This window comes from Ursus maritimus, unplaced genomic scaffold (genome assembly GCF_017311325.1).
Source record: "Ursus maritimus isolate PB19 unplaced genomic scaffold, ASM1731132v1 scaffold_2, whole genome shotgun sequence".
Lineage (NCBI taxonomy): Eukaryota > Metazoa > Chordata > Mammalia > Carnivora > Ursidae > Ursus > Ursus maritimus.
In genome coordinates this window covers 96,635,727-96,756,850 of record NW_024424452.1, presented here as the reverse complement: position 1 = coordinate 96,756,850, position 121,124 = coordinate 96,635,727, and the positions used below count along the sequence as shown (strand labels likewise).

The 121,124-nt window shown below is 43.5% G+C and overlaps 4 protein-coding genes across 9 annotated transcripts; 3 read left to right on the top strand and 1 right to left on the bottom strand.

The window, feature by feature from the left end:
- Window positions 1–12,530: 12,530 nt before the first annotated feature.
- YOD1 (YOD1 deubiquitinase) lies at window positions 12,531–43,727 on the bottom strand. Of its 3 annotated transcripts, XM_040636401.1 has the most exons (4): window positions 43,385–43,709; window positions 19,268–19,455; window positions 16,701–16,890; window positions 12,531–15,244 (listed from the first exon to the last, which is right to left on the bottom strand). In XM_040636401.1, exons 1-4 carry the CDS (start codon window positions 43,590–43,592, stop codon window positions 13,752–13,754), a joined length of 2,079 nt encoding a protein of 692 aa, XP_040492335.1. In that variant the 5' UTR covers window positions 43,593–43,709; the 3' UTR covers window positions 12,531–13,751. The 3 variants fall into 3 exon arrangements, with proteins under 3 accessions (XP_040492335.1, XP_040492334.1, XP_008683297.1); XM_040636400.1 differs by lacking the exon at window positions 19,268–19,455 and having other exon boundaries at window positions 12,531–15,253; window positions 16,713–16,890; window positions 43,385–43,704; XM_008685075.2 differs by lacking the exons at window positions 12,531–15,244; window positions 16,701–16,890; window positions 19,268–19,455 and adding an exon at window positions 36,573–42,368 and having other exon boundaries at window positions 43,385–43,727.
- A 1,680-nt stretch (window positions 43,728–45,407) lies between these two features.
- On the top strand, window positions 45,408–69,984 carry PFKFB2 (6-phosphofructo-2-kinase/fructose-2,6-biphosphatase 2). Of its 4 annotated transcripts, none has more exons than XM_008685073.2 (15): window positions 45,409–45,560; window positions 46,723–46,830; window positions 52,305–52,430; window positions 52,933–53,029; window positions 53,453–53,519; window positions 53,649–53,723; window positions 54,093–54,149; window positions 55,058–55,182; window positions 57,042–57,249; window positions 57,701–57,847; window positions 58,600–58,704; window positions 59,462–59,591; window positions 60,344–60,406; window positions 60,867–60,931; window positions 61,567–69,984. In XM_008685073.2, exons 2-15 carry the CDS (start codon window positions 46,740–46,742, stop codon window positions 61,765–61,767), a joined length of 1,557 nt encoding a protein of 518 aa, XP_008683295.1. In that variant the 5' UTR covers window positions 45,409–45,560; window positions 46,723–46,739; the 3' UTR covers window positions 61,768–69,984. The 4 variants fall into 4 exon arrangements, with proteins under 4 accessions (XP_040492333.1, XP_008683295.1, XP_008683296.1 ...); XM_008685074.2 differs by having other exon boundaries at window positions 45,414–45,560; window positions 67,970–69,984; XM_040636398.1 differs by lacking the exon at window positions 45,409–45,560 and adding an exon at window positions 45,576–45,718.
- A 5,233-nt stretch (window positions 69,985–75,217) lies between these two features.
- Window positions 75,218–84,155, top strand: C4BPB (complement component 4 binding protein beta). Its single transcript, XM_008685067.2, has 6 exons — window positions 75,218–75,530; window positions 76,265–76,435; window positions 77,787–77,963; window positions 81,348–81,441; window positions 83,266–83,392; window positions 83,959–84,155. Exons 1-6 carry the CDS (start codon window positions 75,473–75,475, stop codon window positions 84,100–84,102), a joined length of 771 nt encoding a protein of 256 aa, XP_008683289.1. The 5' UTR covers window positions 75,218–75,472; the 3' UTR covers window positions 84,103–84,155.
- A 12,662-nt stretch (window positions 84,156–96,817) lies between these two features.
- On the top strand, window positions 96,818–117,554 carry LOC103657663 (C4b-binding protein alpha chain). The gene is made up of 11 exons (XM_008685065.2): window positions 96,818–96,971; window positions 97,918–98,100; window positions 98,927–99,026; window positions 102,240–102,325; window positions 102,494–102,688; window positions 104,197–104,379; window positions 105,062–105,262; window positions 110,562–110,747; window positions 115,118–115,291; window positions 116,430–116,605; window positions 117,143–117,554. The coding sequence occupies exons 1-11, from the start codon at window positions 96,833–96,835 to the stop codon at window positions 117,314–117,316; spliced, it is 1,797 nt and encodes a 598-aa protein (XP_008683287.2). The 5' UTR covers window positions 96,818–96,832; the 3' UTR covers window positions 117,317–117,554.
- The last annotated feature ends 3,570 nt before the right edge of the window (window positions 117,555–121,124 follow it).

Below are 121,124 nucleotides of genomic sequence, written 5' to 3'. Positions count from 1 at the left end.
GGAAAGAGAAAGCAAATAAAATAAGCAAATAAACAAGAAAATAGGAAAAGTGGGGCATACTAGGCAGAGCACTGAAGTGTGGTATGACGAAGGACAAGATTGAGGGTCATCTTTAGATGGAACAGCAAAGGCCTCTCTGAAGATCTGAAATTTAATCAGAGACACGAAGGGTAAGAAGGAACCAGCCACCAAAAGATGAGGAGAAGAGAATTCTAGCAGAAGGAACAGCCAATGCAGAGTTCAGAGCTGGGTCAAACTTGATGTGTTTGAAGAACATGCAAGCACGTTCTACATAGATCCCTGGGGCCCAAAGGATGAGCCGACAAAGACTTAGAAGCAGATAGCACCCAGAAAACAGGAGTTGTCAGCTGTGTGAAATACCGCTGAGTGATAGAGTAGAATGAAGGCAAGGAGGACCGTTAGCTCTGCCAACACGGGCATCACTGGTGATGTTGACAAGAGCAGTTTTGGCGGCATGGAGGAGACAGGTGCTTCTTTAAAGAGGGTGGATACGCAACTAATGAATCATCGAACTTTAGATCAAAAACCAGGGATGTACTGTATGGTGACTAACATAATATAATAAAAAAATATTAAAAAAAAAATAAAGAGGGTGGAGGAGTGAGTGTGGGTGAGAAAGGAGAATTCAGAATTACTACAAGAAGCATTTCCAGAGGAAAAGCAGGAAGATTATAATCCCATTTTATTGTCTTTTCCTCTCTCTAGAATATTAGCTTCTTTCTAATCTGGATTTGTTTTCTCAATATTGGGTAGAAGGCTGGAACTTAGGAAACTGTAAAATGAATGAAGGAAGGAAGGAATGAGTGTACTGAAACCAGAGACCTTGATTCTACCCCAGTTCTATTTTTTATAACCTCAAGAGCTCTCTGGAACTCATTTTCTTCCTATGTAAAGCAAGTGTAATAATTCTATCTTTACATAGATCATAGGGCTGTCTGGTGTTAGACGAAATCATTTGTTTGTGGCGCCTCTGTCATGGCAGAGCCAGAACTAGCCTTGCTGACAGGCAGACGCAAGTTCAAATCCATGGTTGTACTAATTACTAACTTACGAGTTTGGGCAAGGTAAGGAAACTCTCTGAGCCTCAGTTTCCTAATGGGAAGTTGTATATAAATGTGTGGGGCTGTTGCGAGAATTAAATTGAGATATTGGAGGTGAGAATTTCTTTCTTTCTTTTTTTTTTTTTTTAAGATTTTATTTGTTTATTGGACAGAGAGAGACACAGCGAGAGAGGGAACACCAGCAGGGGGAGTGGGAGAGGGAGAAGCAGGATTCCCGCTGAGCAGGGAGGCAGATGCGGGGCTCAATCCCAGGACCCTGCAATCATGACCTGAGCCGAGGGCAGACGCTTAACGACTGAGCCACCCAGCCGGCCCTGGAGGTGAGAACTTCTGACTCATAACAGGGGCTCAAGAAATGTTAGTTGAAGTGGAAGGGAGGGGAGGAGGTCTTCAGCTTCGGTGGGATCCCACCAGGGATGCCTGGTGCCTGGAAAAGAGCTGTAGTCCAAATGCTGCTGGGCAGCAGAAGCCACAGAACTCTGCTTCCTCTCACTGTGCAGTCTGTAGTGCTATGCCAGCAACTCCATGCAGAAGTACTCTAGGTCTCCATCCCAGCATGGAGGAGTAAGGAGAGTTACTAACATCTGCACAGCACTGAAAAGACCTCCCGGCGTTTCCCTAATATGTAACTCGTGTAAGTCTCACAACAACTCTGTGAATCAAGAAGGTAGGGAAGATGCGACCTGACTTGCTCAAGAGCACACAGCAGCCACGTAATGGAAGAATTAGGTCTTACAACTCCATATGCTAGAGCCTTTCCCTGCTTCCTCTCTTCCAAGACTGAAGGAGAAGAAATCAGTTTGAGCTCCTGAGTAATGAGGAAGCCTTGCTCATGGTCAACCTATGCTACCAAGAGCATGAGAAGAGGGATGAGGGGGGAGAGACAGTTCACTGGAGGCTCATGAAAAGGATCACTAACGTGGGTGAGCAGGAAGCCGAAACCAGCCCCACACCTCCTATAAGCTGACAGTCACTTCTTTGAGATGAACCCCAGGAAAGGAACTGCACCCAGAGATGGGGTGGACTGTCTGCCTCCCATGCAACTCAGGTGCCCACCCAGAAGGTTCGCTCTTGACCATGTGCCCAGTCTTCCGGGGCCCAAATCCTGCCATGTAATCACTCACCAGTTAAGTTCAACAGTGGAGATGATGCCTCCAGATTCTGTTAAAAGGGCATAATCCTGACTGATGTGACAAGCAAGCAGAGCAGAGAGGCCACAGGAGTGGGCTCTTAAGGGATCTTTCCCACTGGAACATCTGAGGTTGGACAGTTTCACTTCCTTGAGAAGATGACAAGGAAAGGACGATTTTAGGAAGTTTGTATCACAGCCGGAGTTCAAGGCCTGACACCACTTGTTAGCTGTGAGACTTGGGGCAAGTCTCTTAACCTGTTTATGCCCCACTTTCCCCCACTACTCAAGCTGTTGTAAGGATTGAACAGGGTAGTGCGGGTGGAGCGCCTTCTTCTGTGTCTTGTATATATTTAACTTCAGTAGAAGTTGCCGATCATTACAATTCTCAAGATGAGCTCTCGGATCTGACTCCAGAGTCTACCCTTTTACCTTGTTCTCTACTACCTTTCAGGGACATGAGTGTGTTCCTGGGGAGTTAGGATGAAGTTCCTAACGTCTTTGGTTAGGGGGTTCTTCAGTAAAGTCCCAGGCCCTGAGTGGAGACAACGTCCACACATTTGCTTCTCAAGCTTGACTACCAAGAGGACCAAACACCTGGTTACCTACCACCCTACAAGTCCCAATACGAATGGGGCATAGCTGGAAAAATTTCAATGGTTCACCTGAGATGTAGTAAATCAGAATTGTCCCATCTTTGCTTTAACCTGTAGGAATGATGTGCCTTTGTGGCACCCTGCACCCAATTCCACCATGTATTCCTTTATCCATTTGAAAAATATTCATTGAGTGCTACTGTGTGCTGGGCATATGATGACCAAAACCAGAAGTGGTCTTTGGTCTTATGGGGCTTAGTCTAATGAAGGAGCAGACATTAATGAAACAGTTATGAGCAAAGTCTCTTTGGGGAAGAAAATGACTATTTCCATGAACTACAGGAGTGACTGGAACTCAGAGAGGGGAAGGGGGAGGCTGGAGGGATGGCCTGGGGCTGGAGTCCATGTTTACAATTTTGGACTGTGTCCTAAAGCAGTGGGGAAGCCAGGTCATGACTGCTTCAGGTTTTCGTTTTTAAAAAAATCTTTCTTAAAACTTTTTAATTTTAAATACTTTCAAACTTTAAAAAAGTTCAAAAAATAGTTCGAAGAGTTCCCACATAGTGTTTGCCCAGCGTCCCCAAATGTGAGCGTCTTATGTAAGTACACTTATTAAAACCAAATCAGAATGTCCTTTTCTAATGCAATATCTAACCCAGAATCTTAGACGGCATGTATTTGTCGTATCTCTTTGTCTTCTCCAATGTGGGACAGTTCCCCAGTCTGTCTTTCAACATCAAGGTGCTTCTCAAGAATCCTGGCGGATTATTTTTGTAGAATGTCTCTCAATTGGCATTTGATGGTTTCTCATGTGTAAGTTCAGGTTGTGCGTTGCTGGCAGGGACACCGTGACATTGTGTCCTTCTCCGTGCAGTGTAACAGGAGGCACTTGATCGCGATACAAATCATAATTGGTGATGTTAGCTTTGGTCACCGATCCAACTTGCGTCTGCCAAGTGTTTTCATTGCAAAGTTACTGTTTTTCCCTTTTCAATGAATACATACATTGCCCGAGGATACCCTGAGACTACACAAAAATCCTATTTCCCATCATACTTTCTTCAACTAATTTTAGCATATATAAATGACTTTGCCTTCAACAATCATTACTATGGTGTCTGCCAAATTGTAATTTTTCTCTTTCCATCATTTCTTCAACATTTATTGGTTGAAAATCGACTGTGATAAAGAGTTGCTTCTTAACCCCCATTTAATTATTTATCCAATTATTTATTTAGATTTATTTATATCAGTATGAAATCGTGTATATTTATTTTAGTCTATGAGTTATAGCCCATGATTATCATTTATTTTCTTGCTCAACTTATTCCATATTTGGCTACAGAGAGGCCCTTTACATTGGCTATTCTGTCCTGACAAGCTCCCACCATTTTTTGAGTACCTCATTACTTTTGACATCACAAGATGGTTGGGGCACCTCTCATTCTTTCTCTGTTCTCACCCTGGAGTTTTTTAAGGACCTCTGGATCCTTTCCTGGAATTATATGAGGAAGCCAAGGTCAGGGTGCTAGACATGTTCATTGCAACTGGGGTGTCATTGCTTCTAGGCCCTATCAATGTACCGAACTAGGAAATATATGTAAGAATATACACACACACCTATATTTTTGTCTATACTTACTTACCTGTCTGTGTGTATATATATATTTTGAAGATTTATTTATTTTAGAGAGAGAGAGTGTGTGCAGGGGTGGGGGAAGTGGGGGCAGAGAAAGAGGGAGGGAGAGTCCCAAGCAGACTCCATGCTGAGTGGGGAGCCCGTCCTGAGGCTCTATCCATGACCCCAAGAGCAAGACCTGAGCCAAAACTAAGCGTTGGATGCTTAACCACCTGTACCACCCAGGAGCTCCTGTCCATATATATATTAACAATTATGAGTTCATATTGATACCTCCAAATCTAATCTAAAATCACAGGGTTTGTTCTAGTCTTCCTCGTTTTCTTATTTATAACTCTCTTCTCCGACAGTAAGAAACCTAGTGCTTTCATCCATAATAAAGTTACTTATTTGCCCCATCTTGCAATACATGTAAAGTAAATTCAGAATGCTAACCCATAAATGTGAAGCACACCTTCATCAACTAGAATCTGTCTTCAGCCTTTGACATCATCGTGTGAACCGGACACACACCATCTGGGACAAATGTGCCATGATGACCGCTTTGTGACCTGAAGCCTTCTCCAGTGCAGCCTTCCCTTCCACATTCTTCCTTTTTGTCTAACCATACCCTTCAGGGCACCCTTGGGGCATAATATCCTTGATCTGCTCTGAAGATACAACATTTCCTCCCTGGTGGTCTACCAGCACGTACTCCCCCGCCTCGAGAGCAATAAAAGCAGGTCTTACGGAGCCCAGGTTGCAGAGACCTACATGTCGTGGGTCTTGCAGTCGCCCAAGGCAGGCTTCTGTCCCTCAGTCCCCTTACTAAACCACTTCTCGTCAACCTGAATGTGTCAGCGGGTCTTAGAGCTCCTTTGGCCTTTGGAGGTGGTTTTGAATGCACCTCCTTTTCATGCAGCAATCACATAGTCAAAGTCCATTTTTTTCGAGTTAAACTAGTTCTTTTCTTCCTCGTTCCCTTTAGTGTGGTGGGACATTCATCTTTAATATCATTAGGCTTATTTGATGTTGTTTGTATTTCATGTGGGATCCTTCCACCCTCCTCCTCCAAACACATACACACCCTGCTTATGTATTTATCATTTACATATTTATCTCCTGGGTATGTGAAATATTACCACAGTTCTAAAATCTGAGTTATGCAAAAAGGTATACTCAGAGAAGGACCATCCTTCCCCGCCCTCCTATCCTGTTCCCGTTCCCCTTTTCCACAGTTTTCCCATCCTCTCCCCGCAGGTAATCAATCCCGTTAGTTTTTGGTTTATCTGTGCTGTATTTCTTCTCTCACGAATGTGCAGATACATGCGTATTTTCTTAGAACTTTATTCTTTAAACAAGAAGTAGTGCACGACCGATGAAAAGGTGAGTCTGGCTCCTGGGTGGAGAGGGGGCTGGAGGGCACTTGAGTGAATGTAAAGGGAACAACTAGAAAGCCGCCACCCAAATCCAAGAGAGAGATGCTGGGGCCCCAGTGAGCAGTGGTGGTAGCAGAAAAGAAGAAAGGAGGGCAGGTTTGAGTGCCTGGAGGTGACATTGCCCTGATTTGATTCCTGATTACTGAGGGTCAAGGAGAGGGCCCTGTCAGATGAGGTCTTGGTTTCTGGCTTTACAGATGGAATGGAGGCTAGTGTCCCTCGCTGAGATATAGGACACCGTCAAAGGATCAGATTCGGGTGGAGGGGTGCCCCACGTGGGTCTGTTTGGACGCGTGGAATGTGAAGAGGAGACAGAGTTGGGCACTTGAGGCATGCAGCACAGAGGGGAGGTCTGAAGAGAGATGTCTCAAGCTGTGCAAATTCTGCCCCGGTTTTCCGGACACTTAGGTCAGAAAATGAGAGTGCAGCCGCGGAGTGGGTGTGATCTGCGCCCAATGCTGGCGGGGGGCAGGGGGTGGTCCCCATACCGCCAAGCAAATCTGCGACATCAGCGGGGTGTCCTGTAATTCAACTGCACTCTGACACTACTTCCCAGAGACACCATCTGACTCCACAGGCGGAGGGCCCAGTCCCACAAGATGGCTCCTCACCGCAGACATCAGTGTCAAGTTCAGCTCATCCTCTGTGCTCCTGACCAGCTGGCTGTACGTCAGAGGCTTCCACGACCCCTCCTTGGGTCTGACTAATTTGCCAGAGCGGCTCGCAGAACTCAGGAAGCCCTTTTACTCCCGAGATTACCAGTTTATTACAAAAGATAGTAAAGGATACTAATCAGCAACTAGATGAAGAGATACACAGGACAAGGTCCCAAACAAAGAGGCTTTATCCTTGTGGTGGATGTGCTCTGGTTCGCCCACCTGGATGCTTTCCAAACACTGTCCTTTGGAATTTTAAGGTGGTTTCATTACATAGGTATGATGGAGTAAATCATTGGCCAATGGCAATTAAACTTAACCTCTAGTTCCTCTCCCCTCCCCAGAGCTGGAGGGGGGGTGGTACTGAAAGTTCCAACCTCTGATCTCTGGATTGGTTCCCCTGGGAACCAGCCCCCACGTTAGGTGATCTAGGGGTTTTCCATTTTTCTTTAAGGTTTTATTTATTTATTTGTGATAGAACAAGAATGAGTGAGAGAGAGAGAGCACGGGTGAAAGAGAGAGAGGGATCGAGAGAGAGGGCCATGGGCGCAGAGAGGGGCAGAAGGAGAGGGAGAAGGAGGCACTGAGGCAGGGAGCCCGATAGCAGGGAACCCTGGGATCGTGACCTGAGCTGAAGGCAGATGCTTAAGGACTGAGCCACTCAGGTGCCTCTCTAGGGGCTTTCCCAAAGTCGCCTCATTAACATAACAAAAGATACCCTTATCTCTCTCAACACAGGAAATCCGGAGGGTTTTTAAGAGCTCAGTGCCTGAAACAGGGACTGGATCAAAGACCAAATGCGAATTTCTTATTACAAATCAAAATATTGCAGGAAGATATTCCAGTCCCATGCAGAAGAACAAAACCAGAACCAAAACCAAAACCTTGGTAGTCACCCCAACCTCTTCTTGCAGGAGGCTGGCTGCTCGGGCAGTGTGCCTACCAGAAGACTGTGCCTTCCCAGGGGGTGAGGTCAGAGGCACAGGGCAGTCCCTGCCCCTCTAGGTGGAGGTGGATGACAGAAGATCGGGGCTGCATGATTTCAAGTCACCCTAAAATGCTAATGATGCTGTATTTGAACTAACTTCCCTAACCCGTATCCCCACAGCTCACAAGACCTACATGGGACCTTGGCTATTATAGGGCCCCTGCTGAGGGGTTGAGGGAGTCACTGGGAGAAGGGACCAAAACTCTCCCCATATCCAAGCAGATGGACACAGCAGGGAGCAATGGAAAAGATATCCTTTGAGTTCCTTAGGAAGAGTGTAGTGGGGGTTGGTATCAGTTGGAGGTGTAGATGCCAAAAGTCATCTTCTGTTGTTCCTTTCTCCCTGTTTTCAGGCCTGACGGTAAGGAGGTAGAGAACATTCCAGAGCTCATTTCAAGGAAATAACCCCATTCATGGTTAAGAAATTATTTGAGAAGTCTCTAGTGCAGATGCTCAGATGATGAGGGGCTCTGAGTGTGAGTGGGTGACAGGGAGAACTTCCTGGCTGACCGAGAGCACAGCAGGAGGGAAAAAGAAGACAGAAAGGGTGGCATGGGAGTTGGTGGCTGGTGTGTGCCTTGCGTTAGTTCTCTTTTTATCTCCTACCCCAGTCTTCAGTTAAAAACTCAGAAAACAATAAACACCCTTAAAGTAATTTGATTTCCCATGCCAATCAATGAAAGGCCTGGGGTTTGAGTCTGGCCCGGTGTAGGTCTGATGAACTTGCTGGGAGTGGGGACAGTGAGAGTGAAATGGGGCAGCAGGGTATCAAGTGGGAGGGCAGGCAGTGTGGGGAGGCCCCAGCCCAGCACACCCAGACCCAGAGAACACAGGATCGTGAGGAGGTTGGCTGCAGGTTCTGGAAACCAGAGGAGGGTTTTTGACTGTTTCAGGCTGAGGAATTCAAGGGCAGGCTAATATTAATCCAGTCCTCGAGGGCATCCATTGGCGTCTGGGTTACATATGTATACAATACTAATATTAATAGATTCCATTTATTTTATTTTTTAAATGTTTTATTTATTTATTTGAGAGAGAGATCACGAGCAGTGGGGAGGGGTAGAGGGAGAAGCAGATTCCCTGATGAGCAGGGAGTCCGATGCGGAACTCAATTCCAGTACTCTGGGATCATTACCTGAGCCAAAGTTAGACACCTAAGCCACCCAAGCACCCAGTAGATTCCATTTATTGAGGAATGTGTTAAATGTTTTTCATACGCATTATCTCCTTTGGATTCTATTTTCATAACCACCACAACAGGTATTATTATTGCTTCTACAGGGTTCATTCCTAATATAAGTTCTTTTTTTTTTTTACACTCAATGTTCAAACAAAATAACTGTAGAATAGCATATATTTCCCTGAACTTTCCAAGGAAGTTAAAGAAATCAAAAATAAACTGAAAAGGAAACTGAGGTGCAGAGTACTTGGCAGCCTGACTCCTAAGCTTGCACTCTTGGCCACTATATGTTCTCAATCCTCTCCCCTCTTCTCTCCCATCTACCCACCCACCTACCCACCTATCCGTCCACCCATTCACCATCCACCTATCCTTCCACCCATCCATCCTTCCACTCATCCATTCAGACATACATCTTTCTGACTATATCCTTATCTACTTATAGACGTAATTCTTTTTTGAGTGGAAGGTTGGATTAGATAATGTAAAATTTTTCTTCCAGGTCTTAGGTTCTATGAGGTATATTTTAACTTAGACTAAATTGTGATTATTTTTGGCAGAGTGTTTCTCTGTCTAATTAAGTTGCTTGGACCCATTTTTTTTTTTAAAGATTTTATTTGTTTATGTGACAGAGAGACAGCCAGCGAGAGAGGGAACACAAGGAGGGGGAATGGGAGAGGAAGAAGCAGGCTCCCAGCGGAGGAGCCTGATGTGGGGCTCGATCCCTGAACGCCAGGACCATGCCCTGAGCCGAAGGCAGACGCTGAACGACTGCGCTACCCAGGCGCCCCTGCTTGGACCCATTTTAACATATGTTTTAGAGCTGGCAAGGTTGTAGGAGATAATCCAGTCCAAGTTCCCCATTTTATGAGTGAGATGAAGTGACTCACTAAAGCTCATCTTGTCTAGAGCTTTGTTGGGGTACCGTTCTGCTTCAGATTATTTTGGAACCCTGGATACATGGCAAGTGCTGAATTTAGGACAATGATCCAGATGGGCCATGAGCAAGAGGGAATGGCAGCCTAGAATTAGAACATCACCTGTTTCTACCTCACTTATATGCCAAGGGTCAATGATGACAGTCATGGTGATGGTGGTGGCAATGGTGATGATGGCAATGTCTCCTGCAATTCACCGGGCCCTTATATCCCAAGAGATGTGGGGAGTCATCCAACACACCTTCTTGCTTCCTGCCAACTAATGCCTGATTCATTCCTGAAAGATGCCTACCTTCTTTAGAAAATGCCCCAGGAAGCTTGAAACCTTTTCTAGTCTCCTGATTTGAGCCATTGTTCCCTCCTGTTACGTGTGTTTGTTCTTTCTCTCCATTTTAGAAACGAATAACTATAGAACAGCATATAGGTCGCTGAACCACACAGCAAAAGGGAGTCGAGGGAAGCAAAAAAAAGTAAATTACATGGTCTCAGGCAACAAGACATTGATGATAAATCAAAAGCTGGGTTTGGAAAGAGAGGAGCTGGCTTCCCTGAGACACAAACACCATATTCACACTGATCCCTTTCTTTTCCAATTCCAGGAATCCTGGCGTGGGTGAGGTTGAGTCACCTGGAGGGTGTGCCAATGCCTAGTTGGTACTTTGGACTTTTACTTGCAGCAAGATCTCTCCCATTTCCTCTCAGAGCTGAATTGGGTGAGCTCTTGGCTTCCAAGCCTGTCTCCATTTGGTCCCTTTGAGAAGGAGGAAATAAGATGCAGAAATAATACTATCATTTATTGAGTATCTACACTATGTCAAGCACCGAGTTTTACATTTTTTATATCACTTGTTCACCTCAATGATATTGAAAGGATGGTATTATTATCCCCATTTTAGAGATAAGAACTCCAAGGTCCAGAAAGTTAGAGTGACAGCCCCAGGGTTCCCATGTCGGTAAGTGACGGAGGTCGAATTGAGCCCAGCTCTGTATGCTCTAAAGCCACTCACATGAGGAAAAGATCATGGGAGCATTACAGCCCCATTCCTCCCTAGATTCTGAGATGAACATGATTTCTTCTGCCCATCCCACTGGTTTCCACCTTCTCTAGTCTATCAACTTCACGTTCTGACAGTACGACCCTCCTCTTCCTACACATATGATCATGGATCAGGGATGGAGTGGTTCATCTCACACGCTCATACATGTTGTAGACTCAAATCTTCGCCTCCAGCTTAAGCCATAACATCAAGCAGGGACTGCTCTCCACTCCTTCATCTGCCCTTTCTTCCATGGAATCAATACCTACTTTTGCACACCTGTGCAAAGCCAGGTTCAGGCTGGCCTCCGCCAGACCATACTGCCCACGATGCAGGGAGGCACATGACTGGGCCCATCCCGACTTCTGTGTAGGATAGCACTTGGTCCTGCCACACCAAGTCGGGGTACAGACTGCACATGAGGGGTGATTCAGAGGAGCAGCTGTGAACACACTTAAGGGCACAGATCCCACCATGCCAAGCTGGGGAGAAGCCAGCTCCTCTATTTGGCAGATAGACCATTCTCAATAACAGCAAGACTGCCCCAGGCTAGAGCACAGGGTCAAGGCCAAGTGGAAGTAGAGTCATAACATGGGTTTTTAAAATCAGATGAATAGTCTTTACAAATTCCATCCAAATCTTTCAGAAAGGGACAAACACAACAGTGACCCCACTCTTGTCTCCACCCAATCTGTCCAAGCTGAATGAAGAACAATCTTATACAGATAAAAGAGGATAGAGAAAACTCCTTCTGTGGGTCTAGCATCACCTTCAGGATGGCAGAGGTCCCTAGGTGGGTTCCCTTGTCCCTCTTCAAAATGAGGACAGCTGGGTTTGGGTTTATGATCCTATTCTTGACTCCCAAAGACCATCCTAAGAGTAAGACAAGCCCTCTGAAGGGCAAGGACCTGGGGAAGCAGGAAGGGAGCTGCTGGGGGGAGCGGGCATGTCACCAGCTGAGGATGCAGAGCGGGAAGACAAGCTGCGGGTGAGTATGTTTTGGTGGAGAGACATTACCTTCACCTGGGAGTGAGGATTTAGGAGGAGGTTCACACACCTGTGTTGATGCGAGGGCCCTGGTTTCCTATCAAGTCTTACTTTATGGGTAGCACCGAGTTTTCCTATTAATCAGGGCAATTAAAAGAAATAAAGTGATCCTTCCTAGGTTCTCTTGAAATACACACATGAAGCAATTCCACCAAACACAGTGTCAAACCTGTCCTCCAGAAGGGGGCCTTCTCTCTTTGGGGGAGTCTGTATGTCGTGGCCCAAGCAGCAGGCAGAGGCTTTAACCCACTGAGCCAACTAAGCTACCCCCCTGGGGGAGTCTGTAATGAGAAAGGGCTTGGCCAGTTGTGCGAGTCCCTATCAGCTCTGACAGACCCGGTCCTGACCCAGGGCCAGGCAGGCCGCAGGATTTTGGGTGTGTGTGAGAGCGTATACAGAAACTGTCACGCCCATACCCCACATACCATGACAGGGTGGAGCCATTTGTTGTCCGTACCTTAATCTTTTCATCATTTTCAGAAATACTATGCTTTGACAGTGCTGGGTCCCTAAGGACGCAGCCCAGAAATGCTCAGCCTACCTAAAGGGCACCTTTCCAACAACAGTTCCCCTTATCTGCCCCTCACATCTGGGGATCCAACCACAGCCATGAATAATATTTATTTCCTTAGGGGAAGCAAAGGTCGTGTCTAGCTGTGCCTGATTTCCAAGCTTGTCTCCACAAGCCTATACCACCCACTCCTATTACCCTCTCTTGGCGGTTTGTCAAATTGCACAACGTGGTCAGGGAATTGGGTTCATAATGAGTTATTAGAGCGCTACTTTCCAAAGACATAGTAGAGAAAACAACACTCAATATGGTCTTGAACAACGTTTAATCTCTGATGTTTCAGAAGACACTTCAGGATCTTGAAGGGCCTGAGGGTTGAGCCTTTGACGATGACTGCTGATCCTGAGGGCGCCGTGTGAGGCCGGCGGCACGCAGCCTGGGATGAGAAGCCAGGGTCCCCGCTCTGTTACCGGATGGCAGAGTGACCACGGAGGAGTCGCTTCCCTTCCCCAGCAGTGTGGGACACGAGAGTTTCGCTCTAAGATTCCCTCCAGCTCTGATATTCTGTGAATAACTAGCAGAGAATGGACTGAGTTTCCTTCCCACAGAAACGGACAAAACTGCAAGCAGTGGCCAGTAGCGGAGACAAGGGCCTCAAATAGGTCTTTGGTATTTATAAAGCCTCAGGGCTTAGACTCCCATCTCCGCGTTGGCCCAGCTCTGGGGTCAGTCATGTGCCAGCCGAGGTAGGGAGCAGGAGATTAGGAATAGCAGAGTCAGGGACCACTGCACGGTTTACGACTATAAATTCGCCAGGCCCACGACGAGGATCCTCTCCCGGGGAGGCGTGCTGGGTGGTCACTTACCCTGCCTTCTCAGGCCAGCCAGAGCTCTCGGGCTCCCAGTTACCTGAGAGTTTTAGTTACAGGGATGTGTCCTGTCCTCGGGACTGGGGACAGTGCGAAGGCTGTGGGGGAGGAGGTGACAAAGCTACTCCTGGCCCCCATCCAGAAGTTCAGAACTGAGAGAGGGAACCTGCAAGGTAGGAGCCAGTCTCCTCCCATGCGGGGATTCTGGGCGACCCACATTTCAAACGACCCTGCATTTGCCTAATGTCCCTGTCCCCTCAGTTCTGGCCGGGCTGAACCCTACCCAGTGTAAGAAAATCTCCAACACAAGCAGAACTCTGAGCAATGACTCCTTGTGTCATATAAATAGCTTCAGTGATATATACAGCCTATAGTACACACACACACACACACACGCACACACACACGCACACACTGTCTTGTGGAAATCATCTTCAGGATGACCTGGGCAGGCACTCACTGACACAACCACTCTGATCATAAACGTATGCGTATGCCTGGAATCCCAACTCTCCCTCCCCTTCGCCTCAGAGAGAGGAGCGCCCTGAGAAGAAGCCTACTGGTGCCCGAGCCCTGAGCTGTTGGGTGGAAAGGCTCCGAGCCTCCTCTTGTAAGGCAGGGGCTGAGGCGGGGGCTGTGGGGCCCTGCTGGCGGCCAGTGACTACTCCTTCAACAGTCCCAGCTTCTTCAGAGCTTCCCTTCGGTGCTCATCAGGGACGCCTTTTGGGGAGATCTTGACGCTGACGTAGGCGGGTCGAGGCAGCTTGTCGCGGCTCTGTCCTTGGTAGGACAGGCGCTTGGTGCTCTGCTCCTGCTCCAGGTCGGCCAACTTGCCCACCTGGATGCCTGCGAAGTCCTTCCCGGTGCCCAGGGAGGCAGGGCGGGGCCGCGAGTTACGCAAGACATTAGGAGACATCTTGTCCAAGAGGGAGGCTTTGCCCAGAGAGGTGCTGGTTTTGGGGCTGGGGTCTCTCTCAGCCGAGAGGTAGCTGCTTAGCCCCACGCCTGAGCGCTCCAGAGTGTTGGACTTGAAGTTCATCTGTCTCAGGCCGGGGATGTTGCTCTCCTGGAGAGTCAGCCCCGAGTCTGGCTTTGGCCGAGTCAGGGGCCTACTTACCCCGGGGACCTGAGGGATAGGAACTGGCATGGACTTGGCAGCTGGAACCTTCCCTGGAGTGGGTTCCTGGGCAGGAATCAAAACCTTGCCTGGGGGAGACCCCTGAGCTGAAGTGGGAGTCAGAGCCTTCCCTGGAGAAGGTCCCCGCGCCGGGGCCGGGCCGGGAGGCTTTCCTCCCGCAGGCAGGGCGGCCGTGCCCTGCGCAGGGGCGGCAGGTGGATCCCGGAGGGGGGCCGGGGGGCGGGTGGAGCTGGTGCGTTTGCTGAAGTGGGGGCTGGGCTCATCCTGGTCCTGGGGTAGCCCCAGCTTCTCCAGGGCTTCTCGGCGTGCTTTCTTCTGCTCCTGCAGCGAGGACGAGGCTGGGCTGGGGTCCCCGGGGCCGGCCTCCGAGTGGCGGGCCAGCCAGTTCTGGGGCTCGCTGTGGAAACTGCTCCGACTGCTCTTCAGAACGATGTTGGGTGGCAGCTTCCGGGGCTTGGAGGCTGTGAGGGGGGCCAGCTGGGCACTGGGGTCCCCCCCTGATGGGACGGGAGTGTCTTCAGCTCTCACATTCTGAGACGTGGCAGGAGGAGGCCGAGGCTGCCCTGGTCCCCCCGTCGAGCCTTTCTCGTTGGCGTTTTGGGACATGGCCCCTGAGGCAGTCTCCTTTCTCTCCTGGGGGCTGAGCGATGGGTGGCTCTGCTGCCCGGGCCCCAGGGGCAGGCGGCCTCGCTCGTGGGGCTCTGGCTGGGGCGGCGGGATGGGCACTGCGGCCAAGTCCAGGGCAGGCGGCTGGGGGCCGGCCCAAGCCTGGCTGGGCTCACTGCTTTGGCCAACCAGCTCTTTCTTAGGCTCTGGGACAAGCCGCTCTGGTTCCCCCGGGCTGTGGCTTTTAGTCTGAGTGGTGCCTTTGCTGAGGTTCTGGTTGCTGCCGATGTGGATATTTCTGGGGAGGCTATAGGAGCCAGACCTGAGGCCCAGGCCTTGGGGCTCAGGCAGATGGGTTGAGCTGGGCTGAGTCCCTCTCCTTGGCTCTGGTGCTTGTTGAACGATCTCCCCTGGATATCCTGTGAGGGTCCAGGAGAACAGGCAAAGAAGAGTAGACAGAGGTGAGAACCCTGCTGCCCAGGGCAAAGCAAATACTTCCTGAACTCCAATCTCCACTTAGCAATGGGTTTTGTTTTTTGTTGATTCTTTGCTCTTAAAGGGACCATATGGCTGCCTGGATATCATTTACACCGACAGATAGACACTAAGCAGATTCCCTACAACCAAGGATTAATTTTTCATGATGGTTGGGGAAATAGCAGCCTCACACAACTCCATGTCCTTACCTCGAGCTCTTCCTAACCGTCCTTAGAAACACCAGGGTGGGGGAAGATTCAGGACAGCCCCTCTGGCTACCCCAGGGCGCCCAGCTACGGAGTCCAGGGGAAGCCCTGAACATGAACAGCATTGACAGCCGATGTGCTCTTGATTTGACCACACTTCTGCCTTCCTCCACCTTCACTTTCTTTTTTCTTTTTCTTTTCTAAGACTTTATTTATTTATTTGAGAGGAGGGGGAGAGCATGAGCCAGGGGGAGAGGCAGAGGGAGAGGGAGAAACAGACTCCCCATTGAGCAGGAAGCCAGACACGGGTCTTGAGCCAGGACCCTGGGATCCTGACCTGAGCCGAAGGCAGATGTTAACCGACTGAGCCCCCCACGTGCCCCCACCTTCACTTTCTATAAGCACCTGAATGCTTCTGTGATGCCGCAGCTGTCCCCACACCCGAGGGTGACATGGGCTCTTCCTTCCAGCAAGCTGGGCAGGTGCACCAGGCCCACTGCGCCAGGGAATCAGTCTCAGGGAGCAGTGAAGTCCTTGCCCCCATCTACTGCTCTATCTCCACAGAGGGTCTAATACACTTTCAATCAATATTTGCTAAATGAAAGAGTACGTGGTTGCAGTCCCGATACCAGTGGGGCTGTCCTCAGGAGTGAAGTACCCCCCTCGCTCTGGGATATATGGCCACACTGTGTGTCATCCTGTTCCCCTTCTCCGGAGCCTCAATATCGCTGGCTTTCCACACTCTCTCACGAGAGCCTCGAGGTGCCAGCCACTGAAGCTAAGGGAGCCCTTCCCTCTTATCTCTTGCAACCTGAGCCTCCTGGATCATCCAGATTAGCTCTCCAGACTCACTTAGTGTCCCCAGAGCAACCACCCACGACTCCCCGAGTCCCTCCCCCACTTCTGCGGTCATGTCTCTTCAGAATTTCAGTGTGAGAGAATGGGAGCTGGTCAAACTCTTTTCCCTCCCAGGCCTCTGATACTTCATAGAAAGACAGAGGAAGTTGGCTTGTCAGCAGTCCCTTCTCCTCTCCAGGACAAGACCTTAATTGTAGCCAGGAGCACGGAGAGGAGGGCTGTTGTTCCTTCTGCCTGTGACCCTTAGAGCAGAGGGCAAACAAGGTGCAGAGCAGCCATAAAGATGTCCTGGTTTTCTGGGTTTGCGAGATGTGCCGCCCCAGACGGTCTCTCTTACCCTGGGGAGCAGGCTGGGTTATGGGCAGTGCTCGGAGACCTTGGGGAGCTGCGTCTTGCTCAGACTCGTCAGTAGACAGTCCACTGTCAGCCTCAGTGTCCAGTGAGCCGATGGTCTCCTCCAGGAAGAGCAGACACTCTTTCTCTTCAGCGGACAGGAAGTCGTAGCTGCTGTCACTCTGGAATGAGGCGTGGAGGACAGAGAAGGAGAGGGAGCTGTGAGAGGGAGCTCCACAGAAACTGGTGGGGCTGAGAACCACCCTGTGTCCTGAAGGAATGCTGAAGAGCTAGAAACCCTTCCGAGAGGCTTCTCTGCAAACGTGCAGGAATTGCCTCCTGAAATTGCAGGCATGGACAGGGCAGAGGCTGCCGAGCTGTTGGCCCGCAAGCACCCAGGGCTGGGCAGCTAGATGGCAATGACCTTTTTGGCCCAGTCCTGGGTGGAAGGATGAGGGGGACAGGATCAGAAGCAGTCCCAGGTTCTAATTCCAATTCCTCTGTGTGGCCTGTGTCAAGCATTTTCACTTTGTGTGTCTCCGATTTAGTCCTAAATTATATGGACAACAAAATGATTTGACCTTAAACTTGAATGGTATTGTTTTTAACTTTTCAAAGGACTTTTGCCTATTTGATCTGGTATGTCAAGGACAGTACGAGGACAAACAAGAAACCGCAGCCAACCACTGGCTGTCAGGCCAATGAGAACAGTGGTATGACAAGCCACAGATACATTTACTAAATAATTTACACTTGACTTTGAAATGCATTCCATACAGGATTTTTTCCTTTGTGTATTTACTTTCTTGATGGCATTTGGTTCTGGCTAACATTCAAATAAGTGTGTGTTTCTTAAGCAAATATTAACTTGAAGGGGGGAGGGGGGAGAGACTGGATGAGTATGGGAGGAAGAGAAAGCAACTTAGTGTGAAATATCAAGTAGATATTGAAGTAAATAATTGTCATGATGAAAAAGCACATGAGATATTTGGAAAAAAGTGTTATGGCCATTTTAAATGGTTATTGCTTGTGTTCTCCAAGGCTGGCAAGATCCAGAGAATAGCCGCTCTCTAAAGTTGAAGGTTGAAGGGAAAACCAAAAGGGCAAATGAAAATGTAAGAAATTTGGCTTGAGTCCCTTCCTGGCATGTATCTCAACTCTCTTCCTAATACTTGAGATACTTCAGAGTTATATATTCCCCAGACCCATTTAGATGGCTGGGGAAGATTTTGAGACAGCTCTAAATATACCCTGGGAGTTGGTTGTTGGAATAACTCTATCAGTTCCCTGGCACAAAAGGGAGGCTTACATGTCAAAGGAGGCCCCGCCTATAGCCCTTGGAAGCCCTGAGGTCGATTCCAGGGGCTCCCTGAACAAAATCTTCTTTACTGCCCTTTACTTCCTAAAATAGCCTTGCCAAAGAGAAGCCAACTCTGAACTTCTCCTTTGTGGATGATACACTTTAATCTCTGCCACGTTCTGTGTCCATAACTGCTCATGTTGGCCTCAGCCTAACAGAAACAGAAAGATGTCTCTGGGGTCCCATCATCTCAGGTAAAAAAGAAATGATATACAAATTGTCTGCACTTTGGAGTGTGTGTGTGTGTGTGTGTGTGTGTGTGCTGCTTTCTCTACTCAATTTTTACATATCAAAACTCACGGGCTATATTAAACATCCTTGACATTTGGTAGAGATCTTTATAATCCTTAAATTTTCAAGTACCTGTATAGGCTGTAAAGCAATAAAGTATAAATTCTCAAGGGTCATTATGTATGTGGCGAACACCAAGAGCAAAGGAACGCTTACACTGGGAGGGATGGGGGACTACGCTCTTTCACACCAGCCTTACAGCAACTGAGATTTAAATTCATTCCCAGAAAAATTACAATTTACCACACGGCACTCACTGTGAAGCACAGTGACTTTGGAAGATTCTGAATCTCTGCTCAGAGAGATAGGCTATTCCTTTTCTACACAGACGCGTGTGCGAAGTGCTTTATGTGCAGGTCGTGTACTCTCCCGGAGAACCCCACGAATTCCTACATTAGCCCCACCCTAAAACCGAGGAGACTGAAGCTTACAGAAATTAAGTAATTTGCCCAAGGCCATTTGGCTTATTGGTGGAGAATTCAGACCTGCTTGGCTCCAGAACCCAGGCTCCTAATTGTTCTCTTTGATCTTTGTGAAAGGAATGCAGCCTGCTGCAGGGGACTTCGGGGATACCAGGGGACTTCGGGGATACCAGTGCTCCCGGGATCAACCGTCCGTCCTTTCCGCCAGGACCTCAGATCCCCGGCCCTGGCTCTCACCTCGGCTTAGCCCCCAATGAATGAAAACTGGGAGCAAGTCTCATCTGTCCTCCTGCTCTTTGGCGCGGTCCCACCCCATCCTCTAGAAAAGTAGGGTGACTCAGAGGCAGAAATGCCAACTGGTGTGATTCACTCCCTGACGAGGCAGACGAAAGCGGAGGGGCAGTGAGGCCGGGCGGTGGGCAGGGCAGGGTGGGGAGGGGCAGGCGTGCAGAGAGCGGGCCAGGCCGCAGCGCTGAGAGTACGTACAGATCCAGAGCGGGTGGACGCGGCGCTCATGATGCTGTCACAGCTGCCGATGCGGGTCGCGGGTTCCGAGCCGGGCCCCGCTGGCCACAGCTCGCTCTGGGGCATCGCCCGAAGCAAGGTGCGGGGGGGCGGTGAAAGGGGCTCCCAGAGGGGAAGCGAAGGGAAGTGGAGAATGTCCCAAGCCGGGCCTGAAAAGAGAAGAATCGAAGCCACGTGTGAGCCGAGATGAGGCTCTCTGGCAAGGCTCTGCCCGGGCCCTGGAGCAGCGTGGCGGCAGGGTCGCCAAGCAAGCAGAGAGCTGGAAGGGGCCGTGGACAGCCGTCCCGCAAACCTCCCAGCCTGCGTGGAAGGACACAGAAGCGGGCTCGGACACGTGCAGGAGGGGGGACTTCGCGGAGGTGGGGAGGGCGGGGCGGGGAGGGGGGAGCAGTCTCGTCGGAAGGGAGATTCCATCACGTCTCCTAGTGGCCTTCTTTCTCTGAATCAGGGGGCTTACCCTACATTTCCATTATTACGAACAATAATAAATAGTAAGGGGCCAATAGCATGGGTTCTGGAGGTAGTCAGATCTGGATTCAAATCCCACTTCCACCATTTCCGGTTATGTGACCTGAGGCAAATTACTCCTTGACTCGGTTTTTCTCATTAAAGCGGGCGAATGTAGGGTTAAATGACAGCAGTTAGCACAGCTTTGTTGGTAGTAAATACTCAGTGAATAAGATAAGAACTAACGGTGCTCTTGTAATAAGAAAAAGACAAGATTCATCTAGGATCAAAATAAATTGAAGTTAGGCAACAAGAGTTTAGAAAAGGTTTTGGGTTCAATGGAAGAGAAGGGACAGGGCCCTCAATAAATACCAACCACATAGGGTTGTCACGAATATATACTGATATACTCCACATAAAACACACTGTGCAGTAACTGTGACCCAACACCCTCCCCCCGCAACAGCCACCATCAATCACCTCCCTGGTCTGGGAGGCCCACACGGGAGCCCAGAGGCCGACACAAACCCAGTTTCCCTCTTGCGCACCACCCCTCTGATGTTGCGCTTATTTCCCGTGAGGTTTCCTAACCTTTGTCAAATGAACAAGAGAAATGACCTGCGTAGCTTCCTCCTGACTCCAGCTCGCAGGGGGAAAAAACGTTTCAAATTCACTGTACCAATAGTAACAGCAAAGGAAGGCAGTACCATCTTCCTTCTGAAAATCTCAAGGTCTGGAAAGGCCAGAGGCGACTCTCCTATGTTAAAATGAAATCCTGGAGGAATTAAGTATAAAAGACAGTTGCAAGGTCACATTGAGAGTTTGGGGAGAGCTAGCGTCGGAATCCAGTTTGCCTGGTTCTGAGTCTGTACTTTTCCTGTGACACCATGCTGAATTTGTAACCACCTTTCCTACCCTCCCAATACCAGGTAAAATGTCCTAGGAAAACTGTGTTCTATTTGAGATCTTGGGACCTGGGGTTTGGATCCCAGAGAGGTTGTCCCTTTGGCCTCTGCCAATAACTGCTTCCAGTGCCAAGTCAGGTTTGGGCTGTGCTGGGTGAGTCAGCCTGCCAACCTGTAGAGCCGATAAGCACGTGGCCTCGTGGAGCTCCTCTCCTGCTCCGGGGGAGGCTTGCAAGCGGGACAGGTAGGGAGGGGCAGGACAATGGGGAAAGAAGAGGAAAAAATCCCAGTGAGCCAGGCACATGGAGTTCGTAAGAGTCCAGACCCTCTCAGGAGCTAGAGATGGGACCAGAGGGGACAGAAACGCCAAAGAAGCCCAGCCTCAACATTGGGCAAGGTAGTCCTTCAGGTTTCTTCATGAGGTTACTTTCCCAATCCCCAGAACTCCAAAGAAACAGAAACATGAGAAATCATGTGGTTGGAGTTCAGTCACCTCAGCTATCTGCTCCATTCATGACTGTCTAGATCCAGAATGTACTAACTCATTCTTAACATTCTGTAGGGCTGAGGCCATTACAGCCAAAGAGATCCATTTCTCATAAGCCTAGGCACACAGAAGGCACTCAAAAAATGCTGGACAAATAAACTTGTCATCTGTTCTAGTAACTATTGAGTTAAGCTGTCTGAAGGTCTCTCTCTTTTTTTTTTTTTTTTTTTTTGGCTTTTACCCTATTACTATAAACTCTTATGTATTTTGTTTCCCTGAGGATATATGGCTCAATGGAATTGGGACAATGCTTCAGTTAAACTAACATTTATGAGCACCTAAGAAGCATGGGGCAAGCAAAACTTATAAGACAAAGGCATTGTTTCCAAGCAGTCAGTGTAAATCCAAGGGTCTAGTTTTTGGCTCTAGTTTTCTTAAAAAATTTCTGTAAAATTGTTATTATTAATTATTAACACTGTACTAATCACTGTAGTTAATATAATATTCTCTGTGAATGGGTGACCAGATGTTGCCTCTTCTTTTCAAAGACAATTACTACCCTTGTTCTTCTAAGTACCCTTCAGACTGTATAGCAGCTTGCTAGCCTCTTCTTCCTCCCTGGAACCTATCACACTCACATTTTGGAACTAAGTAGCTGGAAGTAACTGAAGTAGCTGGAAGAGAGAGAAACAATATGAACAGCACTGCTTCAAAAACACATCCCACGTATTGCTTATAAAGTGCTCTCAGGGGCACTTGGCTCAGTTGGTTAATCGTCTGCCTTTGGCTCAAGTCATGATCCCAGGGTCCTGGGATCGAACCCCGCATGGGGCTCCCTGCTCAGTGGGGAGTCTCCTTCTCCCTCTCCCTCTGCCCCTGCCCCTACCCATGCCTGTGCTCTCTGTCAAATGAATAAATACAATATTTTTAAAAAATACAGTGCTTTCAGATATGCTAATGAGATCTTCAAAATAGCCTGATAATTAAGGCAAGGTGCGGTATTTTCTTCTCTGACAGATGAGAAATCCGGGGCTCCTTCCACTTCCCCTTCCAAAGGGAAGCAGGGGGTGACCTATAACGGCACAGGCAGGGCCGCCTGTGGATCCCGGCCCCTCCAGGGATGCAAGAGGGCCATGGACCTAAAGAAGGCTCACTGGGCACCCCTGACTAAACACTAAAAGCCCTAACATCACCCTTCTCCTTCTACTTCACACCTTAAACCCTCAAAATCATCTATTCTGCTTTAGGCTTCCAGGCCAGCTTCTTGCCCCCATGACCGATATTTCCAGAATAAACAAATGACACCAAACGCCACTGCCACTGAAGATCATGTCATCAGGCACGATGGGGTCCCTGCAGAGTGGAATCTGAACCCGAAACCAAGGCCGAATGAGCCCTCGGGCCTTTGCATCTTATCTCCAGGCCTCATTTTCTGACCCAAAGAGTCGGAACCTTGAGAGTCTCCTCTTCGCCCCGCCCTTCCACTCTCCCTCGTCACTTCAGCCTGACCTGGATGCTGCATTTCCTTACCAACTTTACAATCTTGAAACTTGGGGACTCTTTCAGGGCAGCCATCGAAACCTGAGGTATTCCTACCTGATAAGAAGCCTGAGAAACAAGCAAAACACTCAAGGTGAGAGTTTGGTATCTTTTAACCCTTGACCTCTTTGGGGGGATTGGAGGGGAGACGGAAATGGGTTATGAAATATGCGCAGCCTATAGTCAGGGCCACCCGTGCAAAAGCACATTAAACATTAACTACGCCACTGAAACCAGCCAACTCTTAGAGGAGAGTAAATAGAGAGCATGTGGAGCTCCGGCGTGGGTGGGGGGAGGGGCGCGCAGGGCTCCAGGCCCGTTCCTGTTTGGCCTCTCCGTACCTTCTAAGCAGGCCCAAGGCCCCCTTGTCGCCCTCCTCCCATGAGCCCACCCCCATAGCTTTCAAGAGTTCACCTTCTCTCCCCACTAGTCGAAGAGATTTCCTATTTCTCTCAGACCATGTGTCTTTCTTTGCTGACTATCCAGAAATATGCCTCGGGCTGGGGAACATCCTAAGAAAACTGCCGGGAGGACTAAAAGTTGCACTGTGCGTACAGGCTTCTCCATGAGCACGTGGCCAGGTTTCTGAGTGTGTTTAGTCAACGTTATAATCTGTTGCACAGGTTTGAGGCAAAGGGTGCATCGACCTCTCTTCTGCACAGAAGAGCTTTGCTGGACACTGCGGGTTATCTTATCACTGACAAGTTCACCATGGATGGCAGCCCTCAGTCAGTGAGTCTGGTGGGCTGGTTCAGTGGTGTGGGCTCAGCTAAAACTGAGAAATGCAGTTGCCGGGACTGGAGACCCAGCACATTTGCTCAGGGCTGGCGGGTGCCAGACCCTGGGAGCCTGGCATGGGGGTCTTCCCACTTCGCTTTTTCCTGTGGCAAGAGGAAAAGAGGTGAAGTTAGGGACCACCTAACTTAACACCCCCCTGCCCAAAGTGGATAATGGAGGGCTGACTTGCTACTCTGACCTCGGCTGAAGGCAGCTGCTTAACCCACTGAGCCACCCAGGCGCCCCCGACTTGCTACTCTGAATTGACTTCGACATCCAGCTCCCTTGGGCAGGTAACCGGCCATGCATACTCTCAGCTGGGAACACCTGGAGGAAAACAGAGCCAAGCCACCACAGTGGTCTGGTTCTTCTGTGGACTCTGCCACCCTACTTTGGCCAGAGCCCACTGAGAACTCCTACCAGTTTCAAGGTATGACCGTGAAATCCTAATGTGGGTTGGGTCCTGGCACAGCCCAGTGAGTGGCTGTTTGCCAATCTCTGTGTCTAACAGCAGGCTAAGTCAGAACATTAACTGAGTTGAAGCCAAATAAACTCAACTTTGCAACTAGATTATCCGTGGGTTTTCCAAAGATGAACTGGCAGTCTGAGTTGGAGTTTTCTGAGCCTCACATCCCCTTACAAACAACCCAGCACAGCTTATACCCTCCATGCTTGTCCACAGAGAGCTCATTATCACGCTACCATTACTGAACACACACACACACACACACTGCACCCTTTATTTAAATAAAGATAGACACTGAGTTGATAAGGCCAGGGGAAAATTTCCTGTTAGAAATGCAATGGAGAAACTAAGGTACTTTTCTCCCCTGGGTGATCCCCCATTTTGACTCCCTGTACTCTAACAATTCCTTTCCAAAATCACAACTCAATTTCAATTGCTCAGAGATGGAAATTTCCAGAACAAAACTACGTTATTTTCTTCTTGTCTGTAAGATACGCTTACCCAACCGAAATAGGCAGATGAAACAAATGTGCATCCCAGCCCTGGTCTCCACAAAAACATTCCAATCTTAAGAAGCCATCAGCCTGCTCTGACCCCAGACTGGGTTCACAGAGCTGAGGAACAGAAAGGAAAGCCTCCTGGCTGGGGTGTACAGGGCTCCCCACAACCCTGTGGCTCTGACTTCCCACGAAGCACCCCTTCTTGATGCAGAATAAGCAATAGTTGGTAAGTCATTAACTCACCTTCCCTGGATGAGGGGCTGAAGAGAGGAAAGAAATACCCTTTTATTTCAAAGGGCAGAGACGGAGACAGAGACTCCTTCCCCTGCCTTCCACTGTTTTCTTCTTTTGACCTCCTCCAGACTTACCTGGACAGGTAAATGCTTCATCTGTGCGGCCCCACCCCACCCTGCCACTGACTCACAGCCAATCCCAGCCTTCCCTCCCTACTTCTCATTCCAGCTGTTTCTGCAGGGAGGGTGGGGGGTGGGGGAGTGGGCAGGGCGGGGCTGGTCTCACGTAGCCAATCATCTCTTGCCCCCCTCTTCCCCTGGTTACAGCCAATAAAGAAAATAAAAAAGAGAGAGAGAAATAGGAAGGCTGGAAGGAGAAGAGACACATTTGGGCTCAGACTGGAAGAGGAGAGTTGGCAGGAAGGGAGTAGGCAAAAGATATTATTTAAAATTTTCAGTATGAAGAAACACAGACAGGCAGTATGCTTTTCTTTGTGTCTGTTTGAAACTTGATTTTCTATCTAGAGCTGCTTTCCTTTACTTGAAGTAAGTATTCCCCTGAATTCTCTAAGTTAAGATCCACTGTGGCCAGTTTTGTTAGTAGCTTTTCTAGCTGTTCAGAAGCACTTTCGTCATCAAGCCTTTTACTCGCAGCTCTTAATACTAGCAGCTCTGCTCAGGACTGCTGGAAAAGGTGTCCACGCCCGCCGGAGCTGAGACACCCTTGCCCCACTGCTTGGTGATGACCTTCTTAACCTCATTTATTTCTGGGGGGCATGAAACCATTTTCTTCCCCAAGAGGCCCCCAAGCTGATGAAAAAGTGACTGGACAGCCTCAAAGGAGGGAACATGCATGCTGTCATTTGGGTCTCTGGTCTCTTTTAGCTGTGCCTGGAAGATAGCAATGAATACGAAGACATAAAAACAAAATAAGCTCCCAACCAGTGTAGCAACCTGTCTCCTTCCATAGGCAGGCTTTTTGCATCTGCTGTTAAAACAACCAGAAGGGAGTAGAGAGAAGGGAGTAGGTGGAAGAAATCATTGCTTTCAGGAAAAAACCGCTCTCCAGGTATGGAGGCCACTTTTACCAGATAGGACTTTTGCCTGGAAGCTGGGTTGTCCCGGGTAGAGGTTATCCTTGAGACCTGAAAGGGCAGGAAGAAAAACTAAAATCAAAGCACATAATAATCGCCAACATTTATTGAGCTCTTGCTGTGTACTAGGCATTACGCTGTGCTAAGCATTTTTATGCATCATTTCATTTAATCTTTATTTCAACTTTAAAAGGCAGGCACTATTAATATACAAATTTTACAGGGAGGTGAAATAACTTGGACAAGATCACTAGCTAGGAGGTAGCAGAGCAGTATGACGTCAAGCTTGCCATGCTCAGTATGATGCCAGATCGCCTCCGTTTTGGAGAAATTCCCAAGTCGGAAATGTGAAATACACAGGTAATTTGCAGGTCTAACAATTAGATTAATCCTTTCCCATCTCATTTCCGTCTTGTAGCTATTCATATCTCAATTAACAAGATGACACATGCTTTTCATCTTTTCTCTTCCTGTGATCACGGTTGGGTAGGAAATACGAAGTGCAGTGATCCTGGAGCCAAGACAGAGAAGAAATGGGGCAGGACTCGTGAGGAGGAAGGAGGAAGCCTGGGATAACCAAGTACCCTATCAGCAGCATACGGGTAATAAGCTGACTGAGCATTGAAGGGTGGTGACCTCTCTTGGTGGTGTGTCACTCAAAGATGTTTGATGTCATAGTTGTAACAAAACAGAAACTCCAGCCACATCAGCAGGAGTTCAGTGCAGCTGGAGTTACACCTGTGGATGGAATCACTGCAGTTGATCCAGCTTTGTAGGTGTAGATTTGAACATTTGCTGGAAAAATGAATCTGACTTATGAGCATTAACTTCAAAGATGATAGTGGGCACAGTCTTGTTTGTGAACAAGCAACAGTTTTTCAGTTTATAATAAAATCAGTATAATCAGGAAGGGCTCCTATCTTTTCACAGGCAGAACTAGGGACATAGACAAAATGATTGTTCTGTCCCTCTCTATCCTTTAAGACATCCATCTCTTGTTGAAAATGACGAAATATCTCAGATACCCTGGCATAACAAACACCAATGTACAACACCCAGTTGAAGAAATGAAACATCACAGTTGAAGTTACTTACAAGCTTTTCCCCTCCCTTCCCTCCTACCTCCTCAAAACACACACATACACCCCCGCTGAAAGGAACCACTATCCTGAATTTGATGTTCTTCATTCCCCATATCTTTAAATGTTTTACCCTGGGATCTTTTTTGCTTTGCTTTTTTTGTTTTTGCTTGGAAAAACAAGTTCCTAAAGGTTCCAAGAGAATTGGAAAGGAGGCGTGGACGAGGGGAAAGACAGGCCTTCCAAAATCAGAAACACTTGGAAGACTAAGGCTCCACAGTGGATGTAGGTCATCATACGAGGAGGAAAGTGTCCTTGCCTTTTGCTTGATGACCTGACTGTGAAAACTAATTACAGTCCAGTTCACCGGACTCATCTATGGCCTCCCTCCTTCTCCATCCTGTATGCTGTTGTGGTAAAGTCCTCTCCTTGACTGACAGAGGCTAGTGTATGATTTCCTTCCTCAGGACAGGACAACCTCCTACTGAGGCATCTTATTCCCCGGCCCAAGAGCATTTTTCCTACACACACACACACACACACACTACTTCAAAACCAAAATGTACCACTATCATTGGTTAATCTTTCATCTTTTGGTCCCTTATAAAGTTGAGCTCTCTATAAAATAGCTGTAGACCTCCATTCTAACGATTCATGATACTTATTCATTCATATTATAGTCACATCCGGTGTCTTTCTTTTCCTTTTCCTCTCCAAAGGAAAGATAAAGGGACTTTGAACATATGTTGTCGCCAACCTTAAGAAACAAGGGGTTCCCGCTATGTTCACGGTATCGAGCATGATCTTATATGCTGGGTCCGAGTGTTTGTCCAACACTTCAGGGGAAGGGGAGGTTTTATTCCTCAACTGGTAGCAAGAGCTTGCTTTGAAGAGAGAACAGCTAGGGAAGGGAAGGATTCAGATGAGGGTGATGATAATTTGGCTATAACCATGGAATTGATAGGCCATATTAAGACATCAAAGAGACCACCAAGTTCTCACCAAAGTGGTACAAGGGTTAAACCTAAAATGATTAGAGGGGAACTAAAGGGTGTAATTAAGTGGGTTTGGATGAAGAAATTCTGAAATTAGTCATTAAGTAGTTTTTGGTAGTAGATTTTTTTTCTTTCTTTCCTGAGATCAGTGTCTCTTTGGCCCACCTACCATGGAAATTTGAAGGATTCAGCAGTCCTTTGCCTTCTAGTGCTAATGAAAATTTGAGATCTGAGACCACCTATTAGGATCAGAGAGTTTTGTAAGTAATGCCAAATCCTAACATGTTCAAAATTGAGCTCATCTTGTCCCGCCCACCCCAAACATGTCCCCATTTCCCTTTCCCCATGCCAGCTAATTGCATCGCCATAGTCTCACCCAGACTCCGTGCTTCATAGCAATCCTCCCCTATCTCCTGTGAGATTATTCCAGCTCTTCCTCCTCTCTATTCTGCTTCAGGACTCCACTAGTTATGGGATCGTGGACCATTGAAGATGTGAAGAGACTACAGGAAGGTCTTGTTTCACATCTTTCATCTTATAGATGGATTTATAGATTATCTGAGTTGTTGATCCTCTCAGTACTTTGATGCATTTTCATAGCATTCAGGATTAAATTCAAAGTCCCCACGTGACATAGAAAGACCTTCATAAGAAGGCTCTACATGTTTCTCCTCTCACATATTCATCCATATTATTTATTACAGTCACATCTGATGTTTCTGAAACTGCCATGCTTTCATGTTTCTGGGCCTTTGCACATGCCATACCCTCTGCTTGCACCCATTCCTATCATGGCCTCCTGGCTTAGTCTTATCCTTCTTTCAAGTTTCAACTCAAGTACCTCCTTCTTTTGGAATGGAATGGTAGGTGCTGCTTCACTGTAGTCCTAATACAGCATATACATCTCCGAATTTAATCCACTAGGATGTAACTGTCCTTTTTTTCTCCCTGTAAAATTTGAATTCATGAAGAACATCAGATATTTCTGAATAGAACTCCTCTGTTGTATTATAGGTGTTATACAGTAATGCCAAAACTGATGATGAAGTTTTTGGCAGCTGAAGTCCTTTACTAAAGAAAATTGCCCTAAAAACTTCATTTTTGGAGATCGTTTTGGTAGACAAGTCAGTTACTGCCACAATTTTGCTTATTATTTTTTCCATATCTTGTCTTTTGACATACTATTACCCTGTGTCTTCCCATTCCCATCACATTTACAAACCTGCTTTCCTTTGTACCCATTTTCTTCTTCTCTTTTGGTGTAACAAAGAAGATGTTTTTCTGATAAAGCCCCATCATCCGTGTGTGTTCTGGATCTCATCTCACAAACTCTATCCTTGCATTCCTCTCTCTTACATCATCTTTTTTTTTTTTAAGAATTTATTTATTTATGTGACAGAGAGACAGCCAGTGAGAGAGGGAACACAAGCAGGGGGAGTGGGAGAGGAAGAAGCAGGCTCCCGGCGGAGGAGCCTGATGTGGGGCTCGATCCCAGAGCACCGGGATCACGCCCTGAGCTGAAGGCAGACGCTTAACAACTGCACCACCCAGGCGCCCCTCTTACATCATCTTTTTAACCTTTCTACTAAAGTAATGCCCATCGGGGGGTTCCTAGGTGACTCAGTTGGTTAAGCGTCTGCCTTCGGCTCAGGTCATGATCTCAGGGACCTGGGATCATGGAGCCCCGTGCTGGGCTCCCTGCTCAGTAGGAAGTCTGCTTTTCCCTCTCCCTCTGCTCCTCCCCCCTGCTTGTGCTCTTTCTCTCGTTCTCTATCAAATAAATAAAATCTTTTTAAAAAGTTACAAAAATAAAAATGCTCATCAGCATTTGAATATACAACACTTAAATGTAGTGTTTCTGGAGCCAAACTGTCTGGTTTGATTCTCTGCTTCTTCATGTTAATAAATGCTTTTGACAGGTGGGCTCTGAGATATACTGTTTACTTTTCCTTTTCTACTTATCTTTTTTGTCCTTCCATTCTTGCCCACTGTGTAGGTCTCCTCTCAATACTTTCAAATATAGTAGTATACCATGAGTTTCATCGTGAAGAAACATTTTCCAGAGCATTCTGATTTACTTCCATCTGGTTAGGTTTATCTCTAGCCTGTTGCATGGCTGTCATTTTCGTATCTGTCTTCATCATCCTACTGGGAAAAATCCTTCCACCTCTTTCTTTTGTTGGATTAACTGGATCTCATATCTTCCTCTTTCCTGAGTTAGCTCTCTCTCACTTTGGTAGAACATGTTTTCCAGTAGTTTCCTGAGAAAGAGCATAAGATCATACATTTCTGAAGTGTCAATATTCTAGTCACACATTTGATTGATAGTTTGTCAGGGTATAGAATTTTAGATTAATGTCTGCTAGCTTTCAGTGTTGCTATTGCAAAGCCCAAAGCATCTGTGATTCTAAATTTAAGGCTTTCTCTTTGTTTTCCGTATTCTGAGTTTTCATAATGATGTGTTTTCGAGTGAGTGTATATTCTAGGTACTCAGTAAATCCAGTCTGGAAACTCATGACATTCAGTTCTGGGGTATTTTCTTGAATTATTTTCTTCGATGAATTCCTACTATCCATTTCCTCTCTCTCTCTCTTTGTCATTGTTTCTTTGGGAACTTCTGTTATTTGAATGTTACTGGACAACCTCCTGGACCTCAACCTCTTTGTTTTGCTGAGATTTCTTAACATTTATCTACAACTTTCTATTGCATTTTCAATTTCCAAGAATTATCGTTTGTTCTCTGAATTTTTATGACATTTTCTCCAGTTTCATTGATGCAAAATCTTCTTATTACTTTAAGAATAGATATGTAAATATAATGTTAGTGTTTCTCTGCCTCTATAGTCTATTTTCTCCAAGTTACTTTTCTTTTCCTGTTTGTTTTGGCTTATGTATTTCTTATTAAAGAATATTATCAGATGTCTGATGATTCTTGGCTAGTCACTCATATTTAAGAATTTGTCAACAAAAAGCTAATTAAATTTTGAGGCACTGCTGGGACTGGTTGACTGTAGACTTTGCTACAGAGTGATCTCATAGGACCATTTGGTTGGAAAATCTTTGACGCCAGGATCTTTAGTATCAAAATGGTCCGTTTGGAATCCTCAGAGAGGAGTTTTCCAAGTTCCTTCCTGGAGGGCATAATTCTGGCAGCTGGCATTCTTGGGGCCCAGTGGCACAGGAAGGTTATTGCTCTCAGCATCTAGTGTATAAAAACATCACTCCATCCCCTTAGCTTTAGTACAGAGATGCTATTTACCCGGAGAGGGGATATAGCAAGCAAGCTCTTAATTGCTCTGAGTGGGAGAGAAGATCTGAGAGGTCTTACTGTTTCTTACCCAGACTCTTCACCCATCTTCCTGATTTTTTTCCCACCTGTTTCGGGGGTACTAATGCCACCAATTCTTAAATTTTTTTATGGGGATCTCCATGGAATAAGTAGGGTTGCTGGCTTAGGATCAGCTTTTTCTTTTTTTTTCCTTTTTTTTTTTTTTAAGATTTTATTTATTTATTTGACAGAGAGAGGGACAGCCAGCGAGAGAGGGAACACAAGCAGGGGGAGTGGGAGAGGAAGAAGCAGACTTCCCAGCAGAGCAGGGAGCCTGATGTGGGGCTCGATCCCAGGACTCTGGGATCACGCCCTGGGCCGAAAGCAGACACTTAATGACTGAGCCACCCAGGTGCCCCAGGATCAGCTTTTTCAAATCTGCTAGGTCAGTTAATATTCATCCAATTTCTGGCTAGCTTCCAAAATTTTGTTGCTATTTTTTATACCACCATCTCTTTGTCTTTTGAGTTTATGCCTTTCAATAAATCTCATAGAGTTACTGTGAAGATTACATGAGATAATATGTGAAAAATCCTCACAACATTGTAAGCACTCAACAAATGCTATTATGATTATTGCCGTCATCACTTCAATAGGTTACTGCAGCAGCTTCCTGCTAACTGGTCCTCCACTTCCATTCTTGCCCCCTTCAATCCATTCTCCACAGAGCAGTTGAAAGAACTTGAGAGAAACATAAACCTGATGCTTTCCTTAATATGCTATAATGTCCTCCCAGTTACCTTAGGATAACTTTATTTTTAATTTTTATTTAATTTTTTATTTTTTAGAGAGAGAGAGAAAGTGTGAGTTGCGGGGAGAGAAAGCTGACTCTATGTACAGCACAGTGGCTGACATAGGGCTCGATCTCACAACCCAGAGATCATGACCTGAGCCACAATCAAGAGTTGGATACTTAAACAACTGAGCCACCCAGGCTCCCAAGGATAACTTTATTCTTAAGTTACATATTGATTCCATTCATTCATATGTTCATTCATCCAAATATGTAACGAATATCCACTATGTTTCCAGTACTTTGTTAGGTGCTGAGAATACAATGGTAATAAGGGAGAACGGTCCCTGCCCTCATGGACAAACTATTTGGGGACACATACAAAATGAAGGCAAATAAAACATGGTGAGTATGTATTCAGGTAAGTGCTTAATATAGCTTATCGATGATGCAAATCTGGATCCTTGCTCACTTCTAAAAACTTCATCTAATGTCCCTCTTGTCCTGTTTATCACATTATGGCCAGACTGGCCTGGAAAATGTTTCATTTCCTCCTGCAATATAGGGTTTGCAAATGCTGTACCCCTTACTTGAAATGCTCCTCTTACTCTTCAAATGACTAACTCCTATTCATGCTTCAGGTTTCAACTTAGTCACTTTCTCAAAAAGACCTTCCAGATTCAGCACTTTTAATTAGACTCTCCCCCCCCCCATTATTCTCCTCATAACACCTGTATTTCTAATTCTTACTAGCATTGTTTGTGTCCCCCCAACCCATGTATACCCAGCACCTAGGGCAGTTCCTGAAACTTAGCATTCAAATATGCTTATTGAATGAATGACGATCCTTGTCAAATCCTAAGGCATTTGACAGCACACAAGAAAGAGCTCAATAGGGCTTGTTAAATTAAACCGCTTAGCAATTTATCACAGATAAATTATGACTTTAGCTGCTTCTAGCCAAATCCAAGATCATTTTCTCAGTCTTCATTGTTAGAGATTAAAAGTAAGAAAAATAAGGCTGGATCATAAAGTCTGGATCTAATGGGAAGGGTCACTTTGGCAGAAGGTAAACATAATTCAGAATGTGTTCCATAGCTTTGTTGGTTTAAAACCTTGATCAGTTTACTCCATAATATTCAAGCTCCAAGAGAAGTAATTCAAGCCAATAAAATTCCTAAGAGAAAGACTTATCAATTCCAATGCAAGAGAGTTGGGTCGTAATAGAAGAAAGTTTGGAATTCTAATAGGTGTAATGTCCCATGTACAATTAGGATGAGAAATTTTTTTAAGATTTTATTTTTATTTATTTGACAGAGAGACAGCCAGCGAGAGAGGAAACATAAGCAGGGGGAGTGGGAGAAGAAGAAGCAGGCTCCCAGCGTAGGAGCCCGACGTGGGGCTCGATCCCAGAACACTGGGATCACGCCCTGAGCCAAAGGCAGACACTTAACGACTGAGCCACCCAGGCGCCCCAGGATGAGTAATTTTGTGAAATATCCTATATAATAGACTCTAAAAAATTACTCTTATTCCAGATGAGATTGGGCACGTTCAGGGTGGTATGGCTAGAGACAATTATTCTTATTCCATAAGGGACACATTTTCTACTTAATTCAATATAAATATCCAACAGAATTGAAACAAATTGCGCCAGAAGTAATCATGGTTACTTGAAAAAGTCCTTCTTCCTTCTGGACTATTTAAAATAAACACTGACAAATTCTTATTACATCCCCCCACCATTGATGACAGAAAAATTGTATTATTACATCATTTTCTTCATACCTGATATTTCCAAGATTTCCCCTCCTCCTTCCCCTTTTTTAAAATACAGATTTTATGGCAGCTGTTTCTTGATTATCATGTGAAAGGTGTTGCTGAGGACTTCCATACCCTGTAACATTGGACTAGGTAATTTAGACAAACTGCCCTTGCTGAAGCTGTGGGGATTTAAAATATAGTGAAGAATTTGAAGAATTGCCAGGCTGGGAACAGGATGAGGATAGAAGTCAGGTATGAGGCACACAACATTTGGGACAACTTTCCCCCTGGAGATATTTCTCTATTCCAGAATGAGTGGCTGAGATCCTCAGCGGTGCTTTTCACAGCTTCCCATAAGCAGGGGATCAGGGATTGGAATCTGGGATCCACCAAGGGGTGGGATGTAGTGAACCAACCTTGCTGTACGTTGGGAACTCAGAGAGCTGTCCTGGAGGAGTGAGCATGAACTCTTTCGACACTAGCTCTGCTGGACTTACTGTTGTGCTGATGTCTCTATGCTCTACTTTATGAGCCAGTTAAGGGATTATCGGAAATAATTTTGTCCATACTTTGTATTTAACTTCAGCATTGACTGAAGTAAGCCTCAGTAAGCTTCAGACTTCAAATTCACAGCTTTCAACCCACTGCAATTCTTCAGTTGCAGGGTTTTAGAACATGGCCGAGTCACTGTGGCACCTGCTCTAAGGTCCTAAGATTCACTAATGAAGCCCATCAGTTGAATGCAGAGAAATGCCATCAAGTAAGATCAGAAAACTCTTCTTGGTGTAGAAGGAATTTTAGAGGACAGAAAGGCAGAGAAGCAGTTAAGAGAGAGGCAGTCACAAAAGCAGAGAAAGGATTTGTTCTAGGCTTGTTGCTCACGAATTCTTGACTTTTTTTTTTAACTCACACATGGGGAAATCATAACTTTAGTGAGCTTAGGGAAATATGTTCATGATACCCTGGCACTTGATTCCATCAGATAAATACCCTCAAAATTATCTATAAATACAACAGAGACAAAGGCAATCCATGTTAGAACAAATTTTTTAAATAGGAAAAGTATTTGAGATGCTTACGTTTCCATTTTTGAACCTCTCATTTTCGGCTTAGAGATAGAGTAAGATAAGCACAGTATATACTACTGCCAAGCAGGGGGGTCCTGCTCTGCAGCCTCTGTTGGGTTACTAAATAACAGTACAAGTCCCTCCTTTCTAAACACTAATGGGACGGTAAAGAGGAAAAAACAAAACAGAGAAAAATTGTTTTTCCCCTAGGGAAGAAGTTCTTTTTGTAACTTTCTATGTATTTCATAACTAGCCCTTGCAACAAAATTTTCAAGATATCGGGGACCTAATGACTCTTAGCTCTATTTCTCACAACGCAGGAGGCTGTCTCACAAGTTTTTCATTATGTTTTACATGTAAAACCCTCATCCAAACCCCCAATGCAACGTGACTAAGGTAGTATACATTAATACTATTGCTTCCTTTTTTTCTAGATCTTTTAACTATTAAAATGCAACTGTTTCTGTGGCCCAAGTCACATCACTCTGTTGGGATAGACTTCGAGTTAAAATATTATTGCTATTTCTTTCACATCAACTTCAGAGCCAGGTTTTACCTGTGCTGGACTCACATAACAGACTGTTTTAGAACTTCAGGGCAGGGCTTCACATTTATGAATACTCAATCCTGCAATTTTTCAGCCTGTTTAGTTTTGAATTGTCATTCATTGTACTATCAATCTCTTCTGGACACACACACACACACACACACACACACAGACACACACACACACGATTTTATTTATGGGAGAGAGAGAGAGAGCATGAGCAGGGGGGAGTGGCAGGGAGAGGGAGAAGCAAGCTCCCTGCTGAGCAGAGTCCCACGTGGGCTCCATCCCAGGACCCTGGGATCATGGGCTGAGCCTAAGGAAGACGTTTAACCAACTGAGCCATCCAAGCGCCCCTCTTCTGGATTTATATTATCTGTCAATTTAATAACAGTCTTTAAGTAGTGGATGAAAAGGGATTGCATGAGCCCAAGGACATAGGACTGACCTAAGTCATCAGTAGTCTCTGGAAGTTGATATGGACTCATTTAAACAACTGTGGTTATAACGGTTGTTCTCAAACTTTATCATGCATCAGAATCAGAACAGATTGTTGGCCTCATTTATTTCAGATTTCTGAGAATTTGCATTTCTAACAAGTTCCTAGGTAATATGATGAGCACATTTTAAGAAGCATTACTTTACGGGTACTGTTAATTGTTCAACAAGCTGCCATCACACAGCCCATGAGATTCCACACAGACCTTTTAATGAGGTTTTTGGCTTGACTTATTCTTAGGTTGGATTTATGCTGACCACACCCCCCCCCCAGTGTGTTTTGTGCACAAACTGATTAGATTACATCATGGTTCCACTTCCAGAATTTTTAAGCTTCAATGAGAAGGAAAGGATAAGTAGTTCAAGTTAAGACTTTAAACTCTGGTCAATTCTGATAACTCCAGTGTTGTTTCAAATAAGATTAGAGTTCTCCCACAGAGATGTTGCAGTATCCAAACAGATCTAAGTTCACGTAGATCTTAGTCTATTATAAACGGAAAGGTACCATTTAGCCTTCCCACAATTACTCAGCAACAGACATGACTTTATACCTTTCGGGAGCTGACTGCGTACCAGAAAATTTGGAGCCAAGGAAGGAAAATTTCAAATGCCCTGTGGTGTCAAAAAGAAACAATTCAGTTTCTCCTGTCAAAGTCATTAAGATTCCACCTACAGAGTGAGATATGGCAGGTGCTGATACCCTCGTCAAAGCAGTGGTCCATTAGCTTTTGTAATAAACACATAACTTGAGTGTGGCAGCTGTTCACTGGTCCTCTGTCCTCACCCCAAAATATGCTCAGACAACAATATTTTCACTTCATTTATTCCTTCAAAACAAGTCACTTCATACAGCATTAGGTATTTAAAATCACAGACCTCTTAAATAAAATACATTCATCTTACTGACAATGGCAAAATCACATTAGAGTCGTACAAAATGAAGTAAGACATCTCCCACGCAGCAGCAGTGCATTAACTTTGAAAAAAATGCTGGCAAATAGACAACAGAACACTTTCAAAACAAAAAAAAAACACTGTCCATCTTAATGAAGAAAAATATGCCAAGAAACAGAACTCCCTTCTGTTTTGCCCTTACCTACTACTTTTTCAAGTCATGTTCTAAGCTCTAAATTTGACAATTCGTGGTTTCCTTCTTGCCCCAGGAATCTCCACCTCGCCTCCAATCCACCAATAAAAGAAATAGAGGACTGTCACTCTCTATCCCTTTTAACAAACTTATACATATTTATTCTGCATTTTAAGCGGAATTCAATACTACTTTAAAGGGAAAAATTACTCTTTGCTAAGGAAATTATATTTCCTGTAAGCAGCCTGAGTCATGAATGACACCAAGGTGAACTGGAAACCTGACAAGAATTAGGTGCCCTGGTCCTTTTAAGTAACTTATGGGCTACAACTTACTGCATATCCTATACCAGGTTTAAGATCAGGCTCATGTAATCTTAGCAGAAATTCTAAACCTTTCTTAGGTTAACCTCTTACCTACAACTTAACCAAATCACATCTTCACATCCCTAAGCTCCTAGATGTGGGTATTTTTAAAAGAGAAGTATAAAAAGGCATCATAGCAAAACGCTTCTATTCATGGTTTATACATTAATGACATGCTTCTCAGTATGGCCCTGCTACAGTCCATGCCAAGAAACGGGTGAGGAGAGTTAGGAGAACACAATCCATTGCTTGAAACATTTTTCAAAAAGCGTTATTCATGACTAAGGAATGTATCCATTTGAGGATCTCTTCTGTTTAAGTGGTACTTTATCCCCCTTTCTCTTTAATTTAAAATAGCAATCTCCTTTAAATTCATATGGACCAAGACCTAACTCAGCACCCCACAACTCAGTATCAAGGTAACAATTTCTTCAAAATCAAATATTCAAAGCACTGTAAACAAAATGCCAGCTTATTTTTAGAAAACAAAAAAATAAATAAAACCCTCTCCTACAATCAGGCATGTTTTATAGTCTTTCTAAACTGAATTTAATGTGTTGAAATATTGTAACTCTTAGTAAGAAAACATTTTTAATGAACCAGCTTATTCAAATCAAGTGTTTCACTTTAGACTTAAGAATGACACTTTTAAGGCTAAAAAATCAGCTCCCTTAAAGTAAGTTTGCTTAGAAACAACAAATGAAGAGTTTTGAGAATCTAATCTTTTCCAAGTTGTTATAGTCATCTTTGTGCTACAAGGACAAATTTGAATACTGCACTGTACAATGAATGAGAAAGAACAACCACATTATAGAAACAGGTAACTTTTTGAATGCTAGGGCACAGAGCATGCTCCTGTTACTGAAATCAAGTTCCACTGTTATCAAAAACCAGAATGTTGTACCACTGGATACACTATACATTGATGGCAATTGTTGATTAAGAAGAGCTGATTGTTAGCAGCTCAAGAATTATATTTTAATGCCTTTAACAAGACCCCTGGAGAGGGCTAACATGTAAACTTTTACTTCATATTTTTTTAAAGTGCTGCAAATAATAACAAATGTGTGTCTCAACACATGAAAGAACATAAATCTTAACATAATGAAAGTTTAAGAAGGCCACCTGATCCATAAAACAATTATTCTGCTAATTTTACATACTCCTTATTCTGACTTTTTCAAAAAAGACATAGAAAACTATGTTTAGCTAGGGCAACTTGCAACATATATGTTTTAATGCCTACACAGGACAGAAAGCATATGCTAGATAAGCAAGTTGGGCGTGGGCACTTAGGGGCATTTATAAAGAGATAACACATTAATGCATTCCTGATTATGACTTTGCTGGGGCTTGAACTTCAAGGAATAATCAACTGGCATGATTATATTAGTTTTCGCCAACAGGGTCAAGCTGACCAGCAGCCAAACTTTCAAGGGTACCCCTCGACTACGCTCATTTTCATGGAAATAATAATAATATTACTTCATGGGAAATAATTAAGAAATCAACTAGGAATGATTAACAAAAGATGTACCACACTAATGTCCTTATATGGCTATCACATCACAAAATTCCCAGGAATAATAATTTTAACCCCTGAAAACATTCTACCTAGAAGCGCATCTTCACCACCCTACACCGGATCTCTAAATCCAGAGGAGTAAGGGAAAGAAGAATAAGAGAAAAGAGGAGTGGGGGACAGGAAAGCGCAATCTTCATTCATTCAGCCACTAGTGTAAACTATCCTCATTTGAATTAAAAAAATATTCTTATATGGCACTCAAAAAAGAAATAAATAGGAAGAAGGGTTTCATTCTGCTCAAGTGCAAATTTAAGAAAAAGTTTCTTTTGATCCTGCTGCAAGTACTAAATCCATAGTTTTCAAAATTCTGAAGACTAGAATTTACACACATTAATAAACTAATTTCAAGACTTTAGTAAGTGCAGTAAAAAAAAAATCTTTAGATTCTGTGAGGTTTACAAGCTTGAGTTTAGAAAGAGCACAAGTTTAGGTTCTGAATCCTCAATAACTAAATCAAACTGTCTGCAAATAATGCATCACCTTGGATTTTCCATGATCAGAACATTCAAGTCCTAATGCTGAATTTCAGCAACTAATTAATTTATAACTCATTATTGAGAGCCATTTGAATGAGTTACTGGTGTCCAGTCGGTGAATGGACAATCTAGGTAACAGGTAAAATAGAGTAAGATCCCCGGAATAAATACTTGACACTTGCTATAGAAGTATAAGCTTAAATATGAAAACAAAAACACTTAAAATGAAGGGGTTTAATTTGATAAAATATCAGGTTCTATTTCTATTTGTTAAATTAATCCAATGTAGATAAAATATACTCAATTTTAAAGTGACAGAAAATTAGGTTGGAAAACATACCAATATATGCTTGGTACATTATAAATTACCCAATAAATATGTGTTACATGAATAAACTTCTCTAAAATTCCAGTAAGCAAATGTCAAGTTTGGCTCCTGAAGTACCTACCACAGGAAGGCAAGCTTTATGAATGATGACGTGTAAAGCTCAAGTTTGATGGGTGTTACCCAGTGATATACTCTTAACTGCTAGTTTTAAATGTAGTTTTTTTCTGGGGGAACTAAGAGATACAAAAATCTTCTGACCAAAATGACAGCCAGGTACAAAGAGATCTTCAAACATATTTGTTTGTACATATTATGATTGCCAAACGTTAAGTATCGCAAGCTCACAAGTGCTATTTTTAAGGCTCAGTAAAATAGAAAATTAAACACTTTTAAGTTACACTTAAACCATAACTTATAATGCCTAAAGCAGCTATTCACAAAATAGGTACTCGAGAAATGTCACCTAATGATTTCAAACATACTTTGTGAATTCTTCCTTAAAAGAACTTGTCCAATAAATTGTTTACATGCTCCTTAATTTTAGATGGCCACCTCCACCAAGTGAAAGTGCTAAAAGTAAATCTCAATTTTAAAACATTTGTCAAGAAGATATGCTGAAAGAGACAGAAGTGCTTTAAAGTATACCATTGGTTTTGTAAGTGAGATACTTCATCAGAAAATGAGACCAAGAGAACAAAACTTCACAACAGTAAGCCTCTTCACATTTTGTGCAATAATACGTAACAAATTATAATTTAGCATCCCTGATCTTCAGAAGAATTAAGAAAAGAGGTAGAAAACTTTTATCTGGAAGATCTCATTATGAAGCTAATTTTAGAGGGTGTGCCTTGCAGTTTGGCCCACCAAGCAAATGACTACATGGCTAATATTAGGAAGAAGCAGAATTCCAAAAAAGCTGAATAAGGCAAGGATTTAAAAACTGTCGTATTTTGGAAGTGAAACAAATTCAGTCAATGTTATTATCCCAACTACTTTAAAATTCTTCAAAAGTCAAAGATTGTAAATAAGCAAAGTGCTAATTTGCAGAAATGTGAAATTATTCAAAAGAGCATTAGTGGCCACATAAGGCTAGCATGGAAAAAAATACTGCTTAGTTAAGCAAAAGATCTCACAAAAACCAAATCAAAGCACAGCATTATCACTTTAGACAAAGGCTGTTTTTTAGGAATTGGAGAAAAAGCTGAGGAAAGTTAATTCCTCCAGACAAATCTTTATGTAAAAAAACCAAAAATCAAGCACTCAAATTTCAAGAAACTTCAATTAAAAAATAAATACCCTGCTTAATTTAAAGTTTTTATCTAACGTAACAAACATCAATAAATGAGTTGTGTTAAAACACGAGGCCAACGGTCTTTTAAAGCTTTAGTAAGCTGCTCAGGCACCTTTTCCCTCATACATTCTACTTTTATACACTAGAAATCCTAAATTGGGCACTATCAGTTCCTTAGGTCATTCTCAAGGAACACACTCATTCCTGTAAAAATTGCTTATAATGTACTTATAACTGGTTAAGTACACATTTATAAAGTCTACCAAATTGTAATATAAAATCGGTTTTGACAATTCTGAGTATCTTCATTTGAGGAATCAATTCATAATTTAGAAACTATTAACTCAATCAGTTTTTAAAAGGACTCAATTATGGAGACATTGTGGTTTATGTCCAGTGGCCTCTAGGGAGGCCTTCCGCATTACTCAAAATATGAAGTTGTTTTCTTCTATAGGTTAATGCTGCTGGGTGCTAGTTTATAGTACTAAAATTCAAATCTTCGGGTTAGTGTCAGTAGGTGGCAAGGACCACCTGTTCTGTCACCCCAGCAGAGAAAGGGTATGTATCACCACTGTAGACACACATCTGTAAACTTGCACACTAATTTTAATCTTAACAAGGAATTTCAGTGTCTTAGTGGTTTTAAGTTAAAAGGATGGTTCAAGCATTGTGTCCTTTTGTTCTTTAAGGTAATGAATAGCTTATTGGAAAACCCAGAGCCTTCTGGATCTGTGAGGTAGTAGGCGGCAATCCTCATCATGCATAGATCACACTTCTCCGAAGTTGGTATGGCCTGTCTCCTTGGCATGGTCCCTTGCTTCTGCTTGTCCAGTTAATCCCTTCTGACATACCATACATCTCAGGGTGAAGCGGTTTACATCAGTAAACTGTCTTTTTCTTCTGGCTTCATCTGCTAATTCCAGTGCTTGTACAAGAACAATATCATCATTCGAGGAGAAAATGGTCAGAGGTGGGGTGTCTGGGTCAGGGAAGTTACGCTGAAGCGGATCATAGTGGATGCCATCATATATAAGCAGGACCCTTTTGGTATATCCTGCATCTTCCCCAAAACGATCAATTCTTACTGTCTGTGTATCCACTACACATATTTCACACTGATAAAATTTAGACAAAATTGATATCTCAATAGCTCCTCCCCAAGTATCATCCCTTTTGATCCAGTCACAGTACTCTTGATTTGTTTTTCCCAGGATTGCCTCACTATAGAAGTCTGGATCACTTGCTACAATCTGTGCTATGAGGCGTCTCATCTCAGGGGCACAAGCTGGATTCAGGACTCCTCCTTCTACAACATAGTATACACTGGTAAAGAGGCAAGAGTTGTCTGCTGGGACCACAGTTCTGCCAAGCACAGGCAAAGTTTCCCTGACGTAACTAGGAGCACCACGTTTTGTAAATGCAGGTGAAGTTTTGGGCCTGGTTTGGTCTTCTTCAACGATCAGCATGTCGCCTGTTAAAAATAAAACAAATCCAGAACTGCAGAGAAATTACAGATGAAACTGGTTGTTCACTAGCCAAGTCTGTAAATTACAAACAGAAGGAGTTGAAGTATAAACTGGGTTACTAGGGAGAATACAGTTTTACAAACAGGCAACCAGTAATACTTCTTGTTCACTCAATCTCCATAAAGATGAAAACAGAACAAAGAAAAACATTTTAGGCTGCATTCCAATTCAGTGAAGGAGCCCTGCTTACACACCTTTATACTTACTTAAACAGATATATTTCAATAACAAAATTTCCTTAAGGCTTCCTCTCTCTGCATTTTAAAAGCCCACTCTTCCAAAAAGTGTTTACCCTAGACTAGGCCACTAGGGGGTTCTCGATCTTCCGAAACTTAACAAAGCCATCCTGTTTAGTGTTGACAGGATCCTTGATACAACAGCTGAAAGCTTTTAATGATCAATATTGCTGTTCGAGTTTTAATACTGGACAGAAACAACTGCCACTGTTTAGAATCTGAAAGGGCCTCCAGTGGATGTGTAAAACCACACTCTAAAATGAGTATACCTATTTATCTAAGTATTTACGAAGGTGATTGAAAAAACCAACAGGGGAAGCAAAAAAGAAAAGTGTCCTGAATCCTTCAGACCTGCTATCTTCTTTCAGGTTACAGGGGAAAGAGCCATCAGGACAGAGAAAATAGATCTTATTTTTTTAGACTTTTGTGGATGCAGAAGGAAAACAAAACGAGACCGTGTTTCAAGGGGGGGGGGGGGGGGGGGGGGACTCCCAGGCTTTGGGCTTCTCATATAGGTTGGGCCCTCCCTCTCTCTTTCAACCATATATAAAGTCGAGGAGTTGCTAACCACTTGCCCCAGCCTCCGTCAGAGTTCTTCGTTCTTTAACCTATCCTTATCCCTGTTCTCAAACCCCCCAACTAACCCACAGACTAGTTATCTGTTTTCCCCCACGCCCCTCTCCGTCCTCCCAGGGCTTTCCCTGGCCCGGGCTCAATTCCCTTACCTGACTGGATGGGCAAATCCCCAAGAATGGTATCCTCGTTGCTAAGATCCAGGCATTCAGGCGGGTATCCGACGAGGATTCGCTGACAGCCGGGGGCGATCCCGGTGATGGCGGCAATTTGGTCCTGGAGTTCCCGCACCTGGGTCCGGCTAGACAACCCCTGCAAAACATGGGTGCCATCCTTGGCCTTGCAGCGGAGCCGCCACATCGTGTCGGTCCAGCTGCCCACAGGCCAGACACCCGTGGTGCCAGCTTTGGTCCCGGCAGCAGGTTGGCAGACGCCGCCGGGGCAACCGGCCGCCGGATGGACTCCAAAATGGCCACCCTTTGCCGGGCCAAACATCGCGAGAAATCCCTGGTGGCCACAGATCTCGCGATACTTTCTTGCAGCGTAAGCCCTAGCACTTTAAGAAGCGCGAACTCTCTTAAAGTGATAACTAACTTACTGCGGCCAACCCTACGGGAGTCAAAGCCTGAAGATTTATTCGTATTCCTAAAGTACAAGTGGCTTTGCTACATGTACAGCGAGTGAGGTGCCCTGTGCTTTGGCAGCATATATACTCAAGGAAAGGGGGTGGAGGAAGGAGTTCCTGAATCGGGTACATTGGAATGTAACCTTGCACTTAATGAGGTCGGAAATTACTCAATGGGGCTTCCAAACTGCACCAGGAGAAATAAGAGTCATAGTTCAGAACGCAAACGAATGCCAAGAATGGTCAGCGAGTCAAAAGACCTGTCAAAAACAATCAGACACTCGTGACGAGGCTCATGACTGCAGCAAACATTGACTCATTGAGGTGAAGGAAGCCGGACGACTGGCCTTGCCACCTTGATGCAGTAACTTGAAAACGTCCATTTGCCACATCAGAAAGCGCAGTATGAGGTCAGCATCTGGGCCTACGGCAATTGCTACATTTGGGTGGTAGCAGTATAAGGAGGAGGAGAGAAGAGGACTAACATGTATCAGTCGGATTCCAGTTCAGGCCCTGGGTTTACAGATAAGACGACTCCATTCCTGCCTTCAGTATTACAAGTACTGTCATGGGGAGAGAGGGTGGGGTGTAAAAGGTACATAACTACTGAATTTCACAGCCACGTGATAATGCTAGATTATGTGACCTTTACCAACCCTGTATCCCTAGAACCAAGGGCTGTGCTTCACAAATAAGTGCTCAATAAATACCTGATGAATGGATAAAGGCAGTTGTACTGGTGCGGATGAGGCAACCATAACATAACACAGAGAGCTGTAAAAAGCTTCAAAAAGGAGATACTAGTTGAGCTGTTTTGAAGGATGAATCCCCAGGTGAACGAGGAATAAAGACATCTCTGAATTTCTCTTTTCCAAGAAATCCACATTGTTCTTTTCCCATCCTGGATCCGAAGAAGCACACCTGCGTTGCGTGGATTTATCCACAGAATCAAGCATCATCAGAAGGGCCTGGGGGCAGCTGTAAAAAGTTCGCTGGAAATATGCAAACTCACCTCTACTATAAAAGCCTCTCTCTACCTCTAAGTTATATGGAAGCTTTGCCTCTTTTGACCGCTTTTGTGACCCAATTTTTTTTGCTGAAGCAATTTTCCTTTTTGGTCCTTCAAGAAGACCAAAACAGATGGTATAGCGTGGGAGGGAGAATAAAGGCGACGATTAGAAGACCTACTGGAGTACGTGGATGGGCCCAGGGAAGTTCCCAGTTCAGCAGTGAGAATAGTTGATTTTCTTAGGTTACGGTGTCTGGCCAATGGGAAGGATATGCAAACACCCTAAGGTGTAAAGAGCTCAAGTACGGTGGTAGCTTACTTTAGCAAAGCACCACCTTCTAAAGTTTACGTTTCAATTTACGGATCTAACAAGATCCCTCTGGGATTCAGGGAGGAAAGCGTTAACTTCCACAGCGTTTTCCCGTCGCAAAAAGTCACATCCTCTCTAGATGTCTGTTTCGTCCCCTCTCGCGAGAGTATGAATAGACGCCTTGCGTTTTATTAGCCCCGCCTGCAGCCCTATGAGTTGCCTAGCAACGATGCAACCAACCTCCAAAGTGCGAGGAAACTTGGAAGCTTACGATCTTTCGGCTTCACAGTTTCTTCCACCTTCGGGAGCCAGCGTCAGCGATTCCGATTGGAGCCCCGCCCCAGGGAGCCTGCGGCCGCTGGATTGGCCGATGATTCTCTCCAGGTGAGGACAGACGCCAGGGTGGCGGAGCCTGACAGGGGCACGTGATTTGCCGGCTACGAGGGTGCCGGCCCGGGCCACAGTGTGTCAGCTCCCGTCCGCAGCCTAACGGGACAAGTGCCGGGGCCACTGCCGGGAGAGAGCTTAGGAGGGATCATAGGGTGAGCGGTGGCTGTATGGCGCCTGGAAGGGCCGGGCCGGGGCGGGTGGGAGGAGGCGGGCTGCGTGCACCCGGATGAGGTGCGGGACGGTGATGCCTTGGCGTTTTCTGGGAAGTGCCGGCATTGCTGGGAGTGCGGGCGTTCGGGGACCGGGAGCGGCGGCTGGTGTTCGGGTTGGAGGATCTGTCTGGTCAGTGGAAGAACAGTGCAAGGTCCTTGAAGCAGTAAGACCTTCGGTCCTCAGGAGCCCCTTGTCTGGGTGTGGTGCGTGAGCAGGAGGCTATCCCACCCTGGTTCGAGTCAGGACTTATTATTAAGCAAGTGACCTTGGCGAAGTCATTTACCACCTCTTAGCGCCCCAGTGTTCCTTATAGTGTGCAAACCACGGGATAGATGGGAAGAGGGTGCAGAGCAAGGGCTTGAGAATGGGAACACCTGAGGAGAGATGGTGACGCGCTAGGGTCGTCACGGGGTCCAGTTACAGTTTTTCCTTAGGGAACATGATCGAGATGTCCCACTGAATCCTGCCATTGGACTGCAGTGACTTTATGATAATGAACTTGATCTATTCGCAACCCATCTCACCCTCGACTTCTGCCATTACTCTCCCCAGCTTTTTAAACTAGAATCTGAGGTCAGGAAGGAACTTGGAGAAGCCACCTCATTTGATTAAACGCAGCTTTTCAACTTGTAAATTAGGAGAAAGTAACAATGGTAGCAAAACATGCCTTATCGAAGGATTATTAGGAGGACTGAAGGAGCTAATTTATGTGAATGTACCTCCTAAGTCAGCATTAAAAAGACCAGATTCTAGTGCAGCTGAGTCTATAGATGAGGAAACAGGGCTAGGAAGGACTTGTCAAAGGGCCTGTAGCTATTAATCTGGAGCAAGAGGGCTGGACTTGATTTTTGGCCCAGGATTCTTTCACTTCTACTCCACTTGTCCTCTTCACTGGGTGTTTTGAGGGATGTCTCCTTCCTTATGTTCCTTTTGCCCCTTTCAGACATCTGAAGAGCTGCCATGTCTGGGAATACTGCATCTTCGACAGAACAGAACAACAACAGCTGTGAAACCAAAGCCTGCAATCTTCGAATGTCAGAGAAGAAATGTTGTGAGTCTGGGGAAAGAGGAGGGGCTGCTCCCTCCCAGGATTTTATCTTAGGAATATAGTTGTAACGCTAGACTTTGATGCTTGGTGGGAGTGAGAGAGAATTCTTTGACATGGGATTTTAAAACCAAGTCTACGAGGGGAATTTGTGTGAAACAAGTAAGCCCAATGAAATGTCTGTCATTGGGGCTACACTGCTGGTATATCCCCACATTTTCTTACTTCTTTCTTTGACTGTCTCATGGGGGGATCTGCATGCTCGATTGATGTTGAAAGTTACCCACACAGTGATTTAGGCAGAGTGGCAGGTGCAGGGATTACTTAGGGCTGATACTGTGAACAGTTTCCCTTTATTTTGGGGGCTACGTTTTGTGAAGTTGCTGCTCACTGCAGAAATTGCAGGTAAGAGCCCGTAGTAGTTCATTTCAACAGGCCGCAGGGGGAGTCAGGTCTGACATCTGACCTCTCACTCTGACTTTGGCACCCTGCTTTCCCACAGGGTTAGCCTTTGCACTTTGCAGACTGTTTTTCCTACAGGTTCATTCCTCTGGGGACAGATTTCACTAGAGCGTTTCCATGCCAGTTCTTTAGACAGAGATAGCAGGTGGGTTTGCAGAGAAATGAAGCATCATTTCTTCCCCCCTTGCATCTGCATTCCTAACCCTCATTGTAGCCTGTATGGGCAAAAGGTCCTGGGCAACTGGCCCCTACAATATTTGGGGAACCTCAAGGAATGCTAACCCTTTCCCTTGCTTCCAGATGCACCTTTTCTTTGGAACCCTGTCAGTCAGTTCTCACTTCAGTGATCATGTATATAGGAGGTAGAAGCAGCCAACCAGCATGAGACATGGGATCATGTCCTGTTCAAAGCTTTCCCCAGAGTCTCAACCTTGATGTCGTGTCCGTGTCAGTCTCATGATTCATGATGATACTCTTTTCATCCAGCACTGATGAAGGTTGCTGGCCTTTGCAGTGCAACAGAAGCAGCTTTTTGGATGTGATACTGGGGTTGGCACACCTGTATGATTAGGGTCTCCTTTCTCTGCCAGGGCAGGAAGCCAGGTACTGAGGGCAAGTACCCTGTGGGAGATAACTAGTATAGCATGATGTTTGAGTGCAGCACTTGGAGTCAGACTGCCCGGGTTTGAATCCTGGTTTTACTTCTTCCTAGCTGTGTGCCCTTGAACAAGTTGCTTATCCTCTCTGTGCGTTAGGTTGCTTATTTATAAAATGGAGATATTAATAATATCTCCCCCTAGAGCAATGTGAGAATTAAATGAGTAAATATAGGAAAGCACTTAGAAGAAGGTTTATAGAGCTAAAGTGTATTATTTTTCACTTTTCATTGCATATAAATTGAATTGTGCTGTAAGTGCTGTGCTGGGAGCTCACTATTTATAAGAGCCCTGTGAAGAATTAGATTTTCAGTAAAGACTGTTTTCTCCTCTTGCTTGACAATATCGTAACCCAGATTTGGGAGCACTAAAGAGAGGTACATTCATGTTATTGGGACACTTGATCCAAAAGGGTAGAGAGAGCAGGTGGTGACACAGTCTGCCCAGTGCCCAGTGTCAGCTGTATTCGCCACAGAAACCTGCTCTGTGCCATTTAAACTCTTCTGCCTTGAGGGCTCTTGATAGTTAAGGAGGCAGTAATCCCAGGTCTCCTTTCTATCCTCTAGACTCTTAATTCTTGCTCTGTGCTCTGATTTCTCCTTTCCAAGCTCCACCCTCTTCTCTCCCAGTAGGAGCATCGGACTCCACCATCATTCATTTACCCCCTTCTCTTCTTCCCTCATGGGTTGGGCTGGGAGACTGCTGCAGCCCTAATAGTCAAAGGAGAAATACAGTCATGAAAATCCCTGTTATATTACTTCTTTCTCTCCATTGCTTGCCTGTGTGTTGGAGCAGGCTCCCCTGGCTGCTCAGTGCTCACACCCAGCAGTTGCTTTATTAATAGCTCAGCCATTATCCCCTTGCTGCCAATTACACCTGTGTTGGCTGACTTCACTCTGGAAAGTGCCTGAGCTGGAGGATTGGAGAAGGACTTCAGGGAGCCAAAACTTCCAAAGGAGCATTGCTGGAACTTCAGCTGCTCCAGGGATGGGGGTGATGGGTGGTTGCTGGCCGAGATGCGTGTAAGGTGCCCAGATGACTGGTTTCAGGGCATCTTAAAGGCACCTCAGGAATTAGGCAGGTGGGGACAGGGGTGAGTGTGTACATGCTTTTCTTTATTCTTTTATTCTTCGAGATTTTGAGTAGGTCTGAAACCAACAAGTTCCCATGTGTACCTTTCCCCAATTACAAAAGCAATATGTGTTCGTGAAAAATTCAAACAAAACAGAAAGTGAGAAGTTAAAAATCTCTCACAATTTTTCCTGTCCCTGTTAAGTTTGATTCTTCCCAACATCTTCTGGTGTATTCTGTTAATGAAAATAGGTTCACACTTTACATATTCTATTCTGCTATTTTCCTTTTTTTTTTTTAAACTTACTATATTGTGGAGGGTTTTGTGTGTGTGTGTGTGTGTGTGTGTGTGTGTGTGTGTGTGTCTGCAAATCCAGATTTACCTCTTTCTGCATAGTATTGCATTCTGTGGCTATGCCAGTCTCCCCCTGATGGACATTCGCCCTGTGTTTGGTTTTCCACCATCACAAGCAATGCTGCAGGGACGCCTCTGCCCATATACCTTAGCAGGTTTGTGCTAGCAGCTTTTCCTACAGAAGTAATAGAAGGAAAGACACATTTGAAATGCTGATCAGCATTACTGATTTATTCCCCTAAAGAAGTTCTGTATTGTTAGCTATTTTTAATATTTCAAAGTGCGTGTATGGAAATTGGGCATTGTCAACTGTAGCTGCATTGGTTCACTAACACATTCACTTTCTCAGTGTTTAGCCGCAGAACTTGGCTATTTCATGCCTATCAGTCAAATAGAAGGTGATAATTAGCAGTTTTATGATTTCTCATGAATGAAAAAAATACAAATGAAACCCATTTTAATAGGCTGCAAATTTCAAAAATATTGGGCCTATTTAGAACAAATAGTGGAAGAAGGCCTTGTTCACAAAAAGGTGGGGAACCACTGACCTGCTAGACCACCCTTCAGGATTAGATTAGAGAACTTAGTCGTGCATACCACGTGGCTCCCTTGGCCAGGTGCTGACAAGAGCTGGTGGCTGGGACTGGTGGGGCAGTCATGAAACCAGGAGTCCTGTCAGAGCCCTGACCTTGACTTTCTACTGTGGAATTGTGGGCCAACCTCTTTACTTCCCTGGGTTTGAGTGTTTCTGTTTGTAGGAGGGAAGTTATCAAGCCCTCAGTTCCTCTAAGTATGTTCATGAGGGAGAGTAAATTAAAGATTGAGAAAGTGAGTTAAACCTTGTTTAAGGAAGGTAGGAAAGAATTTCAGGATTGAAACAGCTTTCCATCATATGCTAAGGAGTATGTTACATTGTCTCTGAAATTAATCAGCTTGAACTATCTACTATTCAAATTAAGGTGGTAGTGGTTTTGTTTTGTAACAGGCAGGACAGAATGTTCCTAATTTTGTCAACGTGGCAGTTTGAGATAGGAGGTGTGTTTTAGTTTTGTACTGTGGAAAATGAGAAGCCCAGAGGTGGGAGGTGTGGTGACTTGGGTGTCCTTGGAGACCCCTGTTTTCTTCTGCTCTTAGGATTCTCTGTCCAGTTGGGTAAACATGCAGCAGCTGGTCTCCTGTTTAGCTTCAGAGCAGTTCCCAAGCATCAGTTCATTTTTAGCTTTAGGGAGGCTAAGAGGACCTTTGGGGGAAGTGCCTAATGGGCTGGAAGTTGTGGACAGAGCAGGCCCAGGAGTGCCGGTAATGAGGCAAATCATGGGGGATTGAGCAGAGTGTGGTGTGAGCTGGAGAAAGTGAAGACTCAGGAGGATTTTACTACTGAAAGGCGAGAAAGCTGTACCCAGGCCGACCTGTCAGGGGTCAGAGATCAGGGATTCACATCAGCTGAGGCTGCAGGGTGGCATTTGCCTGCCCTTGTGCTTCCTATTTAGACACAGATGAAAATCACTCAGGTTGCTCGTTGCCTACTTTGGAGGAGTCTCTGCCCAGGCCCAGGAATTGTCCATGTGCACAGCGGGTGAAGGACTGAAGTCCAAGTCCTCTGACCCCGAGTCTGGGCAGCCACTCCTCCCTCACCACTTGGGGCCACTCTTTGGTTTCTGGGTAGTTCTTGCCCAACACCCCTAGGAAACTCTCTTCCTTCTGAGGTCTGTCCTCTACCCAGGCCCTTCTGCCCACTTCTCCAGTGAGATCCGTGCGACTACCTCAGTTTTACTGAATTGTTTCTTAGCCTTACGGGCCCACCTTGTCCCAGAGCAGAGAAGCAGCAGCACCCGGCAGGGCTCCTTCCAGAGAGCAGTGCGGGGAAGTGGAAAGCGAAGGCAATTCTTTCCTTCTCTCATCCCTGCGCAGGGCTTCCCCTCCCAGGAGCCTGCAGAGCCTGAGTCCTCCTACCTTGCCTCAGTTTGGGTCCGGGCCCCAGGGAAGTGGCCGGCAGCCATGGAGGCCCCTCTCCCACTGCTCCTCTGTGGCAAGATGGGCAGGGAGGAGCCCGCCCCTGTGAGCAAAGTGCGGAGGCAGCACAAGCGGTGAATTCTAGTGCCGGCTCGTCCATGACTCACCCTGCATCCTTAGGCAAGTCACCTGGCCTTGGACCGTCTAGTTTGCTCCACCTGTCCACTGAGCCCTAACTCCATACATAAGCATTCCTGAAATAAGTTTCCTAAGGAAGGATGGACCAGTGACTGTTTCTGCTTCTAAACTTCTTGCTTTCACAGGGCCGTTGAGGCCGGCTGGCCATGATGCCCTTGCAGGCTGGCTTTAGCATGAAGCTTCCTGAGGGGTCTTGTCAGAACTTGTGTCAAGTAGGCTTTGCCATAGTCTAAATCTCACTGTGCTTTAGAAATTTGGGCTTAAGCTTATGTCCTGAGCACAAAAGCCAAAACTGTTTGAGACCAGGCTCTTTTTACAGTGGGCAAGCTAGTTCTTGTCCATGGCTCTGGGGGATGGGTGGGATCCTCAGGATAGAAACTGTGTTGGACCTTCTGTAGGACTCTGACTATCCAGGCACAAGGTGTGCCTCCACAGCTGTATCGTTCTTGTGTTAGTAGACATTGTTATGTTAAGGAAGGTGCCATGTTCTTATCTTTCTAATCCTTGCCACTTTTGCCTCTCTTTCCACCTTAGGTACCTCTGTGGAGACTTTGCATGTGTGAGGAAGACATGTCTTGGTTTGCGTACTTCTTGGAAATTTACATGACCTTTGAGTTCCTTTTAGGAGGTTGGACTGAGAGCTCCTCTCGTTGCCATCCCAGTCTTCCCCTGGCTTTGCTGAGGTGTATAAAGGTTAAATGAGGTTATGGCTGTGAAGTACCTAGCCCAGGGCATGAACCTTCCACAGCCCCTAGCCGTTCAGATCTGTTCTCTTTCCCCTCCAGCGTGGGCATCTTATATGACCAACTCCCCAACTCTCATCGTTATGATTGGCTTGCCAGCCCGGGGCAAAACCTACGTGTCCAAGAAACTCACACGCTACCTCAACTGGATTGGGGTGCCCACAAAAGGTAGGTGCGGATCATTCATTCCTTGGGATGGGAAATGATTGGTTCTTGGGCCTCCCAGGCCTCTGGGAGACCTATTCTCCTTGGCGTCAAGATTACAGGGTGCTTCTATCAGAAATAGTGGTTGATTCCTGATTTACTGGATTTATTATTCCCTGTTTATAGACTTGTTTCCTCTTGGCCTGGGTGGCTTGGCCTAGATTTAAGGGCATGCCTTTGATGGTATAGGGCTTTACCTCCATATAGGTCATCTTGTTTAATCCTAGCAGTACTCCTGTGAAATCCCAAAGTGGCTGAGGAAATTGAAACTCAGACAGTTTAAGACTTGTTCAAGGACGAGTATGTCTGAACTTGAATCTAACTTGACTCTTAATCTAGTATTGTTCCCAACATACCATGGTGCTTTTTTTCATTTCCTTGGCTACTCTGACATTAGACCAAGAAGTCCCCTTTGGTGGGGCCATTGTATTGTTTCACTGCTGAAGGCTGTTGGTGTCATCTGCAGTGTTTAATCTTGGGGTATATCGGCGTGAAGCAGTCAAGTCCTATAAGTCCTACGACTTCTTCCGGCACGACAATGAGGAGGCCATGAAGATCCGCAAGTGAGTCTCCTTAGGCCTGACCTCCCAGCCAGCTCTTTCTCTGCCATCACAAGACTAGATGTGGCAGGGCTCGGTTTTCCTTTTAGTAATCCTGTGGGGATTTTAACTGGAGATTATTTGGTGGACAGGTCACGTTGGGCTTGGGTAGTTAGAACAGGCTTAGAGAGATGCATGTATGTTTGTCAGGTAAACCTATAGAGGGGATACTTTATATGCATGGGGCAGGGGAAAGGGAAAGGTATAGGACAGTCTAAAAACCTCAATGAGGAAGTTGAAAAGTCTAGTTAGGGGAATATTTTGACCACTGGGAAAACTAAGCGGGAAGGGATGTGACTCTTCTAGCAACCTAGTTGTTCATGTCCCTGCCTATGCCTGAACTTGGTCTGGCACTACTCTTGCTCATGTCCTCTATTGTCATGGCAGACAGTGTGCTCTGGTGGCGCTGGAAGATGTGAAGGTGTATCTTACTGAGGAGAGCGGGCAGATCGCGGTAAGCCTTTCTTGCCTCTTCTCCATCTTGATCTCCACCCAAGAGACGGTGAAGCCTCACATTGGGTCTGCTTTGGTGGGATTCCAGTTCTCTTTGCCCACTCATCTACTTTGTGACCTCTCTCCCCAGGTGTTTGATGCCACCAATACCACTAGGGAGAGGAGGGACATGATTTTGAACTTTGCCAAGGAGAATTCCTTCAAGGTAGGATTCAGCTCCATGCTGAGGCAAAGGGATGAGTGGAGGTGAGGAATCAGGAGGGACGTGAGGATCTCTTTGACTCCAGTGGGTGAGGGCAAGGTTGGCTATCCACTTTTCTTTTCTTGGGGAATACCCCCAATCCTTGAGTGTTTTTTTTTTTTCAGGTCCTTTCTCAGCCCCATAGCCTGTATGTCTGAGGCCCTGGGGATGTGGTAAGAGTTATTTTTAAACGAAGACGCCTTGAAGGCCACTTTCATGACAGAAAGTCCTGGGGGATGTGGTGGCCATGGTGGGGCAGTTGTGAGCACGGGCTGTTAATGAACAGCCTGGGCACTTTTGACTCATTTATCACTGCCTTCCCTCCCTGGCCAGGTATTCTTTGTGGAATCTGTCTGCGATGATCCTGATGTCATTGCTGCCAACATCCTGGTGGGTGACAGCCTTGCATGCCACCACCTCCCTGTCCTTTCGGCCTTGTGTTATATGTGTGTTAGTGGGTGAGGGGGGATTGTCAACTGGGCAATGAAAGAAAGAAATAGACACGTTTAACAGTGCAGGGCGATCTTTTTGATCTGCCAGAGCACCATTTTATACTTCCGCATTCTTCCCTTGGGAGAAGAAACGGAGGCTCTGAGGAATGAAGTAAGAATGAGCTGTTGAATGGAAGCCAAGACTTAGACCGTAGGAGTTTTGGCCCTGTGTTCTGGGTATCAGCTGAATGCTGAGACCTAGGGATGTCCTCAGAGTAGATCAGCCTCTTCGCTGTCTGTCAGGGCCACCATGGAGGAAGGTCATCTGCCAACTAACTGTCTAACATTCAGGTCCGCGATCTATGCACTGAGCGCCTCATGCCCTGTATGATAGCGGCAGGAACCAATGCCCGTCTGATGGGTTGTACTGTGCTGTGTAGACATGGTATCATGGCGGTGCTCTCCTAGCAGTGTGGGAACTTGGAAGCATCTAAGAAGAGGCATCTGATCCAAGGCAGGCATGCATCAGATCCAGCACCCTATTCTGAGTGGTCGTACGGAGAAATTGAAGCCCATTCTGTGTTCCCCGCAGGGCACATAAAGGGATTGGGGCCCAGGAGAAGTTTGAGCTGTGTGACTGCCTCAGTCCTTCAGCCAAGGGCAGGCACATGACTCCCCAGTTGTCTTTCCTTTCTTGGTTGCCAGGGTCACAGGACAGGGAGGGGGTGCTCAGAGAACGGGGATTGCCAATGCTCCAGTGAAAGGGCCCTTCTACGGACTTCCTTCTCTTTATTTAGCATTGGCTGTTTGCAGGAGGGCTGTTAAGGGCACACCTCTGACCAGACCCTACTCTCCATATTATTCCAGGAGGTAAAGGTGTCGAGCCCTGACTACCCTGAAAGAAATAGGGAGAATGTGATGGAGGACTTCCTAAAGAGAATTGAATGCTACAAAGTCACCTATCGACCCCTTGACCCAGACAACTATGACAAGTAAGGTTTAAGGCCGTGGTTTGAAGGGCCTGGGGCAGGGGTCTCATTTCAGAAAAGAGCCTTTCTCCCTCTGTCCTCAAACTTTCTTCTGACCATCCAGACCTATAGTGTTTACATCATTCCAGAGAAACAAGGTATGGATTTGTGGCTTCTTATGTAGGTTGCATCTTACACTTGAACAGTGAAGTTTTTTTTATCATCATTTCTTCCTCTCTGTTGTCTAAAGCAAGATTTCTCAGTCTCCACGTTGCTGACATGTTGTGCTGACTAATTCTTTATTACAGTGGTAGGGGGCTGTCCCTGGTGTCCACTCACTAGATACCAGTAATACTCCTAACCTGCGACAAGCCAGAATGTTTTCAGACATTGCCAGGTGTCTCTGAGGAGCAAAATCAAGTGGTTCTGATCTAGGGTGTTGTAGGACACCCCTCAGAGATGTGTCATCAGCTTTTGATCAATTTTTGTTGGTGTATGTATCTATTCTGTAACACACCTATATTAGTGTATAAGTATACGTATATTACACATGTAAGAGTAACATAATATAGAAATATATTTACGTTTACGTAAAATATAATGTACATGTACAAATACATGTAATGTATAAATGATATTTATATATAAATACATACAATACGAATAGACGTAAATAAAAACGTGTAACAAACATATAAATATATATTATATGTAAAGTGTGTGTGTGTGTGTGTGTGTGTGTGTGTGTAGCATGTAAAGTCCTTAAGACCATGCCTGGCTCATCAGAAATGTCTGATTGCTGCTAGCCTTTATTACTGTTTTAGTGTCTGTTGGCAGTGTGCTGTGCAATATGGGTTAACTTAATGTGCATGAGGTATGAGAGCCATAGTAAAATGTCAAGTCCATGTTGAAGAAAGATGCATATACACAGAAACCTGGAGAATGTAGCCACAGAGTTAACAGCTGTGTTTGAGTAAGATATGGCCCCGCGGCCAAGCAGATGGCGAGATAAGTGTGCGAAGCTCGCTGTTCTGTGTGTTAGCAGTCTGCTTAATGTTTTGAGTCTTTAAGTTCCTTTGAGTAGATTGCCCAGAATGTTAGTATTTGGAGGTGTTCCTTAATATAGAGGTTGAAAACCACTGCTCTGGAAATGGTGTAATAGTGTATTTTTCTACATAGAAGTTCTATATAGAAAAACATTCTAGAACAGTGTGTGTGTGTATGTGTGTGTGTGTGTGTGTACATCAGTATTTCCGATGGTAGGGTTTGGGTGATTTTTATTTGCATCATTCTACCTTTTTTTGAAAAGTTTTTTGGAATAAGCATTTATCATTTTTTTAAAAATTTAATCAGTTAGCATTTATGATTTTTACAACGAGAAAAATTCTCTGATGAGGCAATGGCTGTGAAGTACCTCTGAGAGAGGCTTGGTTAGGTCGATCCAGGGGACGTGTAGGGATCTCTAAGATTCGGCTGCCTGCTGCCCTCCTCGCCGGCAATGCCATCCCCTGGCCAGGTCTTGACCGCCTCAGATGGGGTTGTGCTTCTCACCAAACTTGAGGGTTAGCAGAATTGTCAGGTCACCTAGTCTGACCCTTGAGGGAAAGCCTGGATTCTTTGTATCCTACTTATCTACATTCCACAGCACAGTATAGGCACTGAAGAAATGGTAGACTGGCCAGAAGTTGGGGCCATCTTACTTCATCTTGGGTCTGAGGTGTAATCCGTCTCTTCCAGTGGGTTCCTTAAATGTGGGTTGGCTCTGACAGGAGAGGAGGAAGAGCTGCCTCAAGCCCACAAGTAATTATGCGAATCCTTCTCTTCCCGCTGTTATCCTCAGATTTTCATTCCCAGGGATTCTCTTTTCTCCTGCTCTGTCCCAGGGATCTTTCCTTCATCAAGGTAATAAATGTGGGCCAGCGATTTTTAGTGAACAGAGTCCAGGACTACATCCAGAGCAAGATAGTCTACTACCTCATGAATATCCACGTGCAGCCTCGCACCATTTACCTTTGCCGACACGGAGAGAGCGAATTCAACCTCTTGGGGAAGATCGGGGGTGACTCTGGCCTCTCAGTGCGGGGAAAACAGGTGAGGAGGTGCTCAGCAGCAGGCTGGGTTTCCCAGGCTTAGAGTGGGAGGAGGGGCACAGTGGAGGTCATCTCCCTTATCCCCTTACTTCTTCCTAAATCCCACTGGGGCCGAGGCTGTGGTTTCAGATACTCAAGCAAACGCTGAGGACCTCTTCTTGTCCACAGATTCTGGCTGTGTTGTGATGTGGTAACTGGGAACCACTTCTGCTGTTAATTCAACTGTCAGATGTTTATTGGGCGCCACTTGTGTGCTCAGCGCAGGACAGGATGCTCCAGGGGAAGTTCATTTCCTCTTGGGTTTGTCATAACTGTGTAGTACCTTTTGGATTTTGACCGTGGTCCTACACGTTGTCCTTTATAGGCCAAGTTAGCAGTTGTGTGCATGTGTGTCTATAAGTGCATGTGCACGCAGATTTCTCTGCTTTTAAAATTTTTATCTCGAACCCCAGTTTGCCCAGGCTCTAAGGAAGTTTCTGGAGGAACAGGAGATAGCAGACCTCAAAGTGTGGACGAGCCAGCTAAAGAGGACTATCCAGACCGCTGAATCCCTGGGTGTGACCTATGAGCAGTGGAAGATTCTGAATGAGATCGATGCTGTGAGTAGGAATTCTGATGGCTACAAAGCCAGTGAGAGTCTTGTATTCAGGCAGGAACTCTCAGAAGTCACAATATGGGCAGTTTTATCTAGAAAACTAGAACCACCAGGTAGTAGCACTAGGAGAGGAAGTGGGAACAGTTGTACCCCAGTCAGGGCTTCCTGCCTGTTGGAGCACCTGTGCCAGTGTGGGCCCAGACCAATCTGTGGCCTAGCCCCTCTGGCATCTGGGGACAGTGCGGCTCCATTTTGTTCCCTTGTATATGTTTCTCCTGGGAAAAAGAAATGGCTAACAACTCACTTCTTTAATTTCTGCTTAGACCATTTGGTCAGCTCTTCTGGAAAAGTCCTTTCCAAATTTTTTCTTGGCTTTCTCTGTCCTTGAGCGCAAAAGCAAGCACTTCTTTTTCTTTTCTTCCTCTGTACCTTTTTATGCCTTCCGGAAGAATTCTCTAGTCCCTTCAGTTTCTCCTCCTTCCTCTTCCCTTTATCCTGCTGACTTTTCTTGGACCTTTAACTTCTCTGAAGTAGTCAGAGCAAGTGGCAGCTTAAGCTCAAGAAGCCACAGCCTCTGTGCAGTGACCCTCCCCCCGCCAGTCCCAGCCACCTGGGCCCATCAGTGGCCGGACAGGCAAGGACCCGGCACAATGCCTGGTGCATAGTAGAGAAGCCCGGATCCCTCACTGTTGCCTCCCTCGTTTGGGTGGGCCACGTGGGTCGGCCTCCCTCCCGCAGCCAGTGTGCTCCCTGCAGGGCGTGTGCGAGGAGATGACCTACGCGCAGATTGAGAAGCAGTACCCGGATGAGTTCGCGCTTCGAGATCAAGAGAAATACCTGTATCGGTACCCTGGTGGGGAGGTGAGATTTCCTCTCACGTGGGGCGACTGCTCAGCCCTCCGTTGGGGGTTTAGCTTTAATTTGGGGGAAGGATTGAATGGGATGTGAAGGGTCTAGAAAGGGTAGTCAAGGCATCGTGTAGTCTTGTCCTCTGAGTTTGGGTCACAGTGTGTTTCATTCAGCTTAGACCATCGAACGTCTCATTAGGATCTCCGGGGAAAAGGGTGACTGGATGTCTTGTGTGTTAATTGTAGAATCAGCATCTTCTTTTTCACTTCTTGTTTTTGTTCCCCTCCCTCAGTCCTACCCCCACGCAAGCAGGTATAGGCCCCGAGTCAATATATGCATTACGAATGATTTCCCTTCTCATTTTGCATGTTTGAGGCTGTTTGCTGGCCTGAGGGCCTTCCTAGTGTAGAGCCATGGGAGGCACGGGTAAATAAAGCCAACGGCAGAGGTCCAGGAAACCCGTAGGAGCCTCTCGTTGCCTCCCGTGCTGCCTGTTCGTCCGTGGGAAGGAAAAAAGTCGCAGGCTGAATTCACATTTCCTCTTTTTGACCTGTCGTTTTCTTGATCTGAATGTTGCTCTTGAACGGCCTGAGGATTCTCAAGAGATCCCAGGGCTGGGGGGAGTTAGCAGGCGACATGAAGTCGCTGAACCTCCAGGAGGAAAGCCAGCTGGGGAAGAAGAAGTGGCCTCCTGACTCTGGAGCCAGCCACTGACTTGGCTGCCAGCCTGTGCCTGGCCTCCTACCAGTCTGCCTCACTTCCCCCATAGTCGTACCAGGACCTGGTGCAGCGGCTGGAGCCCGTCATCATGGAGCTGGAGCGTCAGGGCAACGTCCTCGTCATCTCCCACCAGGCTGTCATGCGCTGCCTGCTGGCCTACTTCTTGGATAAGGGTGCAGGTGACATTGGAGGGAAGAGCCAGAGGACGCATTCATGGGGAGGGGGCTTTACTCGGGGTGGCACTAGGATCCCAGGCAACAGAACCTCCCCCTCTTCCACTCAAATTGGAGTGCATTCTTCCGGCAGCAGTGTGGGGCTCCCAGCAGCCACAAGGCCAACTACTTGCTGAAGTTACTCCTCTGGTACAAAAGCCTCCAGTGGAGAGTGGCCGCTGCTGGAGCTCTGTGATCCTGCTTGGCTAAAGGGCCAGTGTCGAGCTGACACTCCTGGCAGAATCAGAAGAGTGGTTGAACGTTCCCGGCTTGTTATTTGGCTACAAGGAGGGTGGTGTCTTCGAAGCATCTTCATTCATTGGATTCAGCATAGGACAGTTTCTGGGTAGAGCCGTAAGAAAGTTGCTAGCTTTTCTGACCCCTCCCTTCCCTTCCTGATCTCTCTCTGGGCAGCCTACAGATTGGCCTTTGGTACACCCAGGTGGGCCACGATCTTCCCCTCCACTGGGTCCTGGCTACTCCCTTACTCCTGTTTTGCCTGCATGGAAGGATCTAAAATGGATTGCTTTCCTTCCTTAGCCTCTCAGTGGTTTGGGCAGCTTCTTTGGTGGCCATCCTGACAATTGGGGTTTAGGGGAGGAATTGTACAACTCTAGGTCAGGGCAAAGAAAACTCATGAGCTCCTTCGACTTTCCCACTAACGTGACCTTACTACATAGTACTAAGAGACTTGTCTCACCTGGTCTTTCTGCTTTCAGATGAGCTACCGTACTTGAGGTGCCCTCTCCATACCATCTTCAAACTTACTCCTGTGGCCTACGGTAACTATGAGCTTATTAGCAGCTGGGCAGGAGGTGGGGATTGAAGACAGGCTATTTGAATCTTCTCTGAAGTTCAACTTTATCACCCCTGTATACCAGGGAAATTCCATCTGTGCCTTCCATTTTTAAAAGGATGTGTGGGGCACCTGGGTGGCTCAGTTGGTTAAGCATCTGGTCATGATCGGCTCACGTCATGATCTCTGGGTCCTGGGATCGAGCCCCACATCGAGTTCGGGAGCAGGAGCAGGGCGACTGCTTCTCCCTGTCCCTCTCCCTCTGCCCCTCCTCTTGCTCATGCTCTGCCCACTCCCCCCCCAATAAATGAATAAAATCTTTTAAAAAAAGGATATATATAAAAGAATATATACATTCTTTTATGGTATGTTTCCCATATTGAATCTAAGGAATTTTGGGGGAACTTTTTTCCTGAAGACCTTTTCTCTTTCCTCTGTTTCCTTAGGATGCAAAGTGGAAACAATTAAACTCAATGTGGAGGCTGTGAACACTCACCGTGACAAGCCAACCGTAAGTATTTTCCCACAGATGAACATGCAGGCTCCCTGCCATCTTGAGTCTTTGAACCTTTGACATCACGAGACTGGGGTTTTGTTTATGTACGAAAGGGAAACACATCCAGAACTCATGTCCTATGTAGTAGTCTGCTTACTTCCAAAAGGAAGAGATGTTGGAATTATTACTTTTTAAAATTAGTACCTCTTTCATGAGTCTTAACCTTGGAAGTTGGCTCCTGGAAATCCAGTTAAATATGGGAAGTGTTTGGCCAAAGTCAAATACAGATTTTCTTCCCCCGGGGAATGCTCCCTTTAGAAAGTAGGACCCAGAGGAGCCTATAAGGTGGGATCAAGAGGTATAGGGTTCGTTCCTAGGTCTGTCCTGATAATCTGTGTGGTTTTAAATAATCCCCTTCCTTCCGTGGGCCCTCCCTTCCTTGGAGTATGTTGCTCAAGGAGCTTCTCCTTCTGCAGTCCTTTAGCTTCCTGGGACTAGGACCAAGGCTGTGGCCCATGTCTTGTGAGAGACTCTATGTGCAGAGGAGCAGGAGTGGAGGAAACTGTTGTGGTTACAAGCATTATTTAACCTTTATGAGTGAGCTTTTGGCTTGGCTTTCATTTGTGTGGTGTCCCTCCATTTCCAATCAGAACAACTTCCCCAAGAACCAAACCCCTGTAAGGATGAGAAGGAACAGCTTTACGCCTCTGTCCAGTTCGAATACAATAAGGCGTCCAAGAAATTACAGTGTTGGGAGCCGGCCCCTCAAGCCCCTCAGCCCTCTACGTGCCCTGGACACGCAAGAAGGGGCCGACCAGCCGAAGACCCAAGTCAGCATTCCGGTGGTGTAACCGTGTGTCCCCTCCAGGCTTGGCCTCCTGCCCTTGTCACTAAGCACCAAGGAGTCATTTAACTTCCAGCCCCCACCCCCAATACCCTCCATGGATCTTAACACAGAACGTGAGCTCATGTGTTTCCAGACCAATCTTAGCTGTTCTCCAGTGTGAAACATCTCCCCTCCCAGGGACAATTTGACCAGCGGGTGTTTTAGGACACATCCTCGGTTGGGATGGTCTGGAGGAGGAGGAAGAAGGATACACTCCCCTGGGTGCTTAGCATAGCTGGGTCTGAGGTTAAGCCTGCCCCATAGACTTGGTTCTTGTGCCTGGTGTCTAAACCCCTCATGTCCTTGTGTTGGTGCAGTGGGGGGCGGGGCGGAGGGGGACACAGAAGCCCGTTTTTCCTTCACCTTTGTCTCTTCAAGGTGTGCTTTACTCACAGTCCTTACTTGCCTGCTTTGTTCCCCCCTTGCTCACCTCCCCTTTGGATTGTCCAGTGTGATGCATGGCGTTGTCATCGTGGTGTCTGTCAAGGCGGGAAGGGGTGGTTGGCGAGAGAGAAGTCTTGGCTCTGTTGATGCTCTCTGCAGGGGGCCTCAATGGATCCAGACTGGGGGAGCTTTTTTCTCCCCCCTCTCCTTTCCTCTCAAGCCAGGTGGTGAAAGGGTCAGTCCAGGCAGCAGAACATCTGCAGATGCTCTGGAGCCTGCAAGTGGACATAGGGTGAGAGTTCGAGCCCCTGCCCCGAGAGCCGGTCCCAAGTCTGCGAGGCTCTGGGGGAGTTGGCTCTGAGTATGTGTGAACTATCTTGGTTGGTATTTGTCACTTCAAGAGCCAGGCATGGGTCTTTTTGGCAGCTGTGGAATGAGGTTTAGGAGACTAGGACGTTCTCTAGCTCTCACAGGGCTCTTGCAGGGCAGCCATGTCTTTTTTCAGTGCCTCCCAGCTTTGCCAACCACAGCAACATTCCTGCCGAGGCCAGTGACCTCTGAGACTGTTTAGAAGGACAGAGTTAGATTAAAGAGTCACCACTGACACTGGAATTGCCCAAGGCAGACGGCAGAGAAGAGTTCACTAGGGCTGCTTATTTTCTTGTAATTTTCAACACACTCTCCTCTTAACGTTAAAAAAATTTTACATGAGCAATGGTTTTGTGTTGTTTTTGTTTTTGTTTTTGCCTCAATGTGGAAAGGCCTGGCCATGAATTTAATCTCATCTTGGTGTCCAGGAATCTTTGGACCCTGAAGGGTCTACCTCTTAATTTTCTGGAATTGCCTATTCATTTATGTTATTTTATTTTCTCTGTAGGGTTAAACAGTAAACGTTTAGAGCAGGGGATTCTTAGCTCCTTGGTGGCCCCTCCAGTTCTGTATATAAAACATGAATAAGTTTTCTGAGAGGGAAGTCAGATTTCTCATGAGGTTTTTAAAAGCGATGGAATGAGTCCACACCTTAAAGTTATCAGTTGTCTTTTAGAGGAAACCAGTGAGAGCAAGTAACCTGTTTGCCAAGGGTCTTTTTGTTTGGTAATAGAAGACCTTTTGTAATGGTTCTAGAAGCGTTCTTTACAATCCTCTTTAGAATTTTTGAAACACATACATGCCCCCGTCCAATTTAGGCTTAATCTTTAGCTCAGAATCTCTGGGGTTGGGGTCTGGACATGTACGCATTGAGGTAACTTCCCTGAAGATTCTGAGTCATACTCAAGGGTAGAGCTCCATTTTAGTTGTGGGGAGAAATACTGGAATAGTTCCTCAGACAGAGCCTCAACCTAAGAATTCTTAATTCCTTGGCTCTGAAAGGACGCTTCTCTGCAGATGGATGTGTGAGCAGATCACAGTACTACACTAAGTGACCCCCTTGAAGGCAGGCTGCGTGTTTTAGAGGGTTAATCTAGGTTCTAGTCCCATCTTTAATCCTTTATGCTGCAGGGTGATGAGGAACAAATCACTGTGTGAGTAAGTGTCCTCCGATAATAGCTGGGGCTTTTCAGCGCTCTGGATAAAGCACAGGGATAAAACCGGTAGGGTGATAAAGGTTATCATCACAGGCCGCTGACTTGTGACCTTGAGTCCTTTATTCTTATATCGCGAGTAGGGCATCACAGTGTTTCCAAAGGCTGCTTGCCTAGCTTCTGTTCCTCATTGCGTCTAACCTGCTATTCCTGTTTTGCCATTCCATTCTGTGTACGTGATGTCTTTGCCGGGCTTTGGGCTAGGTGGGCGCGCTGGTGGTGGTAGGGTACACGGAAGTGGGAGAAAAGGTCCTTGCCCCGAAGGTTACTTAAGAGGCAGGGTATATAATGTATAATAAAGAACATTTGCCAAAGAGCAACACATTGAGTCTGTAAGTGTGGACACTGCAGTGGAGTTCAGATTCCTTCTGACTTTTCTCTTGTCCTGTGAGGCTAAAGGGGGGAAGCAGGCGAGAGCCCTCCCCCTCTAGGGGAGAATGAGATGTGGTCTAGGCGCTGTGCGCGGCACTGTTACAAGGCGGCCTCATCTAACCCTTCTTGGCCGGCAGCATCCTTAGCCCGAATTGATTATTCAGTCAGTTTTTGGGTTTTTCCTGCTGCTATGCAATAAGAATAATTCAGAGCTAACGACTGACAAGCGGGAGCATCCGGATCCAGACTTCGGATTGGGGCTGTGCGTACTCTTAGGGAGAGGAAAATTCTCTAACGCACGAGCATTGTGTTAACCCTGTTATAAACCCCGGTGTGAGCCACAGGTCACCCTCAGCCTGCTCCTTGTTCCTCCACTCTCCCCCGTGCTAGTTTGCTTCCCCCAAAAGAGGAGCCTGTGGTGGTCTTTTTAGTCTCAGGTGGGACACAAGAAATTAGAACTTGACTGTAGCAAGGCTTTTGGCATCCTTCAGTTTTTAGAGCAAGATCTCTCCAGAGAAGTTTCTGCAGGAAGAAGCCAGGAGAATACAGAATGGCATAGAGCTCTTACTCCAAATTTTAGAGAAGTTCTACTTCCTACCTTTTCTGTCCTCCTCTTCCTTTCTTACTGGAATGTGTATTGGTTGTATCTGCACATTACTATAATTATGTCTAGATCAGAGATTCCACAAAGAAAGGGTGAATTCCAGAGCACTTTTTGCTGAGGCTTTCGGTTTCATTGTGGGAGAAATAGGTGAAGGCTTTAGCATTTAATCTAGTAAATTATTTAATCTAGTAAATGGGGAAAGGAATATCCCCGTATATTTTATTTTCTTGCTTGGAAGCTGAATGATGAATTTCGTGACAGATTTGGAAGAGGAATCTGAAGGAGATTTAGAGAACTAGCTTCTCTTGTCTCGTAATCCTCAAATTAGAATTTAGTTCTTATTGATCTGTATTGTCTTTGGTTTTTGTTTTGATAAGGGGATTGTTTTACCATTCAGCTGCAGAGTAGAATTAGAAAATCTTAAAAACATGCATTGTGTAGGGTCTGCCCTATCTTATTGTCTCAGGGTTTTTTTGTTTGTTTGTTTCTCCCCCAAAAGGTTAGAATTAGGAATACAGCGCATCTGTATTCCCAGGCTGAATGGACGAGTGTTTCCTGTGAGGATCTGAGTGTTCCTCTTTGCAGTCCACAAATGGATATGCAGGGGCACCGGCATTCTCAGAAATGTGACATAACTTTGGAAATAAATCCATCTGATGGTTTTTCTGTGAGTAGGAGGTCTAGGTTCTGGAGAAACTCGTTGATGCTTTGGGTAGCCAAAAGACAGGGGGAAGAATGTCTAATGATTGAGAGAACTATATCTGGGTTATACAGTCTTACGGACATTCCATTGTTTTTGCTGAGTTCAGAAGCCATGGTGTGTTTGTTTTCAAGAAATTTGGTCAATTTACGCAGGTTTTCTAGCACGTATTTTGACTTGGTCATGTTTTAAAATATTTTAATTTAAAAAATATCTAACAATTGAGCCAGGTTGAGACATTGGCAGGATGGATCTCTGACTTCCCAGAGAGGTGATACAGTCATCAGAAGTATGTCCAGGGATTTACTTTGGATGCCTAGTGTCCAGAAGACTGTATCTAGTGGTATCCATGTGCTTACGGACTGGCAGACCCTGGTAGAGTCTGTATGCTGACTGCCTGACTGACAGACTCCAGTAGGGTCTTGTAATCTGACAGTCTGTTTTCGGATTGTACCAGTTAGTAGGATATGCATATGATTGTAATTTTGTGCCTGTTGCATGTATCCTACAAAGAAAGGAAGTAAACACGTTACCTTTGTTCTTCAGGGGCAAGTTCTGTACACTCCGATTTTTAATGGACATTTCTTTTAGAGTAGCAGCCAAATTCTCATCATTTTGTAGAAAACAAAGGTTGAACATCACTTGTGTATGATATTCTGTAAACTCAGTGAAGGAAATACCTCCTCAAAGCCTGAGATTGTTGCCTCTTCCTGCATTCATTCCACCCACTCTCCCACTTCTAGGCAGGACTTCCCTTTTGCCACCTGCTTCTGAACCTTCTGTGTGCTCAGCTTCCCTGTCACAGGCTATAGCAGTGGGTAATGCCGCCGTTTGCAGTCTGCCGTGTGTTTGGCTTTTATTCATAAGCTAATCAATAAAAATGCAAAGAAAATGTTGCATTTAAAGATTGATCTTAAGAGTTGGCAAAGGTATTCTTTCCAGTCAGCCTTTCACTGGGGATCTAGGACCAATATTTACCACCTCAGTGGTTTTGTATCTGAATTGCTTGTGTACATTTTTTTTTATTGTGTTGAAATAACAAAATCCACTCATTCTGATATGGTAATGGTTTTGCTGTGGCAAAAGCAAAGGACTCATCACCAGCTGTGCCCCTTGGAGGTGTTTGGAAATGGTTGAAGGGAATGGACTGAATTGGGAACTCACGTACTAGAGTTACCTGCGGATTTCCTGGGCACAGCTCTGGTGAAAAAGGAATGTGAGTCCTTACCAGCATTCTGATTTAATCTGGTGACATTGATATCAAAATATGCCACTCAGATCCACATAAGGTGTGTATAACTGTATTTGAAATGTGCTTTCGTGTGTGTGTGTGTGTGTGTGTGTGTGTGTGTGTGGAATGGGTAAATAAAATTGTTGAATAACTTGAACCTATCAGAAGGCTTCTGGGTTTTTTGTTTTATATTTTGGGTTGTGTTCTCCACCCACTCCTCCACCTCTGAAACTGTCTCCTGCTGCTCCATGATTAGCCTCAGAGGAGCCAAAGCCAGTTGGCAGCGTGACCGGAGTCCTTGGTGTGGGCATGGCTCTCTTCCACCACCTTCTGGGAAAGATGGGAAGGACATTATGGAAGGCACGTGAACTTCAGTAGAAGTTGTGTGTACTTTTTGGCACCTCTACAAGAATTAAGAAAAAATTACCTTTGCCTGTACTGTACTATGACTCCTGTTAGCCACATGTGACTCATTATGGTAAAGAAAAAAATGTGGAGATCTCTTAGAATTTAGTGGGCTGTTCCTTCTAAAACATGACCTGCCTGTCTCAAAGAGCTTACAGTCAACAGAATGAAATGGCATTTAACTTCTGGGACAGGAAATACAGGTGGAACCGTGTCACCGCCTTATGCCTCACTCCTCGTCAGCCTAGCAAGGAGCAGGAGCTCATTAGACATGCAGACGCTGGGGCCCTGTCACACGCCCACTGAATCAGAATCTTCATCTTAATAGGATTGCCAAGTGATTCAGATGCACATTTAACACTTGAGAAACACTGCGCTAGGGGGAAGAATTCCTCACAAAACATTCAATCCCAGTTTATGGGAAGAAGCTGGTTTATGCTCGGACAGATTTCAGAACGGACTGGGATAGCCACAACTGTAGAGACCCACCTGAGAAGCCAAGGAGCCCCTGACTGTGGTGCCATTTTGTCAGCATGGTCTTTTGGTTGATAGTAGCCTACGTGCTCTCCTTTTACCACAGGATTTCCTGCAGCTCCTACCTCCTATCTTGGGTATATAGCTTTATAGTCTAGGTCTGGAAGAAGTGCCCAGTCCAACATGGTTACAAGGTTGGTTTCTCAGGGAAAGAAGCCCATGGCTATACTGTTGGAGTTTGGTAAAGGGTAAAGGGGTGTGTGCCAGCACAACGGAGGGTCTATGCATGTGGCGGAGCTGGGGCTATGGGCCGTGGGGGAGCAGTGGAAGGGTGGGGGATGGGTACTGCTTTACTTTTATTTGTCTTTTGGCGGTGGTATAATAGCTTTGTCTCTCTTCCTGTCTGGCTCGTAGGCAGAGACCGGGTTGGCTGTGGCCAGGCACTCTTCTTTGGCGTCCCTCACACCACTTTGCTGATGATGTGAAGGCTGAGGCCAGACCTCTCCAAGATCTACTGCAGAGCTTGGGCTGGCAGCTCCACAGCAGCTCCATCAGGAGGTTAAGCTGGGATCGGACATTTGGGGCCACCAAAACGAGGCCTGGAAAAACATTACATTTCTTCCCCTCATGCCTAATGGGAATATCTGTTACACGGGAAAACTTAACTTCCCTGTGCCTCAAAACATCTAACAGCCTGAACTAATCAGTTTGTATTATCTCTTTGCTGGGTATGACCCCAGTGGGCCAGTCTTGTTCTGTTTCGGCCTTTAACTTCCTACCTGTGATTGTATCCCTGGCTGCCTATTCTTTTCTGAAACGCAAACGCATCCTCTTCAGATTTGCTTCCACGTGAGAGGGCTGCGCGGCCGCAAGACTGTTCTGTGCTCTAAGAGCTGGTCTCTGCATCCGTTCCGGCCAAGCAGGCTAGAGGACAATATACACGTTAGCCGTCCCTTTTTGTCACGTTGGAAACAAAGAGACAATTCACCAGGTGTGTGGAGGGTGTCTGAGAAATGCAGTTCCTGAAATGTCTCTTCTGCGGTGATGGAAGAGCAATGTCAGCCACCTTTTCACGTAGAGAAGTTTTTCCTTGTCCCAGGCCCTGGAAGGGCAGGATCTGACTTCGAGACTCCCCAGAATGGATACCCGTGTTCAAAGTACCCTTTTCCTAAGTAGCTACTGTATTTCCTACCTGATGCTCTGTCCCCTCACAGGCAGCAGAGGGACATGTTCTCCAGTGGTTGGGAGTGACGGCTGGAGAGAAAAGTAGGGCGCCATTGACATTACCTGAAGAGGTAAAGAGGGTTCCTTGGGAATCAGCTCCACCAGGGAGTTCTTCCTTCAAACCAGGTGCAGGGGAACAAGTCTTTCTGTGCGGTCTATCACTATGATGTGGTCTGTACGAAAGCTGTGGCTGTGCCTTCGAGAACTCCTACCTCTTAGCTAATTGTCACAATGGGGGTCTCCTGGTCTCTTATGTAGAACACTGGGGGATACCTGAGTCCTTGAGGCGTCTGTCATTTGGCTTCTTGTAAAGCTAAGTCAGGTAATTCTCTAGATCAATGTGGTTCTCTTGTCAGTGTGATTTTAATATGTCGCTACTCCAGAGGAGGGCATGGAAGCTCCAAAGGATAAATATCTTACAAGCAAAATTCTTTTTTTTTTTTATTAAGTAAGTTTTTTAGCTTTTTAAATAATGTTTCCCTTCGATGCAGATACCCCCTTGCTGGGCAAGAGGGCAAGTAACAAGAAAAGTAATGAAATGCAGCTTTTCCCAAATGGTTCTTTTATACTGTGGATGATACAGGGCTCTGTTACCTAAGATGTGATGAGCTGGGCTGCGGGCAGCTCAGTATTCAGCAACCAGGAGCTTATTTTATACGCACAAAGCTGCCTTCAGAAAGGCTCCTGACTGCTCCGTAGCAGGGCATTTTCATCTGGCCACTCGTAGCGTGCGGTACTGTACTGACTTTGTTCCTGTGCTGCGGGCTTCTGCATCTAAACGCAATGTCTGTTGATGATCAGATGATGTTTTTATTTAGTTATTTATTCATCCATGGGAGATATTTTTAAGTCGCATATTAGCGTTTGCATGTGTTTGAGCAGAATGTAAGATAATTGATGTCTGTTTTTTGGTAGAAATTAGGTAGTTTGAGATTTTAAGTGTGATGTCCATAGTATCACTTTAAATTCAATTTCCAAGATCTAGGTATCTGTCTTCTGTAAAAGGATGATAACTATATTAAGGCACAGTGGATTTCTTTTGAGTACTTGCTTTTCTCATTGATTTTTATCATAAGTATCAACCAAGAGATGCATTTCTCTGGAGGGAAGTTTATCTCCTGGATAAATAAAATCATGCTAAAATATGTCAGTGATATGTATTGCTTTGTAATAAGAAATATAATAAAAGTTATTTTTAATTTAAAGATGTAATTAATTTTTGAAATCACCACAAAATAGGATAACATTGTGCATTATACATACCCAAAATGTTAATAACATTGTGCAATGCCTTTGAAACTAGCTTCTTGAAAATGATTCTCAAATTCTTAGATCAGATATCTATTTCCAGCTAGCGTTTGAATTGGTGACTCCTGCCTTTATCAAATTATGTTAGCATTTCAAAATGGGATCATTATTATTGCCATATATTATTGACATTCTGGAGCTTTACTAATTTATTTAACAAATATTTAATGATCATCTATTGGTCGTCATGAATGAGTAAAACCAAGTCCCTGTCCCCTGTCCTTGGAAAGATCTCCAAGCACTTTTGCAAGTGTTATCTTACCTGGCCATCAAGCCATCATTTGTAGAGGGATAAGCACGTCTGGGATCATTCTTATTTCACCAATAGGTGAATGAACACCCTTATTAAGTGACTTACCTCAACACTGATGGAGTTTTTGTCAAAGCGCATACCTCAGAACAAGGTAAATGGTAAGAGGTGTAACAGTGAAGGCCCAATAAACATATAACATGCTATTTTTAAATGTAGCTAGAAACTTCATAAAGATACCAGAATTAGAATATGACTCCACAGAGAGTGCCCCAGTGTTGGGTGACGGTCATTATTTGCCTTATTTCTGTAGCCTTAATTATTCCCTCATGTGTTCAGCCTCTCCAGGATCTTCCCTGGGGACTCTCTGTGAGGAGGCCGGCCTCACTAGCTTGCCCTGGTCGGTGACAAGCCCACTGGCACTTCCCCTGGCAGTCCGGCAGTCGCCCATCACCATGCTTTATGGTCTTGAAGTATTCCACACCATCCAAACTACATTCATTGTCTTGAACGCACCTGAGAATTTGACAAAAGCTAAGGCCCCTCGCCCCCACAAAAGATAGATGCGTATCACTTTCTCATGCAGTGGAGGGGGGTCGTGACCTCAGGGTAGCAAAGAAGGAGCCAGATATAAGGTACATACACACCCCGTCTCTCTTTTCTTTGACATTAAAAAAAAAATCCATCTATTTGATGCTAACTTTTTTAAGCAGAGGGAAAGGATATGTGGGATTCTGAAATGCTTACTTTTTAAAACTGGACATTGTAGAATATTTAGGAATTTGAATAGATGGTAACAAGACAGAGTCACTAACCTCCAAGGCGGCAGGGGCAGGGGCGGGGGGCCATATATTTTTTTTCTTTCTTTTCTTTCTTTCTTTCTTTCTTTCTTTCTTTCTTTCTTTCTTTTTCTTTCTTTCTTTCCTTCTTTCCTTCTTTCCTTCTTTCCTTCTTTCTTTCTCTTTCTTTTTTTTAAAAAAGATTTTATTTATTTATCTGACAGAGAGAGAGCCAGCGAGAGAGGGAACATAAACAAGGGGAGTGGGAGAGGAAGAAGCAGGCCCGATGCAGGGCTCAATCCCAGGACCCTGGGATCACACCCTGGGCCGAAGGCAGACGCTTAATGACTGAGCCACCCAGGCGCCCCCATATTTTCTTTTTCTTAATCTCAAGACGCCGAGTGTGTTTTTTGTTCTCATTAAGCCAGTGCCACACTGTTCCAGTCACCACAGGCAGAACATGTCACTTTCGAGCTCCCTTCTGGATTCCCCAGGGCACCTAGATACCCTCTCGGTGGTATGCTGTACCTTCCCTGCGAAAACTCGGTCAGATTCGAGAGAGGAGCTTCTCACAGTTAAATGAAATAATTTCACAAGCACAGGAGCCCTCGCGAAGCGGCGTTCCAGGGCTAATAGGGCCTGACCTCAAAACAGGTGGTGCCTTCTCCAAGCATCCAGCCTACTCTCAGAGAACAGCTTCTTCACCCGTTTGCATTTTCTTCCTTAGTGATTCTCTCACCTTATTTTACATCCAGTTTTCATTTGCCAGAGTGTCTCCTCTTCTATCCGTTGCCTTTTCAGAATTTATGGATGGGAAGGAATACAGTCTCTGGGCACAATTATAAAGTCTATTAACCGTTCTTTTCCCAATTTAAATTCCTGGGTCATTTTACTCAAACCCTGGAAGACCACTTTTTTTTTTTTTTTTTTTTTTTTTTTTTTTTGCATTCATCAGTGTTTCAGATTAGAAGGTGAAGGTGCCAGCAAACCCAGCAAACCCCTAAATGAGGTGTGGAGACAAGCAGTCTAGGGCTGGAACGGAGCTTCCTCAATCATTCAAGACCTTCTGTCCTGCAGTCCTTCTGTCCTTCTATCATGTTCACTCATCATCCTCCAAATGCGTTGGAGTCTATACCCCCCAGTGCAGTGTAGCTACTCGAGCTATAGGAATCCTGTCTACATCGCAGTCGGAGGAAGGAGCACAAAGGCCACACTAACTTCTTGCCGTAGTGCGTGTGCGTCTTGACTCACAAACAAAGCTCATTCTACAATGTTTTGTGAACAATTAGAGCTTTAAAAAATTTCTATTAGTTTTATTCTCGTGGAATCTGCATAAGGGCTACTTTTCTGGCCCAGGTTTTTCTTGGTGAGGCATTCGAGAACCAGCAACTCCATATATACAAATCGTTGGAAAAGCATTTTAAATCTTTTCTGAATCCTCTTGACAAAGACCAAAGGGAGTCTAATCATAACCGACTAGAGAACTTAAAGTCATCTTTTTCCAATTCTCTTAAAACCTTGCACACACACACACACACACACACACACACGCTGCAGTTTAACTCCCCACAACACCACCACAACCCTACCTAGGTGCGGCTGCTTCCCTGCTCATTTTCCGCTCTCTTCCACCAATCGCTGTCTGCTCATTCCTTTGCGGAGCAAGCCAACCAGTCAGCACAACCTCGGCACTCCCCCCGCTACCTCGGTTCTCCAGAAAACAGTCTGGATTAGATCAAATTGCCCTTCGTGTCCAAAGGTCTAGAAGGGTTTGTGAATTCTCACTTATTAATTTTGCTAAGCTTGGACACTCATAATAAAGCGTGTAATCCTAAATCCCTTATCTGTAATCGCAAAATCCAAAAAGCTTTGAAAACAAAGTTTGCTTCCAATTCATTTGACGGGAAAATCTGACCTAAACTTTGTGAGGATATGTACAGTCTCTGTGTATCTCAGTGTAAATATTCTTACATTACATAGAGAAATATAACTAAGACAATCTTATAAATAATATGGTATCTTTCTCAAGCCCTAATCTTAATCTAAAGTAAACCATTAAGATGAAGTCTTTATTTGCGATTATTTCCTGTAATAATGCTCTATTTTATGAGGAATTTAGGAATTCCTCATTTAAGGATAAATAAATTCCTAATTTTAAGAATAAATAAAAATTTCTTTCACTATTTTTAAAATCATTTATTGTACAAACATGCATTAGATGCTGGGGAACTTGTATGCCTCAAGAAGCAGGATATGTGGTGTGTTAAGCAAAATTACTCCAAACCTGTTGAAAGAGACAAAAAAGAAATCACCGGAGAAATTTTTCAATGGGTTACTGAGTATTGCTTTGTAGACCCTCTCTGGGATTATTGATTTCATAGGAGTGTGTAATTTTGATTGGCTTTCTATTAACTAGTCTTTTTTACAACTCTATATAGACGAGAGGCTAATTTGTAGAAAAAAATGATTTTCTGAAAACAATGAAAACATTCCTGATAACGAGGCAAATGAATTTTATCCAGTAGAGATTCAATTAATTTCTATCAGTTAGGAAAAGCTCATTCCAAATATTACAGTTTGTTGCCATGTGTGATATTAACCAGTTTCACATTGATCAGAAAAGTCACTTCAGAAGGCCTTTGACTTGAATACATTAATCTCTGTTCCTCAAATTCTTTGAAGTAGTTTTAGCATCTTAACGCTTCTTCCATTAATGAGTTGAATAAAATCTTTGACACGTACTCATTGTATATTTATATGAGTGTCACGTTATTTACTCTTTTGAGAACTATACTCTAAAAGGTGCTTGCAGGGGCTCCTGGGTGGCTCAGTTGGTTAAGCGGCTGCCTTCGGCTCAGGTCATGATCCTGGGGTCCTGGGACTGAGTCTCACATCGGGCTCCCTGCTCAGCAGAGAGCCTGCTTCTCCCTCTGCCTGCCGCTCCCCCTGCTTGTGCTCTCTCTCTCTCTGACAAATAAATAAATAAAATCTTTGAAAAATAAATAAAAGGTGCTTGCACTATAGGAACTCACATATTTGTTGAGTGAGGAGCATACGTTGTGGAAAAACCATAAAGGCAGTATACAGTAAATTATAAATTATAAATTATCAGTATGGATTTGAGGGGCTGCGGTAGAGTTTCTGTGTGACTGTGTTCTTTTTATTTGTCCTGCGTTGCTCTTATGTACCTAGCAGACAATTCTGCTTTGCATTATGGAGTGCCCGTGAAAGAAATACACATGGGGCACGATCCTTGTCCTCGAGTTGTTAACAGTCTTGTGTGGGAAAAAGACACGAACGAATCATCATAAAGTAATGATAATGAACGGAGAAGAGAAAAACAATTAAGACCTTACCGTGTCCTTATGCTTTATATTTATTATGATGCTTTATATTATTTGATTAAAACCTAAAATTTTGGAAGAGCTTTACCCCCAATTTTATAATCGCAGCAGGACAACCAGCTAATTGCTGTAATCGTCCTGAAGAAGAAGGTGGGAGCCCCAAAGCAATTTCACATGTTTTAATTCTTGAGACCAAAGCTTTTCCTTCATGTCCCTCTTACTTCGTTTGGTTTTCTCTGGACTCAGGCTAAATCCTGACCCCCAAAGCCGACAGAAGGGGACCCCTGGCGCTGGCCTGGCAAATGCGGACAGGGTGTTGCTGTAGGACTTTGGAGTCTTTCTCAGGCTTGGACACCATCAGGATCAGCTCCTTGCTGGAAGCTGTCGATCTGGAAGGTCAGAGGCAAGGTAAGTTAGTTTACTTCCTTGAGCTGTCCAGTTTCCAGTGTTCGGTGCTGCCAGGACACCTGGTATTTGAGAGACAGGAAGGACGTGGTGCTCAGAGCCGGGTTTCAGTTGCGAAAGCGCTAGAGATCGGTCCCCCCCTCCTGCCCCCGCCTGCAAAGCTGGAGGGAGTTGCAGAAGCTGGACCGTAAACACTAGCAAATATTGACCGAAGTGAGGGTCATGGCTAAACCCTCTGGTCCGGGTCTGTTGTAGCAGGATAAGCCCGCAGTTCAAAGGAACTGGTCAACTGGATTTGCATAACGGAACCCTGGAGATTTCTAAAACTGAGTTTTAAAACTGGCAGCTCATCAACCTTCCCCCTACTTCGTGTTTTTGCAGAATCCCTCCCTGTACTAATTTCCTCATAGCTGTTCGTATTTCCTGCTCTAGGATTTACTTTTTTTTTTTTTTTTAAATTCTTCCAGGAAAGAGAAATCAAGACAACCTCTTCTCTAGGAGGGAGGTGGTTGGTATCCTAAGCGGTGTGAGAAGATCTACTTTGATCCAAACCAGGTGTGGTCTGGTTTGAGTTCATTCCAGCCTGGGTCAAGCAACTGACCACAAGATGTTTTTTCGGTTTGTGTGCTGTCTTGTGGTTGTGTGGCTGATTTCTGCCTCAGATGGTGCGTATGCTTAAGATTGGTTTATAAGGCACTTGATATCACTCGGTGGGGTATGAGGCATTCTGTCTACGGTTTTAATGAAATTTAAGTTAATGAAATGTATTTCCTTTATTGAAAAATCTCAAATTACTTGGCCTAATGCCCTGTATCAGCAGGGGCTTAGTAAATATTTATTTTTTTCAAAAAAATTATTTATTTATTTGACAAGGAGCGGGACAGAGAGCGAGAGAGGGAGAGAGAGAGAGAGAGAGCTCGAGCAGGGGAAGCAGCAGAGGGAGAGGGAGAGAAGCAGGGAGCCCAATGCGGGGCCCCATCCCAGGACCCCAGGATCATGACCTGAGCTGAAGGCAGAGGCTTAACTGGTGCTGCAGGGGCTTAGTAAATATTTAATGATGATTCTACTCTAGGACGTGGGTGGTTAACTGTTTACTTTCCCTTTCTGTTCTGGGAGCAAAAGGTACCAATTTCAAAATCTTGGGAGGTCTTATCTGTTATCAACTCCAGGAACACTCTTTGGAAAGGGGATTGTTTCTTTAGGGGTAGATAGATAACTTATGGCTGAATTTGAGTGAATCCAGTTATCCTTTTGAAAACAAAAGTTTGGGAATTATTGGGAAGGGAAGGAAGTGGATGGACATAGACATCAGCAAAAGACACCTGGATGGCAGTCTAACAGGGCTTCCTCATGGCACATGACATGTCAAGTGAATCTGTTATCTTCTTCCTCCTAACAGAGAGCTGTCCAGAATCTCCCTCCGTGGAAAATGGCATAATTGTTATAGAGGAGGCAGAAGGACAAGTTCTGGGAACTTCCATTTGTATCAAGGGCTATCACCTGGTAGGAGAGAAAATCCGTTTTTGCAATGCCTCTATGGAGTGGAATGCTCCAGTTCCCACTTGTCGACGTAAGTTTGATCTTCCTGTTTCTTTGTACATCTTGTCATCCCACTTGATTCTTTCACATCCTACTTCCAGTCAGCCATGTTCAAACTTTATAAGAAAAAAATTCTCGGGGCGCCTGGGTGGCTCAGTTGGCTAAGCATCTGCCTTTGGCTCAAGTCATGATCCCAGGGTGCTGGGATCGAGCCCTGCATCAGGCTCCCTGCTCAGTGGGAAACCTGCTTCTCCCTGACCCTCTCCCTCTGCTACTCCCCCTGCTTATGCTTGCTTGCTCTCTCTCTCTGTCAAATAAATAAATAAAATCTTTAAAAAAAATTCTCAATTTCTAGGAATTCATTTTTAAAGCACTCTAGGGTGGAACTGCTCTTAGAAGCTACATGCTCAGCTCTTGCTCGGTATTGATTCCATTAATTGATTAATTGATTGAATTAATAGATACAATCGACCCTGCAGGAAGAAAAGAATTTCTTCCATATATTAAAACTACCTTCTTTGGCCTATAATTTGTTTAATATCACACTCCCTTAAAATTTTTATGTTATAAAAAATTTTAAACATATATAAAAGACGAAAGAGTAAAATCAACTCACATACTTATCACTTACCTTCAACAATTATCCGCATATAACTAATCTTTTCTCTTCTACAATTCTGTTTTGTATTATTATTACTTTGAAGTAAATATGTCATATTCTATTTCATCCATTATATAACTTTTGAACTGGGAAAAATTTATATTCTCAACTTACAAATGAGATCGAAGCGATTTGCTCAAGTTCACAAAACTCATTTGTGATGTCCGTGGAGACAGAGAATCACTAGTCAATACTGTTATTACTACTCTTTTTAGGACAAGCTGGGTTTGTTCTCCCCACCAATATGTTTACCTTTATTTATAGGACCAAATTCATCTCTCTCTGCATTCTCTTCTGTTCTTTTCACCTGGGGAAAAACAAAATGAAACAAAGTAAAACATGTTGAGTGATGTGTACATTTGACTGGAGGAGAAGGAAGGGAACCGTTGCCTCAAGCATAGGGTGAAGATTTTCAGCAGTGCTTAACAGGAGGACGAACACACTATCGATCATTTCCAGTTATACGCTTCATTACTTTTAGTAAGTTCAAGTCATCTGTCAGCCTTGTGCATGATGACCAAGACCTTTCCTGCCACTCTCAGGCGAGCCTACTCTTTTGGCATCCGGCATCCATGTGGTTTGGTACGATGTACCAGCACGGTTCGTAGTCCCTATTACAAAACACTGTTCTAGTTCTGATTTCTGATTTCTCAGTGAAGTCTGAGGAGGTCTCGCCTTTGCAGAGGGGTCCTTTCCCATCACTTCCTGTTTTCTTCTTCAGTGGGCCACTGTCCTGACCCTGTGCTGGTGAATGGTGAACCCAGTTCCCTGGGTCCTGTGAATGTGAGTGACAAAATCACGTTTAAGTGCAATGAGCACTACATCCTCGAGGGCAGCAACTGGAGTGAGTGCCTGGACAACCACACCTGGATGCCTCCCTTACCCATCTGCAAAAGCAGTAAGTAGGAGACGAACAAGCGCAAATCCAACGATACCCATCAGATCCCTCACGTTTTGTACCTGGGAAGTTTTGGGAGCTAGGAAGCAGCCAAGAAACAAGTGGGGCTCACAGAGCCAAGCCTCACCTCAAATGCTGTGTTCTGTGAAACGAACAACAGCCAAACAATAAACGCTTTTTGCTTTTTTTTCCCCGCAAGTAGGATTCCTCTCCTACTAAGTCCAACACGAGATAGTTTGGGGCATCTGACATTTTTTTTTTTAATTTCATGATAATGTTCTTATTTGAAGAATACGCAAAAATGGGGGAAAAGGACCGTAACTCATCCATTGCAAAATTACATAAAATAAGAGAGAAAAGTACATCCTTTTTTTTATATTTTATTTTTTAATAATTTTTATTTTGTTATATTTGTCACCATACAGTACATCCCCAGTTTTTGATGCAATGTTCCATGATTCATTACTTGCATATAACACCCAGTGCACCATGCAATACGTGCCCTCCTTACTACCCATCACCAGTCTATCCCATTCCCCCACCCCCTCCCCTCTGAAGCCCTCAGTTTGTTTCCCAGAGTCCACAGTCTCTCATGGTTCATTCCCCCTTCTGTTTACCCCCCCTTCATTCTTCCCTTCCTTCTCCTACCTATCTTCCTATTTCTTATGTTCCATAAATGAGTGAAACCGTATGATAGCTGTCTTTCTCTGCTTATTTCACTTAGCATAATCTCCTCCAGTCCTGTCCACGTGGCTGCAAATGTTGGGTAATCGTTCTTTCTGATGGCTGAGTAATATTCCATTGTATATATGGACCACATCTTCTTAATCCAGTCATCTGTTGAAGGGCATCTCGGCTCCTTCCACAATTTAGCTATTGTGGACAATGCTGCTATGAACATTGGGGTGCATATGGCCCTTCTCTTCACTACGTCTGTATCTTTGGGGTAAATACCCAGTAGTGCAATGGCTGGATCATAGGGTAGCTCAATTTTTAACTTTTTGAGGGACCTCCACACTGTTTTCCAAAGTTGCTGTACCAACTTATTTTCCTACCAACAGTGTTGTTGTTTTAATTTGCATTTCCTGATGACACACTCTCACTTTCCATCTGTAGATCTTCTTTGGTGAGGTGTCCGTTAAAGTCTTTGGCCCATTTTTTAATCAGGTGGTTTTCTTATTGTTAAGTTTAAAGAGTTCCTTGTATACTTTGGATAACAGTCCTTTTAAGATTTGTCTTTTGCAAATATTTTCTCCCAGCCGATGGCTGGTCTTCTCATTCTCTTGATATGTCCTTCACAGCACAGAAGTTTTCAACTTTAATGAATTCCAGCTGATTATTTCATGGATGGTGTCTTTACTGTTGTATCTAAAAAGGCATACATCCTTATACCCAAGGTCATCTAGGGTTTCTCCTACATTATCTTCTAGGTTTTGCATAGTTTTGCATTTTACATTCAAGCCTATGATCCACTTTGAGTTAATTTTTTTGCAGGATATAGTAGTTTAAAAGCACAAACTATAGTTAGCCTCTTTTAGGGAGCTTGTGGTTACTTAAAACATGCATATATATGACACACAGTTAAATTACAAGCATATACCATCATCATTAGCTTGATGCAAGTTTAAAGTATTTATTTCTTCCAGCCTTTTCTGTTTCACTTTTTTGTTTTTCTTTTAATTCAATACTTCCTATCCTAGTGCTGAAATGCAGAATCTCTGTTTTTTTGTGTGTGTGTTAATTCATTGCCTAATTTTAGGGGAAGCTCCTTAGGTCCCTGAGTAAAGCAGATTTTTTTTTTTCTGTTTACACCCAAGATCTATATCATTTCCTTCGGTTCAAAACTGTACTCTTAAATGTTGCCAGGAGAACCAGTGTAACCTAGAGTTCCTTAGTCAATTCATTGAAATTCTTTTTCCTTCCCTCTACACAGCTTTTGAATTCGGTTTTTGATCTTTTTATAAAGATTTATAAATTAACATATAATATATTATTGGTTTCGGAGGTACAGGTCTGTGAGTCTTATATAATACCCATTGGTCATTATAACACATACCCTCCCCAATGTCCATAACCCAGTTACCCCAATCCCTCTACCCCCTCCCTTCCAGCAACTCTCAGTTTGTTTCTTATGATTAAGAGTCTCTTATGGTTTGTCTCCCTCTCTGGTTTCATCTTGTTTTATTTTTTCCTCTCTTCCCCTATTATCCTCTGTTCTGTTTCTTAGATTCCATATATCAGTGGGATCATATGAAAATTGTCTTTCTCTGATTGACTTATTTCACTTAGCATAATACCTTCTAGTTCCATCCAGGTCATTGCAAATGGCAAGATTTCATTTTTTCGGATGGCTGTCCATTATATATATATACCACATCTTTATCCATTCATCTGTCATTGGACATCTGGGCTCTTCAAAAGTTATTTATTAACTGCTCAAAGAAAACATCTGTGTTGCAGAAAAAAATACAGAAAACAAAAGAAAACATTTAATTACCTACAAACCTACTACCCACAAATAACAGAATACTTTGATATGTAATTTTCAGCCTTTTTTACTGTTCATATATGTTTATGCATGAGTGTGTTTTACAAGAATAGTATTATATCTTATTATTATAATTACATTTCTGTTTGTAAGCATTATTATAATACATAGTATTATGTACTATGTACTGTACTAATACATGTTCTTTTATGCTTTGCTGTTTTGCTCAACTATTTGTTTTGTATATTTGAATACAACTATTAGCATTTATGTTTCCATAAGTATACACCTACATAATCATTCTTAATTTACACTTTAATCTTGATCAGCATGTTTAGACTCGTGTCAGAGCTCAAAGGGACTTTAGAGATAATATTATTTAAACTGCTCATCTTATGGCATAGGAAGGAAGAAAAGAAGGATGAAATAGTGCTTAGTGGAAGAGCCAGAACCGAAATTCACAACATCTAATACTTTGACTCCTCTTGTTTGATCCCCACTGTATTCTCCCTGTTTCTGAAGCTCTCATATTGCACAATTCTGTCCCACAGAGAATTTCAGCGTCCATTTGAACTCACACGATTTATCTCCTGTCTCAGGGAGTTATTTCTCCCACCTCTACCTCTGGTTTTAATTTTTTTTTTCTTGTACACTGACAGTCTCTACAACTCACACTGCCTTTCCTCAAGCTCATGCAAATCAGAAAGCACTCTCAAATTGCTGATGAAACTGAGAATAAGCAGGGGGAGAGGATCTTTCCCATGGATAAATACAATTTGACCAGAAGGAAATGAATGGAGAATGTGTTCCCATATCCCATGTGGCCGGTTACATTCAGGGGGTGCTGTTAACTGACTACAACTCATGACTGTCACTCTTGTGCTCCTGTCTCCCAGGAGACTGTGGCCCTCCTGGGAATCCAGCTCATGGCTATTTTGAAGGAACAGATTTCAACTCAGGGTCTACCATTACTTATCACTGTGAAGACAGGTAAGTGTATGCAGCCTTTCAAATGCAAGATCCTGCCCATGACTGGTAGCATTGTTTTGGGGAATAACCTAGTTCATCTCACCTTATGCCCTATTTCCTACTGCGTCAGGAATCCGACCTCATGTTGATTTTGAGAGCTGCTTCAGCCCACTGCCAGCTCTCCCCACTCTCTAGAAGACAGGCTGATCCTCTTATTTATCCTAGAGAAGATATTTTAAATGTATATTTTTCTAAAGAATCTCAGAACAAAAACTCAAAGAAATATAGAACAGATGGAACTGCAGAAAGAGAATGATTTATTGTTCCAGCCTGCCGCCCACCCCAATCTGGTTTCCTATTTGCAGTTACTTGAATAAATAAATAAATAAATAAATAAATAAATAAATAAATTTAAATAATATACATTTATTTATATTTAATATCAATTTAAATTGATATTATTTAATTTAAAATTTAAATATGTATATTTAAAGAATATATATATATATTCTTTAAAAAAAAGGAAAAGAAAGAGAATGATTTATAGAACCTTAATACATCCTAATTAGAGTCTAACCTAACTTAGACTACCTGATCACCCACCTTATAGATCTCCTACTCTTTCCTTGGCTTCAGTCTTATTAGCTCAGGGTCATGTCTCTACATTAGCATTTCAATCTCATTATATACTTCCAGTGGACTTTGCAGTCAACTCTTGTTTTTCTGACGAAAAGCTGTAGCTCTTTCATAAGATTTATGTGAGGGTTATCCTCAGCTTTCCACTGCTTTGTGGAGGGCAGATGGCAGATGCTTTTTTAAGTTATTGAATGATGACGTGCTTCTTCCCTCATCTTCCCCACCCAACAACTGTGTAAACACATATACTCAGAATTTCTCACTTCTCCATGTTTCATGGGTTGAATTGTCACTTGGGTCCTCTCCACCCCCAAGGAAAGTGGTTTTAGTTGATTACTGTTTGGTAATACTGATGAGGGAACAGAAGGCTGGCTGAAGACAAAGCAGAAGCTGACACCCTGCAATCCCCCCTCCCCCAATGTATGCAACATTCCTCGGCACTGCTGGCTGCGCTAAAACTAAGGAAAGGAAAAAAACAAATGGTTAACTGACAGAGATCACAGTCCTTCAAGATCCATAATTCTCCCTCAGTTTACACATGTCCTAGTGATTTACAAGGAAGAAGCTTTCTTATCCATAGCCTAACTTCCAGAGACCCATAATTCAGTTTCCTGAAGCCCTAACATTACCATCCCCTCCATAAAATTGAGGGAAGCTGAGGCAGAAGGAAATGTAAGTAAAATGGAATTTCTTTTAAACCTGAAGCCCATTGACAAGGACTTGTGATCATTCCTCCGGGAGACTCCCAACTGTCTTCATGTTAGTGCCTCATTAGAGGGAGAGACAGCTTTGGCTTGACAATAGCAAGGCCTCCAATACCCTGCAAGTCTTTAACATACGAAAGTACTTTCCCAGCCTACCTTTTTTTCCTTACCTCCCCCAACCCCATGGTATATAATCAGCTGCCCCTCACAACCCGGGGCAGCAGCTCTTTCTGCCCACGGGTCCTGTCCCCATGCTTTAATAAACCACCATTTTGCACCAAAGACCCCTCAAGAATTCTTTCTTGGTCGTTGGCTCCAAACTCCACCCCACTGAACCTCTCCTATATCCCACAACCTCATCAGTACTTAAGCACGCATCAAGGCTCAAGGAGGTGGATTCTATCACAGTAGGAAATACTGAAATACAACGATACAAAACCAGCCTTAGTTGCCCAGTTTAGAAGGTAGGAAGGCTAAGTGTTGTTGCCATTCTGATTTTGCTCAGGTACCGCTTAGTAGGCGTGCAGGACCAACAGTGCATTGACGGGGAGTGGAGCAGTGCACTTCCAGTCTGCGAGTTGATCCAAGAAGCTCCCAAACCAGCTCCACAGAGTGATTTTGAGAAGGCACTTGTAAGTAGTAGGCTTTGTCTGTCTTGTTCAGAGTTGTATCTCCAGGGCCTGGCATCACTCCTGGAGCACGCTCAGTAAATATCTGTTCAATGTGGGATGTTTTTGAAGGGTTGTTAGAAGGAGGCTCATAAACTATTAACTCACATTTTTATATATAATATGGAAGTTCTCATTTGCCACCATCATCACAAGCCCCTCGTGAGGACCTGTTGGTAGGAGTTATTGTCTCATAGATTTTATAGAGCAAGCTTTATAAACTCGTGTCTTAGACCTGTATGTATTGCTGTGAAAAGTCTCTAAAATTCTTCTAGATTCCAAAAACCACTGACTAGATCAATTTTCATTGAGATGCCTCTTTTAGTTTATATTTATTGCTGGGATAATAATAAGTATATAAAAGCCAGAAGATTTTAATGATTTATCATGTTGAAGACCCGGATTTGTATTTAAGCTGGCTGGTTCTGAGCTCCCAGTCAGGGACCTAAGCACTACTCATTAGCTTCGGATTATACAAATCCATCGCAGTTCTTAAGTTGTAACTTAAAATTTTTTCTTCTTTTCTTCAGTTTGCCTTTCAGGAGAATAAAGAAATTTGCAAAGCCATAAAGAACTTTGTGCAAAGACTAAAGGAAAATGGCTTAACGATGGAGGAACTAAAACATTCTTTGGAAATAAAGAAAGCTGAGTTGGAGGCAAAAATGACATTGTAGCTGAGCAGACTAGGTAATAGAAATGCACCTATGAATAAATTTTCTCTTGGTTCTACAACTGGTTTGGGATTTTTCTCATTAGACTGGAACGCAACTTCATAGTAACCAACTGCAGTTGCATAAAGCACTGTGTGTGTGTGTGTGTGTGTGTGTGTGTGTGTGTGTGTGTGTGTGTTGCTCTCAGAATGTGGAAAGACCAAGTGTGGTGGTTGTCTGCTTAAGACCAGAATTAGCTGCCTATAAGGAGAATGGGAAGCTCAGATCAAAGGTAAGCATATGCGTCATATTTTAATGAGACACGAAGGGTGAGGCAAAAAATAACCTCAAATTAACCAAAACTTATGAAGCAAAAATTAACCGCTCACTTTGAAAAAATAGGTTCAGAACGGTTATATCCTTGAAATGACCTGTTGAAACAAAAGTAGAATCACGACTTAATTAGGACTTAAACTTTCTCTGAGTCTCCCCTATATCCTGTTTATGAAACCCAGTTTCTGAATCTTCTGCAGTAATATTGGTTACCACCTTTGGATGAAACCCAGCCCTGCCTGGTAAATTTGAGATGGTGAAATATAAGTGAATATATTTTCTTTTCCTCTTTTTAGAGGGCAGAAGAAGCAAGAATCCTGAGGTAGATTTTCCTATCAAGATGTCATGCTGAGACGGTATGACAAACTTCTCCTATCTCTCACTCCGACCTCTACCGAAACACATAGCAAATCTAGATGAAATACAAACAAAATACAGAAGAGAGCTTGAAATAATGGAACGTCCCTAGATGAAATTATGAAGGAGAATAAGAAACAGGAATAAGAAACTCTCAAGTAGCCAACAGTCTATTAATAGACACAAGACAGGTATACACATATCGTTAATTAAGGGCGGTTAGAATGAAATAAAAACTTTTCAAAGAACAACGTGCTAGGGGAGCTCAGCTTTGAGGAGGAGGCCTTCTGTCTGGGATGAGGAGGAGCAGGAAAATTGTTAAGGGGAGTCACAGTTATTGGGCCTTTAAAAGTGAGTAGGATTGAGAGACAAAAATTAGGGAAGAGGACATTACAAGTGGAAAAAGATTTGAGAAATGTAGTAAGAACATCTTAAAGAGCCATAAGCTTTTGAACCAAGTAAATTCACTCCTCAGATTTATCTCACTTGAGCAAAATGATTTTTAATTTGAAGCTATCCATTCTATTATTGAGTATATTGTCTATCCTGGGGAGGCCTTGTGAACATTTGAAATATCCAATCTTAGGAAAATTTTTAGTAAATTATGGCACATCAAATGTAATGCAACTTTTTACAGTGATGATTATGAACAGAAAATTTTAAAAATATAATCCTAAGTTAAAGTAGAATACAATAATAAGGACTCATGATTGTATTTCTATAAAACAGGCAATAATAGGCACAGATGAAAACAGTTGTCTTAGGATGGTGAAATTCCATGTGTTTATTCTCTTAAAGTTCTTCAATGTTTGTTTTTGTTTTTTTTTTAAGGATTTTATTTATTTATTTGAGGGGGGGGGGGAGAGAGAGCACACGAGCAGGGGCAGAGGGACAGGGAGAAGTAGACTCCCCTGCTGAGCAGGGAGCCCAACGCGGGGCTGATCCCAGGACCCTGAGATCATGACCTGAGCTGAAGGCAAACGCTTAACTGACTGAGCCACCCAGGTGCCCCAAGTTCTTTAATGTTTTAAATTGAGTTTTTAGGGGCGCCTGTGTGGCACAGCGGTTGAGCGTCTGCCTTCGGCTCAGGGCGTGATCCCGGCATTATGGGATCGAGCCCCACATCAGGCTCCTCTGCTATGAGCCTGCTTCTTCCTCTCCCATTCTCCCTGCTTGTGTTCCCTCTCTCGCTGGCTGTCTCTATCTCTGTCAAATAAATAAATAAAATCTTTAAAAAAAAATTGAGTTTTTAATAATGTTTTTAAAAAACATGTTGTGCAGAGAGGCAGGAAAGATGGAGCATGTTTAGGGAATGGCACATAGCCTGGATTGGTCTGGATTGGCCTGGATAAAGCACGGGAAGTGATGAGAAAGAAGGCTGGACAGACACATTAAAGCCGGTTGATGGAGGTTTTTAAAGGGCATGTTAGAGAATTTAAACTTTATTTGGTAGGCAGGGAGAAGAGATCAAAGACTTCGAAAAGAGAAGTGATGAGGACCAAACACAGATTTTGCTTACAACGGTATGTAGTATAGGTAGCAGTAGAAAAGAATAGAGAGAAAGATACCGTTTTAAGGGCTACTGCAGTAGTCCATGCGGGAGACGATGATACCTGAACTGGATGATGGCGGCAGAAACAGAGAGAGAATATCAGACATGAAAGACACTGGAAAACCAAATAAAAGCAACTTATCAACTCATTGAACATTGGAGGATGAGGGAGAGGAAGGGTTTAAAGGTGAGTTTGAAATTCTATTCCTGGAAGCCTGGATTATTGCTGGGGTCAGAAGGTGAAGCTTCTGGGCAGGAAACGAGAAGTTCCTCTTTGGGTGTGCTGTGCATAAAGTGCTTGTAAGATGTTTGAAGAGCAACCAGAAATGTTAAGTCTGCATTTAGGAGATAATCAGAGATAAAAAGATGGTTATGGGGTGGTTCTCTTATAAGGAATAGTTAAAACCATGACAGCAGGTAAAATAATTGTAAAGATAATGAAGAGAAAAGTTTTTGAAAAGAAGAACCTGGGTCATATCTATATGTAGATGAGAAAGAACAAGAAGAGATATGAACAATTAAGAAAGAGCATTTCGTGAAAGAGGGGAATCAGAGAAGTTCAGAGTAACGGAAGCCAAAGGAGAGGAGTTTCAGAAAGGAGATTGTCAGCAGTGTTAGGGGCTGCCAAGAAATCATGAGTTGAGTTAAAGAAATTTTGGATTTGTAGATAAGGACGTGCCTGAAAGAAGTGTGTCCCTAAGAGAGGGAAGAAGCCAGATTGAAAGACCACAATGGGAGGGGCTGGGAGGAATTAATGAGAAAGAGTAGGCCGGAAACACAGGAAACCAAAGTTGAACATCTCATGACAGTACAAAAATGGAATTTGAGGGTTTGGCAAGATTTAGGGGAAATTTCAGGGTGAAAGAGCATTGAAAATAAGAAAACAAAGAGATCTCTTCTGAAGCAAGAGTGACTAGAGGAGGGGTGCCTGGGTGGTTCCATGAGTTAAGGGTCTGCCTTGGGCTCATGTCATGATCCCAGTGTCCTGCTCAGTGGGGAGTCTGCTTCTCCCTCTTTTGCTGCCCCTCCCCCAATTCGCACTCTCTCTCTTTTTCTCTCAAATAAATAAAATCTTAAAAAAAAAAAACAGTGACTAGGAGAGAAAACGTGAGGTGAATAGAAGCTACTGTAGAATGATTGTTTAGTGGAGTAGGAGGCAAGATCACCTGCTGAGAGGAAGACCATTCGGCGACCTAAAGAGAAAAATTTGCAACAGTCACTATGGAAAGTAAAGAAAAGCACTCCAACAGATTGGGAAATGATATTTTAAAGACTCAGCTTTAAAGGTGGTGTTTCCTTCAACTTCACCTCAAGACTTGGCATAATCTGGAATCCTCCTCTACACTCATTCTTGTCAAATGGGCAAATCAGTCTCACCTTGTGATTTAGCCCGTGTTCTCTTTATGTCTAATAACCTTCTCATTTTCATCTAATTTCCACTTTTCAAAGGCCTGCTCAAATCCCGTCTTTCTGTCAAAGCTTCTGTGGTGCTCCAACTCCACTCTTTTCTGCAACCTTTATGAAACTTTTGGTGTTTATGACAGAAAAAGTGAAGTTTCTGGGAAAAATTGCCTTCTAATAGTAATCTCCCAAGCACACAAATCTTGATCCTGAGGATTGATACCTTAATTAGATAATGTCAGGGTTTGGGGGCCTTCCTAGATCTGTGTGATCACAGACATGCCAGCCCTTTGGCCTTTGTCGGAGCAGCGCTCAACGATAAACCAACTTCTGGAAGTCATTTGGCGTCCAGCATGTAGTAGTGGTGGTGGCGGTAGTTAATTAACAGGTACTGAATATGGATCGTGTTCCAGGCACCTTGGCCCAAAGAAGGAATTCGGTAAATTTGTTAAACTCCCCACCATTGTACTTTCTTGGTATGGAATGAAGACTAGCACAGGGCAAAGTCATCCGTCACTGAGCCCCAGGAAGGCCTGCTGGACCTAGCATCATGGAGAGTGGATCAAAATGGACCTAATTTCAACCCTACAGTACCCAAGTTTTCTAGGCTAGCTGGATTGCATCCTGTATGTCTGTCTTGTATTTAGGAAAAGAAAAAATGAATTCTGGCATCACATTCGTATTATCTTTCCACTTAGGGGAAATGGTTGGCAGAGGAGAGAACAAATGATTGCAACATGTTATCAAGAAGGAGGGTTAGTGCCCAGGAAGGAGATTAGGTAAATACCAGTGCTTTATATCCGTTGTTAATCATTCACTGGGCCACTAGACAGTTTCTGCCCATCCATTAGAACTTAGCCATCCCTGACCAGCCAACCACATGGCTGGAATTCAGGGACTTCTTGGTGGTGCAATTACTACCTAGCTTCAGGGTATTCTGGTAAACTCTGATCTGGGGAAGAACTAAAACTATTAGAGATCCAGGCAGGTTTTTCCCCTTGAGAACCAACCTAAGGCACCACGACAGAGTCTTCTACTGCTTCCTCAGCTACCTGCAGGTCAGTGGATTATTTGGGGTACCTTGAGGAAAAGGCTGGTGGTTTGGTCCTTTAAGGAGGGCAAGATAGACAAAAACTTGGGGGTATTTTCAGGAGAAATCTTTTCAGGAGTCCTGCATTAGGGGGTTGTATGACTTGAAAAAGTACTTTTAATCCCCTGAGCCTCAATTTTTAAAATTATAAATGGAAATAATACTGCATACAAATAGAGAACTGACGCAGAAAGGAAGGAAAATGTCAGTCTTGTTATTGTATCTTAAAGTCGAGGGTGTTAGTTCATTCTTTAGTTGAGGCAGGAGGTAAACCAGACTTTCCAAAGGGGTTCACAGAAGACCTGGTTTTCATAGTCTACATTCTAAAAATTGATGCAGTGCCCTTTGGAGATTTTATTAACCCCTCCACATCTTCTCCACCATCAACAGCAAAGATCTCTTGATTTGATAATAAGAAGGATGTTGGTCAGCCTCCAGCTACTTTCTGAAGCTAGAAGCCTTGACTGTTCTCACCTCCTTTCTCTTCCTCACTTTTCCGAATCTGGCAATGTTGATTACCCTTCCTTCTGGAAATTTCTTTCTCCTTTGGTGGGGCGGGACACAGTGCTATTCTTGTTCTTATTTCAACTCAACCACTCTTTGATGACTCCTGTTCTGTCCCTAAATACAGTAGTACAAAGGGAATGAAAAATAGAGTATCCAGAATTGGCAGAAGCATCAGAGAAGGTTTGAATTAAGTGTAGAGATACACTTGAATATAATATGAGCACACAAGGAAGAAGCTGATAGATAAAGAGACTTTAGGAAGGAGGTTAAAGTGTGGAAGTAAGTTCTTTCTGGAATCTGAAAGCAATGTGAGTGTGCAGCCCAAGAAAGGAGCTGAGACTAGACCAGAGGTATGCAAGCTTTAAATGGGCAGAATTTAGACAAGTACATGGATTTAAAAAACAATCTCTAGGGGCACCTTGGTGGTTCAGTTGGTTAAGTGTCTGCCTTCGGCTCAGGTAATGATCCCAGGGTCCTGGGACTGAGCTCTGCACTGGGCTTCTTGCTCAGCAGGGAGTCTGCTTCTCCCTCTCCCTCTTCCCCACTCTCCTCACTCCTGTTCTCTCTTGCTCACCCTCCCTCAAATAAATGAATAAAATTTAAAAAAAAAGTAATCTCTAATGGAAGGAGAAATTTAGGGGCAGAGAATTTTCCCAGCGCCTTGGGTTGTATTGTAATGCACCACACATGCCAACAGTATTTTTCACCAGAGACCTGCCATGTTGACTACAGCTCTTAAATTGGTTTCACCTCTATAGGAATTTAAAAGGTGATAGTATCATAGAAATATGAGGGCATTTACTAGGGAAGTCTTAGCTTTTCAGTGGGCGGCTAATAGCATTCTAGACTTTGTATGGAATAGAAAGATGATCTAAGTTTACTGTCATCATTTGAGAGATGAGAAACTGATACCCAAGGAGCTGACATGGCTTCTTCAAGATCATAGAATGAGACTGTAATATGAATGGGGCTCAAATTTGGGTCTCTTTAATGCACAAGTCTTAGCCTCCATCTCCATCCTCTGTAGTCTGCTGAATCCTGTGCATGTTCTGAGGGACCACAAAGCATAGTGACGGTGAACTCCAGATGCCCCCCTGGCCCACTGAGCCACCACACACCCTGAAAACTAGAGAGGGAAGTGGGATCACTGTATCATTTATCTCTTCAAAATTTACAAAGCATTTCACAGACATTATTCCATTTGGTCCTCAGTAAGGCAGTTAGTCATTCTCACTCTGAAGATAAAACTATATTGAGTTTTATTTATTTCACATTTATTAGATAACTATTACATGTCAGTTACAATATCAGGTCAGCACTAGGAAGTTGAATAAACATCTTTGTCTTCAAGGGACCCACAACCTATTTTAGGAGGCAAAAATGAATAGACAGTGAAGAGAAACATTGCAATGTGGTATTACGATTAAGATATCAGCAAAATACTAAGGGAGCATAGAAGAGGCTGATAATTCTCAGTGGCGTTGGACAATTCTTCATTAAGGAGGTGAGCAGGTTGAAGGTAAGAGCATCTGTTACAAGAAATATTATACGCAAATGCTTGCAAGTGTTTAAAAATATCCAGGATGGGGCACCTGGGTTGCTCAGTTGATTAAGTGTCTGCCTTCAGCTCAGGCCATGATCCCAGGGTCTTGGGATCGAGCCCCATGTCAGGCTTCCGGCTCTACGGGGAGTATGCTTATTCCTCTCCTTCTGCCCCTCCCTCCGACTTGTGCATGCTCTCTCTCTTTCTTTCTCTCTCTCTCTCTCTCTCTCTCTCAAAGAAATAAATAAAATCTTTTAAAAAATCCAGAATGTATTTTGGGAAAGGTAAGGACCTTCATGAAGTTGAAGCACAATGTTTTCAGTGAGTAGAAGAAGCAGAGGGAGGGTTGGGAGAGGTATGGAAACCTAGTAAATTTGGAACCATTGACATTTTTAAGTAAATTGCTTTTTAGGAATATAAGAGTGTCAGCCTAGAAGCTGGCTTACAAATGTTTGAAGGCATTTGCAGTGGTGATCTAGGGTGGGTGAAGGGAATTATGAGAACGTAAACCTGGACTATGGAAGTGGGGTGTAGGAGAGAGTGACAGATTATAAAGCTGTTATGGCCAACGTGACAGGGCTTGGAGACTGAATATGGGAAGGCGCAAGAGAGAAGAGGCTAGGAAGACTCAGGTTTCTAGTCTGGGAGGCTGGGTGGAGATGATTGCCTTAGCTGAGAAAGAAAACACAGAGGTCAAGTGTGTTGGAGAGGAGATAGCAGTTTTCATTTGGGATATGTTGGATGCATATGTTGGGAGATAAAAAGGAATCAGTTGGAAAACTTATCTGAACCTTGGGAATTATACCTTAAACTTGAAAAAAAAAAAGGATTTTTGCTTAAATAAGAAATCTAACACTTGGTTGCCAGGGGCTAAAGGGGGTGCCGAAATAGCACTTGGTAGAAGGACATGAATTTTCATCTGTAAGGTGAAGAAGTTCCGAGGAGCTAATGTAAAGCACAGTGACTACGTTTGATAACACCATTTCGTATAATTAAAATTTGCTAAGAGAGTAAAACTTAAATGTTCTCACCAAAAAGAAAAGGATAAATATGTGAGCGGATGGATGTGTTCATTAACAAGATGGGTGGCCAGCAGTGGGGGAGGGGGGGGCAGTCCTTTCACAAAGTGTACCTGTGTCAAATCACCATGATATACACTTTAAATATCTTGCAACTTAGTCACTTACACCTCAATAAAGCCAATATTTTAAAAAAAGAAATCTAACAGGGGTGCTTGGGTGGCTTAGCTGGTTAAGCATCCGACTCTTGATTTCAGCTCAGGTCATGATCTCACCATCGTGGGATCGATCCCCAAGTCAAGTCTGTTTGAGATTCTCTTTCTCCCTCTCCCTCTGCCCCTCCTCCTGCTCGGCAGGTCACGCTCTCCAAATAAATAAATAAATAAATAAATCTTTAAAAAAAAAGAGAGAGAAAGAAATCCAACAGAGTGAAAAGTTTGAGTTTACTTTCAGGATTACAAATGAAAAGTGTAATAATTTATTTCTGGATTTGCAAAGAAAACTCACAGGTATTTATCACACTCAAAAACAGAAATGTAATTTATATATCATCCCAGACAAAAAATAATTTGTGAACATAACCAGTTAGATTTATAGAGTTTTCCAGAGTCAAAGGTTTTGTTCAAGTAGCAGAGCAATGATCTCTAAAGTCCAGAAATAACATTTGCAAGGTCATCTTTAGGATGCAGAGATCTTCCTTTGTGCAGCTACAGGGGAAGACAAAATAGTTTCTCCTTATTTTGCTGAAATTTCTTTCACTGAATTTTAGAAATGTTCACAGTTTTAAGGTTAAGCACTGGAATTCCACTAGTTAGTGACAAGAGCAAAGGAGGTAGGCTCAAAGACTCAAAATTTATATATGGGACTGAATAGGAAAGAATAAGATTTTTATTAACAACTGAGTTTATGAAGTATGTAAGTTTTTACATGCTTTACAAAGAGACAGTTGGGCCCAAAGGTCTGCGAATGATTCATGGGTGATGGTCAAATTCACGGGAGTAGGTGAGTTTCCCTCTGATTGACAGTGAAACCCAGGACAGGCCCCTGTGGGCTCCAGTGTGTCTGTTCTGGGTGTGACACTGGGTCCCACCATCACCAAAGGCCACAGTGAAGACCCAACCAATGGTTTCTGGACCAAGTCCAGTGGGTTCTCCTCTGCACCGGGGTTTAATTGAAGTACCTTGGTGATGCAACCAAATGTCATTGTGCTTGTACACCACTATTTTAATTTTATTTTTGTTTATGAGAGAGAGGAGGGGAGAGCAGGGGAAGGAGCAGAAGGAGAGGGACAAGCAGCCTCTGCACTGAGCGCGGAGCCCAATTCGAGGCTGGATCCCAGGACCCCAAGATCATGACCTGAGCCAAAATCAAGAGTCAGTCGCTTAACTGACTGAGCCACCGAGGTGCCCCAATTGTACATTATTATTATGATGATGTTTTGACTCCAGGAGTTCTGGTCCTGTCAAGGTCACATGCCAACCCCAATCCCATCACTTCTCTGACATTTCTTTCAAATATTTTCTGTGTGCTGTCTGTGCACCAAGCCAAGCTACCTCTCAGCAATTCTGAGGGACATGTATAGTTATCATTCCTACTTTATAAAAGAGGAAATTGAAGCTTAGAGGAGTGGAGTATCCTGCCCAGGGACACACAGTTCCCATCTGGTGGAGCCAGGATTCAATCCACATAGCCTGGATCTGACTCCAGAGCCCATGCCCCAGGGTCTGGCTACATGCTGTCCTCCTGTGTCCCCCAGCACGGTGTCTGTGCCTCAGCGTGAAGCTGACTGATAGGAATTCCTCAGCCCAGTGTGGGGTCTGTATATATGGCTGCGTTTTATCTCCTGTCCTAACCCGTGGAGGGAGAACCAGTTTTGTTCATTCCTTCCCTCCTCACTGTCTTCTGTTGAATGGCTGAGGATATGATGACTTCATGTTAAGGATGGGGAAGAGCCTAGAAAGTCACTAGGCTCTGTTCTCATTAAGAACTTTAAAATCAGTTAAACTCTGACCTTGACAAAACAGACACTCTTAGGATGCAGAGCAGTATTATTCCTCTTTAAAACATTTTATCACTAGGTGCTTTTGAAAGTGACTTCAACACACATTTATTGAGTGCTTTAACTATGTGAGGCATAGGTACCAGTGCTAGGTACCAGGTGGGGCAGAGGCAAGTAAGAACCCACCTCTGACTACAAGGACCTTGTGGTCTAGGGTTGAAGACAGACTTCAGATGTCAGGTACTAGCCACATCTGAATCAAAATTATAAATACAAGTTGTAATTAGAATATGGAGACTGGCCTGGAGGGAAGGAGGGGACATTGGAGAAAAGACTGGCAGAATGAGTAGGAATCAAAGAGGGAAGAAGGACAAGAGGGCAAGTGATATGGGCAGGGGTGCCTTATAGGAAAATGTTTGGGATTATCAGGGATCCAGATTGTCCAAGTCAACCAAAGCTCGGGGGCTCAGACCAAATGACGGAAGCCAGTGAGTGAATGCCAATTCCTGAAGGATAAATTCGCTGAAATCAATTTGCTAAGTTTGTCGAATGATCGATTTATGGAACAGCGTTTTAAGTACTCATTTTGAATATACTCAATGATTATAAATACCCTCTTTTCGAACACAGCTAATGAATACGTTCTTTGTAGCAGCATTTTATGTATTTCTGTTCAATTTCTTAAAAGTAAGAATTTAATCTTAGGCTCTGTTTTTATAAATATATTCATGAATATTTTCCAGAGTGTATCCAATGTATATATTTTATTGTGACCGTAATAACTGCAACAATTCATGTGGGGAATTTGCACTTTATACTATCATCCTCTTGAGTTTTTATAGACAAATTTTATTTTGCCAATATATCTGTATTTTTATTTTATTTTACTTCATTTTTTTAAAAGATTTTATTTATTTATTTGACAGAGAGAGAGATAGCCAGTGAGAGAGGGAACACAGGCAGGGGGAGTGCGAGAGGAAGAAGCAGGCTCCCAGCGGAGGAGCCCGATGTGGGACTTGATCCTGGAACGCCAGGATCACGCCCTGAGCCGAAGGCAGCCGCCTAACGACCCAGGCGCCCCTATTTTACTTCATTTTTTAAAAATTGAAAACAATTCACAGCTTATTTTAAAAAAATTTTTTAAATACATATTGGTATTTTCAAACCTCTTTCTTCAATTTCACTGAAATTCAACCAAATCTATGAACTCATCAAAAATTAAAGAAACTCATTTCTATAGTTTTTACTGTTCATAACAGTTTTCATTGGATGGGAGAAATTTATCATATTTTGCAAATTTCATGGATGATGTAGTGGACTGCTTTTCACTACATGGAACTACCTTACCCCCACCTGTCTCCTGTCTCATCCGAATTGTTAGGGCAAGAGGGAGAGTCTAGAGATCTGGAGCGGAGAGAGGGGCAAACAAAACAGAAAAGGGGTGTGTAAGGGCCCCAAATGCTGGTCCTGGCTCCTTCACACCTCTTTAGACCACCTCAATGTATTCAGTACAAATTCTGTAAACATATTTTAGTAAACCAATATGTTTGGTAAGTGCATCATCACGTTGAATTTACTTTTTGGCAGAATTGTCCTAGTGACCATGTCTGGAGCTCAGGGGCCAGGAGGTCTGTAGGTGGGGGACCACAACTGATGCCAGTTGGAAGAATGGCTTCATCATAACTGAATTTTGGAAAGATAAGATCAAAAGAGTCATTACTCAATTAGGAAGTTAGGCCTCTCCACGTAGTGTGAAGGGTCATTATAAACTTGTCTCTTGTAATGTGGGACAGAAACATCTTTGAGGGAAATATTGAGGGCACACAACAGATAAGTGCATAGTATGAATTATGAACAGCTGGGGCATATAGAATCATCTGGATCTAACAAGTATCAGAATAAAAGATGAAATGCAGTATTTCTTTGGGACTTAACTTCATATATTCCTTTGAGGACAAGGACTATTTCTAATATAAATTTAAGATTTAAGATATCTTGTTTTTCCCAAAGGGAACAGGAGTGGTGGTGAAGAGAAAAGTGTCCTTCATGATTTTGCTTTAAAGAAGTCTTCAAATAGTCTGATCAAATATGAAAGTACAATTCGTCCCATGTATTTTTCTTTATATAGCTATATGTATATCCAAATATACAGATAAACATATCTCTCCATAAACCACTCTTTTAAAATTGTAAATTGCTTGATGTTTTATTATCTCTGTTGATAGTTGTCGTGTGGAACTCTCAATATTACACAGATCTGACTCCTTTTCTCTATCTCATCATTTTCCTGCCTTTCAGTATTATTTTGTCTTACATTTGTTCCCTTTTCTCCAACTCGTCTGCCATTTCCTTGGTCAGACCATTTCTGTGGCTCACCTGGCCAGTTGCAATAGTCTTCTTCCTCAACCTTCCTGCTTCTTCTCTTTGTTTACTTCGGTCTATCATGTACGCATCTGCCACAGTGATCTTTTAAAAGCACAAGCACTGGGTGTTACATGCAACTAATGAATCGTTGAACACTATACCAAAACTAATGATGTACTATATGTTGGCTAATAGAACATAAAAATAACATAAATAAATAAATAAGCACAAGAATGAATCACTCTTTAGTTAAAAGTAAACAAAGGGGAAACAAAATCCAAAATGAAAAACAGTGGTTCTTTATTCCCTAAAGAGTAGCATCTATAAATCCCTAAACCTGACCCTCATATCCCACTTGGACATTTCTATAAGCTGCCCCTTCTTAGCAACCACCTCCCCATCTCTCCTCTGAGTGGAGGCTAACCCTCCCTGTGTCATATCGTAACATTTGTGTGCATGTGTTTTCTTCTACTGAAGGCCATAATTTCCCCATAGTATTTAACCTAGTGCTTAATGACAACTAGGAATTCAATGACTGCTTATTAAGTTGAGTTTTTTTGGCAGAAAAATGTGGGAGAATCATCAGGTCATGCACCCCAGAGCTCCAAACGGGATCCTTCATAGAAAAGAGAAAATGGCAGCCCAGCCCTTCTCTAGTCTGTGGGGAGTCTCTCATCCAGCTCTGTTCCAAATGACCTTGGTTGCTGCTCTAATGGCTACTGTTCTTGGTGAGTACTAAAGAGATAAGTTCAGGTTGGCAACAAACATTCAAGATCATCCGCTCATTTGCTCTTAACACTAACAGATGATTCAGCTTTTAGCAGAAAGCCACCTTCAGCAACAAGGGTTGATTTGACCAGGAATTTGGAATTTGGAATTATTTGGGATTTACGGGGAATTTGTTTTATCCATAGAAGAGGCTGTTTTCTAGACACCTCCCCCTAGCATTTCTCCTCCAGGAATTTTCCAAAACAATTTGTCTCCCAACCATGACTTGAAACAAGTCTGTGTGATCTATCAGCCCGACTGAAAAATTTTCACTGCCTCTGGGTCTATCCAGAATAGAGAGGAGAAATAGGTATAGACTTCTCCTAGGGCTCCTGAAAGGTAAATTGGTCCCCTATTTCATTCTTGCAAGGAAAGCAGGATTAATATTTTTATGTTTCAAGGACTCCATGCTTCTTCCTTTGCATCATTCAAAATCTGACAGGTACAGAAAGGTGCAAATTAAGAGTGTGGTTCTTATCCATCTCCCAGCCACCTGGCTTCCCTTTCCTGAGAAAAGCCATCTTGCATAAGGGTATTAGTGTTGCAATACTATGTTTCTGTTGAGGAAAATTGTAGGAACTGCTGGCTTTGCTCAGATATCACTGAGTCAGCAGATATGAGGAATCTGGTGGGGGGATGGAATCATATCTGCCATCCTTTAGATAAACTATCTCATAAACAGTAGAAAGGGGATGAAAAGGGGAAAAGGATTCTGCCTTCTATCATTTTCATTTATCAGCAAGTGTGTATTACTCATCACTCACTGGATTTGTTGAACAATGGGGACAAAAGAGTTATTATTTTTCTTGATTAGAAGAGAAAAGAATGGTCCTTGTTCCAAAAATCAGACTAATGAAATATTAAGATGCTGGTTTCAAGCTATAACTTTGTCATTTTGGTGTCCAGGAGGTTGTGGTCCCCCACCAAATTTATACTTTGCTTCTCTAACAACTGTGTTGAATGAGACATACTTCAACACTGGAACTGTCCTGAAATACGCCTGCCGTCCTGGCTTCAGTAAGGTTAATTTTTTAAATACCTTTGTTACCTGTCAACGTAACACATGGAGATACAACGAATTCTGTACCAGTAAGTATGAACACTTATTTTTCTTATTTGTGCTTTTCCCTTCTTTGCAAGTTTGTCTCAGGAATTAAGTTTTCTGAGTGCAAATGAGAATCTTCGGTCCCTAAGAAACCATCCAGTTGTCAAGTCACTGATTTCAAGGTACATGCGTTTGCTACTTTTTGAAAAGCATAAACAAAAAACCAAATAAAACAGGAATTACGAACTGCCTAGTCGCAGTGAAAAATAAGCTTATCCTTTACACTGTAATTCAGTCAACACTTCTTTCTGAAGTGAACTACAAATTCAATTTTAATATTTTGAAAACCAGATTCCTTCTTTACAAAGTCATAAAAAGTTATGTAACTAGAGAGAGGTAATGCGGTTTCCAAAGAAACCTCAACCAAATACCTGCTGTGTTTGGAAGAAGATTCTGTGATTCACTTATAGCTGGGAATAAATTCTGTAATATTCTTCCAACACTGAGGGTATCTACACTCTCTATTGCAAGCACATGCATTTTGAGTGGCCTACATACAAAGTACGTGCCACAGATCTAGAAAGGAGCTAGCTCCCTGATCAGCAACTATCCTGGACCACGGACTCTATCAACCATAGTGATTTACCTGAGTATTTTTCTCTATTGGTGAAATGTACCAGAAAAATAGGAGATCAAATTTTGTCATTTATCCTCCAAAGTAAAAATTTAGTGAATTGGGATAAGAAATAAGTTTGGATCTCAACCTCTGGATCTTTCTGGAAGCACAGGTCAAAGCTAATCAATCAGTCTTCTAATGCCTTATCTGTGAGTGCTCGGAATCACTAATCATCATTTTAATTTTTCTGTCAGAGAAACGATGCAGAAACCCAGGAGAATTACAAAATGGGAAAGTCATAGCTAAGACAGATCACTTCTTTGGATCACACATAGAATTTGTTTGTTCAGAAGGGTGAGTGTGAAACAATCTAGAAACAGTTCTTTTACATTAATTTTAATAAATAGCTGATCTATTTCAAAAGTAAAAATGATGTAAAATCACATACACTGAGAATTCTCACTTCTACCCTCTTGCCATCCACCCTATTTTTTTGTGTCCTTAAACAGGGATCCACATTTGTATTGGTTTCTTATGTATCTTTCTCATGTTTACTTTTACAAATACAAGCTGAAAATTAGTATATATTTTTATTTTACACCTTTCCAATAGCAAAGGGAGCTTTGAATCCTGCTTTATTTTTTTACTCATCAGTATGTATAGAACATAGTTCCATGTTTGTGCATAGAAGCTCCTCATGGATTTGCCTTTACAACTTCATAGAATGTTATTGTGTGATGTATCATAGAGTAACAATCCTTTGATAGATCCGTGGATATTTTCACTGTTTTGCTATTCTGAACAGTGCTCTGATATATCACTTTGTACATACATAATTTTGTACAGATGTAATCATAACTGTAGGGTAAATTTCCAGAGTGGGATTTCTGGGTCAGAGTAAACATATTTGAAAATTTGAAAGATGTTGCCTAATTGCTGTCCTTAGAGGTTACAATGTTTTGCAGAGTATGTAAATGTCTGTCTCTTCATAGGCTTTCCAACTGTGTTGTCAATCTTTTGAAAACTTGTGAAATTTTTGAAAATATTCCAATTTAAGAGGTAAAAATGAAATCTTACTACAGTTTCAATGTATATTTCTCTTATTATGAGTGAGATTGAGCATATTTTTACGTGTTCAAGAGAGATTTGTATTGATTTGTGAACTATTTGGCATATCCTTTGCCTATTTTTTTAAATTAATTTTTTGAAATTTTTATTCTTATTTTCTAGGACGGATACCTACATACATGAACATATATATATATATATGTATATGTGTGTGTATACACACACATACACACACATACACACACACATGATATATACACATGAACCTACGCATATTAGGATTTAGACCTTGTTTCTGATAGGAGCTGCAACTCCCCCCCCCGCCCGGTATATTATTTTCCTTTTGACTTGGCTATTGATACAATTTTTTTCCTCTTAAGGAAAAATTGTCTTAATGCTTCAAATTTATCAAACTTTCTTTTTAAAATGGCTTCTGGATCTTAGGTCTTCATTAAAAACCCTCTCCAACACAAGATTTTAAACTCTTTGCCTAGATTTCCTCTGCTACTTTTATGTTTTCATATTTTTTAATGCTTAAGCTTTGATCCATTTGGAGACAATATACGATACACAGTGCAAGATACATATCCTAGGTTATATTTTCCCATATGACTTTCCTGTTATCCCAAAAGTCCCTCTTTAGTTTACTGATTTGAGAGTGCTTTTTAACACTATATTAAATTCTCGCATGTATCTTGTATGTATCTGCATATGTTTCTGCTCAATGCCATTGTTTTGCCTACATATTCATATCCACATTTCACAATGATGTATTCTCAAGGCTTTATAATATATTTTAATAGCCTATCTGAGTAGTCCTGCCTTATTGCTTTTTTAAAAAAATTTCCTGACAATACTTTTTCATTTTTCTATATAAAATTTAAAGTTAGGCATATTTTTAAATCAGTACTGGATTAGTATTTAACTTAATTTTTGAAGAAACTCTTCCCCAAACTTTTCCTCTACCCTGTGAGGGTCTCTGACTGGGCTAGCGAATTAAGTTGGCATAAGACAGATTAGCAGGAGAAGAGCATACAAATTTTATTTTTTCGACGTCCTTGGGAGACTTCACAGGAAAATGAAGACTCAAAAAGTGGTGAGGCCTCAGTTGTATATACTAGGCAGAACAAAAAGTGGCAATTGTGGAAAAGCAACACAAATCCATGAAAAGCTGTAGGAAGATAAGGGTTATTTTTTGACAAGGTCAATTTGTACAGATCTCTCCTGGCTTCACCTCCCCATCTCTCGTGGCAAGATCATTCTTTCCCTCCTGTTATGGGGAAAGCATTTTTCACACGAGAGTTTTATCTCCTGCTTTCTGGAAGAAAAGGAGAAGTCAGAGTGCCTTCCTTTGTCTATTTCAAGTGACTTTAACTCAGAACAATCTTTAGTTATTTTGATATGGACCATATACTTCAACATTTTGTTGCTATGTGCTGCTCTTTTAAAATGTAGATTAAGTATTATTTTATTTCTGCAATACTTACTTGAAATATATTTTTAAAATAGCTATTTTGTTCTGTTTTGTGTTCCTCCTTCACGTTCTCCAACTAAGTATGTGTTGATTCTCCTTTGCTTGTCCCCTGTGTTTAACATTTTCCTCTAATGTTGTTGTTTCCTTTTGTTTGATTTTTGCATGCGTATCCTTATTTATTCCTTATCCTGTATGGCTCCTGAGAGGGAAAGTGAGAAGATTCAGAAGGAAAGTGCTGTTGGAATGCTGAAGTGTTCCTACTGGAATAACTCGAAACCATACTTTTCCCTTGGTTTCCTGGGTAGCTTAGAAAACTTATATTTCCAAGAAATTCCAAAAGAAAGAAATGCTTAATTCTCACTGTCTTTTATCTTATTAAAAGATTAATTTTTCTTTGAGTTAGAATTAAATAAGTCCCAGGGGCTCTAGTTTGCAAAAGGTCACATTTCCATTAGTGTTCAACCACAGTGTACGTTTATTCCTTGATAATAGTACCATTTTAAGACATACTGACAATGCTTTTTCTTTCTGTTACCATAATACACAGAGGGTAGCAAGACAAACTGAAGAAAGCTTAGAACTTGTCAAGAGCCATAAAAAATGGGGATCGTGAGTGGGACAGTTAATGGTGTATTGGAGAGGGTAAGCACCCGGAAGTCAGAAGGGCCTGAGAGTTTGAGGCCAGTAACCTGGCTGATACTGTCATCTAGACAAAATTGCAGAACAGATTCAAAAGGGTCTTTTACCCTACATTGTCCTGGTTGAGCTCTGGATGAATGCCATGCCCGATACAGTTGATGCCCAATAATAGATTCCAGAATCAAAGAACGAATGAACAAACACACACATGTCATTGCAGTGATGAAGTTTTACTGAATGGAAGGCTCAATGGGAAGTGTTATCTGGAAAACATTATTTCTTCATTTTTACTATTGAGTACCCAGTTTGTTTGTTCAGACCCCTTTATCCGACTTAATTTAAGGTAAGAAGAATTTCATTGAACTCTTTGATCCTATCTCATTCAGATATATTTTAATTGGCGCAGCCACTAGTTATTGTGAGATCCAAGATAAAGGAGTTGATTGGAGTGAACCTCTCCCACTATGTGTAAGTAAGTAAAGACTTTTTCTGGCTTGACTACAAACCTAAGCCATGTTAGAAAAGAAAACTCTTGTGCATCTTTGCTGCTTCTTGTACCGTCCATTAGAATTTGCATCATGAATGCTAGGTTTGCAAAGATACATTTCCTGATTATTTCTTCTTCCTCACTCACCCCCAGTTGCTAAATGCGAGCCTCCTCCAGACATCAGCAATGGGAAGCACAATGGTGAAGATGAAGATTTCTACACATATGGCTCTTCTGTCACCTACAGATGTGACCCCAACTTCTCAATGATAGGCAAAGCCTCCATTTCTTGCACAGTGGAAAATAACACAATAGGTGTCTGGAGGCCAAGTCCTCCTACTTGCAAAAGTAAGTCACAGTGATGAACTTTGGTTTGAATGGTTTGTTGAAAAGAAGAAGGTGAATTTGGTGGGGGAAAGAGAATGATTCCAAGACTAATCATTGCAAGGATGCAGTCGTTTATTGGTTCAACTGATATTTATGTACGATGTCTCAGTGTGCAGTAACAAACAGCACCAATATCTCATTGGCTTTGCAAAGTAAAAGTTGATTTTCATTCATACCGAGCCTGCTGCACGTCCTGGGGACTCTCTAAGCTAGGTGTAGTCTAGGTGTAAATTTAGCAACACGCCTAGCAATCCAGGTTGCTTTGATCTTGTGGTACTTCCACATCAAAATGCGCTTTCAGAATCCGTTCAGTAGGTGAAGAGAGAAAAGTAAAGGATGCCCTGGCTCTTTAAAAGAGTGTTGGTCTGAAGTGACCACATGTCACTTTACAGTCTTTTGTCCCAAACTAGTAATGTGTAGACCCTACCTGGAAGGAACTGAGGACTATTGCCTTTTGTCTGTTCAGGGAGAGGAAGTGGAAATATTGGTTAGCCCTTATAATGTTCACCACAAGTGCCTACAGGACAAAGAAAAAAAAATCAGAAGATCTGTGTGTTGTTAGTTGGTTAATCTGAGGCACCTTCCTTTGCAACTAAGTGCCTACACGGTATCACTTAATATTCTGACTCACCACAGAACACAGTCAAATCAGGGGATGAAAAAGCATGATACTGCAAGCAATTCAAAATGTCAGGGTCCAGACAGCAAGAGGTGGAAATGGCAGAGACTGAGGACGGAACGTGAGCAGAGCCAGGTTACAAAGAGCCTCACGTGTCCCTCTGAGGAGTTCAGAGCGAAGGTGAAAGGGAAACATTTGAAAGGCTTTTCAAAGAGAAGTAGAATGTGTTGCATTTCAGAAAGATAAGATTGTCTACAGAAGGGACAATAAAGGAAGTGGGACAAAACTCAACCCATAGGCACCTGTTGCAACCATCCAGCCAAGTGGCGAAGGTCGCTTCCGCCATAGCCATGAGTCATCAAGGTGGCAGGACTGACATGGGGTCAGGATGACTGACTGCTGTGGGTTTGGGTGGTGGGGCTGGTTTGTTCTTTGTTGTGAGACCACAGATCTTGGATGCCTGGCTGCCTCTTCCTCATGACCACCATATCATTACCATTGGCCACTGACCCACACTGAAATCATGCAGGAAAGTAGGCCACCGTAAGGGGAGGGTTATGAGGACTTTGAGGAATATGTTTCTTCACGTTATAAATGGCTGGTTTTTCTTGAGTAAGCTGGGAGATATTCACAATCATATCATAACAGAACCGATACGATGGGACCTCATTTTACTGAGGCTTTTGAAAGCTAGAATTATATTCACTTTAAAATGTTTTCCTTGTATCTACTTGACGTACACCATAGTAGGCTTTTGTGTCATGGTTGAAACTGTATTAGCAACAGCAAGTAATAGCCTTATTGCAATTTCTCTTTTACAACCCACTCATCGTTTCTTGCGATTCTTTAGAAGTCATCTGTCCTAAGCCAGAGGTTAAAAATGGAAAAGCAATCTCTGGATTTAGAACCATCTATACTTACCAAAACTCCATGATATTTGACTGCGAGGAAGGTTTTATTCTCAAAGGAAGCAGTTTAATCCACTGTGGAGAAGATAATGACTGGGATCCTCCTCCTCCCATTTGTGAGCTCAGTAAGTATGGACCATGGAGGGATTTCAAAGTTTGGCATCTAAATTACCCAGAAATATTGGTGGGGGCATATTTGTATGCCTAAACCCCCTTGAACCGCAGTAAAAATTTAAATTTGGGTCAATAATTGTCTTTATTTTTTTCTAGTTGTTGGAAAAAAGAAAGATTACAGTACACTGGGCAAGGTCTTATATAATCACAAAAGACTGCCATATACAGTTGTGCAGGTTGTGGCCACTTCAACCCTAAAGGGAGACATTAACATTGTAGACATGGTGGATTAGTGTATTTGTTTCAACAATTTTCTTGCAGTTAGTAGGAAACTTGCTTTGTTCTAACAAAATCATCCCATTATGATAATTGGTTTGAAAGATAAATAGTGAAGTGTCCTGTTGGCAGGGGGGCAATGCCTTTTTCCAAGATCCACAAAAATATTATATAGACTAACTGTGATTCTGACACTCTGAAACTATAAACTCATGTGGATCATGAAAAATTATGTTCATAGTAATAACGATAACTTGGTGCTAGCTTGTTTTCTGATGTGGCTGATGCATTAGCCAGGGCGAGACAGTTGCTGGCTGAGTGAACACAGGGCATCCTTTGATAGGACAGGTTTGCTGATGATCACTGCTGCATGCCTCGTAGCAGTGTCTCTTCCCCTTGTTCTTTCTTTATGAGCAGATAGTTGTACTGACTTACCAAACATCCCAAATGCCTACTGGGAAAGATACAACAACCACGTGCCAACCAAAGAGCAAATATATAACATCGGCACCGTGTTGAGGTACAAGTGCCATCGCGGCTATGAACCTGCTTCGGATGCGCCTACGACTGTGACTTGTCAGAGAAATTTGACTTGGACCCCACACATAGGATGTAAGGGTGAGTCTCTGCTTTTTAAATCTTTTTGTATATCAGATGCCCAGCATGTGCTGGGCTTTTTTTTCTTCTTCTTCTTCTTTAAATAAATGCAATTTTATCTTTCAAGATAAATGTAGGATTATAATAATTCAACAGAAGAGTGAAGTATTATTGTCAGAAGGGATCATGAAAGCCTCGGGGGAGCTGAGAAACTATAACTTTCCTTACCCCATTTCAAAATCAAACGAGATGCGGACAGGGCAGGGACACAGAAGCGAAGCATTAGGCAGGTACAGGATTAGCTTGATCGCTGGTGAAAGTAGCACGGAGAATACGGCGCAGCACTTACCAGAGTCAGACCTCCGTCACAGCCCTTTCCTCCCCACGGTCGACTTCGCCGTGCCTGGTGGAAGGAAGGTCTGCGAAACAGTCATGAACTCAACCAGCTGCAAAGTGACTTGTGTCTCGGATCTTTGAGCCAAGGGGCTGCGGGCTGCAGGAGCTGGATTTCGTGACCTGCCTCTAGGAGACAGACCCTGACCCCTGACCCAGGACTCTGGCCTCAGAGGGATAAAAAGGAGACTTGCTGCAATCTCAGTATGTCTTTTGAGAGAACGTGAGGCGCTGAGAGACAGGCGGACGCAATTTTATGGGCTTCAGCGGGATTGACAACAGAGGGAGAAAATGCTTCCTTCTGCACATCAGAGTCTTGCCATTTTAGAAGTGAAGACACTTAGGCCTGGGACATAGGGAACTTTATTCTACAGATTGGAATTTGAAAACTGTGTAAAATGAACAAGTAATGAAAAATGGTAGTTTAGATCAACCCATTGGAAGATTGTTCATTTCGCATTAGGACTTCAACTGCAGTTATTTGGACTCATTTGGGGACAATAAAATGAAAAGTTTTAACAAAATCTCTGAATTAAGATATATTTAACAGTGATTGCCACCACTTAAATAACAAAGTATTAATAAATACAAGCCTTTGAGGATTTTCCTAAATGAATACAAAATAGTGACTTGTAATTAACATACTGATTTTTTCTATATAAATGTTTATACATGTTTAAAAACCTACTTCTATTTTTCTCCATCTTTTTCTTTTCTTCTTTATCTTATTATTGAAGTATAGTTGACATACAATGTTGTATTAGTTTCAGGTATACAACATAATTCAACAATTCCGTGCATTACTCAGTGCTCAGCACAAGAAGTGTAGTCACCATCTGCCACCATATGTTCTTGCAATATTATGACTCTATTCCCTATGCTGTACTTTTCATCTCCATGACTTATTTATTTTATAACTGGGAGTTTGTACCTCTTCATCCCCGTCACCTATTTCACCTACCCCTCCAGTTTGCTCCCCTCTGGCAACCACCTGTTTGTTCTCTGCATTTAAAAGTCTATTTGTTTATTTGTTTGGTTTGGTTTGGTTTTTAGATTCCACATATAAGTGAAATCATATAGTATTTGTCTTTCTCTGACTTAGCAATCATGGGCCTTCTTGGCCCATCCACGTGTCGCAAATGGCAAGATCATAATTTTTTATGACTAATATTCAATTCGATATATAGGTACATACATGCACCACATCTTCTTTATCCATTTATCTATCGACGGACACTTGGGTTACCACATATCTTGGTTGCACCAATTTACATTTCCAGTGGTAGAGCACAAGGATTCCCTCTGTACTGCATCCTCGCCAACACGCGCCATTGCTCTTCTTTATGATACTAGCCATTCTGACAGGTGTGAGGTGAGATCTCATTGTGGTTTTGATTTGCAGTTCCCTGATGGTGAGTGATGTTGAGCACCTTTCATGTGTCTCTGGCCACCGGTATGTTTTCTGTAGAAAAAAGTCTCTTCAGGTTCTCTGCCCATTCTTTAATCGACTTATTTGATTTTTCAATGTTGAGTTTGATATGTCCTTTATATATTTTGGATATTCACCCCTTATTGAATATATTGCTTACAGATATCTTCTCCCATTCAGTAAGTTGCTTTTATGTTTTGTTGGTGGTTTTCTTCACTGTGCAAAAGTGTTTTATTTTGGTGTAATCCCAATAGTTTATTTTTGCTTTTGCTTCCCTTGCCTGAGGGAACAGATCCGTAAAAATGTTGCTGATGCTAATGTCCGAGAGATTACTGCCTGTGTTTTCTTTTAGGAGTTTTATAGTTTCGGGTCTCACATTCAGGTTTTTAGTCCGTTTTGAGTTTATTTTTGTGGATGGTGTAAGAAAGTGGTCCGGTTTCGTTCTTTTGCACATAGCTGTCTAGTTTTCCCAATAGCATTTATTAAAAAGACTGTGTTTTCCCCATTGTATATTCTTGCCTCCTTTGTCATTGATTACTTGACTGTATAAGCATGGCTTTATTTTGGGGCTCACTATTCTGTTCGATTGATCTATGTGTCTATTTTTGTGCTAGTACCATATTGTTTTAATTACTATAGCTTTGTAGTATGTCTTAAAATCTGGGATTGTGATACTTCCAGCTTTGTTCTTTCTAAGGATTGCTTTGGCTATTAGAGGTCTTTGTGGTTCCATATAAATTTTAGGATTATTTGTTCTAGTTCTGTGAAAAATGTTATTGGTATTTTGATAGGGATTGAATTAAATGTGTAGATTGTTTTGGGTAATATAGACATTTAAATAATACTAATTCTTCCAATCTATGAGCATGGTATATGTCTCCTTTTTTGTGTGTGTCTTCTTCAATTTCTTTCATCAATATCTTATAGTTTTCAGAGTAGAGGTCTTTCACTTCCTTAGTTAAATTTATTCCTAGGTATATTTTTTATTTTTTTAATAATTTTTCTTTTCTTTTCTTTTTTTTTAAAAGATTTATTTATTTATTTATTTATTTGACAGAGATAGAGACAGCGAGATAGGGAACACAAGAAGGGGGAGTGGGAGAGGAAGAAGCAGGCTCATAGCGGAAGAGCCTGATGTGGGGCTCGATCCTGTAACGCCGGGATCACGCCCTGAGCTGAAGGCAGATGCTTAACGACTGCACCACCCAGGTGCCCCCCTAGGTATTTTATTCTTCTTGGTACAATTGTAAATGGGTTCTTTTCTTAATTTCTCTTTCTGCTACCTCATTGTTAGTATATAGAAACACAATAGATTTCTATATACTAATTTTATATCCTGAAGCAGTTTTGAATTTATTACTTCTAATAGTTTTTTGGTGCAGTCTTTAGGGTTTTCTATAAATGGTATCATGTCATCTGCAAATTGTGACAGTTTTACTTATTTGTTACCAGTTTGAATCCCTTTTATTTCTTTTTCTTTTTTTTTTTTAAAGATTTTATTTATTTGACAGAGAGAGAGACAGCCAGCGAGAGAGGGAACACAAGCAGGGGGAGTGGGAGAGGGAGAAGCAGGCTCACAGCGGAGGAGCCTGGTGTGGGGCTCGATCCCATAACGCCGGGATCATGCCCTGAGCCGAAGGCAGACGCTTAACCGCTGTGCCACCCAGGCGCCCCTATTTCTTTTTTTTTATCTGATTGCTACAGCTAGGACTTCCAGTACTATGTTGAATAAAAGTGGCAAGAGTGGGCATCTTTGTCTTGTTTCTGATCTTAGAGGAAAAGATTTCAGTTTTTCACCACTGAGTGTGATGTTAGCTATGTGTTTTTCATGTGTGGTCTTTATCATGTTAAGGTATATTTCCTCCACATCCACTTTGTTGAGAGATTTTGTCATGAACGGATATTGTATTTTGTCAAATACTTTTCCCACTCTTTTGAAATTATCATGTTTTTAAAAACCTTTCCTCTTATTAATTTGATGTATTACATTCACTGATTTGCAAATATTGAACCATACTTCCATCCCTGGTATGTACCCCAATTGATCATATTGAATGGTCCTTTTAATGTATTGTTGCATTCAATTAGCTAATATTTGGGTGAGGATTTTTGCATCTTTGTTCATCAGGAATATTATCTGCAGTTTTGTGTGGTGTCTTTGTCCGATTTTGGTATCAAGGTAGTACTGACCTTGTAGAACGAATTTGGAAGTTTTCCTTCCTCTTCTACTTTTGGAACAGTTTGAGAGGAATAGGTATTAACTCTCCTTTAAATGTTTGGTAGAATTCACCTGTGATTAGTGAACCCATTTGGCCCTGGACTTTTGTTTGTTGGGAATTTAAAAACCTACTTTAATATTATATTTATGTTACCTACTATAGTTTTATTTATTTAATTATTTAATAAAGGATATATTTAACCATTTAAAAAGCAAGAGTGAAATGATATTTATCCTAGTTATCAGAAAATCTGATTCAGTGTGGATTTGGACTTATGACTTAAATATTTAAAAGTATTTTCTACAGTATTACACAAATATTAATATTATAATTTAGAAAACGTGAATGTTGGGGATTTTTATTATAATTCATAAATAAATGAGTGGTGAGAGTGTTTGACTATGCCCAGAAGACCGTTGTAGTGCCAGTCAAGCTCCTGATGTGAAGAATAGGGCATTTTATTCTGCTCTGATATTTTCTCTTACACCAAGCAATATCAGGTTCTACCTAATAGTATTTCTACTAGTGAATAAAAAATATCTTTTTATCAGGTCTTACTACATTAAAAATGAAAGAACTTGAGTAACTATTTCTCTTAAATTTGGCATCAAAAAGAAAAATCCTGGCCATATGCAGTAATTTAAATTTATTTCTGTGCATTAATAGTCAGGTAGATATAAACTTTTTTTTTTTTAAGATTTTATTTATTTGACAGAGAGGAGACAGCCAGCAAGAGAGGGAACACAAGCAGGGGGAGTGGGAGAGGAAGAAGCAGGCTCCCAGCGGAGGAGCCCAATATGGGGCTCGATCCCAGGATTTTGGGATTATGCCCAGAGCTGAAGGCAGACGCTTAACAACTGAGCCACCCAGATGCCCCTGGATATAAACTCTTAAGACATTTTTCCTCCTATGACAGAGGAAGTGTAAGGTATTAGAGAGGTTAATAATGATGTAACCCTAATGAAACCATAAGCCATGGATATTATTTCTCATTGCTTTTGAATATTTCTGAAAATTTACATTTTCATACAGGTTTCATCCAGTGTCTCATTTTGCAGGCTCCTAATGAAATTATTTAGTTGAAAGGAAATGACTAGGTTGGGGTACGTTAGCAATCAGGGAGAGGGAGAGCAGACCCAAAATGTCTCAGGTACCCTTTTCTGTTTCCCCAATCTCTCTTCAGTGGTGAAATCTTTGAAAAGCAGAAATGAGTTTAGTATCCATAGGAGGTTCATTGCAGTGATTTTATTAACCATTAGCCTCACTTTTTATTTTTTAGAGCTGTGCTGCCCAATACCAGAGCTGGAGAATGGCGAAATCATTTCAAAAAGCACTAGCTCTGTGAATAGCTGTGCTTATTTCTACAGAGACACGGTTCATTATATGTGTTATAAGAAATATCAGTTTGAAGCTAGATGCCGCGAAGATGGCACTTGGTATCCCAAAACACCAACATGTGATGAGCGTAAGAGCTTATGGAATTTTATGTTTTTTTTTTCTTTTCTTTTTTTAAATTTATATTCAGGTTAGTTAACATATAGTGTATTATTAGTTCTGGGGTAGAATTTCATGATTCATCAGTTGCATATAACACCCAGTGCTCATAATATCAAGTGCCCCTCCTTAGAGCCCATCACCCAATTACCCGACCCCCCACAAACCTCCCCTCCAGCAACCCTCGGTTTGTTCGATGTTTCTTCATATCAAGGTGCTGGAGATTATCAAGGGAAGGTTTCAAGTCAGGAAGAATTTGTATACCCTGCATGACTTTTGGAGTGGATAAATTTGTTAAAAAGCATTGCCCACCCCCTACTCCAACTTTCTTTTCCCTCCTCATTGTTTATTCCCATTCTCTTGACCTTCCTGCTTTGTTTTACTTTTCTGAATCAGTAAAAATAGGCCACGTCTAATACATCAGCTGAACCTTCCAATTATTGCCTTCTGTTTCTTGGTATTTATTGTCTTGGCTTTTCTTCTTTCTGTCCATATGCCTTAATCTGCAGTTCAAGACCCACCCAAATCTGTTTGAACCCATCTTTTGAAACTTGCTTCCTTTCTTCCTCAAGGTTCCTTCCCTTCCTTCCTTCTGCTGTCTCTAAGTTCTCCTCCAGACTCTCCCTCAGTGGGAAACGCCTACCTCTCCCTCACCAAGAGCACTTAAGTGCTAAGCACAATCCTACCTCTCCCATTGTTTTTCCATGGCCCCATCTACTGATATCAAGAACAATTACCCCTGCCGGATAGTGATGCTTCTTCTTGCCTTGTGTGTAAGAAGGAGCCCAAAGGAGCCCTAAAGCAGTTCAGAGTGCTGGGTTCCAGAAGATACTGTAAAGTAATATTGTGAAGTCTCATCACTGTACAGTATTGCGTCTCAACTGACACTTCTACTGTGTCTTATCAGGCCATACCCATATCCAAACAGGTCTATGGGTTCTGGGTGATGAAGTCTTTAATGGGAGTAGTACATTCCATGGCCATGGTCTCAGTACCACACCTCTTTTGCTGTGAGCGGGTTTTCTAGTGGCACATACTGTACTTCTATGCCAATTATTGAAACACTCTATAACCTTCAGATAACAGTGCTGACCGAAGTCCCACAGGCAGGAAAGGCAAACCCATACGTGGAGTACTTGTGTATTTCTGTCAAAATACATATTTGTCCATTCCAGACAGAAGGGATGCAATATGGTCAACTTGCTATCAAGTGGCTTTGTGGTTATCTCAAGGGCTGGGGTCATATTAGGGACTTAGCCTTGTGGCTGGCAGTTTGGAGATCCAGTGACAGCCTTGGTAAGTGGGAGTCCATGTTGTCGTGCCCATGCTTGTTCTTCCTCCACACCACCACTCTGCTCCTCTTCCTCTTGGGACGGCACTGGTGAGGCCAATGACGGAAGATGGCTGGCTTCAGCTGGCTGACACATTGTTTCCTGTTTGATGTTTTAATGCCTACTCTGCTGGGGATGCTCTGTGGGTGTTAACATGCAAACTCAAAACCTTGCACTCCCTGTCGTTCCCGTATGTCCAGTCACCTGCTTCTACCTACCCCAGATCTCCTTGGGCCTAATCATCTTCCAATCTTTGTCCTTAAGGGCGCTGACAAACAACCCATTCATTCTGGGCCTTTCCAGGCTACTTTAATCTATCCTTAGCTCATTTCTTTGTCCAACAAAGTGAATGAGCAGAGCCCCTAAGATTTTTCCTTACTACTCTCTTTCCCTGATCAGGCTGTCATGAAGCTTCCGTCCATTTTAGCTTACACACGCATACCCAAAATACACATCTGTGAATGAGGCTTGGCGTCCCTCTGTCCTGTCAGTTGGTTGTAATGGATACTCCACATGGCCATAAGCATGAGCTAAAGAGGCACTTGTGCAGCAGTGGATGGGCACCAGTAGGTTCTAGGCTCCCTATTTGTGCAGGCTGCTTGTGCCGTCTGGTCCTGCTCATGCTCAATCCCAGATGACAACATCCATTTTATAACGAATTGTTTGTTGCCTGCCTGGCCTTATACCTTGGTTCTGATTGACCAAGATCATGATTTTGGCACATGCTCACTTCATGACCTAGTATCAGGCACAATTTCTATCAGGACCAAAATCATGTCAAGAGTTATGTCTCAAACAGCACATAATTCTCTGCAGCAGTGCATGGCCTTGCTTCAGGATCTCAAGGGTATACCCTGTGATAGTCCCATTGATATTTGCATGCTTTCTGACTATAGCCACCTTCGATAAACTAGGCTTTGCTGGGTCATAAGTTTCAAGCCACAGGACAATTTCACTGCAACTGGACTTGCTGTCGAGCCTTTTCCCAACATGGGCCCCACTAAACCCAACTATCTGTTACATCATCTAGCATATGGACTGGAATAGTTTTCCCAAGTATGGAATGTACTGCCTCTAGAGTCTAAAACGTTCTACTTGGTGTTACGCAACCGTTTTTGTGGTGTGGTGCGCATATCCCATTAGTTTAGATGGGATCGCCTAACAAGCCCTGAACCCTGGACCTCTAAAGATTATATTGATATGGCAAACCCTTGAATCTTTACCTTGTATAATCTGGAGCATCAGCGTGGAAGTTGGAAAAACCCAGTCTTCCCCTTCACTTCCTGTGATTCTCTTGTGTGTCTCTTTTACGACTCACACAGAACACTCACAACAAGTCACGTGACCAAATGTCTGAGTTTTGTTTTGTTTTGTTTTTTCTTTTCAACAAAGAATTCTGCACAACACCAGCTGGGAATCCTATAATTTAACACAATTCCAGCACTATCTAACCGCAGAGAGTAGCAGATCCCACAGGGTAAATGCTCAGTCTCCTGAAACTGCCTCCCACATTAGATGCCAATTGTGGGTAGTAGGTCCCTGGGCTACTACCAAAGTCTGTTCCACCTTGCTGCAGATTGTAGGTTCCCACGATCCCCTTGTCCAGTTCCATTAATTTGCTAGAGTGGCTCACAGAACTCAGGGGAACACTAACTTATAATTACCAGTTTATTAAAGGATATGATGAGGGACACAAATGAAGAGATACATAAGGTGAAGTCTGGGAGGGTCCCAAGCACGGGAGCCTCTGTCCCTGTGGAGTTGGGGTGCATCACCCTCTAGTACATGGATGTGTTTGTCCACCTGGCAGCTCTCTGAACAATATACTCCTGAGATTTTATGAAAGTTTGCTCACTATAGGCATGCTCAATTATTAACACTGTTTCCAACTTGTTTCCTCTCTTTGGAGAGGAGAGCAGGCCTGAAAATTTCTAAGCTTCTAAGCTGTGCATCGTGGCTTGGTCTTTCTGGTGGCCAGCTCTAATCCAGGAGCCACTGATATTGCCTCAATAGAACAAAAGATGTTCTTAGTGTTCTAGGCACTTAGGAATTTACAAGGGTATAGAAGGTCTGTGCCAGAAACCCAGATGGATTATCTATCTATCTATCTATCTATCTATATATCTATCTATCATCTATCCCTATCATCTCAACATGCTAGTTTCTTCTTGCTCATTCAGTAGAATTAGCATGATGCCATTAATATACTGGGTCAATGTGGATATCCACATAATCATAGTATCATCAGACTCTATTATGACAGGGGCAAGTGAATTATCATACCCCAGGGCTAAAACGACAAAATGTGTGATTTGATCCTTCTGTGTGTATGCAAACTGTTTCTGACCCTCTTTTCTGATAAGGATGAAAAGAAGACATGTGTTAAACCAGTGGCCCCCACTTACCCAAAGATACAAACATCTATTCTAGCAAAGATAACACATCTGAAATGACAACGAAAATGTTGCTGAGTTTTCAAGAGTCGACTGGAATTACCCATAATCCTAACTTTTCTTGTAGACAGACTGAGGGTGTAAATGACAATAGAATGGGGAGGGAGGTTTAGTCCTTTAAGAGTGGCACCAATTTCCCCATTTCCCCTGCCACCTTGGTATATGATATATTTTTTAAAATGCTGTCTTTTCTTCAAGGGGATGGGGATGGGCAGGATCCGTGGCTTCTACTTGACTTCTTGAATGTGACAGGTCTCACCCCATAGGCCGAGAAGTCAACTTGGGGTTGAACAAAGTATTAATTTTATCCATTCCTATTATACTTCGGAAGATATTAGAGATGACCACCAAGTGGTCTAATGATGGGGCCATGATGGTTCCTCAGCCTGCGGCTTACAGGAGGGCAGCCCAGGTCTTGGGTTTGGCTAAGGGATCCTATGGGCAGAGAAGATGACAGGACAGAATGGAGCCTCCTACAAAACACACAGATTCTGGGATGAGTTGTTTTTTACATTCTACAAGCTCATGCTCTCTCACTTTTATCTCACACCATCAAGATTGCAATTTTCCTCCTGAGGTTGCCCATGGACGTCATGAAGAAGTCATAGGGTTCCGTGTATTCATACAAAATGAAGTGATATATAAATGCGATGAAGGATACACTCTGGTCGGAGTGGCCAAACTCTCTTGCAGTTCCTCACACTGGACGCCTGCAGCACCTCAGTGTAAAGGTAACTCCAGCTCCCTTTGCAGCCGGGTGGCTGGAACTGTCACAAAAGCATGGAAGCATTTGATTCAATTTGATTTCTTTGAAATCATGATTCTGTTCAGGATGCAAACAGTACAAAAGGAATACATGAACATCAACCTTCCTTCCTCTTTCTCCCAGTCATAAAATTCAGCCCCTATACCCACTTTCCTGTATAGTTCCAGAAAAATTCTGCAGGTGGCCCTTTCATCTATGGCCTGTAGCAAAATTTTCATGCAATCGTGCTCTAGCATGAATGTGAGCGCTCATGGGCTAATTCCAAACATCACTAAGTGGCAAATACTTCCCTCACAGCCTAGCACAAGGCACCACCTACCCATGCTGCAGGCTGTGTGTGGGGACAGCACAAGTCAAGTTTAGGTCTGACCTTTACAGGCAAACAGGTTAATAGCATTTTACCATCCGCAAGTCTGGGGATTATTTGCCACCACGGTCTCCATTATACACAGGAGCCAATCGGTAGGAGGGAACATTTCATTCCCAGTGTCTTGATGGGATCAAGAGATGAGGGATACTTGCTTTGTTAGCTGAGAACCTGGGGTCACATGGCTATTTTATATCCTGTCATGTTCTTCAGAATTATAAAGGCCTCAGACAAGTTTCTTTTTCTTTTTTTTTTTCTTAAAGATTTTATTTATTTATTCGGCAGAAATAGAGACAGCCAGCGAGAGAGGGAACACAAGCAGGGGGAGTGGGAGAGGAAGAAGCAGGCTCCTAGCGGAGGAGCCTGATGTGGGGCTTGATCCCATAACGCTGGGATCACGCCCTGAGCCGAAGGCAGACGCCCAACCGCTGTGTTACCCAGGCGCCCCTCGGACAAGTTTCTTAACCTGTCTGTATCTCAACTGTCTCCTAGAAAAATGGGAGAGGTAACAGTCCTTACCTCACAGAGCTGAATCACATAAAATGCTTAGCCTGAGTCAGAGCTATAACTGTGGTCAATGCTCAAACTAAATGTTAACAAATATTATTGTTACCAACACAAAAGAAAAGATAGAACACTTGGTAGCACCCATGATAATTAATTCTTATCATCCTAGATCTGTTGTCATGTCTTTTTCCTTAGATTTACATATTGCTTAAAACTGTTTCCTTTGTAGCTCTGTGTCCAAAACCAGAAATAGCCCATGCAAAGCTGTCTGTGAATAAGGATCAATATCTTCAGGCTGCAAATGTCACCATCCAGTGTGACTCTGGCTATGAATTGGATGGTCCTCAAAGTATCACCTGCTTAGAGGACAGAACCTGGTACCCCGGGGTGCCCAAGTGTGAGTGGGTAAGTGGCACGATTCAAGATAAGCTCCTGTGCTAGCCACCCTAAAAATGGGGCCTCAAGCCCAAGCACTGTCCCAGCCTGCTGTGGTGAGATCTGACTTGTCAGGAGTCATTTCGGAGTCCTTTGAAGGTATTTTCTTCTTTCTTGAAGCTCTCTGGCCAGGTAGGACAAGCTTTCCTTTCTCACTGGAGAACAAGAAAAAACCATGCCCTTTAGTGAGAGGTGGGTCTCAGATACCTGGTCTTTTTCTAGACTATATAATACATTGTGTTCCATTTCTGGATGGTCTCAGAAACAGCCTCTGTCCTCACAGAGGCCCCCTGAGAAGCTGTCTCAGAACAGGTCCTTATCCCTCTGGGAAGGTCTGTGGTGGGACCCAAGATATTTTCTGGTTTTCCTGCTCACCAGCAGTCCTATGCTTGGTCTTGGCTCTGAGCCTGAAATCCTGTCATTGTCAAGAGATCCTCCCTCAACCCTGCTCTTTCTTGATTTGGAGAGAAGCCACTCAACCACACCCAGCATCTACATCTCTTTCAGGTGGTCCCTGAAAGCTGTGAACATGTCGGCAAAGGCAGAAAGATCATGCAGTGTCTCCCCAACCCAGCGGATGTGAAAACAGCCCTGGAGCTGTATAAATATTCTTTGGAGATTGAACTACTGGAACGACAGATAGAAAAGGCGAAGAAATATACTGCAGAGTCACCACGATAATTTCCCCCAAAAGAGGGAGAAACATGTGCTGCCTTCAATACAATACAGATCACTTCAGCTTACCAACTCTACTGTCCCCTTCGCACCATCATTCACGGGAATAAATGTCTAGAAAGGATAATTTGTTCACAATTAGGGCTTTGTGACTGTAGATTTATTGATTGTCTTGTAGCTGATGGTTTTCCTTTTCTGGACCCAAAGCACACATTTTTTCAAGTAAAAATGTATGTATCAAAAACGATTTTGTCTTTGTGGTCATTAGGACTCTGTCCTTCATGAGATCCTTAACACACCCATTGAAGTTAATTCATTTCCTTTACTGTGAGGGCCTTGGACATGGATGTCACTCACAGCAAAATATTTCCCCGGGTTGCCTCACTGCACACTTCCACGTGTGCAAATCCCTCAGGTCCGCAGTATTTAGATTAAATGTCAACACACCCCAAAATCCTGGTCCTTTCTCCCCATTTGAAGGGAGTCCTGCCCTTTACCAATCCCCATGCACTTGCCCTCTGCCTCACTAATGCCACCTCCCGATTTCTGCCTGACAGGAAAGGGGATCGTGTTTGTGTCTGGACCTCCTTCTTCCATTTTGAGAGAACAAACTCTGATAGACTGATGAATGAGGTTCACGTGGCGGCCAGCTGTGTGTTCCCAAGTCCTCCATTTTCCTCAACAGAAAAGTGAAATGGCCTGAGCAAGTATCCCACACATGAAGAGAAACCCCCATCAATCTCCTGTATATCTTAGGGTATCCTGGACACTGTTGTTCCTTCTACTCACCACCCCCTCCAAGGCTTACATCCTCTGAAATCTCTCATTCATGTCGCAGCCCCTTTGCTTGTCTCTTCTCTCTTTGTTCACATACCTCTATGGGGGACCGCTGGCCTCTTTTGTTTTCATTTCACCAAATACACTCCGCAGAGGCACTGGTGTCTCATAGGTTTTCGCTGAACTTCAGAGGTCACAGAGGGGCTGGAACTGTAAGAGAAACCGACCTAACATGGAAGGTAACTATGGCGGGTCCTTAAAACCATTTGCCTGCTCCTGCTTATAGGAAATCGTTAGATTTTTATCTTGGGTTTCCCTTTAGACAAGGATTTGTGGGTTACTGGTTTCCTTGGATGGTGGCCCCAGAAAGCAGTGTTTAGCGAGTGGGTAGTGAGAACGATCAGATGAGAAAGGGAAGACAGCTGAAGGAAGGAGTTTATTGGGGTGATAGTGTGTTCGCTAACAGGTGCTCAGTTATGCCAACTGTGCTCTGAGAGCGTGTGGGACACAATTCTGAGTAGTCTTTGCAGGGGTGAGGACCTGTGGCATTTATCCCCTAATTCCCTCCTCGGCGATGATTTGCTCCAATAGCTTTGACGGCCAACACCGTGGGCCCACTGAACAGACTCCCGAGGACGGGGTCAGCATCAGGCGCAGAGAAGCTGGTAGCCGAGGGCACCATGGGGGCCCCTGCAGCAGCCTCCAGAACAGGGATATGGGCAGAGCAAGGCTGGCCTCTTCTGTTGTTGCCTTTTCTCTGTGGTTCTCTTCGGACATCTGTTCTGACCTATCTCTGTCTCTCTACGCAAAACTCTCATTTCTCTTTATCAGACACCTCTAGCATTTGCGTCCATCATCCTGAACAGATTGATTGATTGATTTTCTAACAAGAGCTGTTCATTTCTCTATCTCCCATTGAGATTTCTCTTTTATCTGAACTCTCACAAATCGAATATTTACCTACCCTGCCTTCAAAGTGAGTGTAATTCACCAAGAAGTCAACAATCGAGTATCACAAATATTGCTTCCCGGCTTTGGGTTTGGGACGTGAAGATGTGGCATGAGCCTCAGGGGTCCCACAGACATTCTGTGGATAGAATTGCAATGTGATCTGCTGGTGCTGTTTAAATGTCTGTGTATTATAGCTATTATTTCCACAGTATTCACCAAAATATGATGTAGGAAAGTGGAAAATATTGTTAGAGATATGCACGAGCCGAGATGGCTTTAAGACGACCTTATCAAAAGATTTTACAGCAGAGGTATTTGCTCAGTCTGTTGCTCATTAGGGGTTTGAAGAGAGGAAGGAAGGGAGACTGGATAGTTTATACCAAAAATCTAAAATGAAATTTAGAACATATGGAAACACAATTGCGTTGCCTTCTGAGACAGGAGCAGATGTGTCATTTCCAAAAAACGGAGTTGCCAGCATGGTCTCGCGTTAGCAGGAGAGTATCACTGCAAGCAGAGAAAACCCGAACAGATGTCCAGTTCACGTCCCCGCCTTTCTGCTGCGCCTCTGCTTCTGGACTTCTCTAACAGCAACAGGACTGGAGGAGAGGATGTTGACCGGTTCCCAGGGGTGAGGTGCAGATAAATATCCGACAAGGGCTGTTTTCACACACCAGCTCTCACTGATTCTCGCTCCCCTTTCTTCATCAGCAAGGGTGTCTGCCTCCAGCCCTGTCCCTTGCCACCAGCCTCACTCAGGAAAAATTTTCCTTCGTTAAGTAATAATTTTAAAAACATGTCTTTGCTTGGTTATTTTATTTTGTTACAAGCTGTTTGAATTAATTTTCTATTTCATTATTATTTATATCACATTATTTTACTTTATTTTTATTTATTTATTTATTTTTACCATAGTAGCTCTTTTCTCCAGCATACAGTCAAACCGAATTTGTATCTGGTGTTGTACAGGATCCCCACACACCGCGTGCTTTATCCTCGCAAACGAGTCCACTGAAGCTTAGATAATTAGGTAGTTGCTCCTTTAAATGCATTATATATATTGAAATCCTTGGTATATTTTTGAAGCTGTGTTTAAGAATGTTTTACCGATACAAAAAGCTTGGTTTGGATATTCAGGTGGGCTGGGAAAGAATAATTTTTCCCAATTTCAAAAGGGAAATTAATATTTCTGTTATCTGAACAGTCACGTTTGACATCATTTTATCAGTGGATTATAATTGAATAGCTAACAAAGTATGCTTATATTTTCATATGATTGATGTGTTCAGATAAAGAATTATCTACCTCAGTCTTCATTCTTTATCTGTACAGAAGACATAGTGGAGGCTTTTAAATGTCAAGTCTTCATGGTTCCTTCCTTGACATATTCTGTGAGCACATCAGAGCAGCACAGAGACTTATTTTCACACAGATATGAATTATTCCTTCATTCTTTAATATATTGTTTTATGTAAATGCTTTTAAAAATGATTGAAAATAAATGCATGCATATGCAAACAAATATTGAAACAGTAAAGATGAGCATAAATAACTGCATGACATTTTTTTCCTTTTTTCTCTTCCCATTTTATATTTATTTATTTATTTTTTTAAAATGATTTTTTATTATATTATGTTAGTCACCATACAGTACATCCCCGGTTTCCGATGTAAAGTTCGATGATTCATTAGTTGTGTATAACACCCAGTGCACCATGCAATACGTGCCCTCCTTACTACCCATCACCAGCCTATCCCATTCCCCCACCCCCCTCCCCTCTGAGGCCCTCAGTTTGTTTCTCATAGTCCATAGTCTCTCATGTTTCATTCCCCCTTCTGATTACCCCCCCTTTCTTTATCCCTTTCTTCCCCTACCGATCATCCTAGTTCTTATGTTCCATAGATGAGAGAAATCATATGATAATTGTCTTTCTCTGCTTGACTTATTTCACTTAGCATTATCTCCTCCAGTCCCGTCCATGTTGTAGCAAATGTTGAGAACTCATTCTTTCTGATAGCTGAGTAATATTCCATTGTATATATGGACCACAACTTCTTAATCCAGTCATCTGTTGAAGGGCATCTC

Excerpts from the sequence above, each read along its gene's own strand:
- C4BPB (XM_008685067.2), top strand. The coding sequence starts at position 75,473 with ATGTTTTTTCGGTTTGTGTGCTGTCTTGTGGTTGTGTGGCTGATTTCT. Across the intron at positions 76,436-77,786 it reads TCCAGTTCCCACTTGTCGAC|TGGGCCACTGTCCTGACCCT; the intron begins GTAAGTTTGATC and ends TTTCTTCTTCAG. Across the intron at positions 83,393-83,958 it reads GTGATTTTGAGAAGGCACTT|TTTGCCTTTCAGGAGAATAA; the intron begins GTAAGTAGTAGG and ends TCTTTTCTTCAG.
- PFKFB2 (XM_008685073.2), top strand. The coding sequence starts at position 46,740 with ATGTCTGGGAATACTGCATCTTCGACAGAACAGAACAACAACAGCTGT. Across the intron at positions 52,431-52,932 it reads GATTGGGGTGCCCACAAAAG|TGTTTAATCTTGGGGTATAT; the intron begins GTAGGTGCGGAT and ends TGTCATCTGCAG. Across the intron at positions 58,705-59,461 it reads ATCGGTACCCTGGTGGGGAG|TCGTACCAGGACCTGGTGCA; the intron begins GTGAGATTTCCT and ends CTTCCCCCATAG.
- YOD1 (XM_040636401.1), bottom strand. The coding sequence starts at position 43,592 with ATGTGGCGGCTCCGCTGCAAGGCCAAGGATGGCACCCATGTTTTGCAG. Across the intron at positions 16,891-19,267 it reads CGTCCACCCGCTCTGGATCT|AGTGACAGCAGCTACGACTT; the intron begins GTACGTACTCTC and ends GCCTCATTCCAG. Across the intron at positions 15,245-16,700 it reads TCCCCAGGGTAAGAGAGACC|GGGAGATCGTTCAACAAGCA; the intron begins GTCTGGGGCGGC and ends CAGGATATCCAG.
- LOC103657663 (XM_008685065.2), top strand. The coding sequence starts at position 96,833 with ATGCACCCCAGAGCTCCAAACGGGATCCTTCATAGAAAAGAGAAAATG. Across the intron at positions 98,101-98,926 it reads ATACAACGAATTCTGTACCA|AGAAACGATGCAGAAACCCA; the intron begins GTAAGTATGAAC and ends TTTTTCTGTCAG. Across the intron at positions 110,748-115,117 it reads AACACCAACATGTGATGAGC|ATTGCAATTTTCCTCCTGAG; the intron begins GTAAGAGCTTAT and ends CACACCATCAAG.